We start from the raw sequence: 111,480 nt of genomic DNA, 5'->3' as shown, positions 1-111,480 counted from the left end.
TAACAATGCCTTCATTGTTCATGTCAGTGTCAGTGACTGCTTTAGAAAATACTATATTGGTGAGAGAAGGAATGTAGTTGTTAGCGGGTATGAATACGGGCTGAAAATACCTGTTGAAAGTATCCGATATTACTGACGGATCACTGATGACGTGATTATCAATATTGAATTAGGTGGGTGAAGCATCGCGAGGTAAAATACAAGACCAAAATTTACGATGGTTAATTCTGAACGGATGAAGTAGTTGAATCGTGCGACTAGATTCATCCATTCTTCATATTCATATAACATCATCATTTCACACTTAAAGGCACAATCTAGCTTGGCATCTTTGCTTTTCGTCGTCGCATCGCCACGCTCTTTCTTTATCACGAATTTTTTTACAGCTCACTAAGCCGCCCGCCTTACGTTACGCCATCATCTTTACGAATATCACAGCGCACCAGCCATCAACTCCAAGTTTCTCGTCCTCGAACACGAACTGTAACTTTTCAATCATCATTTTTTCCTCGAGCTGCCGAGGACTGGAACGACCTACCCATTAATGTCACTGCCATCACATGTCATTCAAAATTTCTAGAAACTGTTGAAACTTGTATTTCAATGTAACACCTGCCTTTTCTTGTGTTCACATGTTAACCACCCCTTATCTAATACCCCGAATGGGGTCTTTAAGGTAATAAAATGATATCAAATGAAATGAATGTCACAAATGAAATCTTTGGTCGTTTGCACTTTCAAATTAAGTTCATTCTTCACCTTGTGAAACCTGTCCATGGTTATGCGATCGTTGGTCGTTTAGAACGCCTAAGCCTACGGACACGACGAGATAAATGCAAGACGTCGCGAGTCATCCAGGGAATGTTGGCATTACTTTTCTTAGTTTTAATGGGCACAAATTGTTGAATTACCGACTTGTCAAGATCCTCAAAGTTATTAACAAGACAAGTCACATCTTGTCTGTCTGACAGAGAGCACAACGTATCGAAATGATCAGCTAACAGGTGAATAATGGAATTGTCGTCCTCACGAATGAATAGGCAAATTAGTAAACGCACAGGGGGATTGGGGGTCCGACAAGAGAGCGATAACAAAACACCTTTATGACCTCACAGTCCGTTAATTACTTCCAGAGAGAAGTCATTTTTCGCTAGATGAGCGCTTAAGAAAACTAAGTCAGCGATGGAATTGAACCTAGTTGCACTAGAAACAACTTAAGTGAGCCAAAATACAAATAAATATTCATTAATTCATTACAAATTGCTACGTCACGACATGCCGTATTTATTGGTGGCCAGTGAATGCCAGGAGCATTGAAATCACCTATGCAGATAAAGCGTGATGAAGCAACGTTAGTCAGGCACATGAAATTTGCAATAGCTTGAAGGACATCAAGGGAAGAACCGAGCGGACGATATATAACGCTAATTACAATACACTGATTATTCAAGAAAATTTTACACCACGTGGTTTCTGTATCCAGAGGCGAGGGCAAAACTGAGAAACAAAGATCCGAACGGATAAGCAGTACGACGTCGCCGCCAGTGCCATGGATCCTGTCTAAGCACACGACAAGAAAACCGGGTGGAGTAAACTCGCAGTCATAAATATTAATATGTAGCCATGCGTCAGTGATGCTTATAAAGTGAGGAGAATAAACAGAAATAAGAGATAGTAACCCTGCAAGTTTTTAACAATACTGCGAGCGTTAATGTTCAAAAGGACGAGGTTACCGAGATAGCCAGAACGATGTCAGGCAGGGATGAGCCGGGAGTCGAAGACACAGGCACGCAAGGTAATGGTTGAATAGGGACTTTTACTGATATGTTAGAACTGCCGTTCCAGTTATAGCGATTCTTATCAATGAATGCACGATCGTATCCTTGCTTTACGGCAGAGCCATTGTTAATAAAACGAATTGATGCTTCCCAGATTTTTTTCCGAATTGATCTGAACCATGCAGAGAAATTTTCTGTATTTAATATATTTGAGCCCTTGGGTTTGTAATTGTGTTTTAGAACCACGGTTTTATCGTTGAAGTCAGAAAGTTTTAGAATAACAGGACGAGCATGACCAGCGCGTGCTCTAGAAAGCCTGTGGACGCGTTGAAGGTGAGGACAACTAATTTTGAAGGTCTTGATAAGTACAAACGTAACGGTGGACAACAGTATGTCTGCGTTTTCTTTGAGGTTTTCCAAAATACCGTGTATTATAAGATTATTTTTTCGTGAACGATCTTCTAGGTCATCGTTTTTTAAGACCACCTTGGTAATTTGAGAAGATAAAGAGTTGATTTCTGCACCCAATATACAAATTGAACTAGAAACGTTAGGTGAGGATTCTAATGCACCAAAACGCGACTCTAACGCATCAATATGGCAGGCGACTGTCTGTTGAAATGACTTGATGTCAGCAATGTCACGATCCTGCTTATTTTGCCCCATCAGTAATTTCGAGAACATTTCGGATACAGAAAGATCGTGAGTGTCATGGCATACAGGAGGAGAATGTGCATCAGCAACCTCATCGAGAGCGGAGTTGGAACCAGTCGCACTCCGGGCTCCAGGTTTATTACCAGACTGATTGCTTTTACTGGTACAGGCTGACTTGGACAGGGGGCCCGGATTGAGTTCCAGATCACCGCTCACGATAACACGACTGTGCAATGTAAAACGTGCAAACACCAGGGCGCAAGAGTATGTGGGCAAGGAGGCAGTAGCAAAAAGCGATCAGATTGGATACATAGAGCGTGGGAGTATTAACCTACCTGCACGAAGAGCAAGCGCCGGTTAAAAATTGTACTGGTGGTGCTACAACCTGGCCAATTGAAGAATGGATTGATGCGCAGGACCTTAAACTCCTAGTGGCTTACGTCACAGACGGGCAGCTGTCGGTAATTGGCTGATCAAGACGCAGGTCGCCGGTATGCCTGACATACAGACGTTTGAAAAAGTACACACCGGAACTATCACTTATCGCAGTGATAGGGTAGTCCCAGAGAACTCACGTGCCCGTCCAGAAAAGATGGAGATAATATAGGTACAATCGGAGGGTGGGAGCGAAATTGTAAGAGAGGGTGAAATAACTGCTTCGGCGCCTGTACAAGAAAATTCGCCGTCTGAAGAGATTATTTCAGCAGTCATTTCGCCCTCGTCATTTCCCCCTTTTCTCCCGCCATCCCCAAGTACTGTACTTATATTCCCGCGATCTGAGCAACAAACTTGGTTGTTAGTGCGCGCTTTGCGATGTGGCCTTCTTCCTTCCTTCGCACAATTTGTACACTAAAAAGCATTTTTACTTACCTAAAGAATGTTTTACCAACCAGCCACCATTTTGTAGGCGACAAAACCAGATTGGCCACGTAAGACAATGCAGAAGTGTGCCCATATAATTTCAGCGCTCATACGATTGTACTGGGCACACCGTATCAGCAAGGGCCTTCTAGAAGAGTCAGCACGTGAATTCAGTCGTAGACGTCCAACAGAGCAGCCGCCAAGCGCTCAGTACGCTATGAAATCAAGGCTGGAAAAGAGGCCATCGGGATACTTTCATAAAACAGTGACTACAACGGTGGTCCGACAGCCAGCGACACTAGTTCGGGCATTCTTTGAGGGCCAGCGTTCTTCTGTGAACCACCTACAGAACGCAGGACTTCGAGGAGGTCAGAACTTTCATCAGCCTTCCAGGAAGATATTGGCCAATGACAGAGATTCGGGGCGCTTGTATCAAGCAAAGCAGTGAGCGGAACACCAATACATGTATGCCTGAAAAATTTTCTATTCATCCCGCAGGGTTAGTAGAGTTTTTCAGGCCAGGATCGTTCCCAGCAGCGACCCTGTAGTTCTTCGAACTTTTCACCAACGCAGGCTCGATGAGGGAACTTGCTCGTTTCCAATCACCAGAAAAATATGTCTCAGGTCAAGCCGATGTTGCAGTTTCTATATCTCTCAGCGAATTATGTGCACCTGGCTCTCGAACGCGGCTGGCTGATGCGCGGAATGAAGGTCCCCGCGCCGACCTAGCAGCCGTAGTTCAAAGACTAATTAAGTGGAGCCCGATGCGACAGTCTTTGCTTCAGCAAAGCCCGGCATTCATTGATGATTTCCACAGTAAGAGAAGTACTAATGTGAGAGACGGCTAAATGCGTGTTCTGCTGTGGCCCTCAGTACGTGGTTCACCTTGTATTCTGGTGTCTTCACGCCCGTCTTGTGGAAAAGGGGGAGAACGTCCTAGATGTACGTCTCGTATGATTCTGTTGGCGTCTAGACATGGGACTTCAGCTGCTTATTCATTGCCGCTTGTGTACGAACTAACCAGCTGTACAAGTTTTCTAAACATTTGTTTACATTCCTCTTGCATGGTTAGCTTTTGAAGGTCTTAAGCGACACCTCTGTAATTCGAGTAGAAAATTATTTAGCGTGGAAGCTTGGGCTTGTTTGTGATTCAGTATAAAAAGGACACCGCGCAAAAAAGACAAGGACACGCGCACAACGCTGACATAGAACAGTTTATTCATGAAGCCATGAAGGAATAAATATATAGGGTGCTACCATGCGCAATATGCAAATGAACGACAAAAAACATAAAACATTTTTGCAATGCTGATAATGATAGCCACGTCCCTACAGAGCCCACGGAATGCTTGCCATTCAAACCCTGTTAAGATACGCTGTTTGACAAGATGAAAGTGCAATCGAAGGAGAACTGACGCCCGAGCTATCAAACTTCCTAATAAAATCTGCCTCAATGATTTTACGTGTCAACTGTGAACTACGTTTAGCCAGCACTTCGCTTTTTTTTTCCAAGTAGGGCTTACACCCATTGTCGTGGCAATGAATACCCAGATGGCCCTCTTCCTTGTTGTACACATTGTTATGGTGCTCTCTGGGAGGATCATTTGAGCAGCTTCCTGTTTGCCCCGCTTATCTTTTGCACAAGAAAGAGGAATCACATACACCACGCCAGTGATGCAGGCCATTTCTCGTTGAATGTCTGGAGGAGGTGTTTGATCAGGCTGCAGAAAAATGTGTTATATATATTCAGAAAAAAACCTGCATCCGTTAGAGCTGCCGCATGAGCTACCCGAAAATATATTTTCGGGTAGCTCACTGTTTATGTGTTTAAGTTGTTTAAGGTTTAAGGTAAACCAACTGTTTAACGTTTTTGGGCGTCAGGCTGTGCATGCCCAGCACACATTTATGCTGGTCTTTCGAACCAAGTAGCGGGAAACCGCCTTTTCCTTTCGAGTCAGCAAATTTAAAATTAGTCAAAAGAAAAATTATTAATCTGTGCCGCGTCAGTGCCTTCGGAAGGTCATGTTCGCATTCTGTTCAAAAAGGTTTTGATGCTTGGCTTGATCGCATGTTGTCTGCTGGATACAAAACGGCATTAGTCAGCTGTCGAGGAAAAGTTTTTTAAGCACGTCAAGCACGGCGAAGCTAATTGAGCACCACGACCGCCAGTGGAAAAGAAAAGCTTTCGTACATACCTTATGTGTCCCACGAACTGAACAGGGTAGGGCAACGTGATGGTGTCGTGTTGGTTTTCCTGCTCCGGAAGAACTAGCATAGCTTTGCAAGTTTGCTTCACAAGCCAGGCGTGGCCGTTGTACCGCGAAACAAGGGAATGGTTGAGTGCCTTGCATCATGAGCGTGGTGTATGCGATTCCTTTCTCTTGTGGAAAAAAGTGCGTGGGGCAGACAAGAAAGTGCTTAAATGACCTTCTCAGGGAGCACCATAAGAATGTTTACAACACGGTACAGGGCCATCTGGGTATTCATTGCCGCGACCACGGGTGTGAGCCTTACTTGGAAAAAAAGCGAAGGGCTGGCTAAACATAGTTCACAGCTTACACGCGAAATCATTGAAGCAGATTTCATTATGAAATTTAATAGCTCATGCCTCAGTTCTCCTTCGATAGCATTTTCATCCAGATAAATTTCGTACCTAAAGGGAAAGTCTTCGGTGTGCTCTGTAGGCAGGCGGCTATCATTATCAGCATTGTAAATGATGTTCCAGGTTTTTTCGCCGGTCATTCACATATTGCGCATGGTAGCACCGTACATATTTATTCCTTCATGGCTTCATAAATACACTGTCGTTAAGTCAGCGCGGTGCGCGTGTCACTCTCTCGTGTCCTTGTCTTTTTTGCGCTGTTCCTTTTTCCATAAAAAATTATGTTGGACAATGTAACAATGTAATTCATGTGGTAATGCGTGCCGATGAGCTCATCAGTCTGGAACTGGCCCTTGATATCAACATTTTCGAATGCGTGTGTATGTGTCCCCTTCCGGTGCGCGTGCCTTCTGTGTGCCAAGTCCTGTCATTAGCAACGCCGTGAGGGCCGGTAAGTGTCTCATGTTCCCCGGACTGAAATACGATGCCAGTCGGCATCATGTTAGCCGCCGCTAAATTGATTCCTTCGATTGGAACGGTTATGCTGTTCAAGCTACGATGCTTCACCTGAGTCTAAGTGTTGCATGAGAACCTAGTCGAGAGACAAATCAGGTTACAAAGTACACAGGCATAGCAGGTGTCGTACCGTCGTCGTCTTGAGCACTAAGCTGGAGCTCTGTTCCGTACATTTCAGCTGAGGTTTAGCTGAGAGTGGCAAGATAAATTTTCGTGAGGCCCTCCACTCTGTGACGCTGGACGGCCAGCGAAGCTGATGCGATTGGCGTTGGGCTTCGGAAGATGTGCCGGCAGATGCGGCTTCACGTAAGCTTTCGTGGTGGAGAAACGTGCAACCGCACCCTTTAGCAGAGCCTCTGTACACGCGTTGTACTGAACCGAGACATGTTACACATTATCAGCGCCTCCTTACGCGTGCCGCAGACTCGAAACTCCCCAACGTTCTCGCCGGGAATGCACTGCGTCTGCACATCCACTGCCTTCTGATGTCGCTCTTCCGACCGTATGCCATTGATTTCCGAGAGGTCACTATCAAAGCATAGGCCATCACATAGCTGACAGCTTGATCCGTAGTTGCAAATGAGAAAGTTTCTGTGAAACCTTGCGTAGGCGCCGTAGGATACCGGCACCGGGCCCTCGTGACGTTGACGTCTCTTTGCAGCATTCTAAGCGTCGCGTATAAGTCGTTGGCTGTTGCACGTCGATTACGCATCGCAGCGCGTACTCGCTCTTTTCCTCGGGCCGCCGGGTTGGCACGACGTGGACGGTCCTTCTCCCACCGCTGCTCTCACTGTCGCTGCTCGTAGATAAACTGTTCTTCAGGTGTATGATCACGCGTGGCCTTCCTACTTTCATAGCAGCGGTTGAGCGAAATGGTACCGAAAATTTCCCTTGGGCGCTTTATCAGGCACACACTACGTCGCACACTACGTCGCGCACTACGTCATACATTCACCGAGACGAAGCTGCCATGGGGCGTCATTTTAGACACAAGTGGCCGTTAAACCGCACTCTGACGTTACCGGTGATTAACGTTTGCTTTTGTTGTTGGCTCTTTCGCTTTCACTTTTTAGGGTAGTTCTTAGGGGAGAGCTTTTCTTCATGGATGCCTTAAAATCCCGGATCATAGCCAAACACAGCTTCGCTGTAAGATGAGAGGAATGAGAAGCTCGACTTTAGTAACATTTATACGAAGCTGTCAGACACCGGTGCCGCAGAATTTCTCGTGAAAACAGCGCCACCAAACAAGATGAAGCGAGAATCGCATACATAAAGCGCATATAAACAAAGATAGCGCCGAGTTAGCATACTCCACGTACTGCCCCGTCCAAAAGCGCAGCTTTTCTTGTAATCGTGAAGCAACGAGCCTTTCAGTCAATCCATTCTGAGGGCCAGAAAAAAACCATATTGTCAGAATCAGAATCAGTTTATTCAAGGAAGAAATGGGGATAGTTACATGATAAGTATATACAGAAGGAGGTCCCGTAGTCAGAAACCGAAATGGGACCTCCTGTGCATGATGACTAGAATTAATAAAACAACAATGGCAACATGTGAAATGTCCGATAATAAAGGTATTAGGAGACAAGGCATAAATGAATAGAAAAACAGCACATGAATGTATTAAGCAATAACAAGGCTTTGGATTAGACAACAAAAGGTTAAACTACAAAAAATAGCTTAAGAAACAAAAAAGAAGTAAACAAAATGCGAAAGACATATAGAGAAACAAACTGAAAGTTAAAAATATAACACATAGTACACTCAAATGGGAAAGTCGTAGAAAGCTAAAAGGAAATACTTAAGTTCTGTAGGAAACCTGTGAGCTTTGAACAATCTTAAAGGGAATGGTAATGTGTTCCACAGAGATAAAGCTGCAAAATGTAATGACTGCTTACCATAGTTGGTGCGAACGATGGGCAAAATAAAGTTCATATTTCCTACAAATCTAGTATTATTTACATTAGTAAGGGGTGTCTTTGGTATGATGGTTACGGGAATATCATCGTTTAATGGCCTAAAAATAAATATGGCCAGGTTATATTTAAGAAGATCAGTCACATTCAAAATATTATGTGCATGTAACAGCTGATTTGCGTTAACGCTACGAGGTGAAAATGTTATTAGTCGAATAGCTCGATTCTGAATGACTTGCAACAAAGTTAGGTGACTGGTATAAGTGTTTCCCCACGATTCAATGTTATAGTTAATATGAGAATGAACAAAATCCTAATAAAGCGACTTGAGAGTTTAAAGTGAGAAATATGGTCGTGCTTTGATTAAAACGCGTATTTCGTATGCCATTTTCTTTTTCACATTAGCTATGTTAAAGTGAAATTGAAGATGACGATCAAATTCCCCACCTAAATAGGTACAATGATCGACTGCAGTGATTAGGCGATTGTTGATGGAAATAGATTGAAGGAGCTCAGGCGATCGCTGATGTGAGGCAAAGACGACAAAATTGGTCTTTTTATGGTTAATCTGCAGCTTGTTACGTTGGCACAATGTCGAAATTTTCACGAGATCTTCGTTTAGTTTACGTGTTAGCGTTGATATACAATTGTTAGAACTAAATATAGTAGTATCATCAGCGTAAAGAATACACTTCGATGAGGAGAGGCAACTAGGCAGATCATTAATACAAATTAGGAAAAGTAGAGGACCTAATATGGACTCCTGTGGTACACCAATGTTAGTAGTAGCTTTAGAGTAGTACCCAGAAAAGTTAACGACTTGTTTTCCATCTTTTAAGTAACTGCGGATTAGAAGTAGAGGTGGACCTATTCCGGTGGCCTCAAGTTTAGCACAAATAATTGTATGATTAAGTGTGTCGAAGGCCTTGGATAGATCAACGAATATCGACGCTGCAAAATTACCATCGTGAATCGCTTAAGATAATCAGTAAGAGAAATAAGCGCTAGATTAGTTGAAAAGCCAGAACGAAAGCCAAACTGATAAGGGGAAAGAACATTGAATTTATCTAAATATTTTTCAGACGCTTTTCGATAAGTTTTTCAATAACTTTATTAAAAAATGGAAGAACGCAAATGGGTCGATAATTTTGTGTAAGCGTGCGATCACCTTTTTTGAAAACGGGAATGACTCGACCGCATTTAAGTCCACGTGGAAAAACACCGGTTTTAAAGATCAGGTTAATGATAGCTGAGAGGATATTAGCGATATGTTCCGCGATCATTTTAATGTGGTAGGCGTTAATACTATCTAGGCCAGCACTAGTGGCTTTAAGGGTATTAATTAATAAAATTACTTCATCAGGTGTTGTTGCAAAAAGGAAAAATGAATGAGGTAAGTGTTTAAAGGACATGTTACAGCATGAAGCGGAATCAGAAATGTTGTTGAAGAAAGCATCACAAAAGGCATTTGCAATATCAAGCGGCTAATGTATACCATGTCATTGTGAGTGATTCTCGAAATGACGCTGAGAGTTACGGTTTAAAAAGGTGTTAACTATTTCCCACTTTTTTCTATTGTTATTACCACATTCTATAATTTTTTGTTCGAAGTGAGTTAGAAAATTTTTCATAACGGGCAAGTAATTTAGTATTGAAAGGTTGCTTCTTTGTTTTCTTATAGAAATTTTCACATGACCGCATTGCTTTCAGAAGGCTATCTGTAAGCCACGGATTTTCTGGCGATGATACCTTCTTTCTGCATTTTATTTTATGAGAGTGGCAGTTGAAATGCGATGAAAGTGTTAAAAACTGCGGAAGAGCTTTTTGAGGTTCATTAGATGATACAACTTCCGACCAGTCAGCAAGGAACATCTCTTTGTCAAGTATAACTCTGTAAACTGACGTGTTAGATATGGCTGAGTGATTGCGCAGGCGTAGAACGATAGGATAGTGATCGGTAATATCGGTGGTAATAATGCCAGCCTCTGATGGATCTGTAAAGTTCGATAATGCGTGATCAATTAAGGTGCCATCGGCAATGTTAGGACAGCGAGTAGGGAGACAAATTAAACATCCATATCCAGAACTATCGAAGATGCTTGAATAACTAGAGGAAGAGATAAATTGTTATCTATGAGGTTAATGTTGATATCACCCATGATTATTGCGTTACGATTAGCGCATGATTTTTTTTCCATGGTTTGATCAAGGGCACTACAGAAGTCAGTAACTAGAGAAGAAGGTAAGCGATAAATGCAGCCATACACTAAGTTCTTTTTGTCTATACTGAAGACGGGGGAATCAAATTCAACAAACACAGATTCACAGCTAGTAATATTCAACTCCAAGTCAGGCCGTCGTTTATATGGAATGTTAGATGAGACAAATATAGCTTAACTGCCGTGATTACTCGTCTCCCTGTGAGAATACTCAGAAGTGTATGAGTTTAAGCAGAATAGGTCATTGTCATTATTACTAAGCCAGGTTTCAGATACACATAATATTGAAAAGGTGTTGTAAAGTGTCGAAAACAGGGGCTGAAAATCGTCGAAGTGCTTGCGGAGACTTCTAGCATTGAAGGGAATAATTGAATGGTAGTCGCGCGACATGAATTTATTCAGCGCAGATGTTGAGAGGTAAGGTCGGTGGTAATGACATTTTGATTGTAAATTAGGTTTTCTATTTTTGCACAAATATTGAATTATAATCTTAACCACACGATACCTTCATATTGCTACTTGCTACTAGAAGACGATGTACCCGTGTATTTAGAGGGACGGACCCATAAGCGACCACTTCTGATGACGACGACGTGCTTGGCTGGAGGTTGCCTGCCTTGCATGTTCGCCAGTGCTTTCTACCCTAGTAAATACACCCTGTAAATAGTTTCGCTACTGTGCTTTCAAGAATATGTATTTGGTGTAGGTGAGGGGGACTTCTCCTGTTGCGGGAGTTTCGTAGCGTACCTCCTCGGCGGCATCCCCCGCGTCTAGTTTCTGACCCACAATTACGACCTCACTAGCTGGGACACGTTCAAGCAGTAGCTTCGTCACCATTTCGGTATCCACCATTTCGGCCACAAGAAACAAATGGTATTACGTACCCAGACGGCAGCTAAGCCTTACTTGTACAAACAGGAAGTGCTGGCCTTGTGTCTACAAGCTTACCGGAATATGTCGGAGGCTGACAAGTGCGCCCACATTTTGTAGGGTATTACAGATAACGCGTTCAATCTGTATTTCTTCACCAACTGATGACAGAGTAATTAAAGAGTGCCGTCTTCTGCATGCGCATCTCGCCTGAGGTCGAGCATCTGCCGAATACCGCTGCAACGTCGTTTTGCGAGGCACCTCCTTGTCGACCACCCACAACAAACGATATGACGCGCATCGTCCACCAAGAACTCGAGGCCGCCCTATTCGGCTTCTTATAAACCCATGGTACCCGACACCTCTACGTCGGCTATTTTATTGATCCAGGCCGTTGTTCGCCAGCAATTTGCGAACCTTCGCCTCTGCTTTACTGTCTGACTGAATACTCCTGACGGACCACTTCTAGTCTCCACGGACTGGCCTCGTCGCGGACCGTGCACGCTTCATCTTTCCAGAAACCCGTCGGAATGGAGAACAGCCGATGACATACCTATTTCTTTCCGCTGTAGGCGAGCTGTACACATTGCTCGTTATTGCCGCAGCCACTGGCCTTCTCAGTCCCCTAGCCGATCTTCGCTGACTCATGTCCTTTCAGTACTGCTAGCCACTATCTGCCCCGCACCCAACCCTCAGTGTCCACTGTCCCTGAGGAGGGTACCCGCTACTCCCAGACACCTCCGCCGTATCGCTGTCCAACCCGTTCAGCGACTCACCGCCACTCTCCTTCGCTGCCCTTTAGCCGTCGCTTCCGCCAGAAAACTAGACGCGTAGCTTTGGAGATAAAGCTCCACTGTCAACCTTGACCCGAAGGTCCTCAGCTGGCCTTACGTGTCCACCTGAGCAGTCTTGAAGTCCATATCGACGGCGTCCCTTTTAGAGCTTTGGTTGATACATGGGCGAACATCTCTATCCTGAGTTCCAGTTTACGTCATCGCATAAAGAAGGTCCTTACAAATCCTACAACCCGAATCGTACGTGTCGCTGACGGTGCAACGGTCGCTGCTGTTGGGATGTGCTCAGCTCGGGTTACCGTTGCTGGCGACCAGGTGGTTGTTATATTTACGGTCCTTGTACAGTGCTGTTATGAAGTCATACTTGGACTTGATTTTCGTTCTGCACATTACGCTCTGATTGATTGCTGCACCGGTATCTTACGCCTTGAACTACCTCGCTTCTTTGAACCGAGTGACCAACTTCCTGCATCTCGCTTATATTGCAGTTATTTTCTTAGCCTACCTACTAAAACCATGACTCATGTCGCTAGCTCTTCCATTTGGTGACTACTGAGTGATCCTCTTAATGAATTCCTGCAGCACCCCACGCCCTACATGGTCCTGAGCATTACGACAAATAGAACCTTCCTTGCATTTGTGAATTTCAGCTTCATCAAGCAGGTACTTCCAGAGGGGCTTTCCGTAGACCGCCTTTGCCCCTGCAAAACTTTCAGCTAGAGGCTTTTGCAATAGATGCTACATGTCCTCCGAAGAGCACTGTGACACCAAATTGTAGCAGCCGCGAAATTCGCAGCAAGATCGCCAATGATCTTTTGCCTTAGCACACTGACAGTCTCAGTCATATCGAAAAATTTTCGGCTTTGAAAATCGGCCTGTGGGCCAGGCATCCGCTGTCGCGCATCGCATATACACAGGCAATACAAGCGCTGTTCACCAACGCCCCATTGAATGTCAGCTTCTGAGCGAAGCATCATCCGGCAGGAAGTTCACAAAATGCTTACGAAGGACATCACTGAGCCATTCTTGAGTCCCTGGGCGTCCTGTGTTGTTAAGTGAAAAATAAGGATAAATCGTGGCCCTTTTGTCTGGACAATTGGCATCTCAGCAATATTACCAAGAAACGCGCTTACCCGTTACCGCGTATTGATGATGCCCTTGATTGCCTGTATGGTGGCGCTTACTTCTCTTCTATCGATCTTGGACCTGGATACTGGCAGATTGGTGTGGACCCACTGGACCAAGAGAAAACAGTTTTTGCAACTCCTACTGAGCTTTACCAGTTTAAGGTATTGCCTTTCACTCGCTGTAATGCCCAAGCCACATTCGAGCAAACGATGGAATCTCTGCTTCGTTGGTTCAAGTGGTATACGTGCTTGTGTTATTTAGACGACGTAATTGTGTGTCGCCTATGTTTTGTACGCACTTCGAATACCTCTCGCCCGTTTTTGGCGTGTTCCGTCGTGCCGTATTTCAGCTGAATTCATCGAAGTGCCGCTTTGGCCGTCGTTGCGTTATGATACTTGGCCGTATTTTGGATAGTGCCCGAGGAAAACATGACGAATAGAAAATTCTAACCGTGAAAAACTTCCCTGTGCCAGAGTCCGCCAAAGATGTTCGAAGCTATGTGGGGTTCTGCTCCTGCTTTGGTAGGTATGTCAAACATTTTGCAGTGATTGCGAAATCGCTCGCAGATCTTCTAAAACAGCGCGCTCCTTTTACCTGTGGTCCTGCACAAGCCGCCGCTTCCTCCCAGAAGTCCGCCCTGATATAAGTGGTTACGGAATAGGCGCTGTCTTGTGCCAACGCCAACGTGGAGCGACCATTGTCATCGCTTATGCCAGCAGGCTGGTGTCCACATCGGAGCGAAATTACTCCATTACAGAGTGCCTCGGGAGTGCCTCGCTCTGGTATGAGCAGTTCCAAAATTTCGCCTTTATCTATTTGGCCGACCGTTCACGGTAGTTTCCGGCCACCATGCCGTCTGTTGGCTTGCCGTTTTGAAAGGCACTACAGACACACTCGCTTGATGGGCACTGCGCCTGCGAGAGTACACCTACACGGTAGTATACAAGACGGCGAGCCTGCACATGGATGCGGATTGTTTGTCCCGCTACGCTGTGAACGACTATGGCTCTTCGCGCACTGAATCCCTCGATTGCGTCTTTTCCGTAAGTTGTGGGGCACCTCGTGGCGGCCGTGGTATCTGCGCCATGTAGCCAACCACAGCTTAATGTCAGCTCTCGGCCAATAGCAGCAATATAAAAAATGACGAAACAAAGCGTCCTGAAGATAGTGAGGACACGATCGATCTTCTATTGAAAAGAGAGCGCGAGAGAGAAAGGTGACTTGGCGATCCGCTTGCCTGCTCCACGCACCGCGTACGTACCACACCAAAACTTGGCTTAGATGTTCACAGCAGCGTATGCTATGCGCGGATTATGTTATTTCACCAAGCACGAGAGGTGGCTCAGTGCCCTTTTAAGAGAAATGATCGAGTGCCTGGAATTCTATCCTAGCGACGCCTGTGTGCGCACGTTACTCTGAAGGATGGTACCTTATATCAGAGTATGTCTACCCTGACGATCCTGACCTGATACTCGTTATAGAATCAAACCTGTGCTCCATAGTTCTTCGTCAAATTCACCGCTGGTCACCTTCGTGTTCATGATCGCGTGCGCCGTCGCTTCTATTCGCCTTGCCTAGCCTGTTCAGTTCAGCGCTATGTCAGCGCCTGCCAGCTCTGTCAACGCCGAACGAAACTGTCTAAGCATCCTGCTGGGTATCATCAACCTATCAGCGTCCCACTTGAGCCTTTCTTTCGAGTAGGTTTGCACTTTCTCGGACCCTATCCTACATCTGCCGCAGGAAACAATCGGGTTTGGACACCACAATTTCATTGGACACGAACGCTAGCGACTAGTTGTGCCACAGGTGTGGCGGACTTCATCCGCGACGTCATTTTAGTACACGGTGCCCTACATCAATTTCTGAGTGACCGAGGCGGTACCCTCCTGTCGAAAGTAATCGACGATATTCTGCACTGCTGCTACACGCAGCACATCACCACGTCATACCATTTCCAGACAGATGGGCACGCCAAGCGCTTGCATCGGTCCTTAATAGACATGCTTTCAATGTACGTGTCATCTGAACACTGCGATTGGGACCTTGCACTGCCATACGTGACATTCGCTGATAATTCCTCCCGCCACGACACTGCTGGATAGTCTCCCTTTTACATTTCATTTGGGCGCGAACCAAATTTACCGCTTTCTTTCCCTGCGACTTCGACTAGTAAACACGCAGGCGACGCCCAGGCTCATTACAAACCGCATATAGGGCATGGTAGACTTGCTGCTTCCCGAGAGAACCAGAAGCACCTTCATGACCAGCGACACCACGACCTACAATTTGATCCGGGTGCCCTCGTGCTACTTTTGGACCCCCTCCCGAGGTACGTGTGGGCCTTTTTGAAACGCACCCTCTCTATACGGGCCCATACCGCGTCCTTCGACAGGTGACTGAGATCACGTACGAGATTGTGTCCGCCAGCCCCACTACATCTTCTGTTATGCTGTCCAGCTACGTCGTCCACGTTTCCAGACTCAAGCGTTACCATCTTTCCACTGCTGTAGGTCCTTAGCGCTGGTGCTTCTGCCGCCGGGGAGCATGATACGTGATACTAGAAGACAATGGTAGATTTAGTAGGACGTACCCATATGCGGCCACTGCTGATCGATGACGACGACGTGCTTCGCTGGATGTTGGCTGGATTTCACGTTGGCGTGTGCCGGCTAGCCTTGTAAATACACCCTGTAAATAGTTTCGCTACTGTGCTTTTTCGTAGCAATATTATTAATGACATAAAGGAGATTCTTTGACGACTACGATACTCCCTAATGCGAAATATGAGCGCGGCTCCATACGTGCTTTCATTTTGCGAGATATTGATGGCACGGACAATCTATCTCGTGCGCCATGTTGCAAATGGAGTGAAGTGCGGCGCGACTACCTCGTTAATTTGGAGATGGCGAGAGCCAGTGCGTGGCTGACGCGGGGGCGTGGTTTACAGCAGCCGCCGCCGACAGACCTTCAAGGCGACGGGTGCTTCTCTGACGCCATCTCGTAGCTATCATCCCCGTAGTACTCCAATTTTATTCCCACGCTTGCGCCATACCCTCCTATGCTTTCAGCATCATGCGTCCGCTGAACCTTCCTCTCCGCTTTCCTCCTTGCGTCTTCAATCCCCCCGCTGAGCTCCGCGTTCGCTTTCATCTTTCGCTGTGCTCGTTCGCTCGGTTGCGCTGCCGCCGATGCCATCGTTTGCCGCAGGAACGGGCGCCTAAGAGCTGCGCTCAGAAAAAATGAAAGGCGCATAATTTCGCCACCGGTGAGTGATAAACTCACAACCTCAGCATCACACGTGCGATGCTGCACCAATTCAGCAAATGGCTGTCGCTGCGTCCACTTTCTTCGGTATTTGCGAAGGCATTCACATAAATTGTGTGTAGGACAGTCACTGAAAAATCAGAACGTTTTACTCGTGACGCGTGCGTTGCAGTCAAGGTGACTAAATTGGGGACAATGGATAAAATCCTAATTTTTTCTCATTGCACAAGTTGCTGAAACGTCCATGTAGGGCTTGCACTCTCATGCAAGAGTTGCGATGCAGCCGTCTGTTCAACGATTAGCACAGATTGCGCCGGGAGACAATTTAACTCCTAAACGCGGAAGCGGCAAGTACTTTACCATTGTACATTGAAAGTTTCTCGCAATCCTATGGTGCCTTCGATCACATAGACCAGGCCGAAATACATGTCTGGACACTAAATGTGCTACATCTGTCATTTGACGGAATGTGTTTCGCTGGCAAAGTACTCATGAGCAGTGTACTAAGATTTCGCTCTCTCGTGTTCTCGCGTCCATACAGGAAGTCCCATGTCGCAGGGCGTGGCCCAAGGCGGAGCACGTGTGGCGCCAACTTTTGAAGAAGCGCATCTCATCCAGGTGACGTCGTTTTTCTGCTCACTGATGCGACGAGGCATCCCTATACGACAAAAATGTTAGGTTCAACGGAACGAATTTTTTCTTCAATGCAACAACAAAGAAACGTGTCAGCCCAGCTTGCTGGTCACGTTGATGAACCTTGCATAGTCCATGTGTTGATTTTGCGCGTGCGTCTATGTGTGTGTATGTGTGTGTGTGTGTGTGTGCATGCTTGTGCCTGTGCGTGTGTGCGTGCATGTGTGTGTTTTAACTCTGGTAGGCTTGCGTTTGCCGACAGGTACTCAGAGATACAACACGCCTATATTTCTGTATGGTATATACTACCCCAGCCTCCGTTTTTACAGCGAAGCTGTATATGGCTAGGACCTGGAAAAAAAACATTCGTCCGAGATCCTGACAAAAACAAATCACTATGAGGACCGATCTGGTGACGGTGCAGAAAGGTGTCCAAGCTCAGTGGCACATACCCTGTAGGCTCGACCTGTAACGCGTCCTTGGAATACCCTTGTCACACGTGGGACCTAAGAAGGTCCAAGGCACAAAGGTAAGCACAGATATTCTTGAAAAAAAATGTTTTACAACCTTTCAAAAAGGACTGTTAAAATTATCGGCGCCATCCGTGCAAATGCGCTATACCTGGCGACAACTTTCTGTTGCAGTGCAGCGAAGGGTACGTAGCCGGAGCCTGTACACAACTATTACTGCGAAAAGTTGTCGGAACCTTTCGCTCGAGGTTCGGGTTTCCGGTCGCGGTTTTCGGTTGCGCCAGCGCTTTAAACAAACAGGCGTTTTTGATGACTGCTTTCGGGCATGCAGGAGGTGCAGATACATTAACCATGTTAAGGCACTGTACAGTTAACCATACATATATCGCCACATATTTAGGGAAACTGATATATATATATATATTTGCCCCATAGCAAATATAGGGGAAGATACATTAACCATGTTAAGGCACTGTACAGTTAACCATACATATATCGCCATATATTTAGGGAAACTGATATATATATATATATATATATATATATATATTTGCCCCATAGCAAATTTTGGCTATACGCTGGACGTTGTTGCGTGTCCTCTAGGGAGCGTTCTGCCGCATAAATGTTTCAAATCAGCTCGTTAATAGCCGAGCCAGAAATATTTCAGTGCCGCGAACCCATGATTTCAGCAGGCGGGCTCTGCTGCCAAAATGCTCTTCCACTCGCCCCGTCTAGCCTTCGCAAGTGAAATTCCTTCCCTGCGTTCTCCCATACCAGCCCTCGAGGATCTCGTGACGCATACGTCACAGGCCCCGCCTTCATTTTTTTCTCCTCGCTTTCTTTTCCGGCGCTACGCATTTCCGATGACGGCATCGCGCGCGAGCTGTTGTCTCGTTAGCGCAGCGCCAGATTTTACGCGCTCTGCACAAGGAAACATGACTAGTGGTATAATTCAGTCCTACACGAATACAGGAGCAGAACAAGTGGATCGCAGAGCATCATCACGCGCTGGAGAACGGTAGAAAATGGCATAGTTTCGGTACCTACGCACGTGACCGCACGACTGTGGGGACAAGCAGACGAAGTGGAAGTACATTGCTCTTCCTGCGGTGCAAAGTAAAACAAAAAACACGCAGACATTCAGTTTGTGTTTTATTATTTCTATAAGCTTCGATTCAAGCAACAGATCACCCAGATAACGGATGTTGGCTTGAATAATTATCGAAGTCATGTGTCACCACCAGCGACGTCACACTGCGGGCACGACTACGCAGGAGCAGGGGCATGACTATGTCACCATCCAACTTTGAGCGCCACGGCCGCGAGGAAAAGGAAAGAGGCGTTCGGTTTGAAATTTCAGGTATCTCGTTGACGCGTCGCGATGTTATACTTTGCAGGCACTATTGTTATCACTCAATGTATGATCTGCGCTTGTCAGTTCAATATGGCCAGACCTGGTGAGGGGCCCTTTTAAGAAATTAAAAATATTCGCACATTACGCATATACGCGCATTATATATATATATATATATACGATATTGTCACGGGTAAAAAAACTGTTTATACGTTGTACTTACAAGACGTAGATAAACATCAGCTGAGAATCCCGAGAGTTTGTTGCCACTGCGTCGTCTTCACCGTCGGCGAGAGAGAGAGAGAATAAACATTTTTATTGGGTGAATGAAGCTTTGGAGAGGCGTCCTCATTCCAGAATGCCTTGAGCTCGGGCCGCGTCCTGGGCCCTCGCAATCAGCCGTTGCTGATCCTCGAGGTCGGAGCTGGCCAAGGCTCTCTCCCAAAGCTCGTTAGTGGGGTAAGGGCTCGGAGGATTTATTGGTGCCGCTCTGCAGCCCCCTACTATGTGCCTGAGGGACCCGGGCTCTGCGCAGAAGCGGCATTGCGGAGAGAATTGTGTAGGGTCTATGAGGTGATTTCTGGTTGGGTGGGGGAATGTATTAACCTGTAGAGCTCGGAGGAATCGCTCCTGCTCTCCAGGTAGTGACTTGTGTGGGGGTGCATATGTTCTGCGGGTTAGCTGGTAGTGTTGTGTGATGTCTTGGTAAGAGACTAGAGGGTGCATGCGCTCGGGTTCAGATTCCCTGGCGTCGGCTCGGTGGGTCAGATCTCGAGCCACGTGGTTGGCGACCTCGTTGCCAGGAATGCCTTGATGAGCTGGCGCCCAGATGATCATGACTGATCTCGTTGGCGGCTCTTGATTGATGATCCGGAGCGTAGTGGTATGAATTCTGCCGCTAGCAAAGTTGCGGCACGCCTGTTGGGAGCCGGTCACTATGACTTCAACCTCTGTTTGGGAGAGCGCGAGGACTATGGGTGCTTCCTCGGCTTGGAGGGGATTGTTTCGTGTGAGCAAAAAGCTGCTCCGATGTTCTGTGTTGACGACTACGGTGGCTGTTGTGGCTGCGCGTCTGGAGTAAGAAGCCGCGTCCGTGTAGGCTGTAGAGGGTAAAGTCCCGTATCGCTTGTGTATGGCCAGGGCGCGGGCCTCCCTTCGCTCTGCGTGCTGCACTGGGTGCATATTGCGAGGTAGAGGACGTACGGTGATGTTTCTCCGGATGGCATGAGGTAAGCTCACAGTCTGAGGCGGCGGATGGCTCAGAGGGGCAGAGAGCCCCAGGCGTAAGAGAATGGACCTGCCTGCTTCCGTAACCGCCAGCCTTGTTCGCTGACTGGATAAATGTGCATCGATCAGCTCCTCGGCCGTGCTGTGCACACCTAGTCGTAGTAGGCGTTCTGTGGACGTACTGGTTGGCAGGCTCATCGCCTGCTTATATGCCTTTCTGATCATTGTGTTGATTTTCTTCAGTTCCGTTTCGTTGAGTAGTGCGTATGGAATAGCGTAAGTTATTCGAGACACGACGAAGGCTTGGACAAGCCGAAGCGTGTCCGCCTCCCCCATGCCTCTTGTCTTGGTTGTTATTCGCCGGATCATGTGCGTAACTTGGGCTGTTGTATTCTTAAGCTTTTGAATTAATATTGTATTGGTGCGATCCAACTGGAAAACCATTCCCAATATCTTTACGCTCTGAGACGGAACGATGGTGTGTCCCTCCAGTTGTATGTTGATAGTGGGCAAGTCGGATGTGTGCTTCTTTCGCGATGAGACCAGGAGTAGCTCCGACTTTTTGGGGGCGCAGCTGAGCCCGCATGACTTAGCATAGTCGCTCACCACGTCTGCAGCTTCCTGCAAGCGGTTCTCCATTTCCCCGATGGACCCTGTGGACGACCAGATGGTAATGTCGTCGGCATATAGGCCATGCCGGATCCCTGGGATGTTATCGAGCAGCGGCGGTAGGCCTATTAGGGCGATATACAAAAGGAGGGGGGATAACACTGCGCCCTGTGGTGTGCCGCGCCCGCCCAGTAGGAAGGGGTTTGTGGCTTTGTCCCCAACCTTTAGGATGGCTTTTCTATCTGAGAGGAAATCTCTGATATAGGAGTACGTCCTGGCCCCACAGCCCAGCGCGTTTAGCCTCTGTAAGATTGCTGTGTGCTTGACGTTATCGAACGTCCCTTTAAGATCTAAGGCGAGGATAGCCGCGGGGGAGTTGCGCGTCGCTGGTACAATCACCTCCTCTTTCAGCTGAACTAGGATGTCTTGAGCTGAGAGGTGTGGACGGAATCCTATCATCGTTGTTGGAAGTTTACCCGAGCCCTCCACGAATGGTTGTAGCCGGTTGAGAACGATGTGCTCTAGGAGCTTTCCTACACACGAAGTGAGGGAGATTGGTCGTAGGTTCTCAATGGCTGGTGGCTTGCCTGGCTTCGGTATCAGACGAACCTCGGCTATTTTCCAGTCTTCGGGAAGGTTTCCTTTCCTCCATACTTCGTTAAGATGAGCGGTAAGGTCTACTAGCGAGAGGCTGTCAAGATTTACAAGTGCCTTATTGGTAATTTGGTCCATTCCCAGGGCTGTGTGGCGCCTCAAGCCCATTATCGCCGCTGTTACCTCATGTAGATGAATGTCCTCATCTAGGAGCTCGTTAGGGGTGCCGGTGTAGGGTGGCAGAGGCTCCGATGTCTGTGTGGGGAAGTACTGGGCTTTGAGAGTCAAAAGGAGGTCCGCCTCGTTTCCAGGAAATTGGTGAATTACTCGGGTCATATTGTGGAGGCATTCCGTTTTGCTGCTGGCCGGGTTGATTAAATACGTCAATAACTTCCACGTCTTGGAAGTACTCAGTTTTTCTCTCAAGCTGTCGCAGAGGGATAGCCAATTCTCTCGGCATAGCGTGGTAGCGTATTCCGCAGCCTCTTGTGTGAGTAGTGCTATTCGCCTCTTGAGCTTGCGATTTAATCTTTGCCTTTTCCAACGCTTCAGCAGGCTACGCCGGGCTTCCCACATGTGGAGCAAGCGAGCGTCGATGCTTGCTTGGAGTGGTGGTGGATGTTTCAAGAATTTTGGTGTGCGCCTTCACATCCTGGTGAAGCTGAGTGATCCAGTCCTTAATTGGCTGAAGCTGTTGGCTCTGTTCGTTCGCAGCTCTTTCTTCTCTTATCTCCCGCAGCTTGGTCCAATCCGTGAGGCGAGCCGTGCCTATCGGGGCTTTGTATTCGAGCCCATGGAGAGTGGTGGCTAGCAGCGCGTGGTCGCTGCCTAGGTCCTCCTCCAGATTGGTCCAGCAAGCTTGGGGGATACTTCTGGTGAGGGTTAAGTCGGGGTTCGTGTCTCTTTGAACACTTGTGCCGAGCCTCGTGCTATTCCTTGGGCCGTTGACGAGTGTGAGATCCATGTCCTCAATAACTATGTGAAGCATGTTTCCCCTGGGGTTTGGTGCACGTATAACCCCAGAGGGGGTGGGCTGTATTAAAGTCGCCCACAATTAGAAGCCGATGGTTGCCTGCTGCGTGCGTGGCTTGCTCCAAAACAAGCTTGAGGACCGATGGCGCGCTTTTCGGCCGACAGTAGACGTTTAGAACAAGCATGGGACCCTTCTTCTTTGTTGCCTGTGGGATAATTTCGAGCAGAATGGCAAGCGGTTCGGATTGCTGGAGATGGTGTTGAACGGCCACTAGCTTTTTACTGACCAGGGTGTGAAGGCCTGTATCGGTGCCATAAGTGACGTATCCGGGTAGGCGGACGTGGGTGTTCGTTTCTTGCAGTGCGATGATTTCAGGTGGTCTTGTTGATGTAGCGATGTATTGTATCAGTGATCCATACTTGTTCTTGTAGCCCCGGCAATGCCACTGCCACACCGTGGTTTCGCCTGGGGAGTCCCCGCGCTTACTGCATGTATGTTGAGGCGGAGACATCTTGGTTATCAAGGGGTGGTGATGCGTGCACAAGATGGGGTTCTGGGGAGCCCAGAGAATCTGGCAATTCTGGTAGGGTCTGATGAGCTTTTTTCTTGGGGCGCCGGCTTTGACGAGCTTCCAGTGCTAGTATGCGTTCCTCTAGTCTCATGATGCGTTCCGCCAACTGAGTGTTAGAGTGTTGTTGAGTTGCGAATTGTTGTTGTTGTGCCGCTGACTGTTGTATAGCTGTGAGTTGTTGCTGCAAAGTCGCTTGTAGGGATGTTTGAAGGCTCTGAATAGCTTTTGCTACTACCTCTTCTACCTTCTGGAGAGTGGCATATTGCACGGGTATGACGCCCTGCGGTGCAGTGGGCTGCGCGGTTGCTCGTTGCGGTGTCGGTTTGAAGTGACTGTGTGAGCTGGCTGCTCTTCCCCTTTCCGCATCTCCGGGGGTGGGGTTGAAGTGTTTTGTGTAGGGGTAGTGCTATTTCTTCCAAGCAATTCATCTTTGTGTGCTACGAATTCTGCGTGTACGCCAGTGATTTCTGATTTGAGTCTTGCGTTTTCTTCAGTGAGACGCCTAATCTGGGCATGTGCCTGTGCCAGCTCTGTGTCAACAGCGGGGGGACGAGCTTTGGGAGAAACAACCTGTGCCCAGCTCACCTGCTGCGTGACCTGCGCTGCTCCCTTGCTTCCCCTCCTGCCGCTTGCCGAACGACCACGGCTCGAGGTCCTACGATGGGATGGCGTCCGTCGTCGCGATGAGGTCCTACGCCTGGAACCGGATCCGGAACGCGGCCTGGAACTGCTCCTCCCCTGGACAGCTCCGCGTCGTTTCGGGGACCGCGACTTGCGGGATGCTGAGTGCTCGCCACGTGGCCTCGGAGACGAGGAGCCTGCTCTCAGGGTCTGCCGCGGCTTCTGGCGGTTGACGGGCGGCAGGAACCTGTTGGGACAGGTTTTCGCTGCGGTCGGGTGATTCCCGCCGCACAGAGAGCACCGAGGGTGGCACTCGTGCTGCTCCGTTGCTAGCGAAGTGCCGCACTCTCTGCACTTGGGTGTGGCGGGGGGCCGCGGGCAGACGTCCTCTCCGTGGCCTGTCTCGTTGCAGGTTCGGCAATGTGGCACGGTTCTCTTGTAGAGGTAGCACCGCAGAAGAAGTCCGGAAAATTCGATGTAATATGGTACTGTTTTTCCCAAGAATGTGATCACCATAGTGGTTGTGTTTCCCAGTCTTCTACATGTTAGCGCCTCGTATCCCGGAGATTCAATGCGTTTAAGTAACATTTCGGGCGTGGTGTCGTGATCGATGTTGTATATTACCCCTTTGCAAGAGTTATCGGGGGAAATCCCGTATGATGCAATATCATATGTTGTTGCATCAATTGTATTTTTTTGCATCTTGCTTAGTGCTGAGGCCGTAGCTTCCGAGGCAGTGCTCAGAACAAGGATGTTTTGGTCTTCGTCGATGCGTATTTTGAATCCGGTGGAGCCGATTTGCAGCTTTGCCTCATTTGTGATGGCGTCTACTAACTTCCGTGGGCTCACCTTGTTGAGCTGCAGGCCGTTCCGTGGACGAACCGCCAGCTTGTAATCAACGGCAGGAAGGGGGGGGGGGGGGTTGTCGGGGCTTGCGCATCGCCGCTCGGCTGTGACGGAGAACGGGCTTCGGTGGCGTTCGGGAAAGTTGGGGCGTGGTCGAGCGTGTCTGCAGCCGACGGCGACGGGCACGACTGGTAACTTTGATCCCAGGCTCATTGTCTTCTTCGTTCTCTTCAGCAGCCCGAAGAAGTCCTTGGGATTCGCGAATTTCCATGTCCTCGTCCTCTGGGGCCCCGGTAGACGATTGGTGGGCTTTGTCGGCGTCGGCATTGAGAAGCGCGTTCGCCATCTGCAGCGGTGCGGCGTCCGAAGCCTTTGCTAGGCCTTGCCACTAGCGAAGTGGGTTTAGCGGGGCGGCCCCGTTTCTAAACTTCATTTGGCCGTAAAATGCAAAATATAGCACTTACACGCTCAAGTTTGGTGTTGACATGCTCTGGCTGACTTCAGGCACACGATGATTACGTAGAATCTGGATGCGGAGGTGATTTCGCCGAAAATGTAGCTTCTGTGCGGAGCAGACGTGGAGCCCATCCGACCCGTCGCGAGATTTTCCTCTTTTCCCACCGTAACACGACCCCCGGCAGAAAAAGCACTGTTCCGGCGATTCAGACGGGGCCGTCGGCAAGGGCATAGTAAGGCTTAAGCTGAGACCGGGTGGCATGACGGACGTCACGGGGATTCAAGTAAAACTCTTGCTTGGGCTAGTTGGTTCATGCTTGAAGTAGGTAAAGGCAAGGCGCAGAAGACCAGGACTTAGGAAGGAGAACACAAACGACAAGACGGGCGCCACTCACAACTAAGTTTATTTTCGCAACAAGCCTGCCTTATGTAGGTCATTCACGCCGAGTCACGCACAAAACTTTAGAAGGAAAAATAACACAGCAATCTATCGACCATTCAGGAATGTTATCTGCGCAGCTATTGACAGAGCAAACAAGAACCACACGTGGATCAGCACAGGAGCCAACTGATCTAGTACAGCCTTTTTTTCAACGCCAACGGGGACAAAAAACCAGACATAAAAGTACCGTCTACACTTCACTACCAACCAATCTAACCACAACATAAGACACTTCAAACGCCTAAGACCCAGTCAGTGATAAAACCCGCACGACGATGGGAATAATGACCAACGAATAACACGGAAATAGCATGAAAAATGCGTCTAAGAACAGTGTCTGCGTCAAAACTAAAATCTCTAATAGTCACTCACCTAAAAATTGATAGAACATGTAACCGCGCGAAAAAAGAACCACGCGACAAACAATGAAATGGACAGAAGTAATGATGAACGATAAAGGTCTAAGGAACAGCGTCTGCGTCAAAAAACAACAAAAGCCTAAGAGCCACTAGAAAATCGTCAGCAAAATAAAACTAGTTAAATAAAAGGATGACAGACGGTAAAACAAATGAAATCACTCTAACAAGAGGCCTAAATGAAACCTTCTAAAAAAGTCGTCTCCTTGTCACTAAGCATAATGGACGGCCTGCTGACGCATGCGTTCCCCTCTTTTTTGATGAAAAAGGCTTCCACAATTTCCCGCTCATACCTGTCTTTTCCATACTTCAAAAATTTGGTTTTGTCAAACTGAGGCCGGCAATTAGAGCAGTCTCTGCAATGCTCTGCAAGGTAACTCCCTTCCTTGTTGCGCAGATTACGACAATGTTCCATTGCCCGCTCATTGAAACATCGACCTGTTTGTCCGATATAGCTGCGCCCACAGCTTAGGGGTATTCGGTAGACTACACGTGTCCTGCATTCAGTGAACTTCTTCTGATGCTGGATTGAACAAGCCGGGCGTTTCTCTCCGTTCATGGCACAAAGCTTCGACAGCTTGCAAGGCGCCGAGAAAACAACCTGAACGTTATGCCTACTTGCCACTTTCTTAATGTTGTGCGATACCTTATGAATGTACGGAATTACCGCAACAGAACTGCGTGAAACTGGCTCCCTGATAAGAGGCGGGTGCTTTAGTTTTTGGAGCATCGTTTCGCAGACAGCTGAAATCAGACATGGCGGGAAGCCTGCCTGTTGTAGTCGTTGCACTTGAGTGCTAAAGCTACTTGACACCAAATGGATGCAAGACTTAGTTAAAGCCGCTTGCAGAGAATTTGTAGCAATTGCACGCTTTACAATCTTGGAATGGGCGCTCTCAAACGGAAGCAGGCCTTTCAAAGAACGCGGATTGTACATCCAACAAAGGCCTTCCTTTGGAAACACTAGCCTGATATCCAAGAACTGGAGTTGACCGCAGCTCGGAACTTCCTTGGTAAACCTGAGACCCTGACTGTGGTTCGAGAAGATAGTCATGGTTCTCTCAACGGTAGAAACTAATTCGTGCTCAGGGACGTCCTTCAAAATGACCAAGAAATCATCAACATATCTGTAAATTGACACTACATGAGGATCACAAAGATTATTACTGATGTCAGTTCCTACAACGGATAGGAAGATATCGCAAAGGACTGGAGCTACAGAAGAACCGATGCATATCCCTTTCTTCTGCACATAAAACTTGCCTTCAAACAAAATGGCGGTTGAGTTCAGGTAGAACTCTAATAAGGAAATGAAACTGTCCACGCTTACACCTGCCGCATTCTGGAAGCGGACTTCACCATTTGATTGGATCTTGTCCCTGACCGCCGCTAAGAGACCTTGGTGAGGGACCGAATAGAAGAGATCTTCAATGTCTATGGAGAACGCATTGTATTGACGAGGCGGCAGGTTGTCCAGATCCTTCAGCACCTCCAGAGAACTACGCACCAGGAAAGGGTCGTCGCTCACCATGTTTCGCAGATGTGTCTGAAGGTACCATTGTTTCAGAAAGGGGAACATGGCAACGTCTGGTTAGCCGGTACCTTCAGACACATCTGCGAAACATGGTGAGCGACGACCCTTTCCTGGTGCGTAGTTCTCTGGAGGTGCTGAAGGATCTGGACAACCTGCCGCCTCGTCAATACAATGCGTTCTCCATAGACATTGAAGATCTCTTCTATTCGGTCCCTCACCAAGGTCTCTTAGCGGCGGTCAGGGACAAGATCCAATCAAATGGTGAAGTCCGCTTCCAGAATGCGGCAGGTGTAAGCGTGGACAGTTTCATTTCCTTATTAGAGTTCTATCTGAACTCAACCGCCATTTTGTTTGAAGGCAAGTTTTATGTGCAGAAGAAAGGGATATGCATCGGTTCTTCTGTAGCTCCAGTCCTTTGCGATATCTTCCTATCCGTTGTAGGAACTGACATCAGTAATAATCTTTGTGATCCTCATGTAGTGTCAATTTACAGATATGTTGATGATTTCTTGGTCATTTTGAAGGACGTCCCTGAGCACGAATTAGTTTCTACCGTTGAGAGAACCATGACTATCTTCTCGAACCACAGTCAGGGTCTCAGGTTTACCAAGGAAGTTCCGAGCTGCGGTCAACTCCAGTTCTTGGATATCAGGCTAGTGTTTCCAAAGGAAGGCCTTTGTTGGATGTACAATCCGCGTTCTTTGAAAGGCCTGCTTCCGTTTGAGAGCGCCCATTCCAAGATTGTAAAGCGTGCAATTGCTACAAATTCTCTGCAAGCGGCTTTAACTAAGTCTTGCATCCATTTGGTGTCAAGTAGCTTTAGCACTCAAGTGCAACGACTACAACAGGCAGGCTTCCCGCCATGTCTGATTTCAGCTGTCTGCGAAACGATGCTCCAAAAACTAAAGCACCCGCCTCTTATCAGGGAGCCAGTTTCACGCAGTTCTGTTGCGGTAATTCCGTACATTCATAAGGTATCGCACAACATTAAGAAAGTGGCAAGTAGGCATAACGTTCAGGTTGTTTTCTCGGCGCCTTGCAAGCTGTCGAAGCTTTGTGCCATGAACGGAGAGAAACGCCCGGCTTGTTCAATCCAGCATCAGAAGAAGTTCACTGAATGCAGGACACGTGTAGTCTACCGAATACCCCTAAGCTGTGGGCGCAGCTATATCGGACAAACAGGTCGATGTTTCAATGAGCGGGCAATGGAACATTGTCGTAATCTGCGCAACAAGGAAGGGAGTTACCTTGCAGAGCATTGCAGAGACTGCTCTAATTGCCGGCCTCAGTTTGACAAAACCAAATTTTTGAAGTATGGAAAAGACAGGTATGAGCGGGAAATTGTGGAAGCCTTTTTCATCAAAAAAGAGGGGAACGCATGCGTCAGCAGGCCGTCCATTATGCTTAGTGACAAGGAGACGACTTTTTTAGAAGGTTTCATTTAGGCCTCTTGTTAGAGTGATTTCATTTGTTTTACCGTCTGTCATCCTTTTATTTAACTAGTTTTATTTTGCTGACGATTTTCTAGTGGCTCTTAGGCTTTTGTTGTTTTTTGACGCAGACGCTGTTCCTTAGACCTTTATCGTTCATCATTACTTCTGTCCATTTCATTGTTTGTCGCGTGGTTCTTTTTTCGCGCGGTTACATGTTCTATCAATTTTTAGGTGAGTGACTATTAGAGATTTTAGTTTTGACGCAGACACTGTTCTTAGACGCATTTTTCATGCTATTTCCGTGTTATTCGTTGGTCATTATTCCCATCGTCGTGCGGGTTTTATCACTGACTGGGTCTTAGGCGTTTGAAGTGTCTTATGTTGTGGTTAGATTGGTTGGTAGTGAAGTGTAGACGGTACTTTTATGTCTGGTTTTTTGTCCCCGTTGGCGTTGAAAAAAAGGCTGTACTAGATCAGTTGGCTCCTGTGCTGATCCACGTGTGGTTCTTGTTTGCTCTGTCGATAGCTGCGCAGATAACATTCCTGAATGGTCGATAGATTGCTGTGTTATTTTTCCTTCTAAAGTTTTGTGCGTGACTCGGCTTGAATGACCTACATAAGGCAGGCTTGTTGCGAAAATAAACTTAGTTGTGAGTGGCGCCCGTCTTGTCGTTTGTGTTCTCCTTCCTAAGTCCTGGTCTTCTGCGCCTTGCCTTTACCTACTTCAAGTCACGGGGATTATCTCGTAAGTGACATTGGTCACTTGACGTAGAACGCGGTAAGGGCCTTTGGAGCACGGAAGGAGTTTCTCGGAGAGCCCCACTCGGCGGCAAGGGGACCAAAGTAGCACGAGGGAGCCTGGTGAAGAGTATGTGTCACCACGGCGGCGATTATAAACGTGCCGTTGAGTTTCCTGCGACGCCAACAAACGAGTACGGGCAAGCTGGCGCGCATGGTCAGCGTGGGCGATGGCGTCACAGGCATACACGGTTCTCGAATTCCGTACCAAGGGGAGTGCAGTGTCCAATGGTAATAAAGGGCCACGACCAAACAGAAAATAAAAGGGGGAATACCCAGCAGTATCGTTGCGCGATGAATTATAGGCGAACGTGACATAAGGCAACACCACATCTCAGCCCTTGTGGTCGGGTGAAACGTATTTCGATGGCATGTCAGTAATGGTCTGACTACATCGCTCACTGAGGCCGTTGGTCTGGGGATTAAAGGAGGTAGCCAGTTTGTGCCTGGTGGAATATGAGCGTAGGATATCGGCGATTACTTCGGAGACAAAAGTACGGCCACGGTCGGTAAGGAGCTGTCGAGGGGCGCCATGTACTAAGATGATATCCCGGAGTAGGAAATCTACGACGTCGGTTGCGCAGCTCGCGGGAAGTGCCGGAGTGAAGGCATAACGAGTCGCGTAATTAGTAGCGACAGCGATCCGCTGTTGCCAGATCTGGACTCGGGGAAAGGGCCAAAGAAATCCAAACCCACGCGAAACAATGGCTCAGGTGGATTGTCGAGCGGCTGTAAGAACCCGGCAGGAAGCATTGCTCACTTCTTCCGATGTTGACAGCGCTTGCAAGCAGCTACATAGCGCCGTACGGCGCGTGCAAAGCCGGGCGAGTAGAAACGGCGGTACACGCGGTCGTAAGTGCGGGTGACGCACTTACGCACATGGTGTCCGGCAGCTGGGGCGTTATAAAGCTCCTGAAGCCCGAGTGGACGTGTTGAGGAACGACAAAGAGAAGGGGAGGTCCGTCAGGATGAAAATCGCGTCAGTACAATATCCTGTCGTTGAGGCTGAACCACTCTAACGATGGATCAGTAGGAGCAAATTTCATTCGATCAATGAAGGTCCTCAAAGTAGCGTCTAGACGTTGCTCGTTGGCGATGTCCAAAAGATGGGAAATGGAAAGAACACTTGCGGAAATGTCCATGTCAGCGTTGGCGGGCGTGTGTACAGGGTAACGGGACAAGCAGTCGGCGTCCTTGTGTAGGCGACCAGACCTATACACTACCGGATAAGAATACTCTTGCAGCTGCAAAGCCCATTGTCCAAACCTCCCTGTGGCATCTTTTAAGGACGAAAGCCAACAGAGGACGTGGTAGTCCGTTGCAATAGAAAAGGGCCTGCCGTATAAATAGGGGTGGAATTTCGCTACTGCCCACACAACAGCCAAACATTCGCGCTCAGTAGCAGAGTAATTCCGCTCCGCAGATGACAACAGACGGCTAGCGTACCGCTATGACATGTTCATCGCCGGGTTGAACTTGCGCCAAGACGGCACCAATTCCGTGACCACGGCCATCAGTGTGCACCTCTGTAGGGGCTGAAGTAGCCAAATGTCCTGGAATCGGTGGGGTGGTGAGCATGGTGGTAAGGCGAGAAAAGGCGGCGGCCTGAGAGTATCCCCACAAAAACGGCACACTTTTCTTCAGGAGGTCTGTGAGAGGGCGTGCTATTGTGGCAAAATCTTTAACAAAGCGGCGGAAGTAGGAGCGATGGCCCACGAAGCTTCGGACATCTATTACGGACTGTGAAACAGGAAACGGTTTCACGGCACGAATTTTCTCCGGCTCCGGACGGATACCAGTTGTATCGACGACAAGTGCAAGAGCAGTAATTTCATGGTGGCCGAAGTTACATTTCAGTTCAGCTGAAAGGTGCTCAACGTATGTGCTCAATGAGGGCGAGAACACAATAACATCATTGAGGTAGCAGAGGCAAGTCGACCACTTCAATCCTTGTAGTAATGAGTCCATCATACGCTCAAAGGTAGCCCGAGCGTTGTACAGCCCAAAATGCATAACTTTGTAGTGGTAAAGACTATCAGGCGTTATAAAGACGGTCTTTTCACGATCGAGATCATCCACAGCCATTTGTCAATATCCGTACCGTAGGTTAATCGACAAAAAATACTGTGCCCCGTATAGGCATTCAAGGTCATCATCGATACAAAGTAGTGGGTAGACGTCCTTCTTCGTGATGCGGTTGAGGTGGAGGTAGTGGACGTAGAATCTCCATGCGCCATCCTTCTTTTTCACCAGCGCTACAAGTGACGCCCAGGGACTTGACGATGGCTGAGTGATGTCTTTCGCAAGCATCTCGTCTACTTCCGTTTTGATGACGTGGCGCTCCGAAGCTGAAACTCGGTAAGGTCGCCTATGGATGGGTGGATTATTGCCTTTATGTATGCGATGTTAGACAAGTGACGTCTGGTCTAAGGGTCGGTTGTTCAGGTCGTATATACCCTTGTATAGACTGCAGAGCTGTTCAGCCTCCGCAGGTGGAACATTCGGGGCGATTATTTTTGGAATGTCGTTCTCGGTACTATTGACAGACCGGCAAGGCTCACAGGAAGCGTCGACGGCAAAAGCCTCAACGCAGCTGACTTCTAAAGCAGTGATCGTAGCCAGGTTGATATCGTTAGGCAAAAGTTGCTTAATAAGCCCGAAATTCACCACAGGAAGATGCGTGCGATCGTATGTGACCCTCGGTATTGTATGCGGTACAGTAACGTTGTGGGTGAGAACGATGGCAGGTACAGGAGCGGAGATGTACTCACCATCGGGAACTGGCGTGGAAGGCGGCATTTCGATTAATGTCAACACCTGTGGTGGAACGTGAACAAAATCAGTCGGTCTTAGGCGAATTTCGCGTGGTGTTGGAGGAACGCCCCCTAGAGGCAGGTCAAGACGCAGAGTACATCAGGAACAATCGATGAGCGCTGAATGGGCACAGAGGAAATCTAGGCCTAGTATGAGTTCATAGGGGCAATTCGTACGCGCCGAGTAATGGCAGGAGTAAAAATTTTCCTTAAATGGCGGCGTAGATGGCTGGTCATCACATATATGTGTGCTCCGGTATCTATGAGTGCTGTGACGGGTGTGCCATCAATTTGGATGTCAAGAAGGTTGTCTCGTAAACAGCGTCGAAGGAGGATTTTGCGGCGAATCCGACATTGTAGCACCACCTCAACGTGCCGCATTGCCTAGTTTTCCTGCTGGGACGGTCCTGGATAGGTCGGCGAGGGTGAGCGGTGAAGCTGGGGCGGATGTGGCTGGCGACCTTGAGGCGAGGGCGAGCTAGCACAGCGGCGAGTCGAGGTAGCGGCGTCGGAAGCATCATAGAAGCCTTGGGGTGAGGAATTTCAGGGGCGAACTTGAATTTCGGAAGGTCTTTCGAGGCGGCGACGGCCAACGGCTCCGGCTGCGGTGAGAAACGACCGATTCAGCCGCAGCATAAACAGATCGGCCTGTCATCAGGTGTAGACTGGTCCGGTGGATTCCGGACAGTGTAGCGATAGCGTGCACTGTTGGGTCGACTGCGATAGAACCGAGGTATAGGAGCAGGGCCGGTGTCAGGACGCCTCAAGGAGCAGGCGCTCGGAAGACCCATATTAGCTATTTCCTGGCGAACCATGGACTGAATCAGCGATATCGTCTCAGCAGTACTGTTCCAAGACGTCTATTGAGGTGAGGCAGGGTGCGCTGCTTCGAGTTCATGTGGTACAATGCGTGTCAGGTTTTCGCTTCGTAGTGGCAAGCTAGATTGGTCGGTGTGGTCGGTACAAGAACAGGTCGCTGCAGTGTTTGGAAGCCGTGTAAACTGATTGTGTACACGGCGACTCTTCGCCTGCTCGAAACGGCGGCACTCCTTCATGATGGCGTCGACAGTCGATAACTTCCTAAAGACCAGAAGGTTGAATGCGTCGTCCGCACTGCCTTTGATAATGTATCCAACCGTGTCTGCCTCTGGCCTGGACGTGTCAATGTTATGACAGAGGGCGAGGATGTCCTGAATGTAAGAGACATACGACTCAGTAGCAGTTTGGGCACACGTGGTGGTTTGTTGCTTGGCGGCTAGTTGTCGACCGGGCGGATTGTCAAAAACGTCGGACAGCTTCTCTTTAAACAAGTCCCAACTGGTTAGCTCTTCCTCATGTGTCTAAAACTATGTTCGCGGTGTTGCGCCGAGACAGAACGCCACATTGGCCAGCATTATGGTCGGATCCAACCTGCTCACCTAGCTGAAGCGCTCATACATCTTCAATCATCCTTCTACGTCGACGCCATCGAGGCCGATGAACGTGCCGAGGTCTTGCGGCTGAGGTAGAGCCACGTACTGGGTATGCGCAGTCGGCATTGGAGCTGCAGATGCGGTGCTTCCACTGGAAGCAAGGTCCCAGGCCGGGTGAGACGTCTGCTGCGGGCTGCGTGGCGAAGACGTGTACCCCGCACGTGCACCAAAATGTCACAGGTATAAAATCATTTACGCGATGTATTTACAGGACGTACATAAACAGCAGCTGAGAATCCCGAGATGCTATTGCCACTTCGTCGAATTCACTATATATATATATATATATATATATATATGTATATGTACATGCATACATCTTGTGGGCATTTCTATGCTATTCTTGGTCATCTGTACATGATCATAATCGCTTGTGGGCCTTGCTCTTGAGTGTGACCCGTGCTGTGGGTGTGGTCGGTTCACCGCATCTTCGACGCGTAATAGACGTCGTGATAACTGCTTTGTCACAACTGCTGTGTCCTCCGTCCTCTGACTCCCCGCTGAACCTCATGGAGCTTCGATCAGGTCGCCGATTGTCCCAGATGTCCGCCAGCATGTCGCAGGACGAGCCAACAGGAATTTTTACTTCACCCCTCGGCTGCCTCGGCTACCCCAGCCTCTCCGTATTGGATTGTCAATGGGCACCAGCGTGATCCCCATCTGTTTTCTTGACTTCGCGGTGAAGACGTCGAGGATTGACTGGATGACTACGACAGAGTGAGTTCGGCTAACCGTTGGGACGATGTTTCCAAGCTACGTCATGTCGCCTTTTATCTGACAGGAGTAGCGAAGACTTGGTTTTTCAACCATGAGATTGATAAACAGCAGCTCCGCCAAATCTATATTGTTGTCCAATATTGCTGTTCCAAATCAATATATATTGTTGTGAATGCGATGGATTTATTTACGAAATGATCCAGTGGGCGTAGAGACGACATCACAGGCTGCCGGGCGTTTTCTACACCGCGCGCAGTTCTTCCATCTCCCTTTCTTCGGCTCCGCCGCGCAGCGTAACATCTCCCTCTGGCGCAGACGAAGCTCGTTGAGCGAGTTATGGATCCACATAATAGGTAGTTCTTGATTCGGGAACCTTATGATGGTAGTGCTTCAGGCGGGCCACATGAACGACTTGAGTCTTCCGCGACCGGCGATTATTGGCGGTCAGTTTTGCGATGAAGTAGTTGACTTCACTTAAACGGCTGAGTATCACGAATGGACCGCTGTACGTTGAGATGAACTAGCGATACAAGCCTTTCTTCCGTAGAGGTGTCCACAGTAACACATGATCGCCAGGAGCGAAAGTGACATGTATATGCCGGACGTCATAGCGTGCCTTGGTTGAAACTTGCGAAGAGAGTGTTCTCAAGTGAGCGAGCCGACGCGCTTCTTCGGCACGACACGTCTGCGAAATGGATGTGTCTTCGTTCAGTGTCATAGGCAAAATTGTGTCCAAGAACGTTTGGAGAGTGCGAGCCTACAACTGATAGAAAGGCGCATACCCGGTTACTTCGTGCTTGGCTGTATTGTATGCGTACGTGACAAAGGGAAGCACGGCACCCTAATTCCTGTGATGAGCTGAGACGTACAGTGAGAACATTGCTAAGCGTACGATTCGTGCGTTTGGTGAGGCCATTTGTTTGTGGGTAGTACGACGTTGAATGGCGATAAGTAGAACCACAAAGGCGCAGCTGTTCTTCAACAACGTCGGTGGTGAACTGCCGTCCACGGTTACCTATAAGAGCACGCGGAGCGCCGTGACTCAAGATGACAGAATGAAGCAGAAAGCACGACACTTCCGCGGCGGTAGCAGAGCTCAGCACCGCAGTCTCAGTATAGCACGTCAAATAGTGGACGCACACAATAATCTAGCGACGGCCGGTAGAGCTCTTGGGAAGGGGGCCGAGAAAATCGATACCAACTTTTTCAAATGGTAAGGTAGGTGGTTTCACTGGTTGAAAAAAGCCTACAGGAGGCGTCCCCGGCTTCGTATGACATTGACAACCGAGGCAACTTGTAATATGCTGTGTTGTGCTCTTCCATAGCTCCCTATGGACAACCAAGGGTTCATACGGCGACAGAGAAAACGCACTACTTACAGCTATCGGACACATCGAGCCATACCTAACCACAGCAGGAATGAGGTGTGCCCCATACAAGTCGGAGTACCTTCAAGTCCGACGCAAGCAAACTAAGGAACATCGAGCCCCGGCAATACATCCCGAGATTGCCGGGCAGCCTATAAAGCGCGTCCCGACCGCGCGCTTTATAGGTATGCACGTCCAGGAGAACAACGGCATAAAGGTAGCCTCAGAGAAATTCAATCACGTTATAAGAAGCATCGCATCACTCATCGCCAGAGTAGCGCGCAGCAAAGATGGTTTCACAGAGGACGGAACGTTACGACTGGCACAAGCCCTCGTCATCAGCCGTGTCACGTACGCACTCCCGTATCAAGTCAAGCGCAAAAGCGAGACAGAGCGCATGGACACTCTTATAAGAACGGCGTACAAAATTGCCTTACAGCTACCGTCAAGCACAAGCACAAAAAACAATTACTAGCGCTAGGCGTATACAACACCTTTGAGGAGCTAGCAAGTGCCACGCTCATAGCACAGAGGGAGCGCCTCAACAAGACTCAACAGGGAAGACACCTTCTTCAACGGCTAGGGTACCCGCTGACACTTCGGTACTGCAAAGAAGAAACACAACTCTTGCCTAACCACATCAGAGAGAACATTGTAGTAGACCCTATCCCCAAGAACATGCACCCCACCCACAATCAAGTGAGAAGAGCAGCGCGTGCCCGCATGTTGCACAAACGCTGTTTCAGAGACCCAGATACATACTACACGGACGCTAGCCCGTATGCCTCGTCGCCACGTTGCAGGCCCAAATACACACTCGCCGTTCTCAATCAGGGGAACCTGGTAGCCTCTGCCTCCATCCGCGCCACATGCAGCGCAGTAGCAGAAGCAGCAGTGATCGCTCTCGCACTTCGCGACGCCGAGAGCAAGGGAAGGTCAGCCCGCCTCCTTACGGACTCACAAGCGGCGTGTCGTTTATACATGAATGGAACACTCCCTATACAAGCCATTCGAATTCTCGGTTGCTCACTAGAATGGACCAACGGTATCGTCTGGTGCCCCGGGCACGAAGGCCTGCGGGGCAACGAAGAGGTGGACTGCACAGGTCGAGGTCTCAATAGCTGAGCGGCAGACCGCACCGCTCTTCAGCCCTCGACAGACCCACGAGTTATTAATGACAACTCAACAAATACTACAGGGCCAACGTCTCGGAAGAACACTACGCTCCCCCACACAAAGCTCTCAATAAACTCCAGGCAAGGGACTGGCGCCGCCTGCAAACTAACACATACCCACACTTGTCTCGTCTACACGCGATCTCCACAGACAGTTATACGTCACAGACATGTCCCTGGTGTAGCAACCACACAGCGACACTGGCGCACATTACACACGAATGCACCGACTGTCCGGGCGACGCAATTTCGCCACGAGTCACAACACACACACTCACTAAGTGGTCTTGGGAGGCGAGACTCTCCGAACTGGACCTGGGAAGCCAACTGGCGACCCTCGACCAGGCCCGGCTAGCCACGATCGCCAGTGGAGCCCTGTCAGAGGGAACCAACCAGGAATAAACCGCGCAACTGTTTCTGCTAAAATGAAGTTTCTCCTCCTCCTCCTCCAAGGTGATCCGATGTGATGTCATCATGCATGGCACGAAGAATAGCAGTACGCAGGCGTTCGAGAACAACTAGCACTAAGTAAGCGCCTTCGGCAGAGTAATTATTTTTTTTAAGCAGGCCGTTACCCAGCGTGAAGGGCGTTGTCTGACCTGACGTGCGGGCAGTCTCAGATAGGGGTATGAATGTAGGATCACGACGTTGTTCGCGTTTGTTCACGTTAACTGAGCTCAGGAAACTCAGTAATGCTGGCAAGATAGTCGTCGAAGTCGTCATCGTTAGCGGTGGAGTGTGGCGACGAGAGACGAGACAAGCAGTCCGCATCGGTATGACACCGACCGCTCTTGTAGCCGACTGAAAATATATATTCTTGAAGGCGTAACGCCCAACGCGCCAGCCGTTCAGAAGGCTCCCGCACTCCAACAAGCCAGCAAATAAAATGATGATCCGTCACTATTTTTAAATGACAACCGCACAGATATGGCCGAAACTTCTGCGTGGCGAAGATTACTACCGGGCATTCCAATTCGGTGGCAGTCTAATTTCCCTCCGCTCTCGTCAGTGTCCGACCTGCGTACGCACCGACGTGCTGGCACCCATGATGAAGTTGAAGGAGGACGGCGCCAACGCCCACACCGCTAACTTCAGTGTTGAGCTCAGTCATGGCCTCGGGATCAAAATGCCGCAAGACAGGCCCAGAAATTAGCAGATACTTCAGCTGACGGAACGCGTCCTCGCACCCTGTAGTCCATGCGTAGGGATTGTTTTTGTGAACGAGGGACGTGAGTGGATGAGCAAGTTGGGCGAAGTTCTTATAAACCGGCGGAAGTACGAACACAGACTAAGGAAACTACGGAGGCCTTTCACTGTCATCGGTTCGCTAAAATCCCGCACTGCAGCAATCTTTTCAGGGTCAGGTCGTATGCCATCTTTGTCGACGAGAAAATCGAGAACGAGTGTCTGGCGCTCACCAAAATGACACTTGTTTGAGTTCAAAACCAGTCCAGCGTTTTGCATGTGGTCCAGTACGACGCCAAGTCGCCGATTGTGCACCTCAAGTTTCGCACATATTAATCAAAAACATTGCGCAGTGTTTTGTGCTCTGTATAATATTAAATTTTACATGCTATTGTCTGTCCGAAAGCTTGTAGTACATGCTTATACTACAGTGTAATCCGGTATGGGACATATGGTCATGGCACTCAACATTTGGTAAACCAGGTCAATTCTGTCCATGTTATTCTGAAGCATGTTGCATATGATGTCTCCCCCAAATCTGATGTGTTCAAAACTTTGTGTTTACCTGATTTCAATTCCTTGATGCTAGAAACTGTTGTCTTAAAGCATTTTTGAATAAACCAGAATGAAATCTTTATGTGCCTGTTCCTTGCCTGAGACCAAGGAATCATTATGTTACACCCCGCTGTAAGACGGGATACTGTCGAAGACTCCGTAAATATTATGTCCCGCAGTGCTTAATTTACTTCCCCAAAACACACGAGACGTGAAGACGAAATATAATCTCAGAAAGGCTCTTAGACACATTAATGCGTGATCGGAAGCCTGTCATGTGTGTGTGTGTGTGTGTGTGTGTGTGTGTGTGTGTGTGTGTGTGTGTGTGTGTGTGTGTGTGTGTGTGTGTGTGTGTGTGTGTGTGTGTGTGTTCTTTTTTTTTTTCACTGTTGTCTACAACCTAATACGTGTTACTGATGGCTATGTCGCTGTCTGCCAGGCACTGCCGTTCAAGCTTACTGCGGCTTTGGCATGCCCGATTCTTGTATAGTATTATGCTCGAGTCATTAATAAAGCATTATTATTGTTATTAATATTATTATTAAGCATATTGCCAAAAATGATTACATCGTCGAGGTAGCACACGCAGATCTCCCATTTCAATCCACACAGCACTGTGTAAATAAACCTTTCAAAAGTTGGTGGTGCGTTGCATAAACCGAAAGGCATGACGTTAAACTCGAAGAGACCATCTGGCGTTACAAAGACAGTTTTCTTATTATCGGTCGGGTGCATCGGTATTTGCCAGTATCCCGATCGTAAGCCAACGGAGAAGTAGAAAGCTGCATGAAGGCAATCAATAGCATCGTCGATGCGTAGGAGAGGGTATACGTCCTTCTTTGTCGCTGCGTTAAGTGTTCCGTAATCAACACAGAATCGAGAGGCGCGGTACGGCTTCTGGCGAATAGGCGTCGCCCCGTGTTTATGCGGTGCTGCGTTCGCGAGTCAGAAAGCGAAATTGGACGCTCATCTTGCGCGAAATCGAATATTGGCGCATAGCGGACGAGCACCTTTTGCAACTCTTTGCGCTCTGAAGATGACAGCGACTTGTTCGTCATGTGGTAGAATTCCATAGAGTAGTCACCATTTGCTGCCCTCGCATCACTAGAAGCGTCAACGGCGTCAATACTGACGATCGCTTCTGAGTCAAAGGCAGCCAGCTCGAGTCCCGTCGGCAGTAAAGCTTGCTTTTAAGACGCGTTCACTGTCCACACGTGAGCACGACCATCTACACATTCTATAACGAATCGAGGAACCGGAACATATTTCTTTAACATTTTATGGTAGTACGGCTCAATTAAACCAGGATAGCGATGGCGAGGGCAATGCGTGGAAGTCACCGGAACAAATGCCGCAGTCTGAGCCGGTAAAAGGACATCGTGAGACACAGAAAGTGCACTCTGCTTGACCACGCCAGATACCGCTGGTGTGGGTGTTATCACGTGACTTCGAAGAGAAATTTCACCAGCCCCACAATCTAACATTGCACCACGTTCACCAAGAAAGTCAATCCCAAGGGTTATATTGTGAGTGTTTCTTTTATAAAACATTAAATTCAGTTGGAAATTCTTCTCCACCCACACTCATTATAGCGGAAAAAAATCCAACGGGCCGCAGCGGTTCGCCCCCAACTCCACCAAAAGTAGTCTTTTGGTCCCACGCGAACATCACTTTTTGTCCAAGATAATTCTTAAACGAAACACTCATTACAGAAACTGTAGCACGGTATCGAATAAGGCATCAGTATTTAAACCATCAACACAGACACGCACTTTGTTTTTGTGTATTAGGACAAGCGGAGGACTACTTGACCGTCCCTAGACCTCACCTCCATCGGTCGCACCAATTAGTTTCCCTGCTGGAATGGTGGTGAGAGAGAGCGACGGCGAGCTGATGGCGAGCGACGATAGCCGGTCGGATGAAGAGTAAGGCTGCGGTCAGAAGCTGGAGACTCACGCCAGGATGGACGTTCACGTGGTTGTAGTCGAAATGGCGCAGGGGTCTGCCAGGCCGCGCTGACTTGGCCTCCAGGTTGATAATCGGGCATGCCCGAAACTTCCTGCTGCCGTCGGCGGCAATACTTGGCGATATGTCCACGGATACCGGAGCTAAAGGGAATTGGTGGCTAAAGGTACACAGGATAGTCACAAAACTGGGCCTCGGGCTGGCTGCACAGGGGAGCAAGGCGTTGGCGTGGTGCGGTCTGATGACGTTCAAAGGCCCGTGAATCATGCCGGAACTCCGCCTTGTCGATGCGGACGCGTTCATCATGCAAATGCCGAATTTCGCTGTTAGTTGGCAGTTGGAAAAGCACCGGCTGTTCAGGACAGTGTACGTCAAGCGTGCATCGGGGGTAATCCCGCCCGGAGTCTTTATCTCCACCTTGTCCTTGAAAGTGCGCCGATTCTTCTTTAACAAGTTGACGTACTAGCAAGGCGATGTCGTGGGAGGAGGAGACGTCCACGCTTGCGACCATGGTCACGTTGTCAAGTCTACCAAACTTTGGCAATACAAGACGTGTCTTCAGTGCCTCAAAATCATGACAGTGACGTCATAGATCACAAGGAGTACGCAGCTGTTCTTTTGATATAAGGAAATTGTAGACATCTTCATTGATGCCCTTCAGAAGACGTACAACCTTATCTTCATCCGACAGGCCCGTGTTCATAATTCTACATGGTTTCGATACATGTTGCATGTAGGTTGTGCATGTTTCTCCGGGCAACTGTGCTCTACGCGAAAGCGTACGCTCAGCCTTTTCTTTTTGAAAGTGAGCCTCTGAAGCAGCTCTTGATTTCCGCAACGAACCTTTCCCACGTTGTCATCGTGCTTTAGTTCAAGAAGCATTCAAGAAACATTTAACGCTGCCAATAGATGGATGGGGGACTTCAACTGTTGGCTAAATTCAAATACAACTGAACTTCGAAAAAACAAAGTATGTCATATGTAGACCGAAAGAAAAGCAGCTGATGCGCCACTACGAGTTAAAGTTTGGGGGGCGCATTATAGAAAATACGAACTGCGTCAAATTTTTAGGCGTGTGGTTTAACGAAAACCTGTATCGGTTCATTCATGTAGAGACCGTCAGAGCCGACATTCGTAGAGCGACGGGAATGATTAGCATGTTAAAGCATCTTAGTCCAATGAATTTAATAAACCAGCTATATCACACACTACTACACTCTCGTCTACACTATTACCTTCTGGTTTGGGGAACCACTACCAAAACTAACCTTATGTCACTATATAGGCTGCAGAAAAGAGGCGTAAGGGCAGTTTGTAACCTACCTGTTCTTGCATATACTAAACCGTTTTTGATAAGCTCGGCATACTCTATATAGACCACCTGTTTTTGCATAGACTATCGCTCAAGGCGTTCCGTCTCCGTCAAGCTGGTCACATACAGTTTACGCGGACCTTCGCCACAAGGAAACTCCGTATAATCTCAGACATGACCCAATTTCTATACCGCTTGCTCACACGAACTATGGAAAACAATCATTAGACTTTCAAATATTGACATTACTAATCAGTAATCCCACAATCCTCGAACAATTGGAAACCTCGTAAACAAGCTTGAGGTTCAAGAAATCTGTTAAAACGTATTTTTTTCGCTGCTTTATTTTATAACTTCTTTACGTACCTCAATGTTATTGTTTCGTTTTCCTTTTTCAACATGTTCTGATTAAGATTTGAACCCTTTATTGTTTTGATATGTTATCATATTTTGAAAATTGCAACACTTGTGCTGCTGTTTGCTGCAGAGTGTCAACACGCCCTTGGTGCTGCAGCCATTGTCAAGCAAGAATACTGCTTTTGCTTCAGGACTTGAGACAGCTGTATGTCTCAATCAACAAATAAATTAAAATGAAATTATATGAACCAGAGAAGTGCGGTTCCGGTGAGAAAGATAACGACGTTAGCAAGTCGCGCCGTAGCGTTCCGTCCATTGGGACCGCTTACCCTAGGTAATACTTCAGCCACTCGTCGACATCCTCATCAGCTTTGCCGGAATAGGTGCGCGGTTCTTTCTGAGGGATCCGGCAGATGACTTGCCTTGGGGGCTCACTGTCACCTTGCATGCTTGTGTCATGGTTGCCACCAGCTTCTTAACGTTCGTTCGTGTCCGTGTCTTCAGGCGGTAGCCCAAGCAGACGCCGCGGGTGGTGTGTAGAAGAAGGTTGTCCAGAGCTATTGCCCAGCAGCACCTCCACCAATGTTGTTACGGATGAGATTTATTTACAAAATGATCGAGGGGGTGTAGAGACGAGATGGCAGGGAGTCGGGCCTTTTCTACAGCGGGCGTAGTTCTTCCATCTCCACTTCTTCGGCTCCGCCGCGCAGCGTAACAATATGTATTCAACGCGCGGCATGCCGCGCTGTGACATGCCATGTGATGTGTTTCAGTGCAAGGAGCAAAGTCAACGTCTATATTTATACAAATGTTTTTTCCAGATGATTGCAGCGTTCCAGAACTATTCATAGCTACTCCAGCAACTATTATGTCCACCATCAAAATGCACATGTCATGCACCCACCACGACTGCTTAGCAATTGTGCGCTGCTAAGCACAAACTTACGCGTTCGATCACGGTGGCCAAATTTCCTTGTGGTCGAAAGGTAAAAGCAAAGCGCCCGTACATTAAATTTTGGTGCACGTCTAAGGACGCATTTGTTCACATATTTTTCACGCCCGCTTGGTTAAGCTGAAGGTGAAGCTTTCAAAATAAATATAAAAATATAAAGTGCCACACATTGTTCCAGGGTGAAGCTGTACGCTTTTCCTTGGGATCATACGGTTGTTTTGGCACTTAAAACCTCACAGTAAATTAGTAAAATTTACTGTGAGTAATTAAATTAGTAATTAGTAAAAGTTTGAGACAGAAGTTCAAGTGCAAAACACCATCTTGACGAGACTTTCCCGACCGTGCCCGCATTCACGGCGGCTCTTCCATTTCGCTCATCTCAGTATCACTCGCATAACTCTCGCTGCTCGTGTTTGATAGGAGTGAAATTTCATGCCTGCAGAGGCTTGCGTCAACGTGCCGTCACGCTGCCAGAGTTCCGCTTCTATCCTCCGAACATAATAGCACGCCCAAAGCCACTTGTCTGCCGTTACAACAATGATGCTATCCTGCAGCATCTTTCCGACAGCTGCAAGAGTTATTGCGGTATTGTTAGCCACTACGTAATCTTTCACCTGGCTCCAAATCAGTTCGATCGAATTCAACTCGCACTGGTATGGAGGAAGCCTCACGACGTCACGACCGGCAGCCTTAGCAAGCATGTTCACGCAATAGACCGGAAACATCTTGTGTTGGTTGACGATGTCCAGCGACTCTGGCTTTAACTGGCCGTGGGAAAACGCAATGCCTTTCTCGGTTAGCCAAGACTGAATCTCAGCTTTTTGTGTTGATGCAGTTGCTACTTTCTCGAGGTGAACACTGCGGTAGGCTGCATTGTCCATTACTAAAACGCTGCGTGGTTTGATATTTAGTAGAAGCTGATAAGAGAACCGCTTCTCGAACCGTGGCCCATCCATTTTTTGTGGTAGTCACCAACTCCTTTCGCTTCTCGGAAAACGAGGCAAGCACCATTTACGAAGCCATCCTCGCTACACGCGTGCTATCGGATCAGCCTGTCACCTTTGCCGCTGAGTTCACGAAGGCTTGTTGTGAGACCTTCCCGAAAAGCATCCGCGTGTGTAACGACATTCACAATATTCCAGACCTTTTCCTTGGCATATCCAGCGTTGACATAAGTTTCGTCAAGTAAGTATATGTGCCTGCAAAAAGAAAGGAACAAACAACGTACAGAATTGAAGCATGTCGCCTGGCATACGCAGGTCGCAATTTCTCAAGACGGGCGAATGACTGGGTCAATTCGCACTGCTCAGCTATCATGATTAAGCAATATCCAAGCGCCGCATGCTCGTGAGACGCAATAAGCTATACATATTATTCTGCGCAGCGTACAAACGCTGGTCAGGTGATTGGCGTGAGCAGCACAGCAGGCATCGAAATGTGGTGACGCGCGACATGCGGCCACAAGAAACGCCACCACCTGCAACGCTAGCCCTAATGTCTGTTCCGCGAACATGAACAACGCACCGAACTGTGAAGCAATAACGCTTCTGTTTGTGCACACAGCGCTTTTGTGAGCAGCGAAAGCTTGGGCGCTACTACTTTTTTTGCTAGCAATTACAGCCAAACGCAGTTCGCGTCTATTGTGTCTCAGCAAAAATATTTTTTGCGGAACATAGGTTCAGGTGTACGGGGTGATAAAAATATCTCTTATCCGTCAGTACACTATAAAACTTTCAAAAAGGGTCGATTATCGGACATGCCGCTTTTGGGTGCGAAGTTGCCGGATGGTACGCAGGTCCTGCCCCCACGACAAGATGATGTCGTTTCTCTCGAGGAGAGCAGAGTTACTCTTCCACTTGCGAAAAGAAAATCCAGTGTCGTCGAGCAGCATTTGCATTGTAGGTACATGCATATTAGGCATATCCATGTCAGTATCATTAGCTACATCTCGAGCAAGTATTGCGGCTTTCGGAATTTCATTACGCAGGAAACACTGGTGCATATTTCTTCGTAGAGCGGCTAAGGAAAAACTGTCGTGAAGTTGCAGTCTCGTTCTTTCGGTTCTGTGTGCGGCTGGGAAACGCGGCCTCAGGGTGCCACACTGTACGTCGCACCTAATGCGGTACACACTGCGTTCGCTAGCCCCAGTCAGCTCACTGACCTTCCGACGTGCATTTGTGATAGCCAGCAGCGGGTCGCTTTTGCATACTTCTGCGCAAACGTTGTACACGACTGCTGTTGGCCTGCGTGGACAGCTCTTCCTTCGAAAAATCTTGCCACAGATGTACGGCGGCCGGGGTCACGGAACGCTGTGGACGTGCGTGGGCAGGCGACTTTCACGTGCTGCCACTTGGGGAGGCCATGTTTGTTTAAAGGTGATGAGAAAAGAGATACGGACGCCAGAAAACCGCAAAGCCTGGAATAGTATGAAAAGAAATTCCTTCGACACGGCAACGTTTTTCTTGATTATTAAATTATTAGCTTGCAATAAAGAGTGCAGCTTACCGTAACATGTTTACGTCACTTGTCTAGCGTAAATATTATTTTGGTAGGGAACTACATGCAGGGGCGTATCAAAACAGGTGCGACTCGGGTCCGTAACCTTGGCTGCACTGCAACAAAAAGTTGTTGCCAGCCATAGTGCCACTACTCGTGCTTTTGTCGTCGTCGTCTTCTTCTACAGCTGACTCTGCTGTGCAAACAAGTATCATCTTCAGAACTTTTGTCGTCGTAATGGGATACCGCGTTTACGAATCTGTGAGTCATTGCTTAAGGTGGCATGAGCCATCCATTGCCTTTCGTGACGGATACTTTTAATAACAGAGGTCATACGCGAATGTGCGTGCGTACCTATATCACCACGATGACTACTGATTAGGACAGTAAATACGTTCGTAGCTTTGTTGAATATTCTGGGTCTCCTCTGTGTTCTGCGCTGAACAGCTTCGTTGTTCATCCGCCTTCACAGAGTGGAACGGCTCATGAATTTTTTATCCATGTACGCGTCTACTCGCCTCACCTCTTTTATGCGACTAAATACGCGTGCATGAAGCGAGTTATGTTCGTACTGTTCCTACAGTCATTCGACGTACTGGGCATGGCTACGACTAATTTCGCGTATTGTTCTTTTTTAGAAGCCCATATTCACGTTGTTTGGAGCTGCGCTACTCAACATATGCATTGTATTTCTTTGTATTTCATGACACAGTCGTGCGACTTTCTTAATTCTGTTGGGCCGTACAGGTCACTGCGAAGCCATGGGGCAATTATGACTCTATTTGGAATGCTAGTAGCATTCCAAAGGAATAAATGAATTCACAACTCGATCAAATTGGTGTCTAGTAGGCGTGCATTCTAGCCATCTCTTTCGACGAAGTTTTCCATGCGCGCCAAGAATCTTGATATGGTTATCTTAGCTCAATCTGGGGTCATGCCATGAGCCAAGGTTACAAAAAGCGCCGACTCAAGCTTCTGCAAGCTCCGTTAGCCTTGTGCCGAATCAAAAACCGATGTCACGCGCTCAGATCCGCCTTTAGCCTTCACTTATCGCCTCCTCACGGCTGCGCACGCACTTCCCTCATTCCACCTGTAGTGCGCCCGGTGGTGGCGCTCTCAGCGTAGCGCTACGTCTTCATGAAACTAAAAACAGTAAGGACGGAGGAAGCGGCTTTTGTAGACTAGAGCTGAAACTTATTCAGTGCGCTTTTTCCTGGCATAATTCGCTTTAATATGTACACTTACGATAAGGCGCCGTCCAAACGGGCCGTCAACCCTTTGCTGCAACCTGAAGAAGAACTTCATAGGAAGGCGACCACAGTGATTCGTACGTTATTCGAAACACGTAAAGAGCGTTCGTAACCGCTAGCAGCTGCAGGGTTAGTAAATGAGCAACTAACGATGAACTTGCTCAAGTTTCTGTTTCTCATTGTAATACGCTATCACAGCATGCAGTTACGCAATTCTTAAGGCAGCACCACCCATGGGCACCTCCTAAGAAACTTCCGTTATGAAGATAAACCGTGCAAAGAAGAAATATACAACTGTAGACTAAAAGGCCAAATTTATGCTCAAATAAAAAGGCGAAGGAAACTAGCACATAAAATCTTTGGTTTCTTTTCCTTCAATGCAATCCCCTTCCCCATTCTCGCGCTCTTGGTCAACCGCTTATCCATTGAAAGCATCATTCATACACCTGCAGCAGAGAAGAATTCGCACTTTCGCCCGTGGAGTGGGGGGCGAAGCTTCGGCAAGGGTAACAAATTATTACGATATTACAAGTACGGCTGGTATTGTTTTATGGGCCGTCAGAACTGTAAGAAACTTATTTCCTAAGCATGGGTTTGGTCCCACGCTCCGAGGCACTCGCGGACAAAGCTCACTTGATGACCGCGCACAGTCACAATGGCAGCGGAGGAGTGCCGCCCGCGGGCGGGGCCGCCAAGCGTTCCGTGCTCCCGCTTTCCTAACCTTCGCCGCGCCTACGAAATTTAGCAGATCACGTGACCTGCAACCCCGGGTGTGTGATACGCTCGCCAAAGCACTAGCCTTCTCGGCTTAAAAGCTCGCTCTCGCTATGGCACTCGCATGCCCGCCTCCCCCCCCTCCCCCCTGCCTCCCACGCCCAGCAAGATCACACAATCTCCAACTTTAGTTGCGTGCGCCGTCGTAGCTAGACCACTTCTTACCCGTTTAATAAGCAGGTACTAGTAATAATGCTGCCCAAACAAATGAGCAAAATTATAAATTTTTCACAGATTCACCGCAACTTTGTGAGAACCTGAATATTTGTAGTAAGTGCTAAGCACGCAAGTGTAACAAAAGAAAACAATAGCAAAACAATAATTGAGAAACGTTGTCTGTCATATTTGCAATCCTAACAACGAAAGAATGACAAAGACGGACCAAAAATACAACTGCCCTTTGTTTATTTAGAGAAACTTCATGTTTTCTTATGCAGCTCATTGCGCGATGCAAGCAGGACATTACATCATGACGTTCCGAAACAATCAATGTTATGTTCTGTTTGTGTAATGAGGTTCCTTAAAAATGTCCATGCTCCCGAATTAAACAGTTGGAAGTTACGGTCGTGTGTTGTCGTATCTTATATCAGCTGTTGTCATTAAAGCGCTTCTCGAGTTTCAAAAACATAAGACTTTTGGTAGCAAAAGGTTTTCCAATGCGCTGATATTTGAATCCATTAGGCAAAATAACCGTAAATTTGGATATTTAAATTCAGTTCTCGTCATTGTAATGTCCGTGTTAGCTTAGCGCGAAGCAACTGTTCTAATGAACGTCAAACTCTTCAATAAATACGAACGGACCATGTGGTTCTGCTAAGATAGCGTGAAGTGCAATCGGGTCTCCTCGTAATACTGGTTTTAGCCACCTGAACCACCTCCCTAGAGAATATAACATGTCACTATTTCCACTCTGCTAAGATTACCCACTGCCTGACACTGCTTGAACCGCTTCTTGTCTCTCTTCGCAGAAAGGTGAAATCCTAGTGACGACTGCGACAAACACCGGTTGGACTCCATACTTTCCGCTGTTGGCTGGAATTGTGACCGAGATCGGCGGTCCTCTGTGTCACGGTGAGGTTTTTCTTGGTTGGTGCCTTGTGGAATTATTTTAAACAATTGTTATGTCTGTGCGACAAGACAGGGAAGCGATGAGCTACACACGGCACGCCGCTCGTGTGCACGAGCGGTCCACGCCTCGTGCATGCGTGCGCGCGGCCGTGCGCACGTGTGCACGGCAGTGCACCTGAAGAATCCCAGCCCTGAAGTGAATACTCATTGTATTCACTTCAGGGCTGGGATTCTTGTTCTGGCTCTTTTACTATGCTTCAATCGGATATCATCATGACACTAAAGTACTCCGTCAAATATTTTACTTTTTGCTCTTCCCCAAAAATAGATCTTAACGAGACACACGGAACCAAACGAAACACGGTAATGAAAGCCACGAAATAAACACTGTTTTTATGGTCGCATTGTTTTTAAGTATCACTTAAGGCATCTTTGGTCACAGACAAATTTAGTACCAAGATATTTGCATGCCTGCGTCATTTAAAGCAGCACTCGACCTCGTTGTGTGCATGATTCCACCTTATATAATTAGTTAGCAACACACAGCAAGACCAGTAGACTTTTCTGCAGAAATTTGCTTCTAAGACGGCGGCTGTGCGCCTAGGACGGTGATTATTATTTTTGCTGCCTGGAGCAGACAATCTAAGCATATACATGGCTTTAATCCCTTTTTTATTCGGTCGTTGTTTTATGGTTAATTAAATGATGGCACCCTGCAAGAATATGCGCCCGAAGGACCGGCTTTCTGAATATCACAAATAAAGCCCAACGACTAAGAACTGGTAAAAATGAAAAAAAAAACGATTTGAAATATAATAATGTGAATGGTAATATACAAACGAACAATATAAGAAGAAACAGAGGCCAGAAAGAGAGATAAGTGGTTAATGAAACACCGAATACTTGAATCAGTGCTTGCGGCACTATACGTATAGTAAAGGCGAGGTATGCCCTCAACTTCCAAAGCCAATTCACCCACTGAGCGACACCCATTCGACGCCAAATTACCGAGAAAACAACAACGTTTGCACTTTGCACCCACTCCCGCAGCAGCCGTGCACTGCGCTCGAGTTTGCGCTCGAAATTGTTTGCGCACTTGTATTTGCTATTGCAAAGTGGTTATGCCGACTATGCTGTGAATCAGAATATTACAGTGTGCACGTATACATTGAAGGCGGTACAGCTATGAAGCCTACTGGCTAGCGCACTGACGTCATTTCGATGCCACCGTCGTTCCCGAACAAGCACCATAAGGGACTGAATTTTCAAGTTCTGAAAGTGTGGCAGGCCTTCCTGCAGAACTTATACCTCCTAAATAAATTGTTACTTGCCGTGAAGCGTTATGATGTTCCAGTATTGAAGCAGGAGCGAAAACCTCATGGCCCGTTTCTTGTCTTTTGCCAGGCGCCATTGTGGCCCGCGAGTACGGCTTGCCTTGCGTGGTAGGCATCGAGGGAATAACCGCGATGATCGCCACTGGTATGTATTCGCGCACCCTGGAAAAATGAAACACTTAGATTTCCAGAGAGCTTTAACAACTTCACTTATTTTAGGATAAATCCCGTATTCGCACTTCGATGCCGGTCTTGCTCCTACTTTATTTTTTTTTACCGCGCAATGGGGGGGGGGAGGGACCTTCTTGTGCGTGTTCGCCGCTTGATTTCGCAGTGATGCCATGCATCACTGCGAAATCACTGCCACTTGCGCCGAATGCAATGCTGTTGAATGACTTCCAAGCCAATGCTGTCAACTGCTAACTTACATTTTACATTATATGACCCGCGACATGACCAGAAAAGCTTTGAAAACTGCATGAGAAGATTCATTGTTACAACTCTCTTCGTGCAGACTCTACCCTGAATCAGCGTGATACGGCGATTGAATGCGTAGTGTCTGGTGCAGTGCGTTATTAATGACTGCCATCTAGATAATCGGCGACAGTCGCGTAGCCCGGGAGTGGCACACCGCGCTTCGGAGCACCTCATTCAGAGACGTCCTCATGTCGCTTTCCTTTCTGTTGCTCTTGTGGAGGTCCCCGTTGCAGGCGATCGGGACCACATTTATTGACAAGCCACGGAGTGGCCCGGCAGCAGCAACTCTCATTGCCGCTGGTTTGTTAAGCTGTTTATTCCGATGGCAATTGTAAGGACGCCTGAAGTACATTCCCGACGTCGGCGTTGCCGTAACGCAGAAAGCGATTGTCAAAAATGTATTGCAAATTTGAATTTGTCCAACACATTCTTAGCGATGACAACGACGAGCACCGGTTGACAATAGTACTCTTAAAATGTGCACCATTATCAAAATTAATCACGTCCATGACGGTAGCTATATGGGCTTATTGATATGGCATCGTCTACTGTGTTGTAGCACAGGCAAAACGCAGCCGCAGAATCTTGTATACAGAGGAGCGCATTGCCTTCTGCCTGTGACAAAAAACAGTAAAATATTAATACCGTGTTTAGACTAACTGTGCACTACGCTTTCGCATTGGTTACAAAACATGTCCACATTCATTTTGTTCAAGTCTAGAGAAACCACTCCCACTCTCGCCACTTTGGCGTAATTTTTGTTCATCATCATCATCATCAGCCTGGTTACGCCCACCGCAGGGCAAAGGCCTCTCCCATACTTCTCCAACGACCCCGGTCATGTACTAATTGTGGCCATGTCGGCGCTGCAAACTTCTTGATCTCATCCGCCCACCCAACTTTCTGCCGCCCTCTGCTACGCTTCCCTTGCCTTGGAATCTAGTCCGTAACCCTTATTGACCATCGGTTGACTTCCCTCCTCATTGCATGTCCTGCCCAGGCCCATTTCTCTTTCTTGATTTCAACTAAGATATCATTAACTCGCATTTGTTGCCTCACCCAATCTGCTCTTTCTTATCCCTCAACGTTACACCTATCATTCTTCTTTCCATAGCTCGTTGCGTCGTCCTCAATTTAAGTAGAACCATTTTCTTATGCCTCCAGGTTTCTGCCCCGTAGGTGAGTGCTGGTAAGACACAGCTATTATACACTTTTCTCTTGAAGGATAATGGCAACCTGCTGTTCATGATTTGAGAATGCCTGCCAAACGCAACCCAGCCCATTCTTGTTCTTCTGATTATTTCCGTCTGATGATCCGGATCCGCCGTCACTACCTGCCCTAAGTAGATGTACTCCCTTACCACTTCCAGTGCCTCGCTGCCTATTGTAAATTGCCGTTCCCTTCCGAGACTGTTAAACATTACTTATGTTTTTTGGACCTACTCTTACATTACCCATTACATTACCTATTTTTAGACCTACTCTTCTGATTTGCCTCTCCAGGTCAGTGAGCATGTATTGCAATTGTTCCCCTGAGTTACTAAGCAAGGCAATATCATCTGCGAATCGCAAGTTAGTAAGGTATTCTCCATTAACTTTTATCCCCAATTCTTTCCAATCCAGGTCTCTGAATACCTCCTGCAAACACGCTGTGAATAGCATTGGAGAGATCGTATCGCCCTGCCTGATGGCTTTCTTTATTGGGAATTTGTTCCTTTCTTTATGGAGGACTATGGTGCCTGTGGAGCCGCTATAGATATGTTTCAGTATTTTTACATACGGCTCGTCTACACCCTGATTCCGTAATGCCTCCATGACTGCTGAGGTTTTGACAGAATCAAACGCTTTCTCGTAATCAATGAAAGCTATATATAAGGGTTGGTTATATTCCGCACATTTCTCTATCACCGGATTGATAGTGTGAATATGGTCTATCGTTAAGTAGCCTTTACGGAATCCTGCCTGGTCCTTTGGTTGACAGAAGTCTAAGGTGTTCCTGATTCTATTTGCGATTACCTTAGTAAATAGTTTGTAGGCAAGTGACAGTAAGCTGATCGGTCTATAATTTTTCAAGTCTTTGGCGTCCCCTTTCTTATGGATTAGGGTTATGTTAGCGTTCTTACAAGATTCCGGTACGCTCGAGGTCATGAGGAATTGCGTATACAGGGTGGCCAGTTTCTCTAAAACAATCTGCCCACCATCCTTCAACAAATCTGTTGTTACCTGATCCTCAGCAGCCGCATTCCCCCATGCATAGCTCCGAAGGCTTTCTTTACTTCTTCCGGCGTTACCTGTTGGATTTCGAATTCCTCTAGGCTATTCTCTCTTCCATTATCGTCGTGGGGGCCACTGGTACTGTATAAATCTCTATAGAACTCCTCAGCCACTTGAACTATCACATCCATATTAGTAATGATATTGCCGGCTTTGTCTCTTAACGCATAAAGCTGATTCTTGCCAATTCCTAGTTTCTTCTTCACTGCTTTTAGGCCTCCTCCGTTCCTGAGAGCATGCTCAATTCTATCCGTATTATACTTCCTTATGTCAGCTGTCTTACGCTTGTTGATTAACTTCGAAAGTTCTGCCAGTTCTATTCTAGCTGTAGGGTTAGACGCTTTCATACATTGGCGTTTCTTGATCAGATGTTTCGCCTCCTGCGATAGCTTACTGGTATCCTGTCTAACGGAGTTACCACCGACTTCTATTGCACACTCCTTAATGATGCCCACAAGATTGTCGTTCATTGCTTGAACACTAAGGTCTTCTTCCTGAGTTAAGGCCGAATACCTGTTCTGTAGCTTGATCTGTAATTCCTCTATTTTCCCTCTCACCATTAACTCATTGATCGGCTTCTCATGTGCCAGTTTCTTCCGTTCCCGCTTCATGTCTAGGCTAATTCGGGTTCTTACCATTATATGGTGACTGCAGCGCACCTTGCTGAGCACGTTCACATCTTGTATGATGCCAGGGTTAGCGCAGAGTATGAAGTCTATTTCATTTCTAGTCACGCCGTTTAGCCTCCTCCACGTCCACTTTCGGCTATCCCGCTTGCGGACGAAGGTATTGATTATCCGCATATTATTCTGCTCCGCAAACTCTACTAATAACTCTCCCCTGCTATTCCTAGTGCCTATGCCATATTCCCCCACTGCCTTGTCTCCAGCCTGCTTCTTGCCTACCTTGGCATTGAAGTCGCCCATCAGTATAGTGTATTTTGTTTTTACTCTACCCATCGCCGATTCCACGTTTTCATAGAAGCTTCCGACTTCCTGGTTATCATGACTGGATGTAGGGGCGTAGACCTTTACAACCTTCATTTTGTACCTCTTATGAAGTTTCACAAGACCTGCCACCCTCTCGTTAATGCTATAGAATTCCTGTGTGTTACCAGCTATATTCTTATTAATCAGGAATCCGACTCCCAATTCTCGTCTCTCCGTTAAGCCCCGGTAGCACGGCACGTGCCCGCTTTTTAGCACTGTATATGCTTCTTTTGTCCTCCTAACTTCACTGAGCCCTATTACATCCCATTTACTGCCCTCTAATTCCTCCAATAGCACTGCTAGACTCGCCTCACTAGATACCATTCTAGTGTTAAACGTTGCCAGGTTCATATTCCAATGGCGGCCTGTTCGGAGCCTAGGATTCTTAGCACCCTCTGCTGCGTCGCAGGTCTGACCGCCGCCGTGGTCAGTTGCTTCGCAGCATCTGGGGACTGAGGGCCGGGGTTTGATTGTGGTGTTCATATAGGAGGTTGTGGCCAAGTACTGCACCAGGGTGGCCAATCCTGCTCTGGTTACCGGTTCTGGTCACCGGGATCAGGCCACACTCCAGGCCTGTTTATGCAATTTTATCAACACGCGACTTTCTTATTTCTTTAATACGGTGGAACATTGCGCGGCACCGGGATTCGAACCACGAAACTCTTGCACGCGAGGCGGGTGTTCTACCTCTACGCCACCACTGCACCATCTACGCCACCGCTGCACCACCAATTTTTGTTACCTGCTAGAAAAAATACGTTGCCCTTACCATACTTTCGCCGTAATACTTTGGTCTGATTTCACTAAAGTGGTGATTGATTCAGTCTTCACTCTAATCGCATTATTGTGAGTACCTTTATATATACATTTGCTCATCTCTCTTTCGCGAGTCAAATGGTTCGATCGTGCTGTTGACCTGAGTGTAAAGGCGATTATTATTCTGACGAAGCGTGAGGGCTTTCTGCCCCCCCCCCCCCCCGCCCGCCCGCGCTACGTCACGTTGGCGAGAACAACGCCTATACACTCTAAGAAAAGTGTACACCCTTTGGAGTGCCCCTTCTGCCACACAGCGATAATCACCATTTGCCTTGATGCGTTTCCTTTCTTTAACGCTGCGAGCCCGGTATTTTCCAGTAACGAACGGCATGCGCGTTATCAGCATGATAGCATTCCCGACAGGAAAGTAGCGGGCGCGGCGTTTTCAAGAAAGGAAATGCATCAAGGCAGATGACGATTATCGTTGTGTGGTAGAAGGGGCACTCGCAGTGTCCCCTCTATGTTCTTTTTGCAGTGAGCCTGAAACTGTCGAACATTACTTTCTCTCGTGCCGCCGCTTTCTAAGACAAAGAAAACTATTAGAATACTTATTTACCAAACTTAGCCTTTCGCTAACCTCGCCAACCATTCTTTCTTTTGGGGCGACTTCGCTGGGATCCAGCCACAGGGATGCTTTTCTGGCAGTTTACAATTTTATTAGAGACACAAAAAGAGTACCTTGCTGAATTTCTAAAATTATCCATAATTTATATTATTTCATTTCTTTACGTTCACTTATTTTATCGGAATTCCTAACAATATTTAATTACACTCCTAATTACAGTACTATCGTCCCACGCTCCACTATACAAATATAGTTTCTCTCTACTTCTAACCATACGGATAACCGCCTGCTTCTTGGCCAATCCCCTATAGTGGGTACGCGCCACTGTCTGGGACACAAGACAAGAAGGGGCACTCTAAAGGGTGTAAACTCTTCTTAGAGTGTTTGTCTAATACCGTGCAGTTCGACGCACTGCCGCACTCACAATGTATAACGCAAAGAAACAATTAACCGACTATAGCGATACTTCCTAATGCGCAATTTCAGCGCAGCTCTTTCGTGTTTTCGTTTTGCGATATATTGGCTGGCGCGTACAATCGTATCGTATCGTAAGTGTGGCTCGACTGCGACGCTAATCTGGGTATCGAGAGAGCCAGCGCATAAGCCGATATCTAGTGGGGCCAGCCCATGAGTGATGTTTGGGCGCGAGTTACAGAAGCCGCTGCCGACAGACCCAGACCACGCGCGCTATTCTGGCACCATCTCTTAGCCATCGCCGGAAAGCCCCTCGTGTGCGGCACTGCACTTTTCTTCTCACGCTTTCGCCATGCCCTTCTACTTTTTTCTTCTGATGGTACCTCGACGCCCTCCTTTCCGCTGTCCTCCTCGCTCCTCGCTGCTCTCGCCACTTTCTTCCCCCACCGCTGCGCGCCCCATTCGCTCTCGTCTTTTGCTCTGCTCGTTCGGTCAGTTAGGCCGGCAACGCCGACGCTCACCGCAAGGACCGGCGGCACATTTACATTCGCACGGCCGTACATGGATGGATGGATGGATGTAGGGAGCGTCCCCTTTGGAACGGGGGGCGGGTTGCGCCACCAAGCTCTTGCTATTATGCTCTCTAATATCCTACGTAGGTTAAACAATAAAAAAAGAAAAAAAAGGACGCTATGAACTACCACACCCAAATTTTGTGATCGCCTATTGCCAACCGTGCTTTCTTGCGTCTCCGTTTTTTTGTCGTTTCCCTACTTTTCTTCCACCAATCCTCCAATCGCCTCTTACTAATGCCTGTTGCGGATGTATTCATTTCTCCACTGCTCCCGCTGAAACCAAGGGCTTTAAGGAGGCCAGTGGTGCCTAAATCGACCACTGGGTAGACGTCTTCACATTCTAATAAAACATACTCCGTCGTTTCCCTAGCTTTACCGCAGCAAGCACATGCTTCTTCTTCCTTCTTATATCTCGCTTTATAGGTGCATGTTTTAAGGCATTCAGATCGCGCTTCGAAATGTAATGAGCTTCCCTTTGAGTTATCACAAATTATTTCTTTCCTGATTTCACTTTTTTTCTCTTAAGTAGTTACTCATGGCAGTTTTCTTTTCAATTGCCGCCACCCATGAGATTATTTCATCCTCTCTGACTTTCCGCTTGACCTTCTTTGTTGCTGTGTTGCCCATCCTACAGGCCGCATGCTTGCTGGCAAGCTTCCTAGTTTTTTTCCTGCATTGTGAGCCAATGTTTTACCTGTACAGATACCTGAACACTCTCCCAGCCCATTCACTTTCTTCCATATTCCTCAGCCGTTCTTCATACTCAATTTTACTGCGAGCTGCCATCACTTCAAATCTAGTCCAGCCCAAATCACCTTGCACAGCTTCATTTGTAGTCTTCCCGTGAGCGCCCAATGCGAGGCGACACACTGACTTTCGGTTCCCATCGAGTCCTGATTGTACTCCTGATTTAAAGCAGACAACCGCATTTCCAAAAGTAAGTCCTGGAATCATTACACCTTTCCACATACCTCGGAGGACCTCGTACCTATTGTATCCCTATAGCGCTCTGTGCTTCATTATGGCTGCATTTCTCTTCCCCTTCACTGCTATTGTTTTTTCCGGTGTTTCCATATATCTCTTGCCATCGTTTATCCATATACTAATGTATATATATATATTCTGTAGCCCGAGGTATTTCCTTGTCCTGTATCGCCACTGTCTGTTCATTGTTTTCATTGAATACCATAATACCTGAATTTCTAACACTAAATTTCAAACGTAAATTGTTGCCTTCCTGTCCACAGATATTAGGCAGACGTTGCAAATCACTTTGCTTGTTAGCTAGCAACAAAATTTCGTCCGCATAAAATAAAAGTGAGCTGCTGCTCCATTTCTGTACCCGCCTGTTTGTATGAGAGATTAAAGCCGATGTAACTTCCTTTTAGCGCCCTCTCCATCCTCACCATGTACATCATAAACAGCAGCAGGGATAAGGGCACCCCTGCCTCAGTTCTTGGTGATTTAAACTTAAACTTTCTCCTCGCTCCTCATCCCTTCCCATTCAACGCAAACGGTATTTTCTAGGTAGATCTCTCTCAAAAGCTGTATACAATCGTCACCTAAGCCTTCCCCTTCCAGAATATCCCACAAAATGTTGCGGTCTACGTTCTCATAGGCTCCTGTAATGTCTAAAAAGGCCAGGTATAGTGGTCTGCTTTCTACTTTTGATATTTCAATACACTGAGTAAGAACAAATAAGTTATCATCTAAATGCCTACCTATTCTCAAGCCATGCTGCAGTTCTCCGAAAATGCCTTTATTCTCTGCCCATGCTTGAATCTTTAATTTGATTGCCTGCATTGCTAGCCTGTATACTACCGATGTAATGGTCAGCGGTCTATACGAGTGAATTCTATCTTTCTGCCCCTTACCTTTATAAATTAAATTCATTCTACTTTGTCGCCAACTGTCTGGGATTCGTTTATATTTTAGTTTTTTCCACTGCTTTCACCAGAGCTTCCTTACTTTTTGGTCCTAGTTCATTAATCAGTCTAATGGGAACGTCGTATAGCCCAGTGGATGTGCGCTTAGGAATTTTCTCTTCCGCTGTCTTCCAGTTGAAATTTGTCAGCACCAACTCGTTTTCCACTTGGGTCTCTTTCATGCTCTTTTTTTCTTCAAATACAACCTCGTAATTGGCTTGGAAAGATTCGGCTGTTATTTTTCGGATGTAATTTATTGCTGCTTCTCCTTCGAGGCTGTTTTCATCTTCGTCTGGATATGTTGTTGTATTGTTGTTGACTTCCTGGCTAATAGTTTTATGTGGCTCCAGAATATTCTAGTGCGGCCTTCGTTTTCGCACGTATTTCTGACAACCAACGTTCATTTCCAACTTTTAATTTTGCTTGCACCAGCATTTGAACCATAGACGTTTTCTCCCGGTATATTTCCCACTTATTGGTTATTTCTTCCTGCGGCAACTGCGCCTTCTTCGCCTGCCTGTGCTCTCGAGATACTCTCTGTCGTTCGGCGATCGCTTCTCGTATCTCCCTGTTCCACCAGCTTTTCGGTTTCTTTCTTCCTTCCCAACGAACAAGTTGTTTCTCTTTCGGTATTTCTGTCGTTATTACATTTAGAAGCTCACCATATTCCCACTCTTTACTCGGCCATTTGCCAATTTCTTCCTCGACTCTAGTGACTATATTTGCTATTTGTTCAGCGTTCAAACTTGGACTGGCCGTTTTGCGCTTCTTGTTCTCCTTCCGAACTACATATCCCACTTTCAAAATGATGCGTTTATGGTGACTCCCTATATTTCTATGCCCTTCCTCATCAATGACCATTTCTCTGAACTTATGAATTCCTTCTGTCATCAGACAGTAATCAATAGTCGATTGCCTGTTTCCCACTTCCCACGTGGTCTGCCCTTCACACTTAGGCCCTGTGTTCACGATAACGAGGTTATGTTGCTCACGAAGGTCTAGCATTGACTTCCCGTTGTTGTCGATATATCCATCTAAATCCTGTATGTGGGGATTCATGCCGCCTAATAGGACAATTTCAGCACCATTCCCGAAATTCTTAATATCAGCGCTTATGCGTTCCACTTACTCTTTATTCTTCTCTACGCAATTATTTCCGCTCCACAAATACGTAACGCCCAGCCAAGTTTTATTCCCACTCATTGAACCGGATAACCACAGATGCTCTTGACATTTTGAATTTACTCGTTTCCATTTGGCTCCCTGATGTATCAGCATTCCGACTCCCCCTCCCCTTTTTTCCGACTTAGTTCTGTTGCACCCTTCCCAAACATAATTCTCAATAACTGGCGGCTCTTCTATGTCTCTAAGGTGCGTTTCTGTAACCGCATACGCCCCTATTTGCCCTCTATTTAACTGCTCCTCAATCTCTGCCCACTTTTCCTTTCTTCTGGCGAGCTCTCTTTCCTTCTTTCCTCCTTATTTTGTCATCGACGGCGCTGCTCCTCTAAGGTTCCCTTAGGGGATCTTCTTCATTACTATCTACTCTGGCCTCCAGAGCGCCCGCGGGGCCCCTAAAAAAGCAACAGTGCGACCAAAAGTCGCCAGCCCACTTCCCGTGCCAACCTGTAATTGAAGTGGATCCCGTTTCTTTTAAAACCATTACAACTTCTCACTTCCCTGTTTACTTCGACAACCTCGAAGCCTTTCTCTCGGATCATTTTCCATATTGCCTCATTAGCAACCACTACGGCTCTTTGTATGTGACTGTCACGTACAGGCACCTCCGGCACCGTGCACACCACGATCTGCACCTGAGGGGATAGCTCGCGCAAGTCGTCCACCCCCTTCGCCAAGTGCTGTGCTAGTCCAGTCCCTTTCCTGTTTAGGACGTCATTTAGCCCACCTGCTACTATGACAAGGTTGCGCATGTGGGCATTTTCCGCGAGTTTTTCTTTTGCTCACTCCATGACAGAACCCAGTGTCCGCCCTGGAAATGTCCCTGCCGCCACTCTTTTATCGCCTATCACCCTCTCCACAGTTGCTTTTGAGCACCCAGGCAGGTTTGAGTCCCCGGCAATAATCACCCTTTCACTCTCTCCTACCTCTCCCTGCTTCTTTTTGTCCTTTTCCACGTGATTCGAACTCGGCAATAGGCATTGTCCCCTGGGCTCCTGCTTTTTCCGCGTGGCGGCCTCAAGATAGGTGCCGCTCTTTGCAGCTAACCCTTCATCGAGCCGCATGCATTCCGCGGACTTGGCTGACACTCCCTCGCCTGTCGCGTCGGGGGTCTGTGTTCCATTGTCACGCACATTCTCGTTCGCAATGGTGGCCCTGTTCATCTGTTCCTCGGCTGCTTCAAGTCTCTTTTCAACTACCTTCCGTGCATCACGCTCCCTGTTTAGCTCATTTTTAAGCACTTGCACCTGTTTTAGAAGCTCTTCCTGGAAGGCCTCTATTGTCTGCAGCCTAGTATCGACATCACATTGTGTGCCGGTTGATTCGATGCCCTCTCCATTCTCATCCGTCTCCTCATCTCCCTTGAGGGACCCCCCGCGCAGTGCCTGCTTTCCCGTCTTTCTCGCCATGTATTTCACGGCTTGTTGCAAATACTATAATACTAGAATAGTGCTACTACTGATGCAAATACTATAATACCATAATACTATATCAATGCAGAGCGCGTGCCTTTTAGCGAAAACCGATACGCACAGGATCCAAATCCTCAAAATGTCGCAAAGCAACTCTCACCACTGTTTCAAAAGCAATCAATGCCGCGGAGAACGTACGTATGACATGCTCTCACACGCGCTCAAACCACGCGGCCAAGCTGTCTCTTTCCTACCAAAACACGCACAGTAAAACCACTAGCAGCTGTTTGTCTTGCCACTTCCAAGCTACCATTTAAAGACTTCAAACACTCAACGTCCCACCCGCCCGCACGTGCTGAAGCACGTGGCACGAAAGGACGCTCTAACCATCCTGCAAAACTGAATGTACACGAAGCACACCCGCGCACCCGAAATACGAGAGACAAAAAAGGAGAAAAAAACAAAACCACGCAATTACTATTTAATGACAAGAAATAAGCACATAAAAACAGAAGCAAGCTTATGATTTCGTCGCCGCCACGGAGCCCCGAAAAGCACGTCCATTCACGTCCATACTACAGCCGGTTGACTGCAGCGACCCGTGCGTCACTTACGGGAACTGCTCATATAGGTAATTTTCCTCCTAGGGGTTCCTAGCTCGCGCGAAACGTACCTAGCGCCGTTGAGTCAGTTCAGCCCCCCAGTCCCCATCCCCAGAGAAACATTGCAGACGACGGCCGCGCGGCCCAGGCAGCGCCTAGCCTGCCTAGTAATGTTTCGGAACGAAACGAAGCGATGCGCGCTGGAACAGATTGTTTATGTAAATCGACATGTGTGTCACGAGTTTTTGCGCCTTGCATTGTTTGGGATCAAACGAAGCGATGCGCAGGGAAATAAAGCGTTTGTTTAAATCGAGTTATGTGTGCGACACGTTTCTCTGCGCAAACAACACGACGACGAACTAAACGATATAAAATCGCAAAAAGTATTTCTGCAGATCCATTCGTATAAGGCCGAAACACGCGCTTTTGTAAATCGAGTTGTACGTGCGCAAAAAGCACTATGACGCACGAAGCGATACAAGGTGGAACAACGTGTTTCTGTAAATCGACTTCAGTATGTGGGTGCGACACGTTTTAGGGCCCAAACAACGCGACGATGACAGCGTTCACGACGATCGTTTTCTACTGCAGCCGTGCGAGCCGATTGTGGCGTTCTACATAGGTACTGAACGGACGTTAACTAGGAAAACGCGTGATTGTGACGGGATCAGCGGATTTACACAACCGTACGTGCATTATTGTGTCAGGTGATCAATGTTAAAACGACGATGGGATTTTTGCGCCGAATAAGTGTTAAAGCGTGGTTGAATTTAGGCTATTAGGAAGTCAGCACGAGCACCATTCAGCAAACCACAAGAATCCCTTGGACATACCACAGCAGCCTAATGTTCAAGACATGTAATGACGCCAAGTTGCGCTCTTTAATATGTACAACTAGTACCTGGCAGTCAAGGGCCATCCAAAGGACGTCGAAGGTCTTTGTGATTTGGACATCTCTTGCACATGCACAGCTTTCGTGCATTGATCGTACATTGTGTGTTGTGACCAGGTGAACTCACCATACCGCAGCAATACAAGCAAGTTTTATATCATGCCAGAATTTGGCACTAAATTTCGCGAGTGGATGGAAAGAGAACAGGCTAGGCAGCGGGACGAACGAGCAGCTGAGCGCGAAGCAACCAAAGAAGCAGCAGAAAGTCAGTGGTTAGCCGAGGAAAGACAGCTACAAATCTTGCAGCTGAAGCTCAAGCTTCAAGAATGAGCGCAGAGCCAGACATCGGCCCCAACCGCGCCGATAACGTCACCAAGCCTAACCTGCTTCTATCCCCAGAATTTAGTGCCTCTGCTCAAAGAATGACGCGACGACCTCCACGCGTATCTGCAGAGGTTTGAGCGCGTAGCCACTGGAAAGGACTGGCCTAGAGATAAACGGGCTGTCGCCATAAGCATGTGCTTGACTGGCTAGGTATTAACTGCGATTGGGCGTCTGACTACTTCTTACTCCCTCGATTACGAGAAAGTGAAGAGGGCGCTTCTTCAACGCTTCAGATCTACAGCCCAAGGGTAAAAAGAAAAACATTCGCAAAATACGACCAGAAGATGGCGAAACAGCAAAACAGTTTGCCACACGGATCTGAAGCTACTTTGATAAATGGATCGCGATGGCTGGCGTTCCTAACGCGTTTGAAGACCTCCGGGATCACGTTATTAGGGAGCAGTTCTTGCGGTGCTGCCATCCCCAGCTTGCCATCTTCCTGAAGGAAAGGGAATGCAAAACCCTTACATCTCTTGCGGACACAAGCGACCGTTTCCTAGAAGCCTAGGGCGTCAATAATATTGGGAGAGTAGAAGACGACGACGATGAAGAAGAAACTAGGAATAAGCAAGAATCAGATGTATGCGTTAAGAGACAAAGCCGGCGGTATCATTACTAATAGGGATGAGATAGTTCAAGTGGCTGAAGAGTTCTATAGAGATTTATACAGTTCCAATGGCACCCACGACGCTGATGGAAGAGAGAATAGTCTAGACGAATATGACATCCCACAAGTAACGCCGCAAGAAGTAAAGAAAGACTTGGGAGCTATGCAAAGGGGGAGGGCAGCTGGGAATCATCAGGCAACAGCAGATTTGTTGAACGATGGTGGGCAGATTGTTCTAGAAAACTGGCTACTCTATTACGCAATGCCTCATGACCTCGAGCGTACCGGAATCTTGAAAAAACGCCAACATAATCTTAATTCAGAAGAAAGGGGACGCCAAGGACTTGAAAAATTATAGACCGATCAGCTTACTGTCGGTTGCCTACGAAGTTCCTATTTACTAAGGTAATCGCAAATATAATCAGGAACACCTTAGACTTCTGACACCCAAACGACAAGGCAGACTTTCGTAAAGGCTACTCAACAATAGACCATATTCATACTATCAATCAGGTGATAGAGAAATGTGCGGAGTATAGCCATCCCTTATATATAGCTTTCATTGATTACGAGAAAGCGTTTGATTCAGTCGGGACCTCAGCAGTCATGGAGGCATTACGGAATCAGGGTGTAGACGGGCCGTATGTAAAAACACTGAAACATATCTATAGTGGCTCCACAGCCACCGTAGTCCTCCATAAAGAAAGCAACAAAACCACAATAAAGAAAGGCGTCAAGCAGGGAGCTACGATCTCCTATGCTATTCACAGCGTGTTTACATGAGATATTCAGAGACCTGGATTGGGATGAATTGGGGATAAAATTTAATGGAGAATACTTTAGTAACTTTCAGTTCGCTGATCATATTGCCTTGGTTAGTAACTCAGAGGACCAAATGCAATGCATGCTCACTGACCTGTGGAGGCAAAGCAGTAGGGTGGGTCTAAAAATTAATCTGCAGAAAACTAAAGTAATGTTTAACAGTCTCGGAAGAGAAAAGCAGTTTACGACTGGTAGCGAGGTACTGGAAGTGGTAAGGGAGTACATCTGCTTAGGGCAGGTAGTGACCGGGGATCCGGATAATGAGACTGAAATAATCAGAAGAATAGAAATGGGCTGGGGTGATCATCAACAGCAGGTTCCCATTATCCATCAGAAGAGTGTATACAGCTGTGTCTTACCAGTACTCACCTACGGGGCAGAAACTTGGAGACGTAAGGACAGGGTTCTAATTAATTTGAGGACGACGCAACGAGCTATGGAAAGAAGAATGATGGGTGTAACGTTAAGGGATAAAAAAGAGCAGATTGGGTGAGGGAAGAAACGAGATTTATAGACATCTTAGTTGAAATGAAGAATATGAAATTGGCATGGGCAGGACATTTAATGTGCAGGGAAGATAAGCGTTGGTCAATAACGGTCACGGACTGGATTCCAAGAGAAGGGAAGCGTAGCAGGGGGCGGCAGAAAGTTAGGTGGGCGGATGAGATTAAGTTTGCAGGGACAACTTGGCCACAATAGCACATGACCCGGGTAGTTGTAGAAGCATGGGAGAGGCCTTTACCCTGCAGTAGGCGTAGCCACGCTGATGATGATCATGATCATAATTATGATGATGATGATGATGAGAAGACGGCGCCAAGAAGGCCAATCAACCCAGTGTTTTACCCCCGAACAAACAGCAGCAGACTTGTTTTTTTTTTTTTTTTTTTTTTGCAACCGCAAAGGACATACGGTGCCGTATTGTCGAAGCGCTTCAAGAGAGGATGAGGAATGCAAGTCATGCGGGCGGATAGGTCACAAAACAGCTGACTGCAAGACTAAGCCGAAGCAGAAGCCCGTATCTTGCGTCGTAGCAGACGCTGTGGAAAATCCAAATTCTGGTTTGCTGGCCGAATTCAAAGAAGAAACATGCGCCACAATTCAATGCGGCAAAACGACCGAGAAGCCGCCAATATTCTTAGTGGATGCTATGCCAGGTTTAGAAGGACGAGTACTAGGACAAGTCGCACACGTTCTGCGAGATACGGGCAGCAACACAACCATTGTCTGACGTGATTTGCTTCCCGATTAGTGCCTAACTGGCAAAACGAGTAAAGGTGTACTGTTGGTTGGCAATGGCAAGGACTTACCCGAAACGCACATCGCACTTCATACAGCTTACTTCATTGGGGTCCTAAATGCACTATGCGTGAGTAATCCTCTATATGACCTCATGCTTGGCAATATTCCAGTAGTCAGGGAGCCACACGAGTCGGATCCTGATTTGGAATGTCTAGAAGCGCCTCCCGAAGCAAATAGTTTGAGTGCACCGCCGGCATCTGGAGGAATGTCGCACATAGCTTTTGCCGTTGCATGAACGGAGAATAAAGCGGACTGTGTGATAAAATTGCCGTTCACAGATTCGTCAGAAGTTACTCCAGCACAACCAGCCGCGAAACAGAAAAAGGACCCAAGTCTTAAGAAGTAGCTTCAGTAAGATTGGCACGCGACTATGTTCCAAGAAAGTCACGGAGTAATATTTTTTTTTTTTTGAAAATGGAAGTCTTTTGTACATTCACGGCAGTCTACCTACGGGAAGAACTTTTAAACAAGTAGTCGTCCCAACAAGGTTTCTACTCCATATTCTGAAAGTTGCTCACGAAAGCATTAGGGCTGGTCACCAGGGCGTTCGACATACTACCGACCGTATCGTAGGATATTTCTACTGGCCTGGGATGCATGAAGACATCAACGTTTTGTCCGGTGTTGCGATGTGTGCCAGAGGACAACGCAAAAGGAAAAGTTGGTGTCGCCCCTTTGGGCAGCATGCCTCTTATACGGACACCGTTTCAAAGACTTACGGTTTATCTGATCTGATCATTATTCCCAAGGTCGGATAAAGCAAATCGCTACGTCCTGACCCTTACTGACTTCGCGACGCGCTGTCCTTATGCCATAGCACTCGCTCATATCGATTCTGTCAGTGTCGCCGAAGCACTACTTGAAATTTTTTCCAGAGTGGGATTGCCACGAGAGGTGGTCACCGGTCAAAGTACAAGTTTCACTTCTCTGCTCATGCAGGAAGTCGGTCGACTTCCTTCAGTCACGATTTTCTGGAACTCGCCGTACCACACCATGGCCAATGGTTAGGTTGAAAAGTTCAACGGCACTCTGAAGGTCATGCTCAAAAGAATGTGCCAAAAAAAGCCACAGTCTTGGGATCAATACCTCGCTTCTCTTCTTTTCGCGTATCGAGAGGTGCCGCAAGCTAGTTGGGGCTTTTCGCCGTCTGAATTAGTTTACGGCAGGCATGTGCGCGGACCTTTAAGCGTTTTGAAAGAGCTGTGGACAAAAGATGACATCAACGATGAGAAGTGTAAAACTTACACGTACCTTGTGGACCTCACGATCCTACTCGAAGGGACATGTCACCTTGCCCATGAATGCTTAGTAAGGCCCATAAAAAACAGAAGTTTTATTATGATCGCAAGAGCAAACAAAGAAGACTACAACCCGGGGACAAGGTCCTGATCCTATTACGGACTCACTCGAGCAAGCTACTCATGCAATGGAAATGCCCATTTACGGTCTCTGAAGTCAGGAATGATGTCGACTGTGTCATTGATATAGGTGGAAAGGTTTGTCTTCCACGTTAACATGTTGAGGAAGTACGTAGAGCGGGAAGGACCGAACAACCAAGTGTCTACAGTCACCGTTGTGACGACCAAAATGCGAAGTCAGAAGTTACTGACTACAATGATTTGGAAGATAGTATCCCTTCTCTAAGCCTACGCCAAACATAAACCAACCTGGACGTCAAGGTATCACCAAGCTTACATCTAAAACAGCACGAGCAAGTTCAAGAATTGTGCAACGTGTTCTCAGAAATATTTTCCTATCTCTGAGGCAAAACAAAACTCGCCGAACGTTCGCTGGAGCTGATAATCGAGACACCTGTTCATATACCCAAGTACTCTATTCCCCTGGCACTGCGTGAGAAAGTGGAGAGCGAGGTACAAGAGATGCTGCGATTAGGCGAAATTGAGAAGTGAAAGTCCCCATATCACGCACCGATCGTTGTCGTTAAGAAGCCCGATAACAGTATTCGTTTGTACATCGATTTCCGCGAATTGAACAAAAAGTTTTGTTTACGACATTGAGCCAATCCCAAGGATTTACATTCTCCTTGCAATTGCAGGGAAACAGAAGTATTTTTTGAAAATTCACTTTATAAATGGCAATGAAAAGTACCCATGGCTGCAGAGAGCCGCTAAAGAACGACATTTTCAAGCATGTCGGGGCTGTACCACTTCACATATTTGCCATTTATAATCAAGACTGTCCCAGCTGACTTTGCACGCCTAATTAGGACAGTTTTAGTAGACCTACCCAATGGATATCACTACTTTGACGACGTCGTAATTGCCACCACTACTTGGCAAGAACACATCGATGCCGTGTGACGCGTTTTCCAAAGGATACACAAGGCAAACCTCACGATCAAACCTGGAAAGTGTGAGATAGGGCGAAATACTATTACCTTGCTTGGACACTGTATTGGAGATGCGAAAGTAGAACCAATGCTAAAAACGCTGGACAAGATATTAGCCGCTAAGAGGCCAACAACGAAGAAAGCCGTACAGTGGTTTCACGGTTTAACCGGACACTACAGAAAGTGTATCACAAGCTACGCCGAGATCGCCAAGCCCCTGATTTACCTTACAAAAAAGGGTCAAAACCATATTGTACCTTGGGGACAGACACAAGAAAAGGCCTTCACCGTCCTCAAGCATAAGCTCGCCTAAGTCCAATACTTCAAGCCCCGGACTTCACGAAGCCTTTCGCGCTCCGCACGGATGCCTGGAATACGAGTCTAGGCGCTGTCCTTCTACAGACCAGCTAAGACAATGTTTTACACCCTGTTGCTTATGCTGGTCGCAACCTGCTGCCTAGAAAAACCCGTTATTCCACCATTGAACGTGAGTGTTTAGCGCTTGTCTGGGCTGTCCAGAAGTTCCACATTTACCTTTGCGGGAAACCTTTCGTTATCCAGTGTGACCATCAGCCACTGCAGCACTTGAGGTTGGTCAAGCACGTAAACAACCGGGTTTACGGTGGAGCTTGTTAATACAGGAGTATTCATTTACTGTAGAATACATCAAATAGTAGAACAATGTAGGTGCAGATTACTTAAGCCGTATCTGAACTGTGTCACCTCTTTGGGGGAGGCCTTGTTACAACTTTGCCTTGTGTTCTGAAGTCTCAACGTGTTTGGTGACGAGTGCGTTCTCGTAAATTGTGAGGACCACGAAATTTCCTTGAACTATCTGTACGTGCCTGCACTCATGTACACTCGCCTCTTATGTTATTTAAAATAGTTGCGGGCAACTATCTTAAGTGGGCGGCACTTGTGATGATGTGGATAGTGGCGTGCGGCGGTGTCAAGACCAGCCTGGATGGATTGTGTTGTGGGAAAACCATGAAGAGAATTGGTGATTGTGATTGCGGAAGAAGACCACGTGCCACCAACAAGGAAGCGGCCTGCAGAGCGCGCAGAGCGTGAGAGCAAGCGGAAGTCTCGAACGGCAGCAGGCAGAACCGTGGTTCAAGGCTCGATGACCGGCGACCGAGTGTCCTGCTACCGTAAGGACCTGGTCGGAAATCCCGCCCGTGGCCGGGCTCTCCTGCGTACCAGCGGCCTGCTGTTACAGCGGCCTGGTGCAGTGTTTCCTGCTGGGCACCGGGGCGTCTAAGCGACCTGTCTGCCGACCTAGCCCGACGTTCTAGCGGCCGAGGCGTTACAGGCGAGGTGTTACGGGCAAACTACAGTAGTGGCCTGGCGTTCTGCCGGCCTGCTGTTACCCTGCATCCGCGTCTCGACAAGGTGCGGCGTGATTATGATGGCGTAAGACGTGGCCGTCCCAAGCAACACACCGGCTGTCTTCAAGTGTCAGACGACGCAGCGACGCAATACGCAACGACAACAATCATGGTCACCGCAACGACAACACACACCGGTGAGTCACGATGCATGAGTGCTGGGCACATCCTTATATAAAAGGACAAACGACTTCCGAATTCTAGTCCGCATGTCTGTAAATTGTCTGTATCGTGTTAGCGTGTCTGTCAAAAAATCTTTCTTTATTGTAAGAAGCTCCCGTCTGCCGTGTCGTTATTAAAACGATCCTGGGCGCAGCGGAAACAGCAAGTTTGTTCCCATCGCATTCATAAGGCTACTCAGTTACCCAAAGCTATGGCTAATACTAGATTAAAAATGCGACGCGCGTTCTGATATCGCTCTCTCCGTTTCGTGATTGTGTGTGTATAACGACGGCCTCCTAACTAAACGTTTATTTCGGAAACAGCAACGGAGGGTCCTGACTCCGGATATGTAATACAGGATCTAGTTCTTTTATTTGTCTCCACCTGTAAGTTAACGAGACTACATAACGATTTAAGCAGTGATGTTAAACGATTCGCCGTCCTCGGTCGCAGCAGAATCTGGCTCCCGTTTCGATGCCGCCATGGTCCGCATGGCTCACGACCAAAACCTAGCTTTCTGGCTTGCATCTCCGCTCACAAACACGTCGCTTTACGTCTAGTTAAATAATGCCAGGTATCATCATCATCATCATCAGGCCGGTTATGCCCACAGCTTGGCAAAGGCCTCTCGCATACTTCTCCAACTATCCCGGTCATGTACTAATTGTGGCCATGTTGTCCCTGCAAGCTTCTTAATCTCATCCACCCACCTAACTTTCTGCCGTCCCCTGCTACGCTTCCCCTCCCTTGGAATTCAGTCCGTAACCCTTAATGACCATCCGTTATCTTCCCTCCTCAATACACGTCCAGCCCACGCCAGTTCCTTTTTCTTGATTTCAACTAAGATGTTATTAAATCGCGTTTGTTCCCTCACCCAATTTGCTCTTTTCTTATCTCTTAACGTTACACCTATCATTCTTCTTTCCATAGCTCGTTGCGTCGTCCTCAATTTATGTAGAATCCATTTCGTAAGCCTCCAGGTTTCTGCCCCGTGCGTGAGTACTGGTAAGACACAGCTGTTATACACTTTTCAATTGAGGGATAATGGCAACCTGCTGTTCATGATCTAAGAATGCCTGCCAAACGCACCCCAGCCCGTTCTTATTCTGCTAATTATTTCAGTCTCATGATCCGGATCTGCGGTTACTACCTGTCCTAAGTATATGTATTCCATTACCACTTCCAGTGCATCGCTACCTATCGTAAACTGCTGTTCTCTTCCGAGACTGTTAAACATTAGTACAGTTTTCGGCAGATTCATTTTGAAAACCACCCTTCTGCTTTGTCTGACCATGCATTGCAATTGGTCCCCTGAGTTACTAAGCAAGGCAATATCATCAGCGAATTGCAAGTTACTAGGGTCTCCATTAACTCCATTAGCTCCATTAACTTTTATCCCCAATTCTTCCCAATCCAGGTCTCTGAATACCTTCTGTAAACACTCTGTGTATAGCATTGGAGCAATCGTATCTCCCTGCCTTACGCCTTTCTTTATGGGGATTTTCTTGCTTTCATTATGGAGGACTACGGTGGCTGTGGAGCCGCCATAGATATCTCTCAGTATTTGTACATACGGCTCGTCTACACCCTGATTCTGTAATGCCTCCATGACTGCTGAGGTTTCGACTGAATCAAACGCTTTCTTCTAATCAATGAAAGCTATATATAAGGGTTAGTTATCTTCCGCACATTTCTCTATGACCTGATTGATAGTGTGAACATGTTGTATTGTTGAGTAGCCTTTATGGAATCCTGACTGGTCCTTTGGTTGACAGAAGTCTAAGGTGTTCGTGATTTTATTTGCGATTACCTTAGTAAATACTTTGTAGGCAACTGGCAGTAAGCTGATCGGTCTATAATTTTTCAAGTCTTTGGCGTCCCCTTTCTTATCGATTAGGATTATGTTAGCGTTCTTCCAAGATTCCGGTACGCTCGAAGTCATGAGGCATTGCGTATAGAGGGTGGCCAGTTTTTCTGGAACAATCAGCCCACCATCCTTCAATAAATCTGCTGTTACCTGGTCCTCCCCAGCTGCCTTCCCCCTTTGCATATCTCCCAAGGCTTTAATTATTTCTTCCGGCGTTACTTGTGGGATTTCAAATTCCTATAGACTATTCTCTCTTCCATTATTGTCGCGGGTGTCACTGGTACTGTACAAATCTATATGGAACTCCTCAGCCGCTTGAAATATCTCATCCATATTAGTAATTATATTGCCAGCTTTGTCTCTTAACGCATTCATCTGATTGTTGCCTATTCCTAGTTTCTTCTTCACTGCTTCAGGCTTCCTCCGTTCCTGAGAGCATGCTCAATTCTATCCGTATTATACTTCCTTATGTCAGCTGCCTTGTGCTTGTTGATTAACTTGGAAAGTTCTGCCAGTTCTATTCTAGCTGTTGGGTTAGAGGCTTTCATACATTGGCGTTTCTTGATCAGATCTTTTGTCTCCTGCGACAGCTTACTGTATCCTGTCTAACGGAGTTACCACCGACTTCTATTGCACACTCCCCAATGATGCCCACAAAATTGTCGTTCATTGCTTCAACACTAAGGTCCTCTTCCTGAGTTAAAGCCTAATACCTGTTCTGTAGCTTGATCTGGGATTCCTCTATTTTCCCTCTTACCACTAACTCATTGATCGGCTTCTTATGTACCTGTTTCTTCCGTTCCCTCCTCAAGTCTAGGCTAATTCGAGTTATTACCATCCTATGGTCACTGCAACGCACTTTGCAGAGCACGTCCACATCTTGTATGATGCCAGGGTTAGCGCAGAGTATAAAGTCTATTTAATTTCTAGTCTCGCTATTCGGGTTCCTCCACGTCCGCTTTCGGCTATTCTGCTTGCGGAAGAAGGTATTCTTTATCCGCATATTATTCTGTTCTGCTAACTCTACTAATAAATCCCCTAGAGCCTATGCCATATTCCCCCACTGCCTTGTCTCCAGCCTGCTTCTTGCCTACCCTGGCATTGAAGTCGCCCATCAGTATAGTGTATTTTGTTTTTACTTTACCCATCGCCGATTCCACGTCCTCATAGAAGCTTTCGACTTCCTGGTGATCACGACTGGATGTTGGGGCGTAGACCTGTAGGACCTTCAATTTGTATCTCTTATTAAGTTTCACAACAAGACCTGCCACCCTCTCGTTAAACCTATAGAATTCCTGTATGTTACCAGCTATATCCTTATTAATCAAGAATCCGACTCCTAGTTCTCGTCCCTCCGCAAAGCCCCGGTAGCACAGGACGTGCCCGCTTTTTAGCACTGTATATGCTTCTTTTGCCCTCATAACTTCACTGAGCCCTATTATATCCCATTTCCTGCCCGCTAATTCCTCCAATAGCACTGCTAGACTCGCCTCTCTAGATAACGTTATAGCGTTCCGCACATAACATCCGCACATAACAGTGCGAGGAGGAGCGGCGCGGCGCGGTGGTTCGAGGCTACGTTCCTCCTCGCCGAGAAAACAGTCTCTACAAGAGAGACAAAGTGTTCCTGAATTGCGAAATATGCGCCTGTTCATTTTGAAAATATTCAATTTGAGGTTTTAAAGCCCAGAGCGCATTTATTTCTTCCAACGTGGTTATGAGCATTTTTGCACGACGTCTGCACGCACTGCTAGCCATTACGTGTCAAAAGCAAAAACTATCGACTTCGGTTTCATTATTTTTTTTCTGATACAAAACCTCTTGGTTCTTTAGTTATAACTTTTAATTAGTACATTGTTAAAGTTATGTAATCTTTCACTTCCCGGTATAGTACGACAGATGGTTCAGGAAAAATAAGCTTGACTCGAAATATCTTTCACTTCATGCATCGACACTGATATCAATGGAGCGCGCGCCTTGGCACAAATGCACGGTAAATTTCCGCCTGCGGGTAGCTTGAACTGTGCGGGATTGGTGTGCGTTTTTGACTTTTGTTCGCTTGACCATGAGCCAATTGCGTATATACTGTACTTGGGTCATGACTGAACTGTACGCTTGCGTACTGGAATTTAGAGCTGTGCTTCTGACGGCTTTTTGTGGTACCTTTGTTCGCTTTACGGAGAGTTTTAGAAATGTCCTGAGGGCGACGTTCTTGTGGCCCATTTTCAGACATGTTTGCATCGCTTGGTTTCCGGAGCTCACCTTCCAGTGTCGGTGATATTGCTCATTTGCCTTGCTTCATTCCAAGTATCCGGCAATGCTATGTGTTTGGCACTTTCGTGGTGTGACAAGCTGCCTGAACAAGTTGCCTATCAAAATGAACATTCCATCTCGGGATGCTGCTTGTGGGCATTTCCTTTTAGCATATATTTATGAAGATAGCTAGAAAGCACTGGCTTTATATCTTGAATATCGTGGCCCAAGAGCTGGTGCTGGCATGTAGGCCATGCGCTATTGGTCATTCATTAATATGGGATGTTATTAGCTTCTACTGATCAGTTTCAGTGTTCTTGAATATCATTGTGGAATTGTGACTGCTATTCGCTTCCCGAATGTTACACTCCTTTTCTCGTTAGTTTTGTTTGAGTGAAGTGTTTGAGTCAAGAGTTTGTTCTTATTGCACTTCTTTAGTTTTTTTTACGTACACGCTTATCCTCTTCGTGTACAATTAGAGCTTGCAATGAATATTTTCATACGTGTGCCTGGCGTGGTGTCAATCATTTTTGTAATACAGCTTTATCAATCGTCTATGTAAAAAGTAATCTTCATATGACATTGCGAGTCTCACTTGTGTTCTTTAGCAAGTGCTTACTGAACTCACCTTTTTCATGTAACCATTGCAGGGCTTGTAATATTTCATAATTATGAAAATACAGCTCTACGATTCTGTGAGGCCAGTTTTCCCAATTTGGTGAGCTGGGACTATATATAACGGATACCTCATCAGTGTTTCAATTTATATTTAAACATTTACATGTTTGCACGTTAACAAAACATTTCAAAAATGCTCACCAGCTACTTGCCGACAACAGTGGTAAACATACCTCAACAGATGCACCTTCGAGGACAAATGAATGCGAGCAGGGGAGCGTGTGGCCAAAGCATGGCTAAAGGCACAGTGCATGCCGTTTTGACCAGTCGTTGTGCACATGGGTGGGCATTTCGTTCTCGCGCACCCTAGTGCTATAAACGTCACCTGTATTTTGTCCAAAAGTTTTCTCATCCTGCCACTGCAGTGCCATTCCCGCCTGCCAGTGCACTGTTATGGTGGCCAGCACCACCGCTACATTTGTAGCGTAATATAGCTGGCATGCGCCCAGTTCCTTATCTGCATTGCTTTGCTTTTGTTTCGACCATCACAGCTGACAGTGTCTAATCGTGATTTGAATAGCACCAAAAATGCAAAACATAGGAGGAGCAATTGCTAGCCACCTTAACAGTGATATCAGGTAGGAATGGAACTGCAGTGGCGAGGTGAGAATACAAGCTTCAAACAAAATAGAAGTGACGTAATGGCAATAGGACAAGCAGCCCTGCACACCGCGTCGAAACCTCATGCGCGTGCATGAGTACAACGATGGCTGGCCGACACCGCACACTGTGCTTTAAGTTATGCTTCGGCCACATGCTGTGCTGCTCGCATTTCATTTGTATTCGATAGTACATCTCTAGGGGCAACTGCAGGTATGCAGCTCATTATAATGAAACAGGAAAGATCCATTAGATATCCTATGGACCTCCTGCATTCCTAACATGAACATGGTCACTTTGTATGTGCAGCTGCGATATCCTTTCAACATTACCGGAATGCGATTTGGATGGGACGTAGATTATCCATGGTATATATTTGTAATGTTGTTTGGTGAAATATAAAAATCTATAGAATGTGTGCAATCTCTAAAACGTGGTATTCTATTGACATCTATGGGGCATAAATGGTTATCTGGGCCATGGTCAGTAAGAACAACAAAGGAAAGAGGTGAGAAAGTGGTACTGTATGTGTGCGCCAAATGTTTCAAAGTGCTGAATCGCTTTGGTAGGACAAGGGAGGTATGCGTACGATCGCGGTTTGAGCACCGAGCTACTGCGCTTGGCAGCATAGTTTGGATTATATTATCGGGCGCACAATAAATTTCTTTTTATTGAAATGAGGTGCTTTCAACGCGCATGTCTGTACAAATTATTTTCAGACAAATTCGCCTGCTTAACTTGCAGCATGCCATGTTTTAAATAAGGGAAGCTTAATCTCAAAAGAAAATTTTGAACATTTCTGCGTGTTCCTCGTAAGCCATCTGCGAACTGACACAAGCCATTTTCAAAGGGATATTTCCTACGTACAACCATATGTAAACTACAGTAAGGAGACTGGTCTTCTAGAAGTTATAGTTGGTTCTTCATCTCTCCTCCTATATCGCAAAAAAAAAAGAGAGAATATACTTGGTATAAAGTTTAATGCCTTCCTTCTCGGAGAACATATGCCCCCTATTCCTATACGTTATTTCAACAGTTTTAGCTAGCTCAATCTGTGGAAAAAAATGCTCTGTCATCGGCTAGGCTTGCTGATCGAGACATCATTGACATGCACTTCATTTGAAATCGTGTATAAGCAAAGCGAGGTAGAGCACTATTGTAGCACACATTTTTGTAAAACCCGCCTTTTGTTGTTAAAATCCAGCCTCAATTCTCAAAGGCAATGCTAATATATTATGGAGGACAAGATGTTTTTTCCATTAATTAGTATGTATTTATTTATTTACTCATTAAAGATACTTTCAGGGCCCAAAGGCACTACAAAAAGGAGGGGGGGGGGGAAATGGCAAGACGTACAGCTAACAAAAAATATTTATATTACAAGGCATCTTGTAAACCCGTCTTGAACTCTTGGTTATCAGTTATGCTGGTGATTGTGGAGGGAAAGTGGTTCCGTGCAACGCTTGTTCTAGGTACAAAAGAGTCATTGCACACTTTTCTGCGACAAGGCGACAGACCCACCTTGAAGCTATGATCGGTCCTTGAATATATATATAATGAAGGCGATGAAACAGAACGTCCTTCAAATCGTTGTTAAAATAATAGATTTTGTGAAAAAGGTTAGGCCGAGATGATTTTCAACGCAACAAAAGGTCAGGCAAGTTTAGGGTTTTCTTCATGGATGTGGCACTAGAATGAAGTGGATAATTCTATAAGCTGAAACGTGCTGCACGATTGTGAATGGCTTCAAGAATTTGAATGAGTCTAGTCTGACTAGGATCCCATATGACGCATGCATACTCTAATTTATAACGTACCAAGGTTTGTAAAGTGTCAAGTTCAGGGACGATGGGGCATCAAAAAAGTTTCCACGCAGATAACCAAGCATGCGATTAACATCCTTAGTTACATATTCGACATGCATATTCCGTGAAAGATTAGAAGAATACTGAGCACCAAGGTATTTACGCCTGTCAACTGATGGTAACGGAATAATATTGAGGAAGTAAGTACGCGGACAATTGTTAGTGCTGTGGCGAGAAACTTGCATGCTTTTAAATTTACTTGTATTAGGTGTCATGAGCCATTTACTGCACCTTTCGGATACCCTATCTAGATCGCGTTGCAGATTGAGATAATGGGCATGGTTAGTAATTTTTTTGGTAAACTATGCAGTCATCTGCAAACAGTCGGCCAGTTGAGACGAAAGGCAAGTAGGAAGATAATTAATAAAAATCAAGAAGAGCAGAGGGCCCGAAACGGACTCTTGCGGGACACCAGATGTTACGGCAAAATTAGTTTAACAAAAGTCATTAGCCGTCCTATATTGCCTATAGTAAGAGAGAAATTTCTTAATCCATGCAAGTACATTGGGGTCTATGTTAAGTTGATTAAGCTACAAGATAAGTAGATCGTGTGAGGGGAGTCAAATGCTTTAGCAAAATCTAAATATATGCAATCAGTATCAAAGTCATGATCCACGTTATTGAACAAGTCGCTGGCAAAGCATAGCAATTGCGTTTCGCATGAGACGGCTTTACGGAGTCCATGCTGATAACTAATGAAGAAAGAATTTGCCTCAAGGAATTCAAAGATGGGCAAGTATATTATATGTTCTAGGATATTTACTGAAATGGATGTTAATGATGCGGGACGGTAATTATTGGGGGAATGTACATCACCAGAGTTATGCACAGGGACGACCGTCCCTATCTTTCAAACAGAGGGCAGTGTAGACATCTGTAATGACTGTTCAGAAAGCTTTGGCAATATCAGTGAAGAATAAACTTGTGTACACTTCAGCATTTTTGATGAGATACAATCTGGACCGGCCGGCGAGACACTTGTAAGTTGACGATCAGCCTTTTGACACCAACTGCATCAATAGCGCTGAAATCCATTGGCAAGAACTTGATTTTTGGTATATGCGGAAATACTGGGTTAGTTTTTTTTTTAGCTCTTATGAAAATGGGTAACAAACACAATGTTCAGAATATTGCAGCATTCGCATTGAACTACTAGAACATTAGAGTGGATTAATTGAATGTGTCTCCTTTTAAACCGTTAATAATGCTCCAAAACTTGCGGGGCTTAGAATGCAGTAGCAAAGAAAGAGTTTTATTAAAGAATTCCTTCTTGGCTTTTGAAAGCGCAGTACAGAATTCTCGATTAGCTTTTTGATAGCAAGACCAGTGGTTTGTTTAGGCTGTTATTATGCGCGTCGAAATATCCGCTTCTTTTGTTGCGCATGCACTTTAACGTGTTAATAAACCATGCAGAGCAATGACTCCATGAAACTTTTCTTTTAGGTACAAAACGATCAATAAGAGGCAAGAGTTAATTTTTATAAAACCACCAGTTGTCCTCAACCGATCACTGCTCAAAACGGGAGAAGAACCGGTCAACGAAGACCTGCAATTCTCTATTCATTCCACTAACGTCTGCTTTACCGTAGTGTTGGATGACCCGTTTTTTTATTGTTGGAAACCTCTTCCCTTAGAGTGAAGTGAATTATGATGGCAAATTCCTAGTGAATGAGTTAAGCAGGAAGATAGGTTTGGTGTAGTGGTATTAGGTCCAGAATATTAGCGGAAGTGGTAGTTATGTGAGTGGGAAGGTGAACGAGCTGAGTTAAGTTGAAGTCCTGACAAAAAGATAAAAATTCTTTGCTTTCAGCTGACTTGTGTTTTAAGGAAACCGAATCTCTTTCCCACCTGATGTCAGGAAAACTGAAGTCGCCAAATATGAAGAGGGCCAATGTTGTGTATCTGACGAACAGCTCATTGACAACATCCTGCTGTTCATTACAGAAGGACAGCAATGGAGTTGGTGGCCGATGACAGAGAAAATTATTTTGCGAGAATCAGTGAGCACGCACACACGCAAAAGCTCAAGTGAGGATACAATTGGAATGACATGAAAAGCAAGACTATCGCCAACCGCCAACAGAACACCACCACCACCAGAACGTTAATCACGGTCACATCGGTAAAATATGTAGCACTTTTCACAGTCCAAGATTTCTTCATTTTTAACTTCTGCAGAAAGCCAATTCACCGTCAGACCAACAATATCAGCAGAGCGGTAATGAATAGCGGAAGACAATTCAACGCGTTTATTCAGGATTCGACGTATATTGGAAAGAAAAATAGAGGCGTTTTTTGCGCAGGATTTGGGCAGACGTAGCTATGATGCACTGGAAGTGCCAACACTTGCAGATACATTTCCCGCGTATCATGCGTATCTGGCGATCGTGGTGAAGCAATTTCCTGTAGGCTGTTACTGCGCAGTAAATTTTTATTCATGATCAGTTTATTCATGCGAAGAAAATACGGCTTCCCGGCTACCTTTGCAATTTCTCTTAGTTTTCTCCTTGAGCTTCGCATAACTCTGCAATAATCTTTGCTTGATGATACACCAGTTCCCTTGAGCTTACATTTCTCCGCCCAGATTGCATCCCTGACTTTAGGCGACGAAAACTTGATGATAATTGGTCGAGTCTTTTTATCAGTGTAGCATCCTAACCTGTGCGCTCGAGGAACTTCTGGGTCCTAAATTTGTATTCTAAGGTTGCGAGACAAAACATATTGTACTAGGCCTTCTGACTGAACGCACGCCTAAGCCGGGCAGTTCGGTATTCCAAAGAACAATGGGTTATCGCGTCTGGATCTGTCTTCAAGATCATCCAGTCGATACCTCAGTGCCTGGCCTTCTCTTCTGACATCTTCGGTTATTAGACATGGTGCATCATTGCGAAATGCAGTACCGTCGAATGATTCGACAAAGGATTCGACCGCGGATAATCTTACTGTTTAGTTAGTGGCGGCTTGTACTAAGGTCTCCTGTTTTGTCTTTAGATCGTCAAGAGCTTCTATGACGTCAGCGGGACAGTGGTCAACATTTTCAGAAAGTTTAGTCATAGCATCAAGTTAGTGAACCAGGGTTTAGTTCCATGTCACCGCAACACATTAAGAGCTTTGTAACAAATACGCATTCTCACAAGAACTCAAAGAGCACACTTGGGCATGGTAGGAGCAGCAGGCAGACGTTGCTTGTCCGCTTACAATAAAGAGGTGGAGGCCTTACTAATCTACACAAAAAGAAAGATCGCATTTTTGAGCGACTTTATGTCTGCCGCTCCACCGTGCCCACCGAAGGAGCATATGATTTCCAATGTACTTATATTCTCCCACGTCGCTGCAGTCGCCAGCACTGTTGTGGACCTACTCGTCAGCAAAAAAATACCACCATTAAAGCGGAGCTGACGACATGAATACGTATTATTGAAGGTCGGGCCTGTCAGCAACGCTGGTGATGGACAGCCGGCAATCGCTGGATTGTAGGTTGTAGCTACGTGGAAGACCGAACGATAAACTGCACAGAACGCAAGATCGGGTTTTTGAGTGGCTGCATGTCTGCCGGTCGATTGTGCCCACGGTGGGGGCATATGATTTCCAATGTCTTTATACCCTCCCCCATCGCTGCAGTCGCCAGCAGTGTTTTCTACCTACTGGCCATCGAAGGGATGCCACCGTAAAAGCAGGGCTGATGACATGAGGACGCATTACTGAAGATTGCGGCCTTCAGAAATGCTGTTGATAGACATCTGGCAATCGCTGGATCCGTAGGTTGTAGCCACATGCCATATCAAGCGATAAACAGCACAAAAAGCAAGATCAGGTTTTTGAGTGACTTCATGGCTGCTGCTCCACTATGGCTACTCAATTATGCCGTATTACGCAAGCGCATAAGTGCCCTTTGCCTCATTTGGCATTTCCTATAATTATTCACTTAGAGAAAAACAAATGGTGAATAATCAACTTATTGACATGTTATATCATGTCAGCTTTGCATGCGCTAACTCCTAAGTCCCATTTTAAAACATAGAAAAACATATTGAAAGTGTTTTAATTTTGCTTTTTTAATCATGTATGCTGTTCCACTCATATGAATAAAAAATATCTGGTCAGATGTTTGAGACAGCAAAGGAATTTGAATACTTTCGACTCCACAGTAGTGGATGCTTAGTTTGTAGTAAACTAGAGCTAAGTACCAACTTAGGTGTAATAGATTTTTTTTCTGCAAGTCCCCTGCTTTATCCTGAAACTGCAGCCTCTAGTAGTATTCATGCACTTTGTGGTCACGACATGACACCCTGTGACATAGGGCCCAGACTACTGGAGAGCTGTTCAATCAACCTTGGAGTCACAGCTGATGAATGTTACTTTTTATTCTCTGATTATGCCACAGTCCTAGAGCATAATATCTGGCCTTTTGTAAGCAGGCAAAATCACAATACATTGCTGCTCTACTCCTGTTGTGACTCGTCAGTCAATGACACTAGAGGAAAGGAATCAAGGTTCAAGCTAAATGACAAATTGTGTTAATCACTCTTAAACACCGTACACTCAATGCTTTAAATGCCTTTGTGCTTGCTGCCTTACCATGCAAGGAGCCAAGGCTTTTGAATAAATGAATTAGCAACTGGCTAGAAGTTCTCATAATTGCACGGAGCAGGTCAAATGCTAGTGAGTGCAGTCACATGATTAGAAAACATCCTTCTGAGCCACAATGGTTTACAAAGTCTGTTGAAGTGCCACATCAGTGACATATATAGTAATCATGCCAGCGAGATCCATTGTGGCGGTTCTTTATTATTCTGTAACAAATTATTTTCTGTGCTTTATATTATGTGTAGTGCACTATCTGAAATATTATCCGCAGAGTTTTTGACCTTACAGCTATTTCTTGTATACCGCCCTTCAGCTTCCATCTAAATTTAGGAAATTATCGGAACTCCCAAATAAGATATTTATTATTTGTACTCACATTTAACAGCTCGAGTTCTATGGGTATATTTCAGATACACTAATGCTTCAGTTTAAGAGAACTGGACCAAAAGTCGAGAAAAAATGCAATTTAGATACTTATTCATTCTGTACATTTAGGCTTTGCAGAGCACGTTTGTCTGATGCACCCCACTTATTGTGTTTTTTTCCAGCACCATGATAGACTTGTAAAGAAGCACGAGTGTCGTGCAGAGCAGTTCTGTAGAGGTTACGAACTTCTTCCATATATTTCATAAATAAGCAGACGCCAGCTCCTCACAAAGTGTTCATGTTCTGTACAGTAATATTGAGAAGTCCCTTGCTAACATACTGTGATAAACGGGGCTGGTTTCAAGAATCTGTTGGAACATTTCTAACGCCGTATTGGCGCAGCACAACTGCCGCCCACAGGCATAACTGTGACTGTGCTGTTCAGTATGTGCGTTGGACTTATTGTACAGATCAATAGGCGATGATGCCTCTCCGAGACAGGTGAGCATCACACTGTCGCTAATCTATCACTTAATGGTATACCATGATTGTACCAGTGCCATGATTGGCACTGCTGAGTTTATGTCATATGACACTGTACCAGGTACGCCCAGGTAGACATGTTCCAAAGAGAAATGAAGAATAAGCCATTTTATTGAAGATACAAACTGGATGCATGCATGCACCCTAAAGTTTTTCATATCCCTCGGCAAACTCACTGTCAATTAAAACTGTTAAAGTAACCTCCTGCACCGTTTATTGGTCGCGGATTTCACTTTATGATGCAAGGGTTTCGAAATCTCGCTCAAATGACGCATTGCAGGAGAAAGAACCTGTTCAGCAGTTCATTCATCAAGAGCACATGCTGTTTTTCTATTCAGCCGTCATCGTTGAAAAAGGTTTCATAAATTGAGAGGTACGTCAGAGAAAACGCCTATATTTTCCTGGCACCCTTAACTTAATGCTTCCTTGATAAGGCAAACTATTTGTATGTACACAAGTTAATTTTGCGTTTATCATGTCTATAAGTGCCTCTTTCGATGTTCGTGCCTATATTGTCTTTTCAGCACCTCCAAATCCCCTTTTTCCTTCTTTCTCATGGCTCCATTTTGTTTATGTTGTTGATATGGAAGCAAACAAACCGCTTCTTCATCTGAACAGTAATGACGAAATCATCATGTGGAGGCCTGCAAGGTGGAGTTAAGCTAACAGGAAATGTAAAATGAATCGTCCACCCGACTTTAGCAAACTTCTACAAAGGAAACCCGCACAGGTTCCCGGGAGCATCTTTACAGACTGAAGACATGCTTCAGACTGCCCCATGATTCACATGAGTCTGGGATAAAATGCATAACTAGGTTGTCACTTTGCTATATAAGCTCTTCTTCATGAAGTCTTGATTCCAGAGAGCCATGCCATGCCGTAACACTATAAGACCTGATAAAGGCTGTTATTGACTGGAGCCACCTTGCTGCCACCATTGCTCTTATCCCGGAGTCTGTCAAATTAAAATCTGCTGTTTACAATGCCTTTTCTTGAACAAATTGCATATGCGTCTTTTTCTCTCCTGCTCCTCTCTGCCAGCCATCTGGCCTAGAGAGTACTTTAAAATAATTTTATTCCGTCCAATTATTTAGTTTTCTCTTCAAGAATATCTAGCTTTTTCTGAAGGCCACCAATTGTTGCGTCTTTCTTTCCCACACTGCTGACCGATATGCAAACTTCATCCACGCGCTAGACAGTGTGGTCAGCAGGCTTTCCTTTTCTATGCCAACGAATCTATCTCTTTCTCTGCACTTTTACAATGAAGCCTGCCTGACCCTTAGCGTACTGTGTAGAACGAGAACAAAGTTTTTAGAGGAAATGGACAAGCACTTGCATCTCTTGGAAAGGATGCCCAAGTAAAATTTTGAATTCCTGCAATCACAATGAGCATGCATGTCTGTCCCAATTTCCACGTTTCTAATGCATGACATTAGGAAAATCAACAAAAAGCAGCTACCCTTTCACACGGTACTTCTGGCTAAGGGAGCATATCAAGACATAACATCATTGGTTTCTTTTTTTTAAGATTCAAGAAGCACTGTCAACACACCTCTCAAGTATAAAGGGGCCATATGTGAGCCATTATGCTTCAGTGGCTCCCATGCCCAATTGCCCGAAAGAAGGCAGGCCTTGTGTAACATTCCTTTCTTGGAAATTTGGTTTCTTATAGGTATTTTATTATGAAACACAGAAAGTAGCCTTGATTGCAAAAGCATTAAACTTCTGGCAGTGTCTTGCAGAGCACAAAAACTTAAAAAATATCAAATGGAAATGCCAACACTAACGAAACATTGGCACCCACCTTGCAAGGGTCTGTGTCACTCTCTTCTGCAATGCAGAAGAGAGTGACACAGGACTCGGTAATCTCAAGTTTAGACCCAACTTCTGCATAATCTACATGCTCAGTGCTTATGCCTTAACTTTAAATGGAACTACAGCATGGCATCCACTACTCTGCCGTGTCATCAAAGACCATTCCATATAGCCACAGACTCTTCATCCGCTACATGAAAAGAAGACATCATCGCGTGAAGCTGACAAAGCTGAGATGCAATGGAGAAAAATTGGTCAGCCACCTTATTGGCCGGCCACTGTACCTCCACACGGCTCTGGCCAATACCTGTAATTAGTGCAAATATACTATGTATTTGCAGTTTCCCACAATATCTTTGGTGATGGTACTGCGTCACAATATCTCACTAACAAATTCTGCAAATTATTGTTATTTTTTAAAACGAACACCTTTTTTTTACCTCTTCGCAGTTTTCTTGTTTGGAGATGTACATTCACCCAGTACTTCCACCAATGATCTTTGAACACTTCATCACCGGAGTACAAATGGTATTGTCGTTTTAACATTGACCACATGACAGAAACATACGTGCGACGACGGCTGTGCACACTGTCGCTGATCGCGTCACAAACGCACGTTCCCCTTGTTAGCATCCGTTCAGCGCCTGTGTAGAACCAAACAGTCGGGTCGCACAGCCGCAGTAGAAAACGCTCGTCTTCAACGTGCGCTCGAAAACGCGTCAAACAAACAAGTTGTTTGACTCGGACACGTTGTTCCACATTGTATCGCTTCGTTTGATCCTAAACAATGCTAGGCGCGAAAAACGCGTCACAAGCACACACAAGTCGATTTACAGAAACACGTTGTTCTACCTTCTATCGCTTCGTTCGTCGTCGTGCTGTTTGCGCTCACAAACACGGCGTACAAACAACTCAATTTACATAAACAAGCTGTTCCACGGCGCATCGCTTCGTTTGATTCCGAAACACTGCTAGGCGTTGCCTGGGCCGCGCGAGCGACGTCAGCAGCGTTTCTATGGGGATGGGGACTAGGGGGCTCAACTGACTCAACGGAGTTAGGTACGTTTCGCCCGACCTAGGATACCCTAGGAGGAAAAGTACCTATATGAGCAGTTCCCGTAGGTGACGCGCGGGGGCTCTGCAGTCAACCGTCTGTACAGGTAGAAACTGAACAGGTAGAAACAACGTAGAAAGTGCAACAATAGAGGCAGACGCCAATAAAGTGGCCACTAGGAGGTCCATGAAGAAAACTACAAAAAACAAATTTAACGCTAGGATCAGGTACATAAACATGCAAGGCGGTAGAAATAGAGCGAAGTGGTTAGAAATAGAACAGCAGTTAAAGTACAAAGAAGTAGGTGTATACGCACTACGCGAAACACATCACAGGGGTCTAGAAGACCAGCTGTTTATTCAGGGCTACGTCTGGGAAGGAAGCAACAGAACAACAACGGTGAGGAGACGAGGAGGAGCAGGTAGGCTGATACATCAAGGAGCAAATTGGCAAATAATAAAGTAAACTTGCAAAGAACATGTCTGGGTATCAGGTACAATTGCCGGTAAAAATAAATGGCTAGGAGTAGTTTATTGAGGGACAGGGGATAAATGCAGGCAAGTTGAAGTTGAAGTTGAAGTTTATTTTCAAAGAACAAGGATCTAGTGAAGTGTCTCAATGTCGATATAAAGCTGTTTGGAGAAGGTGCCGATATTATTCTGCTGGGTGACATGAATGGCCACATCGAGGATCTGGATGGATGCACAGATTGCAACGGGAAGTTGGTGCTAGACTTCTGTGAGCGATACAACCTAGTTATAGTAAATAGAGAAACTAAGTGTGGAGGGACAAATCATGTGGGAATCCCGTAACAGGCAAACGACCATTGACTACTGCCTAATGTCGCAGGGGATGTGAAGCAAGCTCACAATAGTGGAAATAGACGAAGAGGGGAAGTACAGCCTCGGAAGTGATTAGTGATTAGAAGTGATTAGCGTATTAGTCTATAGATGAGAGCCCTGCTCAAAAGAGAAATATAGAAAAGTCAAAAAGAGTACTCAAAGTTAAATGACGAACAAATAGCGCAAATAGCGGCCGGCACAGAGGAAGCAATAGAGAAACATCCCAAGGAAAAGTGGGATTAAAATCAGAACTACTCATTAGTACAAAAATAAATGAAGAAAAAGGAGTAAACCACTGGAGAGAAAAACGGAAGCTACAAAGTTGGTGGAATAAGGAAATTAGGGAGGTCATCGAGCAACGCGGTTGGCATCACGGGAACACACGGAAAGAGGGCGCAGTTATCTGAAGAGGAAATAGGCCAAAAATGGGAATCTTATTGACAAAAGAAGCAACAAGTGCAGGTCCTCGTCCAGGCTAAAATAAAGCAGTCCTCTAATCGCTGGCTGGCTGAAGTCTGCGGTGCAAGTAAAGAGGGGTCAAGAAAAATCTGGAACCATATAAGCTGGCTGGGTAAAGCGAATCAGGAAAAGCAGAAACACATTCACGATGCTGCGGGAAAATTTTTAGAGGCATATGGCCCTGTGAACTACATTGGTTCAGTTATAGCTGAGTCAGTTAGGAAAGACGATAGGGCAATCTCCCCAAATGAGGGAGCAATACAGGCTAGCACAATAGAAAACAGCTTAGAATTGACTAATCTTAACTGGAAAAAGGCGGAAGCAAATGTTCCAAAATGTACGTCCGCAGGGATAGACAAAATTACAATCAAGTTAATTAATGAACTTGGCCCAAGAAGCAAGGAAACGCTGATAAAAGCATTGGAGGCAGTCATAACAAATAAGCAAATTCCGCACAGCTGGAAACAGAGTAAAATGAATTTGATTAAAAAGGGAGAGGCGATAAGACGAACATAAAATCCTTCCGACCAATTACGACAACATCAGTTATATATAGGCTGGCGATGCAGGGGGTGAAATTAAAAATGCAGTCATGGGTAGAAGGTAATAGAATACTCCGAGAACTCCAGAACGGGTTCAGAAGTTGTCGGCGCTTAGATGATAGCCTGTTCGTGCTTACTCAGTGCATAGAAATAGCTAGGGCGGAAAATAGACCTCTGTATTTAGCCTTCCTGGACATAAGCGGTGCATACGACAACGTTTGAAGTTTGAAGTTTGAAGTTTATTTCCTTTCTTCATTACAGAAAGAGGAAACAAGAGCTAAAGGCCATTTGGCCTGACAGGGGCTCTTGTAGAACATCGTGAACAGGCAACTCCTGTAGAACACATTAAAAGAAGAAAGTATCGGTGATGAGGTAAGATTTCCTACAGGAAATATGTCGAGTAAATAATTTTGAAATAACATGGGAAGGAATTAAGAGTACGGCAACCGTCGAGGTTCACAAAGGATTAAGGCAAGGTTGTCCTCTATCACTGCTGCTGTTCATGCTTTGTATGATAAGTATGTAAAGAACGCTGCAAGGAAGCAATCTAGGTTATAATCTGTCGTACAGAATAGGCGAAAAGGTTGTTGAGCAACGACTACCGGGTTTAATATATGCGGACGATATTGTACTATTAGCAGATAGCCAGGAAGATTTGCAAACTCTGGTTAATTATTGTGGAGACGAAGGAGACAGTATAGCTTTCAGTTATGGCGCAGCTAAGGCTGGTGGGATGTTTTTCAACGATGCAACTGATCAGGAGCTTACAATACAAGGCCATGAAATACAAATATATTGAAATACAAAACACGAATACAAATATCGCGGGGTATGGATAAACAAAGCGCAGATGTACACGGAAAAGCACGAACAGTCTGTCACAGCAAAAGCGCGAATAGATTCAGGGATAACGATACATATGGCATTATGGGGCACAACAGGTAAGAAGTACTGAGAGGTATTTGGAAAAGAATAATGATGCCTGGGCTTACGTTCGGGAATGCGGCCCTGTGCTTAAAGGCAGAAGTTCAGTCGAGACTAGAAGTAAATCAGAGAGCTGTTGGAAGATTAGCACTAGCTGCCTACGGGAAAACCACGAACGAGGCAGTACAGGGGGATATGGGCTGAGCATCGCTCGAAGCACGGGGAGCTCAGAGTAAAATTCTCTACAAAAAACGTCTGAGGAAATTGGACGATAACAGGTGGGCAGCTAAGGTATTTAGATATCTATACAGAAAGAGCATTGACTCACAATGGCGAAAAACAACTAGGAAGCTAACCGGTAAGTATGCCAGACACGAGGACGGAGAAAGACAGAGCATTAAACGACAGGTTAAAAACGCGCAAGGTAAAAATTGGATAAATTCAATGGAAAAGAAGCTTAGTGTTGAACTATATCGATACTGGAAACAGCAGATCAGGAAAGAAACGTTCCATTATAACTCCAGAGGCAGTGCCCTGCTCTTTCAAGCTAGGTCAGGATGTCTTAGAACGCTATAAAAAGAAATTTTACGAAGAAGAAGACACATGTACTGTGTGTGTTAAATCTGTAGAAACAATTGAACACCTCATACTAAAATGTGACGGTATTCATCGCGATGTCGATGCGGGCACAGTCACGCTTCCTGAGGCCCTAGGGTTTAGAGATAACAATAGCCATCTAAATAAATATGACGTGGAAATTAGCAAAAAGCGATTGGAAGATTGGTGGCTCAAAAGCAGAGATGTGACGTAAGGTTAAAAGTGTAGGAAGAAGTGTTTGAAGAAAATGGCGAATTTTAATACCTTACAACACAGTTAAAAAAATAAGAAGCTGAGCATGGTGGCAACTGCCATCACCACGTTTCAAAGGGAACGCTCCAACCTTCCATCCATCCATGTACGGGCGTGTGAAAGTAAATGCGCTCTAAAAACGGCGCCCACGTCGCACCGCCGACGGCCGCAGTTCAAAGAGGCGCGCGGGTCCTTCGAAGAGAACAGCCCACGGCGCGCGCGTCGACGCATACATCGAGGGGATGGAATTTCGGCTGGCGCAGCGCAAGCGGCGTAGCATGAGCGGCCGCAAGGTGCGCTTACGCGCGGGCCGGACTATAAGCGCACCCTAACTGGTATTCAGACAGTTCAACTCATTGTCTTCTCTATAGCAAGTTTCTTACTTGCTCGGACACCTTATTATTCATCTTCGAGGCGAATGCTTGCGGTCCTTCGCGAAGTAAAACTCCTAGTTGCACTTGTGCTTGCTCACTATGCTCCGCAGTATGTATTGCACTTTTGCTGTCTAGGCGTATTTTTGCTGCGTCGTTATTCCTCGCCATGTGGTGCTTCGTTTTTTCCAAGAGTGTGGGCCTTGGTCATGACACCAATTCGCTCGCACAGCTAAAACCTAGCAGCCGTCAATGTTCATTATTACTGCAGAGAGGGGGCGCTGTTGTTCCCCACAGAACTGTGGCACGTACCCTCCGTGGAGACTGGTAAAGGAAGGAACAGGTTCCAAAGGACGGACTTCATCCTCGGCAGAAACCCGACACTTTCAAAGAAATTGCTGGTTAATGGAGAGTAAATCCTGGTATGCGTATGCTACGTAGAGGTGACGAGAAGCACTGGGAACCCTTTGTAACTTGTAAAGGTTTGGCGTACTCTCTTCCGTTGTGGAAAAGAGTGCGTCGCCCAGACGGGTGCATTTCTTAATGAGCGATGAATGGAACACCAGAATACCCTTCGCAAACTGATCATCGTGCTTGGCTGGTCACCGTGCCACACATTGCGCGTGCTGCGTATGTGAGACTTTGTTCGGTACCAAACAAGTGCTGCTTAAAATCCTGATCACATGACTGAGAAATTTGTAGAAGCTGTAGAGATCCGCAACAAATGCGGACATATAGTTATTCAATCAATTAATTATTTAATTTACCCTACAGGTTCGGAGGAGCATTCGGTAGGGGGTTACAAAGAAATGACAATAATAAGGGCAAAAAAGGAACTGCATAGTAAGAGTCACAAGTAAATTTTTACATTGAAAGGAAAAATAACACTGGTAAACATTCAAAAAAGAACAAAGTCAAGGGAATACAATACAATACAAAGTGTTAAAGCATAGTCCAGAGGACATCTGAAGTTGCATTTGTTCACGAGATTTGGCAGGATATTTTGATGAAACAATATTATTTGCAAGGATATGCATCTTTGTCAGAAAAAGAAATATTGTTTCCTTCATTTTTGAGAGTGGCATGTGACGGAAGGTCCCGCCTGGTTTAGAGTGTTTACGCTTTTTTATTTTTTTTCCTTTTTTTGGTGCGACGACACGAACCTGACATAATGTCGTATAATACCATCAGTAGCACGGCTCCATCGGTATTCTGTCGCCGTGTATGTTTCCGTTAGCGCTACGCTGCACATGACAGCGCGGGGTTGGGATGTTTCTTCATCCACCCCATTGCTCACTGATTCGTCAACTGGTCATAAGTGCATGCCATTCCTTCCCTCTCTCTGCCTGCGTGGGTACGTGCACGTGCTTGCGTTTGTGCGTGGGTGTGTATTTTACCAGATAATCAGATGTTTCAAAAAGCCGGCAACAAAATTGGCCAACGTTCAATATAATCAAACAAAACAAAAGCGCCAAACTGCAACGCATTTGTCTCTCGTAACTTTTGTCCCGTGTTTAAGTTCGCTCGTTCAATTTCATTTTAGGTATAAACCACGTAGATCAGCTGAAAAGTATTCTGACGATAAATCCATAATTCATTGCTACATCAAGCTGGTTTTCTTTCTGTTTCCAGGCCAGCCACGGAGAAGTGCCGCAACTAGCTCATTTTATCGCGACAATTTAACACAAAATGTAATGTTAAGAAACGCAGTGTCGGAAGTGGCACCTGGCACTTTCAAAAAATTTTCAATCGACTACGCATCCGTCCATAGTTATGCGCGATGGTTTTTTTTTTTTTTAGTGCTGTATTTTTCTTTCTTTGCAGGGGATTTTCTTCAACTGGATGGAAACACGGGCGTTTTGAGAAAAATTTCCGTTCCCCGTATACAAGATGACTGAAGTCCCCTGCACAAGAGCGGCACAAATATGATTCACTTTTACAAATATTTCTGCATGGAAACGCTGCAGAATCGAGCATCTGGACTGTGTACACCAATCAACCTATCATTCAGCTTTAATAAAGGAGTGTTTGACCATTTTCGGATTATTGCTTTTTTCTCGAAAGGTGCTTCCAGTTCGAGAACGGCAGATTCCCGTGCTGGCCAGCTCCTCTCAGGCCGCGTCGTCACAGACGCATCCGGGCGCACGCGCTCACCGACGTCCGTTGTTCGGAATCCGCCGCCCTCGTGCAGCGTGCATTCGGCACACAGCTGCAGCTGATCAGAATCAATCCGGAGTGCCCGGCTACGGCGTATCTGATAATCAGATCGTGGTTTTAGCACATAAAAGCGGAGGATGTAATTTTATGTTCTTTAACGTGCCACCAACGGGGCGCTGAAGTGCTATTGCGAGCATGCCAAAGGACTCTCATAGAGCTAACTGAAGCATAATGAACAGAATAATAATAATTTTAAATAATGCCAGAGGCATACTTGATGGAATAGGTAAGACAAAGGGAGATCGAGCTAATTGTGAACTAACTATGGGAGCTTCATATGCAAATCTCCATAATGCGTTTTTTTTTTCTGTCTGACCTGTCCAGACCTTACTTCAGCTTCCAATTTTTTTTTGTGGCGTTCCATCACGCCGTTATAAGAAGTGTCCATTTCACGTTACCCAAAGGCCGGAACTAGTTAAACCACGCGACGTTCATCGATCAGTAGTTTTCCCGGAATGCCTTTAATCCTTCGCATTCAGACACGAGGTGGTGATCACTAGGAGTTAATTTCTTTGCGAACGCATGTACAAGGGAGGCAACGGCGGTCGGGGTTGTGGCGTTACCTTCGAAACTGACGTAAGTCGATGACGTCGTCTGTCGTGGCACACCCTGCTCCGGCATTATTTCAAAAGGATTTGTATTTTTCAGGGATTGCTCAGCGAAGAGGTTCGTCTGGATCAGTGACTACAGCCAGGAGGTCATTTCGGCGGCGTTTCTTTTGGTAGCGCGGCCCATATTGACACGTATATGCGTTCATCTTTGTCGGGTGGCCGCTTTTCACCGGCTAACACATATCAAACGTCATCGCTCAGCAAAGGACGCGCCTGCATGTATAGAAAATTTCGCGAATGTTATCGATGCTTCTGTGTTCTGTTGTCACCGAACCTTGTGTAATCTAATTGCATGCGCGAATCGAATTGTTTGGTACTCTCCGGAAGACACGCGGGTATCAGCGATTACTCTGGAGCCTTCAACCACTCATGTAAAAAGCCGACGCTCATAACATTTTTGATGATCGCCGACTGTGTTCGCCGCTATCGTTGTGCTTCGAGTGTCACTTGCTTTTAGGAGCACAAACAAGGTATGTGTAAACTTGTAGCGAAGCTTTCACGGGAGCCCACATATGGAGAAAATGGTGGCGTGTGGCAGCTCTTGCCATCTTTGTGTCGTGGCGCAAACTTGTGTAAAAAAGACATAAAGATAAAAATTCACAGCCATTCCACTCTGTGAAGGTGGATGACCAGCGGAGCTGTTTATATGGTGATAAATATGTCGCTAATGAATGTGTTGATTCAAAATAATAGACACATACCGAAAAAGAATTTCTTTTTCTAACGATTTGTTTGTTGTCTTATTAAATTGCACACTCAGTGATTTTTTTTTATTTTTTACGTGTATTTGTTTGCTTTCCGTATTTATTGTTTGGTCACCAAAATGACGATCACTTTACGGTCGCTATGATACACGGCCAGTTGCTCTGTCGTGACACTGGAAAGGTTCTTGGCCAATGTGAGGCCCATACACCATTGATGACGCGTCGTGGGCACACTGATATTTGTGTAAAAGTGAATGCCAAACTTCCCCAATAGAAACTTCACGAACCAATTTCCATCTGGCCGGGACACGCCTACGTTGAAATCACATAGAATTGCGATGGCAGGGGAGTCGGTAGGGATGATCCAACGAAAGGTGCATACGCTTGGCGTTTGCAACACGATCTTTATCCGCATTACGTGCCACCCGTCGTCGCGGCGTACATTCCCGCTTCTGTTCACGGCGGTGTTCTTCATAGGCGCACTCATCTTCCGTAGTCCTCACTGCACGCGGCCCACCCATCGCATGGGCGGAAGGGAACTTAGATAAAGTTGCGTGGTTCGCTTATAAAGCCCGTGACGTCAAAGCGCAATCCATACTAAACAGTGTCTACTGCAGTTTCACTTTTTTTATTAGGAAATTTTTTTATCACAATACCTGTTGGTGCCTCTCACAATTAAACGCAGCTGGGGCATACTAAGCGACACGCTTTTGCTTTATGCTTTATCTAGTTTAGCTGTAGGGTGGCCACCACCTTCTTTTTTTTTTTTTGCCTACACACACAAAACGCCAGAACCTACCGTATAACAGCTCCACTACAAAAGTTCTACGTCACACACGGCAATGGAAGTGGCCGAGATATTATGCTGCTTGGCTCGATTGTTCAACTTTCTTAAGCGTCCGGCATTCCTACCATAAAGCCAGCAGCTATTTTTTTTTCTTTGGAGGGTGAGGCGAGCTTTCAACTCGCCTAAGCTTTCAACTCGCCTAAGCTGACGTGCCAGCGTATCACTAAACTATAGGAGTGGCGTATGTCTTAGTGTTAACACAATTAGGTTGTTATTGAGGGCCATTGCTCAAGTAGGTTCCTTAGGAAAGTGAGCGAATAGAATGGAAATAAATGACAGTGGCACAGAAGTGCTAAAGCCAACTTCACTTTTTATTGTTCTAGAATGATGGAGCCAATACACTTTAGTCAATTCCTGCCGATACCATCTATTTACATCCAACAGTTATGAGGCAGGACAACAACGCACCACATTATCGTTTAGAAAACATTCCTCTTACACTCTAAAAACTAGGAAGGGTATCGCAGGAGTGAAGCTGCCGGTTCACTCTTCAAAGCGTCGTTTTACTCTCGCAAAATGTCGAGGAGAGTGAAATGCATTGTTCACTCTGTCACCAAGGAGAGAGTGAAATGTGCTTTTCACTCTCCCCTTCAGAGAGAGAGAGAGTGAAAAGACTCTTGCGGCAATAGAAAAGAGAGACTTTTGCGGCAATAGAAAACAAAACGTAGCGTAATCTTCTGCTTCAACTGTAGGTGGCTGGCCCCGAACATGGCAATGTATCATTCATGCACGCTGAGCAAAGAACACATCGTTTTGCTTCAAAGAGAACAGGCCGCCGCAGTTCAAAGGAACGCGTAGCGAGCGCTCTACTTTTTCACTCGGAGTGGCTCCGCCGCGCGCGCGCGCGCTCAAGATCGCGGAACAACACAGCACCGGAAAAAGTAGATCCGTCCGCCGAGCAGCGCAGCAGCAGCAAAGGCCAGCCAAGGGAGATCGTATGTGAGCCATCTCGCGTCGCCACGAAAACACGACAGTCGTTCGTCATGCCTTGGATATAACAGCAAATCCTCCACGGTAAGTGAATTCTAACTTAGGTGCACATTGTCCGTATATGTCATGCTATCGCCAGGAAGTCGTCGCTGCGCTTAGCCGACGCGATTGACAAAGGACTAGGCATACGCGCTGTGTCTCTCGATGTCAGTCGAAAAAGCCAGTCGTCGCGATGACTGCATGCGATTTTATCACTTTGCCGTTGTCCGTAAGAGCTTTAAAAATCGCAAACGCTGCCAGAACTATGGTATGTTCAATAAGACGCCAGGCGAGAGGACGCTTAAAATGGTTAGTTCACCAGCCCGTGATTCCGAGCCTATGCGGAGCGTGATTAGCGTGCGTTTTGTGTGTTTGAATTTATTCAGTTTGGCAGTCTACTGTGTACGGAACGCTGTTGAACTAAGGAATCACATAATAGAAGGCGTCATTTTGCTGGCAGCATGCTTTTTTTTTTATAAATAAACCGCGCGCTTGACGGTGTCTCGCGGAGGGGGAATCTGCGACCACTGAAGTTACGTGCAGCACCAGTGCTAGTTAGAAACTTTGCCGCAGGCATTCAGCTGCATGCTGCAAGAGGTCAGTTGGGCGCGTTATCTTGAACTTACTGAAAACGCATGAGGAATCCATGTTTTATGCTGAAAAAAGTATAAACCCCATATAAGCGATCTTGCGCGCGGCAGCTACAAGCGACGCGACGGAGATGGCTGTCGCGTTCGCTCGTCGCCTACAAGTCGTACTCCGTGCGAGCGACGATTTTGAGCGACGCCTCCCCGGTGTTGCCGGCATGAGGGCTGCAGTCACGCGTGACGCGTGCTTTAGTAATTTACGTTGATGTATTTTACTATAAAAAGTAGCATAAAATATTTCCGGAGGTCTTGCAGTACGTTCTTATCCTTGCACGTATAAAAATTGAATCATTTGCTCGTTCCGCGCGACAATCGGTAGTATTTGAGCGATGTATGTACATCCAGTTCCGGCTTCGCGCTATTGGCTAGTCGCTCATAGCACTTCTGGGCGACGAGCGACGATTTCTAGATTTCCAGAACCGAGCCATCTGTTCAAGCGACGGCCCGTTTTGTCGCTCGAAGCCGTCGCTCGTCGCCGTCGCGCACTAAATCGCTCTCACAGTGTTTATCCCTAAGACTGAACTGTTTTTGCTCATGTTGAAATGGTGTGATTATAGGTCTGGTTTTGTCTCCTGTTGCGGTTTTCGTGCACGGTGCGAAACTGAAAGGATGCTTATGTCTACGAACTCGGTGAATTGTCGAGCAACTAGTTACGCATCGGCATCGAATATAACGGCTGCTGTGTGGAATTACAATTGCAGGGGCGCTTTGCATACGCTTATTGTTTTGGACATGCCTGTGCATTTGCTAATATGAGTTGGCGTGTCAGAGTTATGTCATATGAACAGCTAAATCAGCCTTCCTCTGGGGGTTACAAGCGTAATGTGTGCATTTTGCTATAGCATGGCAGATCAAGATGTGTTTATCGCTTGAATATTTTTAGTAGAGAAAAAATATCAAAATAAAATGTTGCTTTAATTCCGTGTTACCAGTCTGTCGTACACAGAACAATAGGTTGGTGTAATAAACTAATAACTGCGGTTTAACTGCAACTTTTACATGCCTACAAGAATCTAAAATGCTAGATTTCAAACTGCAGCAGTAGTCGGGTCTGTCAAAAATGAACTCCACTGCGCACCTCATGCATGAAAATAAGTTCATGCCTTTTAGTAAGCTTAGATGCAGGCCGCAGTGAACTTGTTAGTATTGAAATGTGGGTAAGCTTGCCATAACAAGCCTTGTTGCCCTTTTTTATAGGCAAATCCATATGTCCATTGAGCTGAAGGACAATATTTTCATCCCTACTGAGCATCATGTTTGCAGCTATAATCCTCAAATTATGGCTTCAGCAGTGGCACAACCAGGGATGGTGCGGGGGGGGGGGGGGGGGGGCACACTGGGCACGTGCTTAGGATGTGTCACAAGTGGTGTTTGCGATACACCAGACTCACGACAGACCTATGACGTCTGAAAATGACCAATATTCTATTCATTAGCAGGAGTATTCTAACATTCATGAAAAACAAGGATGAACTGTGGTTTATTTGTTTTTTTGCTTAAATCTAAAAATTGAAGATAGTTTAGCAGTTGACTGTTGCAGTCATTTGGATGTTTTGCATGCATTTCACTAGGAAGACTAAGAGCTAAGACTTTTTTATTGCCATGGCCTTGACTGTCTTGATGTTGTTTTGCACCATGCCCTTGTGTTGACTTTTGCATACGATATTTTTCAGGCACCCGCTTTATATAACGCAAGAAGGCAGCTGCAAGGACACGAGGATGTGAAAGAGCCAGTGCAGTGCGACTTCACGTAGTGCAGAGGAGCCAATGCCAAAAAATCAAAATACATTGGCATGTTATTTGGACAAGAAAACTAGTATGTGGGTATATTGGGTGTACCATTTGACCAAATGTCAACAAAATCAAGATACAGTATGTTACACGAAGATGAAAATTCTCACGTGCTCCAGGCAGTCATCTTAACATGGTATATTTATGTAATGTCTCTGATTGGAAAGTCAAATCAAGTATGCTCTCTGGAGACAAACACATAGCAGCAAGTGTCATTGAAAAGTTAAAAATGTGTTTTAAGAAAGCTGATTAGTTCTGAGAAGTGACTGCTTTTTGTCTTGCCTCTCAACAGATATATCCATGTGATAAAAAAAGAGTGGTACAATGAAATTGCATATTTGCTTAGCGACATGATACATACTTGCAATGAGCACGGTGCCTGTGTTTCCTATAAAAAGCAACAGCCCATGCTTGGTTAGGTTAGGCCCACTACAACATGCAGGCATGGGTGAGTGGCGCTTTTTTTATTTCTGTGTCGTGAGGTTTATTGACGTGCGTATAGGTGCAGTGGCACGCAGTATGGTTAGTACAAAAAAAGGGGGGGGGGCAGATATATGTAGCTCACTGTACACGACACAGGGCAAAGGAAATCCGTGTTCAGCAACTATGTTAAATGCCATGTACATAAATTTTACAACGCTACTCGTTCGAAGCGCGCACAGGTGCATATTGAAGAAAAGTTTCCAGGGTAGATAATTTAGTTCGTAATTTACACTAATTTTGCTCTAACCACGAGACATAATAATTTGAATATACTGCACAGAAAAACCTAGAGCGAATTAAATTGTGTGTCAGCTTCGTGTGTATACATATAGTCTTTCCTATGCATTAGGTTTTTTGCGTAATGCATTAACAGTTGACAGCCTATCTTATGATGTGTACTCTGTTTACATTACAGTTGTTTATTAGTTTACTCGTTTGTTTTGCGACTGATGAAATGCCGGCATATATATATATTTTCAACATTTGACATAACCCTGTATGTTTTGCAGGGACAACCCAGGACGTGCATTTCTCAGCACCCAGTCAACTGCCAAAAGTGACTCAAACACAGGCCACCAGTAAGTGGACATCAGTTGCAATTTCACATTATGCAGTTGGCGGCTGCCTTGTACGGAGGCTTTTTTTTTAATGAGATGGTGATGTCGTTCTAATGTACATTTTGACCACAAAGGTGCGATCATGTCTCACAGAGGCATATATGGTTGCTATTCTCTGCGAGGGACGTGTTCTCGTGTTCGTGAAGCATTTGTGTTTGGCAGTATTGTCGCCCAATGAGTCGGATATAAACACTAACTCGCCACTGCCGGCAAGTAGTTGCGAGAAATGCATTATGACGCTGTAAAGTTATTTCATTAATTCGAAGGAAAGTTTTGCAGCAGGAAAAAAGGTTGCTATTCCAGGTAAACATGTCTTTTTCTCACAGGTTATTTAGCCAAACTGTGAATGCATGAAATTCGTGACTTATGAATAGATTTTAATTTATTCTTTAGTAATGCTTCTAAAAGAGACTAGGAATAGCATGTGACTACCTCTGCAATCAGCAGACCATACATTTACAGTCATAAGTGGCAGTTCCATGCAGTCTCGCACTTTATATAACCTTTCCTTTCAGCAACATTGGAACTGGTGGCTGCGTTTTCAGAAGGAGAAGTGCACTTGACACTGTATATGTATGTGTGAATTCGGTTTTCTTTGTATGTGTCGGCTCACTGACAAACAGTGCAAAAATCTGTTGTACCATGAGCCTGACGACGCCTTCTGCTGCTAGAAATGCGGCACTTCGTATTTTATAGTACTGCATGACATTTAAATCAAAGCTACCACATAAAATGATCAAGAAAACTAACCGCTGTTTTATAGCTGTTTTCCTCAAAGAACGCTTGTCCTTTATGGGCTGTGTTAATCTGAGCTCTCCACCGATGTTTCAGTAGTATTATCCCTTAGTGAGTGAGAGATTGGGGGCAATTAATCGTGTTAGTGTTTAAGTGGTGTCCTAATTATGTGCATTTGTTCCAACAAAGTTGTCTAGATTACTTTATTGTGTAGTGTAAAGCTTATGAAACCATCAGCAACTACTGAGTTGTTAACACGCATATGGATTTGTCACTATACAGGTGGAACTCTGCTGTACCACTGCAGTGCTGCGGAAATTGCCTTCATCAGCGGCTTTGCAACAGCTGTTTCGCAGCATGTCGGTATGTGTTAACTTATAATTATGTTGGGATGGGCTAGTATTATGGACCACTGCTACTCTGTATTATGACAGATCCATATGATAAGGGATGTAATGGGCACAGCGAAAACCTTTGAATTTTTTACTATGGTGCATAAACAGGCTCTCCTTTTCGTCACTGGAGCAGGAGAGAAGGGCATGCAGGCACTCCTGAATGTACATATATTTCAAAACATGAGAGAGACATATACACACACACACACACAATTAAACTAAAGGCAGGGACGTTCCATCTTTCATCTTGAATTGTGCAGCGCAAAAATACAACACAGACCACAGAGAAGCACACATGTTAACAGGTTTGATACACACGTTAGTTCAACAGATTTGATACTTCAAGTGTGCTATTTTACACAAGGGGGAAGGGAAAGGGGAGAAAATCTGAAAAAAAAGTGGAGTGGAAAAAAAGGAATCGTGCCAAAAAGCATGAGAAGCATCGCGCAGCTAGGATCACCAGCAGGACATCTAAAAAGCACTCTGATAAAATTACATACAGGACAACCTTACGTATAGTTTGTTTCAATCAACTCAGATCACATGCAGCCATTACTGCAATCAAGTTGTTTCCTTATGTCATATGAGGGAATGATGTGGGCCCAAAAAACTGTTTAGAGCTGAAGGATTATGTTCCATTCTAGCCTCATTGCCTGCTTTTTTATCATATTGTTATCAGCTGCTTATGTTAGGGACAAAAAGTAAGAGTACGAACTGTTTCCCGATTCGCCATTCCACACAACATGTCTTTGTGACTATATGTACATGCAGATGATCCATAGTTGAAAAATATTCAGTACAGTAGAATCTCATTACAAGATGCACTTGGTTGTAAGAGACATCTGAAAATGGTTTGGTTGGTTTTCCGATGTTTGCCACGTTAACAATACTGTATACAAGAGACACCTTTGTTACTAAGGATGACTTTTTAAGTATTCACTACTTCGAAGGGACACAACTCAGACACATTCACTTTGTGCACCTTGTGTGCTCCGAAGGGCGTAAAGATCACGCAATCCTTACACAAGTCAATCGCGCATGTCTCTTTTAGCATGAACCAGAAAAGGAGGGCAACGAGGACAGTGCAGGGCAGAAAGTGTCGGCAGTTGAAGCTGACGAGCGTCTAAGAGCACCTCAAAGGTACTGCGAGCAACAAGGCTTGCAAAGTGAAGTGTTTAAATTCCAGAAGTTGGGAAGGAAGCTAACACAATCTACAGTCACTAAAAAGCTGTGAATGTCTTCTTTAAAGGGCCCCTAATCCACCGAGGTTGAAATTTAGTTGCGGTGTTGCAGTTCTACACAATAAGGCAATGAACAGGTAGCCACGAGAATTTTTCGAAACGGTGCAGTAATAGTGGAGCTACGTGTGTTTGATTATCGAAAAGTAGTCCCCAGTCATTTTACTCTTTCATCTGGTACACGCCATATGGACAGTATCGTCTTTTCCTTGCCTAGTACACCTCCAAATGTTACGGGACAGGCCAACACCAACGAGCTCTGTTGCTGCCGCGCTGGCCTGTCGTCCTGCGAGGGGTGGCGCTAATACAACGGAACTGTATGGTGACTCCTGTTGAAGAGCCTCATAGGGAGACCCTTCTGTTGGCGTTTCTGTTCTTTGCCCCCATTGGCTGCCCACAATGGCATCGCGCGCAACGCGACGAGGAAGGAGTGTGTGTATTTGCTTGCAGGCCTTGCTGGCAGTCGTACACTTTCGTTCGACCAATCGACAGCACCGGAAACTGGTGACATCATCAGAGACAGCCTAGTGACGTCAGGGCAAACTGGGGGGTGCAGGATAGGTCCAGAGAGGCGCACGGGGTCATTTTCTTCATATTGTGGTGCTCCGGCAGTGCTACGCACTCTGGCATTTGGCTTCGTCGATCGTGACGGCATTCTGATTTCGATACGCGTGTTTACTTGAAATGTTCAAAAAATGTCGAGAAGTGGTTTAGGGGCCCTTTAAGCCACCCAGAGGATTTATTCCTTCAGATATATCAAAACATACTTTAGTGATGATGCATAATAAAGTGATCTAGTCTGGCTCCTCAGTGTCTCAAAATTTTTGGTTTCGAGAGGCATGTTTCCCGTGCCTCTTGAATATCTTCTGATGAGGCTTTACTGTAATATACACAAACAATGGTGCAACTCCTCCTGCAAGTATTATTCATTAAGCCTGGTCACTTATGTGCAAAGCTTGTGGTTAAGTCTTGATGTCCGTACTTTTTAGAGCTATGTTTATTAATTCATGCTGTTCTTATTCGTTCTTCGATGCAGGAGACAATGCCTACGAAATTATTGGCCCTGATCATGAGAGCCCTCAAGGGGCAAACAACATCTCTGTTGCCGAAGTGAGCCCGATACCACTTGGTAGTTACCATGACAGATGACACGGCAGCAATAGATACAGAGACTGCCATGTCTACTGCAGCTGCAACAGTGTACGAGGCAAGCAGCAGCGCGTCAGCATCAGCAGCAGTGTCAGAAGGAACCACATCAGGCCTGGTAGAGCAACATGTGTGCTATCACTGACTTTTTTTGTAGTGGATACAACTCATTTGCTCAACATACAAAAGCTTTTCACCACGACTGTGAGCCAGTGTTATTGTGCAGCAAGTGCAAGACTAAGTTAGGTGTTATAACACAGTACAAGCATCACTTTAATATATGCAAATGCAAACATATTACAGTTGTTGCCTCCCCAGCCAGCCCACATAGTGACAACAATGTGGAACACATGGTGGGACACACCTCTCCCCCATTACAAGATAGTAGAGACTGTCAGTGTTGTTGCTAGATTGACTGGTCTTTGTAGGCAACTAGAAGGACAACACAGGTGTCATAAGATTGTTGTTGATGTTGTTGAAGAGGTAAAAAAGAAGTTTGATGCAGCTGAAGTGCCAACTGATATTGAGCAAATCAAAAGCAACCACCTGAGAAAGCAACACTATCGAAATTTGGGTATCTATGTCCCGTCAACTCTGGTAAGAATGGCATAGGACAGAAGTGTGATGAAAATCACACAGACACTGCTGTTGCATCACTGGCCACAGTGAGCAGCGACTTGTAGGGCAAGAGAGTCAACTGAAACTAACATTATGATACAGTGTCATGCTCCCATGTGACCACTTTTCAAGTTATTTTGCAAGATACAGCTCAACCTCCAGAAACGAGACTGCAACTTGTCTGTAAAAAAGCTTTCACAAAAAATTATTCATAACACTATTAACATAGCAGTATCTTTTTTTTTGTGTCGGTTCAAGGTTCCCGGCTGTCCATTAATGCAAAAATTTAGGAAAAAAAGAACATGTGTCGTACTTACACCTTTTTAACAAGTACGAGGGGGACAGAACTTTTCTAGTCATGCATCTTCATCATACTATCAAGTTTTTAAATGCCTTTTATAATTATTATCACCAGTTATATCTGAGTGCATTGTATGCATGTAGCAGGTGTAAAATCAGGTCAGTTGGATCAGATGCCTTATCTGCAAGCGAGCCCTATATTCAAGAAATTTGAATTAAAATAGTTACGTTAGAGACGCAGTCTTTCAGCACTTTATTGCCTGTGGTTTAAGCATTGCTCAATACTTTTGTGGGTGGCAATTTCAACCGGCACAGCACTGCGCTTTGCCACAGTCACATTTGTCTTCAAAGCGGTGTTTACCATTTGTGTTGATCTGCTTGTGTATGCATAGAGCAAGTTTTTAATTTATATTTTTCTGCATTCTTGTGCTTGCACTAAGCTTGTATAAGGCAGTTACAAAATGTGCGTCACTATAACGAACTGTTCTGTTGAGCTTACACTTCCAAATAATCGTGTTCAGATGGCCGCACTTCTATGCGGGTGCACTGCTAGCTTTGTGTATGTTCTCATGTTTGTATAAAGCTTATATAAGCTAGTTAGAAAATGTATGTCACTAAGCATTGTGATATTCTTTAAAGAACTGCTTGGTTGGTTTTACACTTGTGAATTAGTATTGAGGCGGTGGTATTCCCATGTATGCCCACTGCTGAGCTTTCTGTGTCCTCACGTGTTTGTATTAAGTTTCTACAAGGGAGTTACAGCATGTACGTCACTAAGCACTGTGCTATTTTTTAAAGAACTGCTTTGTTGGTTTTACACCTGTGAGTAATAGTACTCGGGTGGCACTAGTCATGTGTAGGTACACAGGGAGCATTTGTATACATTATGCTCATGTAAAGCAGTTACAAAGTGTATGTCACTAATTACTGTGATATTTGTTGAATTGCTGTGATGGTTTTACACATGTGAATAATAGTGGTCAGGACACAGTACTTGCGGTGTATAGTTGAATTTATACACTGCCAAGACATGGGCTGTATACGTACCAAAAGAAATGTATGTCATTATATTGTTGTGATTATTACTGTTTGGATTTTATTAAACTGTAATAAAATTGTTTCTTGTATCTATTGAGGTATGGAAATTTGTCATGCAACCAAACTGAGGTCCTCAACTTGTGCATACAAATAAACAGCTAATTTAAGAGTATACTGCTCATATTCTGCTAAACCAGTTTAACAAATCTTGTACTACAATGCTGGAAAAATGACAGAGCTGACTCGGATGTACAGAAAAAGTTCTGCATTGGCTGAAGGACTGCCCCACACTGGAGTTCGTAATGTTGCGTTTATTGGAGTAGAACAGAAAGTGCACTTCTATTAAAAATGCGACAGTCGGTGCAGAAACATAAGGCAGACGAGCGGATGTGGCACATTTTTTTCAGGGCCCTCCATGCCTACTACTGCATTTCTAGTCTTCCTGTGCTCTGCGTATAAGCCCCTGTTCAGCCAAGGTTTTTACTCCATGACAGTTGTTCTACTGGGTTCGTAGCAATATTGAAGAAATAAAATCAATGGTTTTCAAGGACTTTCGAGGCCCCGACACAGTAAGTTCAAGGACCTCGTGCAATGTGTGTAGTAGTTTCGACAGGCAATAACTTGTTCAAGAACACCGTTAACTTTAATGCAAACTAAAGAAAACAAAACAAATCGCATTTCAGTGATTTCAAACATTTGAAAGACTGCTAATTTGCCTTTCACCGCCCACCACTAAACGCACACAAGGAAGCATTTCAAGAAAGCGCTCAAAGTTTTTCTGCAATAGCACAATTAACTACTTGGACCTGCAACATTTGCAGTTTTTGAATACTGTTTGGTTTGACAGTGTATGTGATGTCATCTGTTGCCTCAGCTTTTTTCACCATCAAATAAGCAATAGTCATTTCTAATTTCTTTTTATTGTGTCTGTCGCTCTCAATTTACTCTTCACGGCTTCTCTTCGAATGCCTCAACTGTTGAGCTTCCTACTTCTGCTCCTCCAAGCACATTTGTCGCCGGTTCCATGTGCATAAAACTGGTATCTGCAGCTCCTTTGTAATTTCAACTTTAAGGATGTCGCTTTCCTTCTATTACCTCCAGAGACAATTTTCTGTGACATACGAAAGAGTGTCACAGAAGGGAAAAAAAGCGCTTGGCAATGTCTGCTAAGTCTAGCCAAGTGTACAAGTTTAAGGACTTTCCAGTACTTCTAAAAATTCAAGGGTTTTCAATGCCTTGAAAATGGCATTCTAGAAATAAAGGATTTTCAAGGATCGCTACAAACCCTGGATTCTAGCACCTAAATAATTTTACAAGCTTATTTTGGCATGGAGTTAGAAAATTCATGCTTTCTAGCTAACGCTGCACTATCTCTCTACAGTGAAGCCACGAGAGCGCAACTATTTTGGAGTAAAGAAAAATACTGAAAGCTTTACTTTTTTCTTTACTCCAATATAGTTACTCCAAAATAGTTGCGCTGAGTTGAACTCAACTCAACTCAGCGCAACTATTTTGGAGTAAAGAAAAATACTGAAAGCTTTTAATACCACTCTTCTTTTTTTCTATGGAGCTTCGTATTGCCTAGTTAAGTTTAGGAATGTGCCTGGTTTTGGCGGGCGTTTCTTCGACATTTTCTGGAAGAAGCAGATGTCTAGCCCCCGTATTCAGAAATGTATCTTAATACAAAGCTCATGCATGACTTGATATAAACGACGCCTGGTGCGAACGTCCCCCAAGACGCTCACTGCCTTTCTTTTGGTGCGTTCACGACTTGCGTCGTTTAGATCAAGTCAAGCATGGGCTTCAAGTTATGATGCATTTCTGCATATGGGGGTAAGCGTGCACAATTCCGGGCAACGCACTGTGCCATTGACACTGAGAGAAAACGGGGAAAACAGAGTTAACCACTTATGCTCCTAAACTTTCGCGTACCTGTGGTGTGCGTGTATCGTGGAAGAAGAAACAGCGCAAACACAAGGACGAAAAAAAGCATCAACCACACCAGCGCTTCGTGGTGTGGCATGTTTTTGCGTCGTCCTTGTGTTGCGCTGTTTCTTCTAAAATGCTCAACCAACTAGCCGGCAAGTCCATCCTGTGCATATATAAATTGAACACACGCATGAGTGTAGATGGTCTTCGAAGCTTTTAGAACGAGCACTGCCACAGGATACGAGCAGTGCACGCGTAACAAGTGGACACATTAGTCATTTAAACATGCGTGCCAATGCATTTGACGCGGCTATCGGCATAAGCAGTCTCCAAATGCTGGAATGCATGCGCTTCAAAACGCTAACGAACCGCTGCTAATGCAGGACAACAGCTCACAGCGGACTGAACCAAACTCTAAACTAATGCACTTGAAAAGAACGCCTACACGGCAGCGTGAGGCACGTCGAAATGCCTGGTACTGGCGTCGCAGTTGCTCACCAGTATACGCGCGAATTAAATTCACATACGTGGATGGTTGGCGCAATACTTTGTATCCGCGTATTTTGGAGAACATGGACTGGAGAAGCACTCGATCATGAGCTGAACGGCACATTTGTTATTTTCCTGCGGTGACGACAAGCCGTGAATAGTTCTCACGTTGTCGTCTACGTTGTCTTCCTTCGTTAGTCGTAGCAAGGAATGGAAATGATGCAAACGCACACGTATTCCAGTACACAACAGCACAGCACACTGCAGAGAAACCCCACCCACCACAGCCGATTCATCAAATACGTTTGGTATATATATAACCTTTAAAAGAACACGACTGGGCGTGACGGCGCTGTGGTGTAATGGTTATGATGTGTGTTTTGAGTTGTACAAATGCGAGTGTACGCGGGTTCGAATCCGCATATGTATAGAGCATTGTGATTCTTGATAAGTATGTGATCCCCTTGACAATTGTATTCTAATTAGATTGTGTGACTCCTGATTGTGAAATTTCCGAAGATATTTGCAGATTAAGTGTTAATTAGCTTTTTTTTCTCCTCAGTGGCGTTCGTGACGCGTACGCTTAGGCCGCTTCAGAGCAGTCACGCCTCACGGTAGGCAGCAAATAGCCAGGAAAAAATGACTTTAAAATCCTGCATAACTTTGCTCACGCCTATTCTGAAGGCCGCTTGGAATCGGGCTAGTGTCTCTGAGGAGCCGCCTAGGGAACAGTATATCAGCGGCCCTAATTTGATCTGATTTCCTGCCTGCATGCGTGACCAGGGCTTGGCTAAGAGGGTATTGGGAAGAGTACTAGCACTCTGTTCTGAAGGAGTACAAGCACTCTATTTGGGGGAGTAGAAGTACTCGGTCTGGCGGTGTACTATTAACCCTGCGGGGAGAGTATTAGCACTCTGCGGAAGAGTACTAGCAATCCCTTGCGGTCGAGTAACAAAACTCTCTCAGGAGGACTTGACCTACTCTCTCTCAAAGAGGGTCGATCTACTCTCGAAAAGAGAGTGAAATATGGGACAAGCAGCTACTCCCTCAAAGAGAGTGCCCGGCACTCCCTTAGTTTTTAGAGTGTAGTTGACTGTAGGACACGGAGAGTGAACGAACACACCGCACCGTTTCTACGCGGAGCGCTCCGCATTTATCGTCACGATGAGACACAGCGTGTGGATGCCGCAGCATGATAACAAAGAGGCTACACTCAAACCATCCGAAATGCCGCACGCTAGGCCACGCAAAATTTGAAGTGAAGCGCAAGCCATACTTTGATCAAACATGCAAGGAAACAAAAGAAACTGGCGATACCGACGCGTTCAAGTGAGAAACGCCATTCCGCCGGACATATTAGCTGGCTTGCAGAGGCCAGCTATTTCTTACGCCAAGATCACTTCTTGTAAGGGTCATGAAGTATGTATTAATAAATTGTAAAATAGAAATAATCAGCATTTATTGCTTTAGTACAGCAAAAACATTAGACTGAGTCTTTACTCGTATGTTCAAAAAACATTTTACAAAGGTTTTCTAAATTCAGTGTTTATCTCCTCCCACTCACCTATATGAAGGACCTTGGCACAAGTTCGCCCAATAAACACCTAGTTTCAACATTCGCAGTATTGCTACTGTGTTCTCGATTGTCACTACAAATTGACATCTGCGAACGCAGTCGGTGATCATCAAAAATCTGACAGCGGGTCGAGCGCGAATTGTCGAAGGTTCCAGAGTATTCGTTGGTGCCCGTGTGTCTTCCAGAAAGTAATACACAATACTCGTTGTGCATACAATCAGGTTACACAAGGTTCAGCGGCAATACAACCATCGATAACATTCGAGAAACTTTCGATACATGCAGGCGCGTCCTGCGCTGAGTGATAACGTTTAACATTTGCATTCCGGAGTAAAGTGGTCACCCCAGAAAGGTAAACAAGTACACGTGTCAAAGAGTCAGCATTCCAACTCACGCCAGCATCATGATTTCCGTCGCGGTAGAAGCAGCCGAAGACACAGAAGCCATTGTCGAGAGGCACCAACCCTTGCCACTCGACTGTAAAATCGGTGTTGCGAGCGGTATCATCCAGTTGCACGGCGGAAAAGCGCAGACAATGCTGACGAAGTTCAGCGAACGTTAAGGAAGTTGTAGTTCTCAGCTATGAATTTGTCCTTTCCGACTCTACGGAACCTAGAACGACGGTGCGTGTTCCCCAGCCAACCTTCGATATTATTCCGAGTCTTCCTAGGGATAAGCAACAGCTCAAGGGTCTACTCAAGCAATACAAGCACTGTTCGTTGTCGTCATCGCGGATTCGACAAACACCAGTTGCTAAGCACCGCTTACTGGACTGGAAAACTTTATCATGGTCGTTCAGGACGCGCATAGCGCGTAGCGAGCGGCTCCCACGTAGAGACCGACAGGGAGTACCTGGCGGCTGCTTCGCGGGCCTGCTGAACGGCCCATTGCTGGTCGCCGAGTAGTGAACTTCTGAGGGACTTCTCCCACTTGTCCGAGATATAGTGAGGAAGAGGGTTTCTACACTCCCAGAGCATGTGTTCGAGTGTCGCCGTATCTCCACATGAGGGGCACGTATCGTGGGGTTCGCATCGGAATTGAAAACATGTAATTTGGTGGGGTTTGGGTACATGTCAGTCTGTAGCATCCGTAGTGCTATCGCCAGCGGCCTGTTAAGTTTGGGGTGTTGCCGCGGAAAGATGCGGCGCCCCAGGTAGAAGTATTTTGTAATTTCGCTGTACGTAATGAGCGCGTCCCGCTTGTCCTCTAGCTCGACGAGATGGGGTTGCCCGGTGAGCACGCGGTCGGTAAGCATGCACGCTGCGTCGTGGGCGATTTCTTTGAAGTTGGGCACCCGGCACTCTACCGAGATGGGCGAGGAACTAGATGAAAGTGTGGTGATTGAGTGTGCTCCGATAAGCGCTATGGAGGATGCGTAACGCCAGGTCGGAGACGACACCACGTCTGAAGGCTTTGATGGCCGAGCTGGAGCCATTCTGGATTACTTCCCGTTTGCCGTCGAGCCCGGCCAGGGCTATGGCTACTTGCTCCACCACCCCGGGGTCTCGGGTGAGGATCGTGGCGGAGTTGAGGGTCCGCTGCGTGGATGGCACCGCGACTGCGGCGAAGGCTCGGTTTTTGCGGTAGGCGGCGGCGTCCACGAACCTGACGTCGTCCGCTTTCATGTCTGTGCTCTGGAGAAATGCGGTCGCCCGGGGAAGGCGCCTGCCTCTGTTGTGGTCAGGATGTACGTTTCGCGGAATAGGAGCCATTGTGATGAATCCTTGGATCTCGCGGCGAACCACCGTTAACATCGGTGGATCCCTGCTCGTCGAGGAGAAGCTGAGCTCGCGTAGATTGTGGTGGCCCACCTTAGTGGTCATGAGTCCGATCACCTGCATTCAGTTCTGAGCCTCGGCGATCTCTTCTAGCGTGTTGTGCACGCCGAACTCGAGCAGTTTTAGCGTGGAAGTGGTGATCGGAAGACAAAAGGCCCGTTTTACAACCTTTCGAATGAGGGCATTAAGTTTATTGCGCTCAGCGCGTAGCCATTTGTGCATGGCTGTGACGTAGCTGAAGTAGCAGAGAACAAACGCGTGTACTCGACGTAGGAGGTTGTCTTCTTTGAGGCCTTGGCGACAGCTAGCCACTTTGCATACGAGTCGTATGGCGTTCTCCGTCTTGGCTTTTAACTTTTGCAGCGTTTGGGTGTCGTTTCCGCGGGACTTGATGATCATGCCCAGGATCTTGATGGAGTATAACTTCAGGACGGTACGGCCGTCCATTGTGCGGAGGGTGATGTTGCATCCGGCGCACGTTTCCACCCTCTGGGCTTGGCGCCCCGGAGTTTGGGCGAATATAGCAACAGTTCCGACATGGTGGGGGAGCACTTGAGACCAGTGTGTCTGAGGTAAGACTCGGCGGTTTCGACGGCCTCCAGCAGGGCAGATTAGAAGAAGGCATCCGACCCTGCGGAGCACCAGGTGCTTATGTAATCCGCGTAAATGGTGTGGTTTAGCCCGTCGATCTTTGAGAGTCGTTCAAAGAGCCTGATCATCGCGAGATTGAAGAGCGTCGGCGAGAGGACTGATCACTGGGGGGTGCCCCGCTGTCCTAGCTCGACTGCTTCCGACAGAAGGTCTCCTGTGCGTAGGATGGTCTTGCGCCGGGCAAGGAAGGAGCGGGCAAAGTCATAGAACTAACGCCCGAGCCCAACGTCTGTGATCGCCTTCAGGATGGACGAGTGCGCGATGTTATCAAATGCCTTGTTCAAATCAAGGTCGAGTATGGCACGGGTGTCCGGTGTGTTCCCGCCGTCAAGAATCTGATGCTTTAGTAGTAACATGGCGTCTTGTGCAGATAATCCAGGTTGGAAGCGGATCATGTGGTGCGGAAACCATTTGTGGCCCTCCAGGTATCGACCGACCCTATTGAGGACAACGTGTTCGGCCACCTTACCACGCACGACGTGAGCGAGATGGGGCGGAGGTGATCTAGGCTAGGCGCCTTGTCCGGTTTTGGAGTGAAGATCGCGTGGGCGAGTTTCCAGGCGTTGGCTACACTCTAAAAACTAAGGAAGTGCCGGGCACTCTCTTTGAGGGAGTAGCTGCTTGTCCCATATTTCACTCTCTTTTCGAGAGTAGATCGACCCTCTTTGAGAGAGAGTAGGTCAAGTCCTCCTGACAGAGTTTTGTTACTCGACCGCAAGGGATTGCTAGTACTCTTCCGCAGAGTGATAATACTCTTCCCACAGGGAGTGCTAGTACTCTTCCGCAGAGTGCTAATACTCTCCCCGCAGGGTTAATAGTACACCGCCAGACCGAGTACTTCTACTCCCCCAAATAGAGTGCTTGTACTCCTTCTGAACAGAGTGCTAGTACTCTTCCCAATACCCTCTTAGCCAAGTCCTGGTCACGCATGCAGGCAGGAAATCAGATCAAATTAGGGCCGCTGATATACTGTTCCCTAGGCGGCTCCTCAGAGACACTGGCCCGATTCCAAGCGGCCTTCAGAATAGGCGTGAGCAAAGTTATGCAGGATCTTAAAGTCATTTTTTCCTGGCTATTTGCTGCCTACCGTGAGGCGTGACTGCTTTGAAGCGGCCTATGCGTATGCGTCACGAACGCCACTGAGGAGAAAAAAAAGCGAATTAACACTTAATCTGCAAATATCTCCGCAAATTTCACAATCAGGAGTCACACAATCTAATTAGAATACAATTGTCAAGGAAGTCACATGCTTATCAAGAATCACAATGCTCTATACATCGCGTGAATTCGAACCCGCGTCACTCGCGTTTGTACAATTCAAAACACACATCATAACCATTACACCACAGCGCCACCACGCCCAGTCGTGTTCTTTTAGAGGTTATATATATACCAAACGTATTTGATGAATCGGCTGTGGTGGGTGGGGTTTCTCTGCAGTGTGCTGTGCTGTTGTGTACTGGAATACGTGTGCGTTTCCATCATTTCCATTCCTTGCTACGACTAACGAAGGAAGACAACGTAGACGACAACGTGAGAACTATTCACGGCTTGTCGTCACCGCAGGAAAATAACAAATG

At 46.3% G+C, this 111,480-nt stretch overlaps 1 protein-coding gene and 1 long non-coding RNA gene across 2 annotated transcripts; both read left to right on the top strand.

Moving 5' to 3' along the window:
• Positions 1 to 17,144: 17,144 nt before the first annotated feature.
• On the top strand, positions 17,145 to 91,572 carry LOC126538483 (rifampicin phosphotransferase-like). Its single transcript, XM_050185327.3, has 4 exons — positions 17,145 to 17,220; positions 48,938 to 49,040; positions 50,442 to 50,516; positions 90,946 to 91,572. Exons 1-4 carry the CDS (start codon positions 17,152 to 17,154, stop codon positions 91,017 to 91,019), a joined length of 321 nt encoding a protein of 106 aa, XP_050041284.3. The 5' UTR covers positions 17,145 to 17,151; the 3' UTR covers positions 91,020 to 91,572.
• Positions 91,573 to 94,424: 2,852 nt separating this feature from the next.
• On the top strand, positions 94,425 to 103,574 carry LOC140217425 (uncharacterized). The gene is made up of 4 exons (XR_011894003.1): positions 94,425 to 94,514; positions 96,790 to 97,968; positions 99,025 to 99,105; positions 101,412 to 103,574. It is a non-coding gene; the product is annotated as an uncharacterized lncRNA (long non-coding RNA).
• Positions 103,575 to 111,480: the final 7,906 nt, after the last annotated feature.

Source organism: Dermacentor andersoni, chromosome 4 (assembly GCF_023375885.2).
Source record: "Dermacentor andersoni chromosome 4, qqDerAnde1_hic_scaffold, whole genome shotgun sequence".
NCBI classification, from domain to species: domain Eukaryota; kingdom Metazoa; phylum Arthropoda; class Arachnida; order Ixodida; family Ixodidae; genus Dermacentor; species Dermacentor andersoni.
This window is presented reverse-complemented; position numbering and strand designations above follow the sequence as displayed.

Bases quoted from the DNA above. Each gene is read 5' to 3' on its own strand.
- LOC126538483 (XM_050185327.3), top strand. From the start codon at position 17,152: ATGTCGCAGGGCGTGGCCCAAGGCGGAGCACGTGTGGCGCCAACTTTT. The intron at 17,221-48,937 runs GTGACGTCGTTT...CTCTCTTCGCAG, and splicing joins AAGAAGCGCATCTCATCCAG to AAAGGTGAAATCCTAGTGAC. The intron at 49,041-50,441 runs GTGAGGTTTTTC...GTCTTTTGCCAG, and splicing joins CGGCGGTCCTCTGTGTCACG to GCGCCATTGTGGCCCGCGAG.